Genomic DNA, 144,179 nt, shown 5'->3' on the forward strand with positions numbered 1-144,179 from the left:
CCAAATTGTGCAAAAAGTTTGCTAAGTTGATGCAGGACAAATTCAAGATGAGTATGATGGGTGAACTGACAATTTTTCTCGGTCTGCAAGTGAAACAACTGGAAACTGGTACTTTTATCAGTCAAACCAAATACACGAAGGAATTGCTCAAGAAATTTGGTATGGAAACATGCTCGGCTGCAAGCACACCCATGAGTTCATCAGTCAAACTGGACAATGATCAAGGGGGAATATCAGTTGAGACTGACACTCTACATAGGTTTAATAGGTTCATTACATGTACCTAACTACTAATCGTCCTGATATTGTTTTTTCAGTTGGTATGTATGCCAGATTTCAAGCAAACCCTAAACAATCGCATTTTTCAGCTGCCAAAAGAATTTTAAAATATTTTAAGGGCACACAAAATGTGGGATTATGGTACTCTAAAGACTCTTCTTTCAATTTAGTTGGATATTCAGATGCAGATTATGCAGGATGTAAGCTAGATCGTAAAAGCACCAGTGGATCATGTAAGTTTCTTGGAGACAGACTGATCTCTTGGTTCAGCAAGAAGCAAACATCCATAGCAACCTCACAACTGAAGCAGAATACCTTGCTGCTGGAAGTTGCTGTGCCCAACTGCTATGGATTCAGCAACAATTGAAAGATTATGGAGTTGACGCTAAAGAATCTCCCATATTCTGTGATAATACGAGCACAATTGTGATTACATACAACAATCCAGTTCTTCACTCAAGTACCAAGCACATTGATGTCAGGCATCACTTCATCAGAGATCATGTTTTGAAGAAAGCTATCAGACTGGAATATGTGTAAACTGAACAACAAGCTGCTGATATCTTCACCAAACCATTACTAGAGACTAAGTTTTCTCACTTTCGCAATATACTTGGTTTAATTGATTTGTCTTAATCAGTTTTATTGTTGTTTCCATCAGTTGATTAATTATTCAGTGTGCCATCTTTCATTCAAATATTTATCAACTGATTTCAGTTAAGTGGATCATCAGGATATTCATTAGATGTTGATCAACTGATACAAGTTAGTATTTCATCATTAAGTTCTTTAACAGTTTATCAACTGATATCAGTTAGTTGTTATTAGTCTTTCACGAGTTCAGTTCGTTAACTTTTTATCAACTGACAACAGTTAGTATTTATCAGCTACCGTATTCAGTTAATGAAATTTTTTTATCTAATGAGAAACTGAATGTTGTTGAGAGACATGATAAACTAATTAAAAATTTTATTGATAATAAACTGAGCGTACAAGTTTCACTTCTATTTTAACAGCAGACCTCCATGAGGTCAACAACCAGATATAGCCCCCGTGGAAGTCTTCAAAAATCTCTCTGAAATTGCTATGTGTTTCAGACTCCATTTCTCCTTCTTCAGCATTAGTAGGTAGACACCTTCATCAGTAAAGATGTCCACCTCATCAGCAATGCACAGACGCCGCCGATATTTCTTCAGGAGTGCCATTTTTTCGGAGGTGGTACCTGCTTCTCCATGCAGGCTGAGTTGGAGATCTTGGAGTTTTTGCCGAAAACGGAGAACTCTGTGGAAGACTTCATTTTCCATTGCAATCTTTCTTGATTCGAAAGATGCTTCATTGAATTCTTCAACCAAGTCGAGAACCTTTGAACCACTTGGACCTGCCATTATATCTTGTGATATATATTTGTTTGCTAATATGTTTAAACTAACTTTGTTGTTCTTATTTATAAGCCCAGGTTCAAGGCATCTGAAGAGATGTAATCATTACACTGAGCGCTTCATCTTCTGAAGCACAAGATTTGTTAAGTCATTTTTTTTCATTTAAATCTTCAGTCTTTTTACATGCATTTATTTAGGGGGAATATCGATAAGAAGTTAACTGAGAAGACAAAAAGTTAGTGAATTTTCATCTGAAATGATTCAGTCTCACAAGTGATCGATTAGTTTATGATTTACCTAATCTTCTCATGTAAGTTATCTAATTAATCGTATTTTATTCCAAATCAAGTGATGTGACTGATGATTTTCGAATTATGTGATGTACAGTGTCTTAAATCGTGGATTTATTTGAACCACTTAAAATTGTATACATGTCTAGCACACAAATACACGATTTTATCTCAAAATTTTTGTGGACCGACACGTGTCCAAAAATTTGAACAGTCACAAATATATATCATCTACCCTGCTTAAATTCAGTTCTTCTTTACGAGCATTTTCAGCATTTCAAGAGCAAAAACTATCCAAAGCATATCTTCTTTCTCGCAGATTTCAAGGCAATCAAATGGCAAACCAGATCCCCAGTCACCTCATGAATGCAATGGCTATTGACTTCAGCTCTATCTTCACTGTCAAGGAGGAGGAAATCAAGAATGTTTTTCTGGAGTTGGAAGAAGCCGGTCTGAAGAAGTTTTTGGGATTATCTTCCCAGAAAATCTACGTCAAAGAAATCCAAGAATTCTACGCTACCGCCTATGTCACTAAAGAAGGACATATCGCATCAACTGTAAATGGTCAGTTACTGGTTATTGAGGAGGAGTTTTTCTGCCATCTATTTCATCTACCAGCCGACGGACTTTTCAATCTTTCTGAGGTAAAGGCATATGATATTGAGGAGATGCAAACTACCCTTTCGGCTGCTGGTCAGAAGATCAAAGTTTCTGATCCTAAGAAGGAACTGAAGCCGGAGGTACAACTTCTGGCTGATATTGTAGCCAAGGGCATCTTAGCCAAGGCAGGATCATTTGCTGCCCTCACTCTTGAAAAATTTCAGGCCATGACTGCTATAATGGATGGAAGGAAGATGAACTGGAGAAACATCATCTTCAATATTTTGAGGAATATGTTTCAAACTACCAAACAGTCCAAAGGCTTTGCGGTGCAGCTCAGCCATATACTGAAAGTTAAAGGTTTGGTGACTGATGATTCGGAGAAGTCATCAAAGATAAAAAATTTTTAATGTCAAATCTGTCCAGCCATCCAAACACAAACTGGATATGTCACCTGAGCAGTTCATTAAGGTGAAGAAAGAAATTGGGACCAGAACAGCTCCCAAATCAGTCAAGAAGGCCCGAAAGGAGACTCTAAAGAAAACAATCAAGCGCAAGCTGATTGTTAGCGAAACTGAATCTGAGAAGACTCCTTCACCCAAGGTTGTGAAGAAGCCACGTACTTTGAAGACCAAGCCTACTACTGTTGTTGGGACAATCCCAACTGAACGATTGAAGCAGTTTGGAGCTGAATAGCCTATCAAGGCTGTCCCACTAAAAACAATTCCAACTGAACCCTCAACTGAGGATCAGTTGCCTCTATCCTCCATTCTACCAAAGAAGAAGATCACCGAATCTGGTGATAACAAGAAACTTGCTGGAGTTCAGGCTCCTTTAATCACTATTTCTGGCTATATTTCTTTACCTCATGCAAGACCAAAAGGGATAGTGATTCGAGAGCAACTAGATGCAACCACTTCAGGGTTGAGTCTCACTCATGCCCTAACTGATCCCAAGGGCAAAAGTAAATTGCATGAAGAGCCCATGCCAACCAACACTGTACAAATGCATATTGATCTTATTTGGCAAGAGATAAATGATTTTGCAGAAGACAAGCTCAAGGCTTATGTTCTATGGGTAAAATTCAGAACAGAAGTTTTTGCTAAGCAACTTCAGAAGAAATCCACACTGAAAAGATTTGTTGACTTAGAGAATCTTGTTCTGAAGGTTGTAAAGGCCCCTACAATCGTTCAAGCTTTGGAACGAAAGCACTATTTCTTCAACCAACTGAGAGTGAAGAGACTTCAGCAGATCGTTACTCTGTTGCGAGTAAATTATGTTCCAACCAGTCCGACTGCTTTCAATGACAAAGCCGTATATGATCAATTGGACTCCGATATGATCACATTGCAAATGAAGATCAAGAACTGATCATTCCAGCTGCCTCTCAAAATGTATCAAGACATTCAATTCAAAAACCTTCACAAGAACTAGCTGCTGCCCCTTCTACCTCAGTTGATCCTCCATCCTCGTATTCAGCACCTCTATCTTCTAATATTGATACAACGCCTTACTCTGAAGCTGATTTATCTCTAGCGAATCTAGATGAAGTCGTCAAATCTGTGACTGAAGATATTCAGCTGGACACTTTTAAATCAATTGAAGATGTAACTGAGGAACCAGTTATTCAAGCTGTCAATTTTGAAGAACAGGCTGTAGAACCCATTTTTGAACAACTAATAGAGTTAGTTCAGTAAGAAGTTGTGACTGAACAAGCAATTTTACAGCAATCTGTACAGGCAGTTGTTCAAACGACTGGAGAGGCTCAGCTGAATTTAGTTCCAACTGAAGAGCAAGATCCTCTGCCAACTGAACAACAAATGGAAGATCCAGTTGTTGAACCAACTGGAGAATCCGTTGATGAACCAATCAAAGAACCTTCCAATTCCTTTGCTCCTTTGATTGTCTCATCTCATCCCCATGAACTTATAACTGAAGGTATTTCAGAAATAGCTATGCGTGAAATAGAACAAACTGACCGAGCTGATGGTTGTATTTACTTCACATGAAAGAGAACAGATTCCAGAAACATTCCGGAGCCATGTCTCCTATAATTTCAGACTCTGATGCTCTATTTGAATAACTCCAAATCGTTCAATCAAATTTCGTCAGTATGATGAATGCTTTCTCTGCTATACAGTCTAATCAGCTTGGACATACCCTGAAGATCAATTCAAACTATGAATTTACAACAGACAGGCTGGATCAGATCAACAAAACTATGTCTGATCTCTTCCTCCAGATGGAAAATATCAAGAAAGACAGGTTGTCGACTGAATCTCACTTTCAAACTCAAGCACTAGTCGGCAGGCGATTTGACTTTCTTGAAGAAAAAGTCACTAAAAGGATTGACTTGTTGCAAAACATTTTGTTGAATGCCATATCAGATATTGCAGCAGATGTCCGTATTTTGACAAGAAAAGTGGATGTGCTTGACAAAAAAGGGGAAGTTATGAAAGAGACAGAAGAAGAAAAAGGGAAGAAGCAGAATGTATGAAGATCAACTGATTTCAGTTATTGAAGATTCTTTATTCTTTGTACGAATCTGTACATTAGAAGAGTTATTTTATCTACTATAAAATCAGAGTTCTATCTTTAGTTCAGTTGATCAGTTCATACTTTACAAGTTTTGTCAAACACCAAAAAGAGGAAAATTGTTGGAAACTAAGTTTTGGTAATTTGACAAACTAAGAGGTTAAATTTATTGGAATATCTGTTCAAAGAAGAATGAGTTTAACGGACTAAAATCATACAACTGATAGTTGCCAATAACTGAAGATTAATGCGTACATTATCAACGGCAACTGAAGCCAACTGAATCTTATTTACGTCGAACTGATCAGTTGGAAACTGATCAGTTAAGCAGAATCGAACCGACCGATCAGTTGGGAACTGATAAGTTGAAACAATTAGTTGACTGGTCAGTTAGGTACCGATTAGTTGAAACAATCAGTTATGATCTTTCAGCTGAGTGCTTTTCAGCTGATCTTTCAGCGGTACACGTCATCAGTTGATAACAACAACCGACAAATAGTACAAACAGACTGCAACTCGTAGTGGAACGCCGCATTTCAGAGTCTACGTTCTACAAATGTCAGAAGAATGTTGACGTGGCAATCAACGGCTATAAAGATTCAAATTATATTTAATTTTACCGTTGAAGAAAAGCCTATAAATAGGCGAGAAGAGCAGTTGAAGAGATACACATCAAGCTTCTATTTCCCTTACTGTTATGCTGCTCATAAACATTCAAAAAGCTCACACTTATCAGAAATATCAGTAGCATTCAAGGCTATATTTTGAACTTAATAGCACAAGTCATTCTTTGTATATTCATTTAGTTGTGCTAAGATCAGTTTACGATCTGTAAAAAAATTGTATACTAAGAGTTTCAGTTTTGGCAGTGTTAAGTCAAAACTGAAATGGGTCTCTACAATCTTTGTATTGATCAAAGTCTTTTAGTGAATATCCAATCTTCGTGATAGAATGGGTGACGTAGGAGGGATTCAATCTTCGAACATCCATAAATCCTTGTGTGTCATTTTATTTCAGTTACGTATTCTATCTTTCGTCAGTTTTCTTTCGCAACTATTTTTCTCAGTTAAACTGATTGTTATTGACTTACAAGATTTTCAAGTTTCAGTTTCTTACAAAACTGACACAATATTTATCAAAAAGCTACAAAACCGAAAGTATTTACATTCTTAGAACACGAGCTATTGCAGATCAATGAGAATATTATGTTTGAAGCACCTTGAAAGGTGCCCAAACCAATCCATCACTCTCTCATATTTTTTTTAAGTTGTTTAAAGTTATGACTTCTTCAAACAAATGTCGAACGATGAAGAAGGCAGAAGTGGAGCTTAATAGTTATCAGTTGAAAATTATTTTGTCATCTTTGAAGACACTTTGAAGAGATTTTGTTATTATGTGTTTGAATTTAAATATTATCATTACGTGTTTTGAATATTTATGTAATTATTGTGTTTAAAAAAATACATGATGTACTAATGTTTTAAAAAAAATAGGTCGGATTACACGAGTTGTTCATGTTTAGGAGGTTACTTCAGATTCAGGTTCGGATTCCCTATTTTCGGATTGGACAGATTCGAGATGAGTCAGGTTGCCCCACACCTACAAGAGGCAGGGCAACAAAAATATACTTTTTTTTAATAATTTTCCACTCCCCGTCCTTCTACACAATTGGCGGGGGGAGTGGAAATTAAGAATATTAAAAATCCACTCCCCTGCCTCCTGCACGTGTATGTTAGTTACATAATTAATATATAATATCAATAATTTATATCTACATATATGAAAGCTTGAATAAAATGTGATGGGCCTATTTTTGCCCGGTTGCCGGTCACCAAAAATACACGCATTCCATTCTTGGTTCTCACAAATACACGTGTTCTACGCTAGGTTCTCCACTCAGCAAAGAGGTTGTGATGTCAAGGAAATAGTGCCTGTCTCAGTCTCAGAGGTGTGGTGTTCGGTGCTCTCTTTCCCTTCGTTCTGTTTTCCATCTGTTTGCTGCCCTTTCTTCCCAAACTCCTTTCGTTCCCTGCCTCGTACGTTGTTAACCTTCTTCTCAGTTAGCATCTGCCTTACGCCCACCTCTATTTACCATCTTGTGCGCGGCTCAATCTCCTCTGCTACTCTCCTTTGTCTCGGAAAGCGATATTTGGGTCTGTGTTTGCCTTGGATTTGCTTGAATCTGGTTTCTCACTTGTGCTTTCCCCCCTACCCGACGCGTTGTTTCTTTTGATTTTTTATATCTTAGCGTTGCGTAAATTCGAGCTTCCGTGCTTACATGTCTTCTTCTGTTCTACTCATGGGTTTTTATGGCTAGGGTTTTAAATCAGCGGTCTCCATTTTGCTTATTCAATCCCCTTTGCTACTCTCCTTCGCCTTGGAAAGCGATATTTGGGTGTGTGTTTTCCTTGGATTTGCTTGAATATGCTTTTTTACTTGTGCTTTATTCCTTATCGGACGCGTTCTTTCTCTTGCTTTTTTTTTTATCTTAGTGTCGTGCAAATTCGACGTTCTGTGTTTATATGTCTTCTTATGCTCTACTCCCTTTTTATATTTTTAGGGCTTTGAAGCAGCGATTGCCATTTTGCTTGGGAGCGCAAGAGAGAAATAAGTGAGTTGGTCCTACCGATGTCTTGCTCCTAAAATGAACTACTTTGGTAAATGGTTTGGTTTGATGGTCTGCTTGTGTTACTTCCCCTACCTGCCGTATGCTTTACCTGAAATTATTTGCCCTTAGTGTTGTATATATTCGAGATTTTGTGCTTATATGTTTTCCTCTGTTTTGTTTATGGGTTTTAACGTTTACGTTTTTGACTTGCCGATCTCCTTTCTATTGGGGAGTGGAGAAAAAAATAAGTGAGCTGATTATGCTGTTGTCTTGTTCCTAAAATGAACCGATTTGTTTAATGATTTTGCTTCGAGATTATCTTTCCAATGACAGGAACACAATACAAGGGAATCGGTGGTTCTTTTTTGTTATTGCTTGCTACCAGTGGCCTGCGTTTTTTCCCACTCTTCGTCGCTCAGAGAGTAGTTTTAGGGCTTCTGTTTTGTCTTTTAGCTTTGTCTCCTGTTTTTTGTTCTTGGGTTTCCTTACGTTCTGCGGTTTTTTTGCTTCTGTCCTAATTTTTACCTCTGTTTTAAAGGCGAAAATCACTATTTCGAGCTTGCATGACCTCAGGCCATCATTTAATAGAGAAAATCTTTGGTAACCAACTGCTGCAAAGGGTGGAGAACCCAGATCATTAAATTAAACATGAATGTTGTGGCTTCAGAGCATGAAATGTATGGAAACCGAATGCTGTCAGAGATAGGTCATTTCGGGACAACAGGAAATCAATTTCTTGTGCATGGTTACCTTATTATTTAAAAAAACTAAATATAATAAGATGTGTTGCATTCGCTTCCATACATTTATACTCAATAAAAAATAGAGATTTCAAATATCCCATAATATCTAAAATTTTTAACACATTCATTCCAATCAATTCATCAGAAAATATTCACATCCTGAAATTTACCTCTAGGATTTTTCCTTTGGACGACAACTTATTCTTTTGATTTTGTTGTACATGTTCTTTGTTCAAGCTCAAAAGCTCCATCTAACTTTTCTAGCCCATCACCAATGTCCTCGTGTTCTCCTTGTAATGCCCGAGAATTTTGTTATTATAATCTCAAATGATTTGTTGATAATTGATGTGATTTTAGACGGAACGGATCGGACTGGGAAAGACAGAAATAAGACTTGAATTATATGCGAGGATGAGCTATGCGCGACCCAGCCGGGCGCATATGCGCGAGGTAGGCAGAGAACATCGTGCATATGCGCAACAAGACCCGCACATATGCGCGAGTATGGTAGAGAACTCCCGGGAGAGGGCGCGCATATGCGCTAGCTGCTGAGAAGACACGCGCCGAGGCAGAATGTATCGCGCATATGCGCCGAGTAGGGTCGCGCATATGCGCCGAGTAGGGTCGCGCATATGCGCGAGACGTGCCGAGTAAAGGAAGAGCCACATGTACTTCACCATGCGTATATAAAATGCAAAGTATCATTTCCCTTCACGAAAATCAGAAGAAAGGACCGAAGCGCCTAGGAAGAAAATCCTTACGCCTTTTCATATTTTAGATTTGTGATTGTGCAAAATCCGCCCGTCAGAATTTCAATCCGACTTCAGTACCGTGTTTCTATCGACGAGAGCTTCAACTGGACGTAAGTTTTCTTATGTTTTGTTATGCTTTGAAATTATGATATTGAAGGAATCAAATATGATTCATATATGGTGTTTTTGCGATATCAGACATCGTATAATCGAAACCGAATTGAAGAACATATACTGTATGAAATTGTTATGATTTTCAGAGTTGATTTGATTAAGATTTGATATCAGATTGTATTGTTATCGAGTATGAGATGTTGAGATTAATATCTGATTGATATTGTATCGCTGGGTATATTGAGATTGTGCCGTTATGCCATTGAAATAGAATTTGATTGAGTTCTGATTATATCCAGGATTGATTAAGATTGGATATTGATATTGTGCCTATTGGAAATGTCATTTCAGATTTGATATTGATAGCTTGAATTCGAGACTTCGACTTCATCAGATCGATAAAAGAAAGGTATAAATCAATGTTGAACCGGGAAGATACGACTCGAGTTTGATTTGACTTGAGTTTCCCAAAAATCACATACTTTATTTATTGCATTGATATTTGCAATTTATGAGATTGATATGCTTAGTCTATTGAGTTATAGCAAAGCGTGTATTGAGTCATGGACGGATATGCCAACTCTTTGGCGGATATGCCAAGACACTGGATGTTTGGTTTATATCGATGTTGTGTAGGGGCGGATCAGCTTCTATTGCGGAGATTCGGTATATTGTGCCAATGTCCAGGAACCGGGATCCCTAGATTAGAGATGAGTCGAGTCTGAGATGACGAGTCCACAGTTGATTTACAACTTTATATCGATTCATGTTTTTCAGATTTGATACATGCTATTGATATCTGTTCCATGCTTTTATATTTGTTATATGATTGCATGTATGCATTATTTATACTGGGATGTATTTCTCACCGGAGTTATCCGGCTGTTGTTGTGTTTGTATGTGTGCATGACAACAGGTGGGACGGGATCAGGTTCACGAAGAGGATGAGAGATTCAAGATTAGCGTGGAGATCCGGACTTAGAAGTAGATCTGTTACATCACCTGACATGTAGTGAATGAACAGTAGTTTGTTATGATTTAATTTTGTACAAGACTTGTACTTAGATCTGGATATTGATCTTGTAAATGAAATAAGATTTATTTCATATGTTCCGCATTTATGTATTTTAAAAAAAAATTTAGACCCAAATTAATTAAATGATCCTAATAATGATTAAGAAGATGAATTAGGTTGGGTCCCCACAGCAGGTGGTATCAGAGCAGTAGGTTCCAGAACTGTAGGTTCCTTAGAATGAGATAGAAGCTAGTGAGCGGGGTAGATTGAGTTTTCTTCCTTGCTTTTGAATGCTAGCATGTGTTACTGCTTTATATAATACATGTTTACTTGACTATCTGATTTGATTGGTAACGTGTATTCTTGAGAATGAATCAGAACCGATTCTTGATCAGAGGTAAGATAATCAGAAGGGGACTGAGACAGATTTGTCAAATGTGATTGCTAACCCTTTTGATAATCAGATATGCCTCCTCGAAGAATCCCGGAACAGGGTAGTACTTCAGCTAATCCGATGGATGTAACAGCAATTCCGATGGAAACGCTACTGAAGAGATTTCAGTCATTCAAACCACCAACCCTGAAAGGAACAGAGACTTCTATTGATTGTGAGGGTTGGTTAGATGATATTGAGATGCTGTTTGATTCATTGGATTACATAGATGAGCTCCGAGTCCGATTGATTGGGCACCAGTTGCATGACGTTGCAAAGAACTGGTGGATCACGACAAAGAGAGCATTGGAGCATCGAGGTACGAATATCACTTGGAATGTCTTTAAAACTGAGTTCTACCAAAGATTTTTCCCAGTGTCGTATAGAAGGGACAAGGGTGTAGAGTTCACAAATTTGAGACAGTACGGCAAAATTCTCTACCTTGTTGCGTTTTGCTCCACACATGGCCGAGAATGAAGAAGCTGTTGCTGATCAGTTCATTAATGGGCTGAATCCTGAGATCTTTACATTGGTGAATACCGGGCGACCAAATAACTTTGCTGATGCCCTGAACAGAGCCAAAGGAGCAGAAGCGGGTCTGATGAAGCAGAAAAGAGCTTCCTATGTTCCTCCAGCACCAAGACCACAGCAACCACCTCCCAGATTTGAGAGTGGCAGCAGCAGTGGTGGAAAGAAAGATTAGCTGAAAGCCAGAGGAAAACAGTTTAAGAAGTCTGGCAGCAGTTCTTCTAGCTCCAGTGGTTCCCGACAGAGCCAGAGTTATACCAAGGCTTATTGCAGAACTTGCGGAGGAAGACATATGACCGAGCAATGCCAGGGAGTGATTGGTAGTTGCCGTATCTGCAGACAGCAGGGACACTTTGCCAGAGTATGTCCACAGAGAGGTTCCCAGGGATCCCAGGGAGCAGAATCATCTGGATCAGTGGCTCAGACTGATAGACGATCATCAGCTGTTCATTCCTTCCAGCCACCACCGACTACTACTCTATCACAGTAGAGGACAGGAGAAAGCCAGACAGTTAGCCAGCCTCCTAGACAGCAGGCCAGAGTATTTGCTTTGACAGAGGAACAGGCCCAGGAAGCACCAGATGATGATGTTGCAGGTAACTGTTCTTTATGTGGTTACCTTGCTTATGTATTGATAGATACGGGTGCTTCTCATACATTTATATCTGAACGATTTGCATTGAGTCATGCATTGTCTATTGAGTCTTTATCTGCTGTAGTGTTTGTCTCTTCTCTGTTGGGGACATGTTTGATTTCAGTGAATTCTGTTAAACATTGTGTACTACAGTATGACAGTCATGAGATTGAGTTAGACTGCATTGTACTTGGATTGTCTGATTTTGACTGTATTATCGGTATTGATATGCTGACCAAGTACAGAGCTACCGTTGATTGTTTCCATAAGATTGTGAGATTCAGACCTGAGATGGCTGACGAATGGAAATTTTATGGTAAGGTTTCTAGATCGAGAATTCCTTTGATATCTGCGTTATCTATGACTCGGTTATTACAGAAAGGAGCAGAGGCTTTCCTTGTATATTTAGTTGACTTACTGAAATCGAGCCCATCATTGGCTGACTTGCCAGTGGTATGTGAGTTTCCTAATGTCTTCCCAGATGAGATTCCGGGTTTGCCTCCGATACGAGAGATAGACTTCAGCATTGAGTTGATGCCAGGTAAAGTTCCGATCTCTAGAGCTCCGTACAGAATGGCACCGATTGAGTTGAAAGAATTGAAAGAGCAGTTGGAAGATTTACTGGCCAAGGGTTACATCAGACCGAGTGTTTCGCCTTGGAGTGCTCCAGTATTGTTTGTTAGAAAGAAAGACGGTTCAATGAGACTCTGCATTGACTACCGGCAACTGAACAAGGCTACGGTAAAGAACAAATACCCTTTGCCTCGTATTGATGATTTATTTGATCAGTTGCAGGGCTCTTCTGTATATTCCAAGATCGATTTGAGATCTGGATATCATCAGCTGAGAGTTAGAGATTCTAATATTTCGAAGACAGCTTTCAGAACCAGGTATGGACATTATGAGTTTATTGTCATGCCGTTTGGTTTGACGAATGCTGCAGCTATGTTTATGGGTCTGATGAACCGTGTGTTTCAGAAGTACCTTGATGAGTTTGTGATTATATTCATTGATGATATTCTGATATATTCGAAGAATATGATTGATCATGCTGAGCATTTGAGAATTGTTTTGAGAACTCTGAGGGCTGAGAAATTGTATGCTAAGATGTCGAAATGTGAGTTTTGGTTGAGACATGTTGTATTTCTGGGTCACATTATATCTGGAGATGGTATTTCTGTTGATCCTAGCAAAGTTGAGGTCGTGATCAGCTGGACGAGACCGACATCTGTGCCAGAGATATGCAGTTTTATGGGTCTGACAGGATATTATCGACGATTATTCTGTCGGAAGATTATGAGTCCAGTTTTCTAGAGTTGAAGAAGAGATTGACCAGTGCTCCGGTGTTGACTATTCTGTCAGGTACTGGTGATTTTGTTGTTTATTGCGATGCTTCTCACAGATGATTGGGTTGTGTTTTGATGCAGTATTTGATAGAAGATTGCTGTTTGTTTGGATTAGTATTTGAGACAGATTGTAAACCATTGAGATCATATGCTGTCCAATTCGAACCAGAGCTGATTTTCAGAATTAAAGTGGCTCAGAAAGTTGATCAGAATGTTCAGAACTCGATAGCGATGGTCAGAGCAGGGCATCGATCCGAGTATCAGGTTCGTGACAGTGTGTTATATGTGAATAATCGTCTTGTTGTGCCAAATGTTTCAGATTTGAAACGACGGATATTGTCAGAAGCGCATAGCAGTCGATTCAGTATTCATCCTGGTGGCAGAAAGATGTATAATGATTTGAAAAGACAGTTTTGGTGGAAACAAATGAAAGCTGATATTGCTGAACTTGTATCCAAATGTCTGAATTGCCAGCAGGTGAAAGCCGAAAGAAAGAAACAAGGAGGTTTGTTACAGAGCTTATCTATTCCTGAATGGAAATAAGATCACATTTCTATGGATTTCGTGACGAAGTTACCACATTCCTCCAGAGGTTGTGATGCGATTTGGGTGGTAATTGACAGATTAACCAAATCAGCACGTTTTATTCCGTACAAGATGACGTACAGACATGACCAGAAGGCAGAGATCTATGTCAGAGAAGTGGTCAGATTGCATGGAGTGCCGAAGTCGATTGTATCAGACCGTGATTCTCGGTTTACTTCGCACTTTTGGCACAGTTTGCAGAAAGCTCTAGGTACGACGTTACATCTGAGTACTGCATATCATCCACAGACCGATGGACAGTCAGAGCAGACTATCCAGACACTGGAGCATATGCTGAGAGCTGTAGTGCTTGATTTTGGCACTACTTGGCAAGATTCATTGCCACTTTGTGAGTTTTCGTACAACAACAACTATCAGACGAGTATTGAGATGGCACCATTTGAAGCGTTGTACGGTAAGAAGTGCAGATCCCCTCTGTATTGGGACGATATCTCTGAGGTACCTGAGATTGGGCCTGACATGATTAGAGATATGACTGAGAAAGTGAAGCTGATTCAGAAGAGAATGAAGACAGCTCAAGATAGACAGGCCAAATATGCTAATGTTCGACGTAGACCGTTGATATTTGAGGCAGGAGACATAGTATTTCTGAAGATTTCTCCTTTCAGAGGCGTTGTCAGAATTGGCAAGAAAAGGAAATTGTCTCCACGATATATTGGGCCGTACGAGATTCATGAGAAGATAGGAGATCGTGCCTATCGACTCGCATTACCGCCTTCTCTATCTGGAATACATGATGTCTTTCATGTATCGTTATTGCGGAAGTATATTTCTGATGCTTCACATATTATTCAGCCAGACGAGCCTGAACTAGATGAAACAATGAGTTACTTCGAGAAGCCGATTTCAGATTCTTGATCGTAAAGAAAAGCAACTCAGAACGAAGACTATTCCGCTTGTGAAAGTTCAGTGGAGTCGTCATGGCATCGAAGAAGCTACGTGGGAAACTGAATCCGATATGAGGCATAGATTCCCAGAGTTATTTAACTGATGTGAGTCTTCTTATTTAGCTTCAATTCTCCACTCCTTATTGTATCTGATTTGATTGCCTGTGATTTCGGGGACGAAATCGTGTCTTAGGGGGGGAGAAGTGTAATGCCCGAGAATTACATTATTATAATCTGAAATGATTTGTTGATAATTGATGTGATTTTAGATGAAACGGATCGAACCGGGAAAGACAGAAATAAGACTTGAATTCTGTGCGAGGATGAGCCTCGCGTATATGCGCGACCCAGCCGGGCGCATATATACGCGACCCAGCCGCGCGCATATGCGCGAGTATGGCAGAGAACCTCGCGCATATGCGCCGGGAGAGGGCGCGCATATGCGCGAGCTGCCGAGAAGACACGCGCCGGGGCAGAATGTCTCGTGCATATGCGTCGAGGAGGGTCGTGCATATGCGCGAGACGTACTGAGTAAAGGAAGAGCCACATGTACTTCACCATGCATATATAAAATGCAAAGTATCATTTCCCTTCACGAAAATCAGAAGAAAGGACCGAAGCGCCTAGGAAGAAAATCCTTATGCCTTTTCATATTTTAGATTTGTGATTGTGCAAAATCCGCCCGTCAGAATTTCAATCCGACTTCAGTACCGTGTTTTTATTGACGAGAGCTTCAACTTGACGTAAGTTTTCTTATATTTTGTTATGCTTTGAAATTATGATATTGAAGGAATCAGATATGATTCATATATGGTGTTCTTGCGATATCAGACATTGTATAATCGAAACCGGATTGAAGAACAGATACCGTATGAAATTGTTATGATTTTCAGAGTTGATTTGATATCAGATTGTATTGTTATCGAGTATGAGATATTGAGATCAATATCTGATTGATATTGTATCGCTGGGTATATTGAGATTGTGCCGTTATGCCGTTGAAACGGAATTTGATTGAGTTCTGATTATATCCAGGATTGATTAAGATTGGATATTGATATTGTGCCTATTGGAAATGTCATTTCAGATTTGATATTGATAGCTTGAATTCGAGACTTCGACTTCATCATATCGATAAAATAAAGGTATAAATCAATGTTGAACCGGGAAGATACGACTCGAGTTTGATTTGACTTGAGTTTCCCAAAAACCACATACTTTATTTATTGCATTGATATTTGCATTTTATGAGATTAATATGCTTAGTCTATTGAGTTATAGTAAAGCGTATATTGAGTCATGGGCGGAGATGCCTAGTTATTGGCGGATATGCCAAGTCTTTGGTGGATATGCCAAGACACTGGATGTTTAGTTTATATCGATGTTGTGTAGGGGCGGATCAGCTTCTATTGCGGAGATACGGTATATTGTGCCAATGTCCAGGAACCGGGATCCCTAGATTAGAGATGAGTCGAGTCTGAGATGACGAGTCCAGAGTTGATTTACAGCTTTATATCGATTCATGTTTTTCAGATTTGATACATGCTATTGATATCTGTTCCATGCTTTTATATTTGTTATATGATTGCATGTATGCATTATTTATACTGGGATGTATTTCTCACCGGAGTTATCCGGCTGTTGTTGTGTTTGTATGTGTGCATGACAACAGGTGGGACAGGATCAGGGTCACGAAGAGGATGAGAGATTCAAGATTAGTGTGGAGATCCGGACTTAGAAGTAGATCTGTTACATCACCTGACATGTAGTGAACGAACAATAGTTTGTTATGATTTACTTTTGTACAAGACTTGCACTTAGATCTGGATATTGATCTTGTAAATGAAATAAGATTTAGTTCATATGTTCCTCATTTATATATTTAAAAAAAAATTTAGACCCAGATTAATTAAATGATATTAATAATGATTAAGAAGATGAATTAGGTTCGGGTCCCCACACTCCTCATGCTTGGTTAAAACTTTTTCGGAATGATGTCCTACCAGTTAAAAAATCTATGTTCTGCCAATGGGTTTTTTCTTTTTAACCTTGTGAAGCACCGGTTTCCCTTCCGCTGGGAAGTGGGAGACAGAAATGAGTAAGGCTTTCCTTCTGCTTCCTTGCTCCTAAAATGCACCTACTTTGTATATTATTTTGTTTTCAGATGATTTGTTCGGTGAGAAATACAAGGGAATAGGCCCTTCTTGTTTGTTTCGGCTTGTTATCAGTGTCCTGCGTTTTATTTGTCTTTCTGTTGCTTTGGCAGTGGTTTGTTAGATTTCGTACCTTTTTAAAATTTGATTTCCTGTTCTACATGCTTGTGTTTTCTTATGGTTTGCGATTTTTTTGGTTTTTCTGTTTATTTTTTTACCACTTTGCTCAGCCACGAACTAATTTGGATTTTATATGAGGAATTTAGTGTTTTTATTTTGCTTGTAAAATGTTTTAAAACTAATTTTTTTTATCTGCAAAATTCGCTGCCGTTGTGTTTGAGGAAATAAACCATTTAGGTTATTTTATTGTTCTTTTATTTGCCGTCAAGAAAATGTATAATTTTTCCTTTTTTCGGGAGTAAAAAATAATGTGCTTTCAGTGAAAAATGGCTTACCGGTCAAAAAAAGACTAAATGTCGAACTTCATTGAGCCTTTAGAAGTATAGTTTCTTCAAAAATTCAGCGTTTTCAAATCTTTGTTAATTTACTTAGATGTTGGCAGCTGGTTTATTTTGATGGTAGACATTATTTTCGCGTTCCTACTAATTTCGGTGGTGGTACCTTGGTTCTGCAAAAAACTCCGTTTTGGTGATATGTATTATTTTTGCGTTCCTACTAATTTTGGTGGTGATAAATTGGTTCTACAAAAAATGTCTCAGAAACAGCCTCTCTCTAAGTAATACCACTGTCACAGGCACTATCAGACAACTAAGGATTTTATATTTAATTTGGAATTGACATGACTTGTATGTTTGTTGTTTGAACGAACGGCTAAGTAACCGCGGCATGGCGCAACGTACGCATCATTTATTACCAAAAAAAGAAATGCTGCTATAATAAATTGGCAACCTATATATTCAAGCTCTCTTCACTATATAGCTTATGGTTATAGCTTCTTTTGTATGCTTGCCAACTACTTTCTTGTTATTTTGCTGCGCTCAAACACTTTTTCCTACTGTTAATATGCAGATTTACTTTTGGTTTGTTACATTGTACTAGCTGTGTCATCATTGAGAATCTTCAACAAATAAAACATATGGCTATTTCTTCCACTCACACTACATACATGTTTGATAATTTATTACGAAGTTATTAGTTCATATTCCAGCACTCGTGGCCTTTTGCTATATATGTAGGTTTGATAATTTATTACGAAGTTATTAGTTCATATTTCAGCACTCGTGGCCTTTTGCTATATATGTTGGTTTTCCTGTTTATGTTTATTAGTGTACACATCTTTTGATTATTAGCTTTTGTGGTGCCAAATCATATGCTATATTTTACTTTGAATTTTTATTTTCTCTTGTCATAGCCAGCTAAATCTCACAGTTTCTTATATCGGTATACTAATAGTCTTAAGTTTAGATAATTCTGATTTGCTTGATACTATAAATTAGCCATGTTGCCGCGACAGAAAAAAGAAAACTCAGTAGATATAAACATGATTAAGAACTCTCATAAACGAAATGATCGTAAGCTAGAAAAAAATATGCATCGACGCAAACAAAATAAGTCACATGGTTTGCATGGGCTGGACGTAGAAAATTCTAAGATTGACCTATTATTGTATATAGCAAATACTCCAGATGTGCTACCTAATGTGTCTGATTGTAAATATTGTGGTGCTCGGCGCATATATAGCGAACCACCAACATTTTGTTGTTCATCGGGAGAAATAAATATTTTATGTTCAGAAATGCCTTCTGATTCGATTCAACTGTATATTGGTAATGACGACGATGCAAAAGAATTTAATACGCGCGTTCGTAGTTACAATAACATGTTTGCTTTCACGTCAATGGGAGTACATTGTGACGAAACTTTAGCTAGAAGAAATGCTAGAATTTATACATTTCGTGTACAAGGCCAGCTTTATCATTTTATAGACCAATTAATATGGCCAGATAACAAAAATAAAAAAAACCTACAGCTGTATTTCTTCGATACTGAACACGAAACGTCTAATCGGGTGTCTATTAAATCAAAATTTAAAGAAAGTCTTACAGAAAAATTAATTCAAATTTTAACAAAAAATCCATATGGAAAATTTTCCCGCAGTTTGAATTGTATTGAAAATTTGAACGAATATAAGATTGCTCTGCTGGCTGACCCTGCTACTGATCAACGAGTTTTTAATCGGCCCACTGTGCCTCAGGTTGCTGGAATATGGCTAGAATCTAATGAGGACAATCAATGCATAGGTCAACATATACAAGTGTACCCAAAAAGCAATTGCCCTCAAATAATTAAACATTACTTTGGTTATTATGATCCTTTGCAATACCCTCTCATATTTCCAAACGGAGAATCTGGTTGGCATCGAGACATTAAAAGATTAGACCACACACAAATGAAAATGCAGCCTAGGCCAATTTGTAGTGGTCAAACCACCAATTGCATAGAAAATGCAACCAGCACAGATTTTTTTATAAACACTGAAGTACAAGGTACTTTTCGTGTAATATTTAAGATCCATTACACATTTGTTATGGTATTTTGTCCTTAGCAATCCTTTTTTTTTGTAGCTTCAAAAAAAAAAAAACAGGACCCAACGTTCAAAGGTGTCGTGCCGGAAATATTATTGTTACAAGTTGCAAATAAGAAATAATGATATGTCCTTCATACTGCATATTGGTAGGCTTTTACAACAGTGCATAGTTGACATGTATATTAAAATAGAAACCTCAAGGTTAGAATTTTTTAGAACTTCAGACATGCAAAACCGCTTATGCAATGAGGCCTACAATGGGTTATTGGATAGTATTGCGCAAGGACGTGAAATAGGCTCCGACATTGGAAAACGTGTAATATTACCCACGTCATTCATTGGAGGCCCTAGAGATATGCGTAAAAGATATATGGATGCTATCGCTTTAGTTCAACGTTTTGGTAAACCTGATATTTTTTTAACAATAACTTCAAATCCAAATTGGCATGAAATAAAAGCTCTTTTGCCTTCCATTTAATGAAATTCAGAATAGGCCTGATTTAATATCCAGGATTTTTCATGTAAAACTTCGAGTTTTAACATATGAGCTATTTAAAAAGGATATCTTTGGCCATGTTATTGCGTACACAAGTGTAATAAGATTTTAAAAAAGAGGCTTACCTCATGCCCATTTTCTGCTCATTTTAAATCAGGCTGCAAAAATGTTTCATCCTGAGGCGTTTGATAGAATTGTTTGTGCAGAGTTGTCTGATCCACACTCTAATCCATATTCGTTCTCATTAGTAGTGAAACATAAGATCCATGGTCCCTGTGGTTTGCTTAATCCAGCATGTCCTTGTATGAAAAAAGGGTGTTGCAAATATAGTTACCCTAAAGAATTCTCAGAAAACACTAGATATGGAACGAATTCATACCCGATATATCGTCGCCGAAATGACAAAAATGTTATTACTATAAGGGGTGCGTCACTTGATAGTCGTTGGGTCGTTCCTTACAGTCCATATTTGCTTGCTAAATTTAATTGCCACATTAATGTCGAAATATGTTCGACAATTCAAGCTATAAAATATATTTACAAGTATATATACAAAGGACATGACAAAATTTTATATAGATTACACGAAAATGAACAATAACACCTTGTTGATGAGGCAAAGAATTTTCAATCTACTAGATGGATTTCACCTCCTGAATCTGCCTGGCGAATTTTCAGCTTTGATCTTAACCATGTACACTCATCTGTTATATGTTTACCGATTCATTTAGAAAATGAACAAGTTGTAACATTAGCTGCTAATCAATCAGTGTTCAGCATTGCTAACAATCCAACGAATAAAAAGACTATTTTAACACAATTTTTCCACATGAACAAATATAATAATTACGCTCAAAAGCTAAATTGCTTATATGTCGAATTCCCCGAATATTTTACTTGGCACAGTGATTCCAAAGAGTGGGAACCTCATAAAAAGCAGGAGGTCATAGGCCGAATTTTTAGTTGTCGTCCTTCTAACAATGAAAAGTTTTATTTAAAATTGTTGTTAATGCATGTCAGAAAACCAGTTTCTTTTAAAGATTTAAGAATAGTCAATGAGTTAATCTTCACAACATTCAGATATGCCGCACAAATGTTAGGCCTGATAGAAAATGGCAACACTGCTGATATGTGTATCGAAGAGCTGCTGCTTACCTAATGCCTCATGCTTTGCGACAATTGTTTGCTACTGTTCTTGTTTTTTGCTACCCAAAAAATCCTATTCAATTATGGTTAAAATACCAGCATTTTCTCTCAGAAGATTTTTCTCAAAACAAAGCTCTTACTCCCACTGTAATTAGTCACAAAGTTCTAGACATAGTTGACAATTATCTTTATTCCATGGGGAAAAAATTGGATGACTTTTTCCATTTAGACAAAGATGTGAGCCAAAGTTAGGATGATAGCTTAGCAAAAGAATTACAATCTGAACGCGACATTACTGTTCCTGTGGAGGACCTATTAGCTGTTGAGAAATTAAATTTAGAACAAAAAAATGCTTACAATCAAATCTTACATCATGTGCATAATGATCTACCAACTGCTTTCTTCATTGATGGCCCTGGAGGTACTGGAAAAACTTTTCTGTATAAAGCTCTTCTTGCTACAATTCGCTCCGCTGGTGACATAGCAATAGCTACAACAACTTCAGGGGTCGCAGCATCTTTGCTTCCAGGAGGTCGAACTTCTCATTCAAGATTTAAAATTCCTTTAGAGGACAACAATATCAAATCCTATAGTATTAGTAAACAAAGTGCATTAACACATTTAATAACACTAGCAAAACTCATTATTTGGGATGAGGCTACGATGGCTAGGCATAGTATTATTGAAAAATTCAATGAAATGTTACAAGACATTTGATAGACGTGGTTTTTACATGTTTTAGTGCATATTACCGCCCGAGCGCGAATGCCGCATTCCCCAAGAGAAATTACAGAAGATGTGGCGCTCGAGTGGTATTATTCTACCGCCCGAGCTCCGTTTATTTTTGGAAATAATCCTTGGCCGATTCCTTACCTTATGTTGTGGATGGGGATGATATGGAAAGGGGGGTTGGACGTTTTTAGGGTCATTCAGACTTCATTGAGCAGCCGCCGCGAGCTTGGGAGAGAATTTTGCGCTTGGAGTTGAAGATTCGAAGATTTCCGGGCGTCGTTCCTCGCATTTTCGTCTAGCCTAGTATTTTTAATCTAGTTTTTATCATTTAAACTTAGTTTTGTTTATTTCTAATATGAATTTGAGTAGCTAAACTTTAATATTTGTTGGGATTTAAGGGGATCCTACCCCAAACTTTGATATAATTAATTTACATATCGATTTTTGATGTATTCTTGATTATACTATTGTTTTATCGTGTTGTTAAAGCGTAACTAACTTTAATAACAATTTTATATTGCGACTGAGTTTGAGAGAATAACTTGTGCTAGGAACGAGTAGTATAATCCGTGGATCTACAATTTACATAGATATATAAATTGGATACACGCCGATAGTTATAGTCCTAAGGGTCGAAAACTAGGGGGTTTCATAGATCGACATGCAATTCGCTCTTAATAAATAATTAAAGACATTTAATTACTTTATTGAGTAGAATTAGTTTGGCATAGCTCGAGAGAGTGTGTTCAATTGAATAGAAAATCCTATCGGAAGGATATAATCATTATCGAACGAATTAATTAATTAACGAGGGGTAGGTGAACCGATATTCCCAACAAATTCATCTCTCATTGAATTTTTAATCAACCATTTTACATATTATAATTCATTATTCCATTCTTGAATCATTTTATTTGCATATTTATTTGAGCATAGTAGTAATCATTCAATCAATTTTCGTTGCTAAAGATTTATTAACTGAAAATAATAATTGTCAAACACAGTCTCTAGTGGAACGATACTCGTACTCACGTACATTATACTATTACTTGACATCGTGCACTTGCGATTAATTTTGAGCACAAAACCATATTTTTATTAAGGATTCCACAGGTGCAAGTTTTGCTCGATCAACATTATGGACTCGAAATTATTATTTGGCGGCGAACTTGTTGTATTTGGTGGTGATTTTCGTCAAACATTGCCCGTTATTCTAAAAAGCACAAAGGATGATATTATAGATGCTTCCATTGTTATGTCACCATTATGGAATCAGCTAACTAAAATAAAACTCCAAATAAATATGCGTGCATTAATTGATTCTAACATCTCATCTTGGTTGTGGAAAATTGGTAATGGGACTGAAGTTACTAACAAAGACAATGAAATCCATATCCCATCTCACATAAACATCTCATTCACAGATGACATTACGTCTTTGAATACGTTAATAAACATGGTGTTCCCAAACATTACTGATTCTAATTTAGATATCTCTTTATTTGTAAAACGCGCAACACTTGCAACAAGAAATGACTTTGTTCACGAAATCAATGATGTTCTTATAAATAAATTTCCTGGAGAAAAAACTACCTACTATAGCTGTGACGAGAACACAAGCAGTTGTATAATACCAGATCAGGAAGATTTATTCCACTGTTTAACTCCTCAAGGACTTCCTCCACACAAATTAACTGTTAAAATAAATTCACCAATCATGTTGTTACGAAATATTAATCCAACTGAAGGGCTTTGCAATGGTACATGTTTACTTTGCAAGGGTTTTAGTAAAAATGTTATTTATGCGGAAATTTCAGTAGGCACACATGCAGGAAAACCCGCCTTCATTCCTCGAATAACGTTGGAATCTCCGCATGATGATTTTTCATCTATTCCATTTAAAAGAAAACAATTCCAGTACGTTTATGTTACGCAATGACTATTAACAAAGCACAAGGTCAAAATTTAGATTTTGTTGGTATTTTTTATCTAAAAGAACCGGTTTTTTCACATGGACAACTATATGTTGCATTATCGAGAGCTAAGAATATGGATCAAGTAAAGGTACTTATTAGACCACCAACACCATTAGTTCAGAGCGTTAAATGCACTAAAAATATAGTATACCTTGAAGTTTTGGATGTTGCACATGCTTATTGACGCAGGTTAGTTTTTATCTTTCTTATCTTTTCATTAACAAAAGCATTGCATACAAAAATTTATTAAATATCCATGTGTATGCTTTTAGCCTATTTAAATGAAATTGTCAGCTCTGCAAAAAAAGGTTTGTTATAGTCTGAATAATTCAAAATTAGAGATTTTTTCAGATAAATTATGCGTATTTGTATGTGAATTATTCATGAACATTAACTTCTCTTATTTTTTTACATTCAGGCCACTAGAAGAGAAATGTACAACTTTGGCAAATCTGAAGCCAGATATCCGCAACTGGTTTGTTAGAGTATTTGTTTCTGAAAAAACTCCTATTCGTTTCTTAAAATGGGGAAGGCAACAAAAACTTGTTTCATTGACAAAGAGGTAAAATACATTTTAATCCTTGGACAAAAAATTACATTGAACATGTTTTTTATGTTATCTATTTGTTTCTATAGAATGGAACCATTCAAAGAATTATATATGACCAGGACGTTGAGCAGTTGGACGAATTACTTCAATTATACAAGACATACTACATCGGGAATGCTAAAGTTAAAGAAATAACTAGCAACGCACCAGTTTTTGCATCTGCGAAACATCAAATGTTGCTTGGTAGAAGTACATACATAAAACTTGCAGATGAAGAGGAACAGCTGCCTACTAACCATGCTTACCAATTAACGACATTTGCACAATGTCCTGAGTTGGCAGTTGTGTCAAGTAAACAAATCAGCTAAGTTCTTCTTCCGATTTCCTTCTTCATCATACAAATACATTATATATAAATTTATTCATGTGTTTCACCGTTCCAGACTTATTATGCAGTGTCATTCATGTTTTCCCTCCACTGTTCGTTGAGAAGACAAAAAGAAATTTACAAGAATTTGTAATCGTAAATGAAGAGTAAGCTACTTTGGTCAGAAAAACTGAATATTACTTGTTTCGTCGGAAATTGTTTTAAAAAAAAAGAACATTTACTGCTCTATTTCATTTTTTTACTGATTATCTAAAACAAAAAATATTTGTTTTCTCTACTTGATAGGCATAGACCCTTAATTCTCACCTTATGGGAAGAATTCCTCCAAACTGAAGCACTTTTTTTGACTCAAAATGTTCACACTCTTCCTGTGATTTTAGGGAATGCGACTTTCTGTCAACACATTTTATGGTACAATCAAATCTATTTTCTTTCACTATGTAAAAAGGAAGAGTGCTTTTTCCAAAAATATACATATTGTGTCGTATATTTTGCGCTTTTGTACCTCATAACATTTACTTTAGCTCATTCAAATATAATATCGTTGTAGCATTAACCATTGGAATAGTACCAAACAGCACAATCTTATTTGATCCTCCAATACAACAAGTTGAACTACTAAAACAATGATAATTGCTAACCTCATTAATGACCATGTTATTTTGTACGTTCAGATTTATCTTCATTCAATTGCGATGTACTTGCTATATGAAATGCATTTTACATTTTAGTTTCCTTGCGATATATTGTGGATAAACTCACAAAATGGTTATGTTATCTTTGCACCATAATAAAGCAAGATATCAACAAACATTGCATTATGGGACATCAATTTATAAGAAGAAAATCCTGAACAAAAAGGCCTGCTGAATGAACAGTTGTCTTGTTGTCTTTGCTTATGTTTTCCTCAAATTTCTGTTTTTGTCTTCTCCCTGATATTTCTTTCTTATATTTACGTTCTTCCATAGTTCTCAGAAATAAATAACTAACATAAAGCCATTTTTTATAGGTTGCAGAGCAATAAAGAATATATTGAAAGTGTTGTTTCCCATAAATTGTATGATAAAGCCAACCAAGAAATAGACCAACCATTTGACTCCCAAATCCACAAAATCAGTCAAATCCTAAGCCTGAATGAAGTTGTAAGTCTGTATTTATTTACCTATTGTTTATCTACCTTTGAGGCAAATAAATAGTTCGAACATATCCACACTTTGGTTCGCAGGTAAAATCCTTTTGGATCAAAGCTAGGATAACAATAAAAAACTCAGAGAATTGTGTATACTTTCTGGCTTGTCCAGATTGCTCTAAAGCTTGTCGGGGTGCATACAATTATGAGTTTACATGTTTTTATTGCAACCATAATTTCCCAAGTCCAAAACCCCTGTAAGTAACTAATACACTCTGAAATCCTACACTCATTAAAAACATGCCGTCTTACTTATGATATACGTACATGTTACTATTCCAGGCAGAATTGTTTGATGGTACTGGGAATTTACATGTTTATGTTGAGCACAAGGAAGCAAGCATGTTGCTATGTATGTCAGGAGAAGATGTAATTGAGGCTGAAGAAAAGGTATATTTTTAAGACACTTAATTCTTGCCACTACAAAACTTCTCCTACTTGCTCAACAACATTTATCTTATCGACCACAGGAAATGCCATCACAATTCATTTTCCAACTACGAACGTCGTGGAACAAAGCAAGAGGGAAAAGTTTCGTTCGAAACACAGTCATCGCATGTCTACCAGCTTCAGAATCATCATCAGCATCAGCATCAGCATTGCACAGCTATGAAGATAAAGGTTCTACTTTCAAAGGTGAGGAGTTGTTACGAGAGAACGTAGCTTTATTTGAATCCCAAGAAAGCAGCCCTGCAATGCAAGGAGCACTTCGAAACAGAACTTAAAACACAACATGCCAGTATAACAGGTAAGAGAAGATTAGAATCCAAAGAGAAATTGTTAAGTGAAAGCTTAAAACATGTTAAACAAGACTGAAACACTGGTATAGATGTTAAAGTCTAGCATGTATATTAGTACCTATATTTGTTTTGGTGATCTCCAAAAAATTGCTGTTTTTTTGCCTAACATTTGTAGTGCGTTATTTTTTTAAAATCTCTGAAAAAAAGACAATTTTCCCCTACCCAAATCGTTAAAAAACATATACACAGATACATTTCCAAAATGATACAATCAGCTATAAAATATCTGAACACCTACAAATTATTTAAATTACATTAAATGATACCATGTTGTGCTGCATCGTAGCCAAAACTTTCCAACCTTATATATATAGCATCGTTATTTTACTCTCAACTTACAAATAAATATTATTGTATTATTTTTGTAAACCAAACGAAATAACAACTGCTGCAATATTTAATCAACTAAATAATTCAAAAAACAAAACATCTTTACAATTACAAAAACAACAGACCTTCGACACCGCAACAAGCAAACCTAACTTAGTTCGTTACACTTGTCAATAGTTAAACAGAGTTAATCTACTTTTAATGAGGTGGCAAAAAATAAGCATCCCATGTGTCATGGTTTATATATGACTCACCCTAACTCATACAATTTATATAACTTCATTTGCCTTCTTTTACCTTACGTTTAAATATCCAAATATCCCAATACTTTCTCCTCAAAGTTTAAACTTACTTTTTAAAAATCCAACTCTAATGGAAAACAACCGCTACTGTGAATGTATCGACTGCAGTCAATGTTACTACAATTTTCTATTTGAAAAAAAATTTGAGAAACTAATGAAAAGGCTTTTCTCGAACCCAGTATGGGCCATCATCTTCCGAAGAGCACTTAATATGGAGTCAAAGCTTTCTCTTCTGATAGACTATGCAATCGATATCGAGACAGAACTAAATCTCAACATTATCCGCCAACCTCAGTATGTACATTAAGCAAATAGTTAAACATTTATCTTATATACTAAAAATGGTTTATTTACAAAAAATTTAATATCGGACTACTAAGAACTCTGAATAACATCCAACAAAACGTTCATTTATAGTACTTGTTTTTATCTCACTCTTTACATCAGTTTAAATTATTTTTTTATAATGCATAACTAGCTTTTATTCATGTCATTGATACGTTGTATTTTTCCCCTGATATATCCATTGTCAACCATTTAAGTATGTAAATAACTTACAATATTACTCACAATTACCTAATGTCTGATATATCTAGCTCGTTCTTGGTTTTGATCACATCCTACTATTTATAATCTTTGATTTGTTGATATATTCAACAAAAAAACAATAAATAATATAAGTTTTCAAAATATATTAATGTTTAGACGCGAATACGTTCAAATAGTTATGTTTACAACGATATTAAAAATTTAAACAAGCTAAATGATTTGTTCTCCCAAATTGTTTCATTCTCAGTTCTTTAACATGATATGCTTAGAGTTTCTAAACAATTTCGTTCGCATTTATTTAACTTTTTATAATTGGATCTCAACCAAAATGCTAGAAATTAACTAACTTTATTATTGGGTTTTTTTTCAGGTACACCTCAAATGCTAGAGACCAAGAATGAAACCTAGCTCGTAATACTACGAAAATAACTAAACTTTTTATGCTTTCTAAGTACGTGCTACTCACAAAAAATCCGTAGTATATGTACAAATTATCATATTGTTATAATATCTACACTTTATTCCTATTCTGTCACCATACTTTATCCGATCTACATTTTCTTTTTAATTATAGTATGTCAGCCAATATGCAACAAAAAGAAAACATAATATACTGCACAACAAACCTGGGTAAACACCTCAAATGTTGAGGTTCCAATACCTAGTATTTCATAATATATGAATACATGTGTGTTTATCAATAGATATTTTGAAAACATAAAATTCAATAATAAGTAAATATAAAAAGCAAAAAAATCAATCTTTTGATATATAGATGAGTTCAGATTCGAGTTGATAAAAATTATTCATTTTCAAATATTAATTGAAACTTTAATTTATTCAAAAAAATTAAATCCAAACTCAATCATTGAAGCAAAATGAACTTTTAATCTATTAACTTTATTTAAATGCTATATAACATGATCACAAAATATTTAATATAAAAAAGTTAGATGAATGACCAATGTTTTTTCATTAATTAATAGGGGTGATCAAATTTTTTTGTCAACCGCACAGTTCGAACCGTATTGCACTGCACAGTTTTTCCGAATATTTTATAAAAATCGGGACTAAAAATAGTAATTATAAACCGCACCGCATTCGCGGTTCGGTTATTTTTTTACCAAGAACCGCACTAAACTTGCACCGCCCAAACTGTTTGCCATAATATTTGGCCTAAGATTATAATATTTGTAAAAAAACATATTCAATTAAAGAAATCATCATTCATTATATCTCAACTTTCTTCAAAATATTACTCCTACAAAATAAACTTATCTTCATCTTAATTTATTAGATTATTTATTTCTTTTACAACAATATTTTGTTTTAAGTTTGAAAATAAAAAAAAATATAAATAGTGTAAATGTTATTTTTGTTGTGAGTGTGTTGTGTTGTTAAATTATTAACTTAGTTTTGAATCTTGATTATTGTTTTATCTAGTTTTTTCTATGTGTGATTTGAACTATATTTTATATTTGAAGACACTATATTATTGTTGTTTTAAAATAAATTAGAATATAAGTTTTAATATTTTCCATTAAAAAAACCACAAACCGACAGCAACCGTCTGAAACCGCTTAAAACCGTAAGATTAATTCTACATGTAAAATCGCGATTATTTTTTTAAAATATTAACCGACCGCATATATATGGCAATTCAATTTTAATTTTTTTAAAAAAACAGCAAAACCGCATCGTGATCACCCCTATTAACTAATATGACTTTATAAATCACTACAAAAAAAGGCTAAAGACAACGGTGAAAAACTGTAGAGCCCAAATTTCATACACGTAAAACCCATGCATTTATTTAATTATTATTAAATCATTTAAATTATTTTAATCTGAGTTTAGCAGTGCATGATTTAATTAAATGCATTATTTTAAATTATTTATGACTTAGTGATGCACGTTAAAATGTTTTTCGAGTTTCATGTTTCAGGCGATTATTCGAGGCGGAATTGAGGAAAAGATCGGTGATGATTTTTGGCAATTTTTAAATGTGATAATTTAATTTTAGTCGAGGATGGGCGTTTTAAATAATTTATTTAGCCTTAGCACCTTTATGCCTAAAATTATTTATTTAGTGAATTTTAGAATTTTAAGACTTTTAAAGTTGGCTTTGTGCAAGTTATTTTAAAGTTAGAGATTTTATTTAATTAGTGGAGGATTAGCATTTTATTTACATGTTAATTACGCATTATAGCAATAATTTATTCCCTAATTACTATCTAAACCCACGCCACACACACACTTACACATTTTACACACTTTTTCACACACTGATATCGGCAAAACACACACACTATCACAATTCAGTTTTTATTAATTTGAGAGAAGAAAACTAGGGTTCTTCACTCATAGAGCAGCCGCCCCCTCCCTCTCCATCTTCCAGCAATTTTCATGTGAATTCTTCAAGGATTTTAGTGTCACGGTCGTCCCGGATCAAGCCTCGCACCGTTTCCGCTTCGATATCGCCGGTTCGGTAACGTTTATTATCAAAAGGCACGTATATTCTGTTCTTGCTGCATCGATCTTGTCATAGTATGAATTTTGATGCATTTTGTGTGAAAACATGTGAATGATTCGTAGTAGTTTGAGCAGAAATTGTATTGGACGTATTTTGAAGTAGTTTTGAATCTCAAAAATTCGTTTTTACTGTCTTTTCAAATATTGTGATTTTTCAGTCGGGATTTTGAGAAAACTTTCAACACGAAAAATGTAGAACTTTTCGATGCCTTCGATTTGATATAAAATTCGAGATTTTTGGACGAAAAATGAGTGAGTTATGATGTTTTTTCGTGAGACTGCTCAAACTGTGAATTCCAGAAAATTTTGTTATTGATGCGTTTCTTGAATTTTTATGTTGCAGGCTTCGTTGGGGATCGACGGGCGATCGTTGCTGCGTCTAGGTATGATTTTTATGATGTTGGGTTGGTATTTGGATCACCGTTCATGTCGTTAGGCACCAAGTTGAATCAAAAGTCGTAGGGAGAATAATGGTGATGAATTTCAGGTCGTGTCGTTGTTGTTGTTGATTGTTTCTCCTGGGAACAATTTTAATGGCTTACTTGGGTTGGTACAATGCCGTAGCGTACAAGAATGTGTCTCGGGGTATCGATCCGTGGTCATTTGATTTGGTTGGGGAGAAGGAAACATCACACTAAGTTTTGCACGCAGGTTTCGTCGTTCAGTGTCTAGCCGGACCCGTACACGGACCCTGACACGGGGTCCGTGCCTTTGTTATTCCTTCAGTGTCGTTTTTATGAGTCAGCACGGACCCCTACACGGATGAGGGCACGGGGTCCATGCCTTTGTGTTTCACTCGATGTATGTTTGCAGTGCCTACACGGATGTTCACCCGGACCTCTCCACGGGGTCCGTGCCTTTGTTCCTTCAGGATTGTCATTTTTCCGCACCTACACGGACCCTTACCCAGACCTAGAGACGGGGTCCGTGCCTTCTTCTTCTTCACACACATAACTTAGCGAACCTACACGGACCCGGGGCCGGACCTGGGCACGGGGTCCGTGTACCTTCAGTTTTGGGTTAAATTCTTTTATCACTTAAGGTTCGGTTTGAGGTTTTATGCTATGGTTTAATACGATGTTTTACAAGGTCGAGTCATGGGAAAATCTAGAACGTCCTAAGGGATAGAATGAGCTTGTGAGTAAGCATGATTTCGAAGTCTAAGTTATGCAAGTTAGGTATGAAATTTCATGTTATTATGTGCAGCAACGGCCCCAGTCGGAGTCCAACGAATCCCTCAACGCCAAGTAAGTATGTATGACGTGCAAGAAAATATTTTCAAGTTTTTGAGGTATGCTAAATGTCGTGTGACCAATTTATGAATGGGTTTGGAAGTCGGTGAACGTGCCGAGGACCTCTCCACCCCGTTAAATTATGAACGGGTTAGATCGAGGTTGGAAAGCGTTAAATTATGAACGGGGACCAACCAGCCCGTTAAATTATGAACGGGGATCTCATGTATGTCGCAGTGGATACGTCCCTGTCAGCCCAGTACTGTGGTGTGTCTGATCAGGCGTTTATTATGTATGGGTCACTTGCTTTGAAACATCCTCTACGCAAAATGAAATCATGTATGTCAGGTATGTTCAAGTATGCAAGCATGTTTAAGAAAATTTTCACGTTATGGCACGTCTATGTGTATGCGTATGTTCAAGTTTATTTCAAGTTCAAGTTTCAAGTATGTACGCCTTATTTTAAAGTCGCTTGTGGTTTTATTATGTAGTACTCGTTATTTCCAGTTTATACGTGTTGAGTCTTTAGGCTCACTAGACTTGATCGATGCAGGTGAGTATGTTGATGAGGAGACAGGAGGTGGCGACCAAGGGGCAGGCTTGGACTGAGCGAGAGGCTAGACCCGAGGACCGCCCACGTTTATTTTAAAATGTTTAGCATGTTGAATATTTTATTACTCTGTTTTGATGAAGTGGAGAACGATGTTTTTGTCAACCTTTTCTTATGGGGGATTTGGTTGTGATATTTTTGGTGGCAAACATTGAAAGTATTTTTACATTCAAGAAAATTTTTAATTTTTCCGCAAATTTTTAAGTATGAAAAGTACGATATGTTACAAAAACTGTTGTCGTAGGTCTTGTAAAACCATTGTTAAAGGCACTGTGGTTAAAGGGTGCGCTCAAAGACAATGGTGAAAAACCGTTGTCGTAGACGTCTAAAGACGACGTTGAAAAACCGTTGTCGTAGGTCTTGTAAAATCGTTGTTAAAGGCCCTGTGGTTAAAGAATGCGCTCGAATACAACGGTGAAAAATTGTTGTCGTAGACGTCTAAAGACGACAGGGAAAAACCGTTGTCGTAGCACTGAAAAATCGTTGTTAAAGGTCCTATAGCTAAATGTAGCGACGGTTTTTTTTAATAATAGCGACGAAAATCATATGAACAACCGTCACTAGATATTACTTTTATAATTTAATAAATCTAAAAAAAACTTACAATCTTACTAAGCTAATAATATTTATTATCTTAACTAACACTTAAAAATTTATCAAGAATTGAAGCGAAATTAAAATCGTGGAAGAGAGAAAAATTTATTGTGGGAAGAAATGGACCGAGGACGCGGATATTTATAGACAATTTGCAACGGTTTTTGTTAGCGAGGTTTTGGCTTAAACTGTCGCTTCGCTAATAGCGACGGCTCTTATTAAACTATTGCTATTAGCGACGGTTAAGCTAATTTAAAATTGCGACGGTTTTATTAAAACCGTCGCTAAATATAGTGACGGTTTTTGTTAAAACCGTCGTGAAACCATCGCTCATTTTAGCGACGGTTGAAGAAAAACTGTCGTTAAATATTGCAACAATTTAAGATAACCGGTTTTTTCTTGTAGTGTGAGATATTGGTTTTTTAAACACTGTAGTTAAAGGATTTGGAGTGTTTCTTTGAAAGCTATTTTTTTTAGTAATACGACAACGGTTTTTTTAAACCGTTGTCTTGGGCCCTAAAAATGTACATAGACAACGATTTTATAAACCGTTGTCGTAGCTATTAAAAAAAAACCTTTATCTTTCACTGACGTTAATAGACAACGGTTTTTAAAACTGTTGTCTTAGCTACATAAAAACGCGCTCATAGACAACGGTATTAATACCCGTTGTCGTAGCTACTAAAAAAATCCGCTCATAGACAACAGTATAAAAACAGTTGTCGTAACCCTTAAAAGACAACGGTTTAACAAATACCATTGTCTTAGCTAAATAAAAAACCAACACAAAGACAACGGTTTTCAAAACCGTTGTCTTAGCAACCAAAATTCACGTCCATAGACAACGGTTTTCTAAAACCGTTGACCCATAAAAACATTGTCTTTGACAAGGAAAAAATTTACAAAGACAACGGTTTTCGTTAAAACTGTTGTTAAAAGGAAAAAGACAGTGGTTTCTAATAAAACCGTTGTCTTTTCAGTGTGGTTGAATGTGGAATTTCTTGTAGTGAATTTACATTTTCAATTAAAATTTGGAAATATCATATATATAAATTAATAAAAGTGTGATTTTTTTCTCGAATGAAGTCTAACGTTAAACAAACAAAATATATAAAAAAAATTGTTGATACGTATAATTAGGTCCATGCTTTTAAAAATATCAAAAGAAAAAAATTCTCTAATGATATTTAAATTTGGAGTATATAACTTAATAACTAGAAAGTTGAGGATGATTTGCTTCACTGCGACCAAATCTCTCATTTCTCATCAAATCTATCGATGTCAAAAAAAAAATAAGAATGATTTGTATGAAAAATATTTTTTAGGTTCTTGTAATTTAACAAAAATAATTCATAACATATGTAACGTCTCGAAAATTTGAAGGTCAACTTGAGCCCCATGCAAGTTATCAAATTTCTTATGTATTTTAATTAAATTATTTTAATTGCATCAATTAATTATGGTAGGCATGGTTACATGTTTAAGTTTTATAGTATAATTCATAAAATTAAATTGTGTTTTAAAAGTTATTCAAGAAGCGAACGAGGAACGGAGACCAGGAATCATATAATGGAAAATATTTTTATTAAATAATTATTTTTAATTATTTAATATATGGTATATTTTAAATGGTGTTTTCGAAAATGAAAACTTTTAAGGTGTTTTGACGCGTCGAGTCGTATTTTAAACCGACATTCGATTTTTGATGAAAATAGAGATTTTTTGAGAATTCGGCTAATATTTGCACAAACTTTCCTAAACAAAATATTTAAATATCATCTAATGGGATTAATGGGCCTAATATACTAGGTTAATGGGTCTAAGCTTGCATCATGTGTTTTATATCAAATAATCAAGCTTCCAAGCTCTTTTATTTCCTTCAAACTACACGCCCATCACCTAGGATTACTAGGACTCTTCATAAACACACACCACACAAAAATTCGGAAGAAAAGTCATGCAAGTTTGAAGAAAAATTCAACAAACTTCTTCCCCCGTCTGTCCGCCAACGTTCCTCGCATCGCAAGTTGTTTTTCGTGCGTGAAATACGCAAAGGCATGCCTTAATCTTCCTTAACTCATCTTTCACACCATATTATATGTTTTGATACGCATGAAAAACATGATAAACTTCTTGTATTTTTGTTTTTATGACTAAATATGCATAAAACTAGAGTTTTCATTTTCTAAAACTCTTGCTAAGGAATCACAAAGGGGCTGTCATGGTAGGAGTACTTGAAGATATGTTTTTCCACATGTTTAAGGGTCCTTAGGTGTACGTCTAAAGGCTGGAAAAGTTAGGGTACGAGGATGAACGAAAATAGGGTTTTCATGGGACAAGGGCTTGCGTTTTTTGCCCTAGAAAGAAGCAAGTTGTTAGATGACGTAGGGATGCGATCATGGGTCCTATTAGGGTCTAGACATGGTCCTAGACGGTTCAAGGTAAGGCTGGTGTGAAGCCTATGAATGAGACGCAAGCATGAAGTCACGCACGGCCTTTATGTCACGGCTTGAGGACTGCGGCTTCTAGGCTGGTTAGGTTCCATCCAGTAGGGTCCCTAGGGGATGTTCATGGTCCTAGGATGGTCAGCTAGGGTCTGGAAGGGTTGGCTAAGGGCTAGGGTCGAAGGTTGCATTAGATGGTTAAGCTAGGGCTCGAATAAGATAGGGCAGAAATTCAGCAGCTGGTATAGGCTTGTTCAATGGTCTTAATTGGATTGATTTTGATTCTATATGGTATAGTTAGGTGTTATTAAGCTATGGTTCAAGTTTGGTTAAATTTCGAGTCAATACGAGTCAAAATCAAGATGTACGTCTAAGTTTAAAAACGAATTGGGAAACTAGTCGAGAAGCTTAAGTTTACGTCTAAGAAATATTTATGGGTGTCATGTTAAGTTTGAATGGATTTGGATCGTCGTTTTAAGGTCTAAGGATAAATTGAGAAAGTTAGGATTTCAGGGGCAAAACGATCATTTTACACCTGAAAAATGTTAGACGTCATGACAGTGCCCTGAATGCTGTAATAATTTTAAAATGTTTATTTCAAATATTTATAGAATTTTTTGATGAAACGTTAATGTTAAAAGATATGTTGTGTGCTTGGTTTAAAAGAAAAACGATTTATATCTGCATGAATTTTTACAAGTGATTGAAATATGAAAAGTTGAAGAGGTGAATTGATTGTAACTAATACGATGATGTGATGATATGTAAGGTCAAGGCTCAGTTGACGGGTGAGAGTGTCGTTTATGTCCTCGTCGCCCGGTACCGTGGTAATACGTAGATGGATCCATCGACCTATAGCTAATACAAAAGTCACAATTGAGGATCTGAATTCAATAAAAAAAGGAAACGTATACGTATATCATGAAAGAAAAAATATTTAAGTTTATGCATATTCATGGAAAGTCATTTTATTAAAAGTATTATCACTGTTGCATGTGGATGTATATGTATTACTTGCTATCATGGTTAAGGTTTGCTGAATCATTAGACTCACTAGGTGTGATCGATGCAGGTGAGCATGATGTTTATATTGACGAAAGACTTGATTGTTGAACTAGTTGGACTGAAGGTGCACACAACCCGAGGACCGTTGCTGATTTACCGCAAATAAAACTTAAGTTTATGATTTAAGCTAATTTATGTATTTTATGACGTTTATGACCTTTATGCTTTTGAGTGATTGAGATATTTATGCTTTATTTCGATAAATGTTAAATTTAGGTTTGGTTGACGACTTACGGTTTTATGTTTTGAATGCTTTCTATTTGATTGTCAAATAATAGGATTGGTTGGAAATGATGTAAAAGTATATGTAAAAAGCATATTATATACTTATTACCAGTATTCTAAAAAGCGCGCTTAAGCTTGAAACTCGACCAAAACGCCCCGCTTCTGAGAAAAGCGGGAAAAAGCGGTCACTGTTGTGTGACCGAATTAAGCATAATTAAGGCGTTTAAATAAGCGTGCTTAAGCACAATTAATCGCATCTGTTTATTTTTTAATTTTTTATTTTGAATGTATGTCTTTTTATTTTAAAATAATAAATTATGTTTATAATTTAGATGTTTATTTTTTAATTTTAATTATGATTAAGAGTGTCTGACAATGATTTGACAAATATTTAGTAATTTTTAATGTAGTCTAGTTGCAAAAACAAATAAATATTGTAATTTTGATAATTTAATGTTTTTATAAATATGAGAATTAATGTATCAGATTGAAATTTATCATATTTAATTATGTATTATTTTATCTATTTATTGGTTTGAGATAATTAAAATTACACTAAAGATAAAAAACATTTTTTCACGTTTAAGCCCGTACTAATCTCGCTTAAGCTTGAAAAGCTTGGAGCTCGACATCTACGCTACGGGACGCTTCACGCTTTTTAGAACCTTACTTTTTACATATACTTTTTTTATATTAAATATTTTATGCTCATGTTATATTGAATTTAAATAAATTTAATAGATTAATTTTTTATTTTGATTTAATGATTGAGTTTGAATTTAAATTTTTTTGAACAAATTATAGTTTGAATTCATATTTGAAAATGAATAATTTTCATCGGCTCGAATTTGAACTATCTATATAACAAGAGATATTTGATTTTTTTCTTTTATGTTAATATATTATTGAATTCTTTTATTATAATTATCTATGTGTACATACATTAAATTATAAAATAGGCGCGGGGAAGTGTTTTAATTTCTTAATTTCCATTCCCCTTTTTGTATAGGTGGGGGAGTGGAAAAATATTACAAAAAAATATTTTGGCTGCCCCGTAACATTCAGGGGCGGAGCAGTGTAACACTAATTGTTTTTATAATAATTTGATAAATTATGAGAAATCAATAAATTTTTTTCTAAAATAATATAATCTAATAAAAATACTCAAAACTATTGGGTCCACCACATTATGTGTATGAAAACCATAAGATTTATGATTCACTATAATTATTTTTAGATTATTTTCAAAAAAATTCTATAAATTGGTCTCTCAATTTGTGAAGAAGATACACAATTGAGTGGATAAAATTTTATGAAGTATGTATTTTAATATATTTTGTGAGTTTGATGTTTTATTTTTTACTGTAAATTTTTATTTTTAACAAGTTATCAGCACGAAACTCGAAAGTTCTCCATATTTTTCCAAGCTCCAAAACACAAGAAAAAAATAACAATATTCAAAAGTAAGAATATTTATTTTACTATTTTTCATTATATATATTTGAATAATATCATGTTATTATATAAAAAGAGTATATGACACCTCATTAAAATAACGCGCTATGATTATTTCATTGTTTATATATTTTCATTGTGTTATATAATAATTATATATATGTTTGAATAATGTCACAATATTACATGAAAGGAGTCACTCACATATCGTTATAATAATGTGACGTGATATACATAATTATTTAAACATGATTAACATTATATTTATTATATTATTACAATAAAATTATGCATATACATACATTTATTTTTTAAGATTTTGTATTTTATATAAATGATCATAAACGACTAGTTTTTATCCTATAAATATGACTTAACAAACACACTCAATCACTCTAAAATTACTCTTTCTCCCTAAAAAATTTTCTTCATCAATTTTTCGAAGAAGAAGAAGAAGGTTCTTTCAAGGTTATTTTGTATAATTATTTTGGTTATTATACTCACTAGTCTTGTACTGATCGGAGAATATCCGCCTCGCGTTTTTTTTAATTTTTACAAATGCTTGTACTTATAATTTATTCATTATTTTGTATTGTCATATTAATAGATTTAGAACTTAACTAATAAAATGCATTGTTATTTTTTTAGTATCACCGTGTCAAATTTGGCAAATTTCGAATTCGTTGCGCTCGAATTTACGGGAAAAATTATATGTCATGGACTCTCGATGTAGAAATGCGTCTTGAGTCATTAGGTCTAAATGAGACCATTAAAGAAAAATAGTATCTTATCATCACAAGAAAAAACAAAATCTGTGTTATTTTTTACGTAGACATCTTGATGAAGGATCAAAATGTGAATATCTCATTGAAAAATATCTCATAACTTTATGAAAAAGATTAAAGGAAAAATTTGAACATATAAGAGAAGTTATACTTCCGACCGTACATAATGAGTGAAATACGTTAAGATTCCAAGATTTTATGAAATTCAGTTATTACAACTCGACAGTATATCGAATAATCTCGCAATAAAAATTTTGTGGACATGAAGTTATGGAATCAGAAATACTTAAAAATATTTTTCACTTTTCACGCATCAAATATAACTCTACAATAACAATATATAGTGTGTGGATTTACAAGATATTATAAACTTATTGCATGTCTTCTTGTGGCGGAAAAGAACAACGATCTGCTAATGAGAAGTCATCAGTCCCGACCCACTGGATTAACAGGATTTTCAGAAGTAAATGTTTTAAGTAAAATGAATTCAAACCTGGAAACCAAAATCAAAGTCGAAGACAAAGTTTTGCTCGAGGTCGAAATCGAGGCCGTGGAAGTGGTCGTGTTCGCGGCCGTGGTTTTGAAAACAATCGAGATAGTTAATTCTATAACTCATCTCAAAAAGGCGACACAAATCACCCACTAAAAAGGCATCATGAGAACATGAGTGTTAAGAAAAATCACTCAAAACGATTTGAAAGTTCTTGTTTTAGATGCGGCACTCCAGGACATTGGTCTCGTAATTGTCGAGCCCCTGAACACCTTTGTAAGCTCTATAAAAAATCAATAAATGAAAAAAAAAAGAGACCAACTTCACGGAATACTGTGACGGTGAAACGTCTGCTTATTCGTTTTGCTTAAAAAGTACTAGAAATTTTTTTTCCCTCACTTAGCATCGGCCGAACCATAAAATATTTTTGACATCATTTTAAAAATAAACATCCAACTGCCATTTAAAAATCCAAAGGAAAATATTTTAAAGCATAAAATCGTCAAATATTTTACCAACCTAAAAACATTATTTGAAAAGTATAGCCCATACTATAACCTCTCAAAAATCTCTCATAACAAAAATAAAACACGTAAAAATATCTTTAACATTACTTAAAATCATAAATAATAACTAGTGCGGAAAACTAGCGTCGATCCTCGGGTTATGTGCACATTCAGTCCAGCAAAGTCAACCATCAAGACCTCCATTATCATATTCATAATCAATATCACCTGCATCAATCACACCTAGTGAGTCTAAAGACTCAACACGTCATATTCTTGATAACGAGTAATACGTAATACACTTAACATATAACAGTGAAAAATACTTGTACTTAAAATATCGTTTTCATGAAGATGCATAAACTTTAAACAAAAATATTTTTCATAAACTTTTCATGATGCATAAACTTTAAACAATAACATTTTCGTAAACATTTTCATAATGCATTAACTTTAAATAAAAACATTTTCATAATGATGCATGAACTTTAAACATAAACATTTTTATAAACTTAATCATATCATCCTCAACATATTCATATTCATATTATCATCAACATATACGTATTCCTTTTTCCTTTCGTTGAATTCAGATCGTTAATTGTGACTTTCGTGTTCATCTACGTCTACGTCTACGTGTTGGGCGATGGATCCATCTACATGTAACCACAGTACTGGGCGGCGGGGACACCAGCAACACTCCTTATCCTAGAAAACACGATTGTCGGGCTCCCACTGGGACCATAACCCTCACGAAATTTCTAACATATCATCGTATTAGTCACAATTACTTCACTTTCTTCAACGTTTCATATTCTTATCACTTTATAAAATTTAAACATGCCTATAACGTTTTTCTTTTAAACCAAGCATGCAACATGTCTTTTAAATGTCCATAATTAAACCATAAAATCCATAAACGTTTTTAAAAATAACATTTTAACATATAAAAATTCAATCAACATCCATAACCATTGAAAATAATCATATTAGCACATAAAACAGTATTCAGGGCACTGCCATGACGTTTACTAATTTTTAGGTGTAAAAAGACCGTTTTACCCCTGGACGTAAAATTTCCATTTTTTGACATTTTCTTGAATTCATTGACTCTAACATGTCCCAAATAATTATTTAAGTCTACATGAATTTTCTCATAATTTTATTTAGCCTAAATCGAGAACTTTTAATTTAATCTTTAAATATAACGTATTAAAGCGTTTTAACCCCGAATTAAACCAAAACTTAATATAAAATTTCAAATTCAAAACTTAGACTTATAATAATTAATTAAGTTTAAACCTAATTTTTCATAATTTTATAAAGCTTAAAACTAGGCGTTTCAATTAACTCGTTAATTAGCGTTTCGTGCGGCGATAAAATCCCGAATAAATCTAAAACTCAATATTTTGATCCCAAATTTTTAACATAACATTTTTATGATTTATTCTACCCTTCCAAGTCATGAGTCACACCCGTGGACCCATGGATTCATTTTTAGCTTTATTATTTTCGTTTTTGACACCTTATCGCACACACCGAGCCATCTCCTAATTTACTCGAGCCACGCCCGAGCCACCTTGAGCCAAAACATATCCAACTCATCTAGGGACCCTACTGTGCAAGCCCAGCCCCAAAACATGACCCTAACCCGCTCAAATTCTTGCTGGAAGTCGACCCATGTTTCTGCATGTGTGTGTGTAGTGTCCTTGAACCATTGAACTCCTATCTAGGCTAGGACTCCTCCCAACCCTTAACCATTGAGCCACCCTGACCCTAACTGACCCTGGACCACGCCCAGACCATACCCAGACCAACCCAAGCCCCTGGACGTGAGCAGCAACCCACTGAACATGGACAGCAACCTCTCGCCTACTTGCTGTCATGAGCCTCAATCTCACGTTTTTTATGCTAGGCTTCTACCCATCGAGCCACTCCTTGAACCATCCCCTCAAACACCTTCCTATGACCCTAAGGACCTAACCTAGCCCAGCCCAGACCCCCTGGCCGAGCCCCTCTCTCCCAGCAAGCTGCGCAAACCCTGCGCAGAAGTGAAGCTTGCTCTCGGGTAGGAGTCCTTGTTTACAAGGACTCCTCCCAGCCCCTTAATTTCGAGTCCTAGCGTGGCTAGGACTCTTCCTGGACTCAGACCATGACCCTGCCCTAACCCCACACGAACCATGCAAGGTCTAGCCTCTTATTCCCCAACAACCGAGCCCTCACAGTACACAACACCATGTTCAGTTCCAGATTCACTTTTCTGTTTTGTTTTGTGCAGCGTTTTGTTGCTTTTGTGTGTGATTCTAGATCTTTAAACTTGTGTAAATACATGCTTATTCATATCCTAGTTCATGGCAAGCCCTTTAAACATAATATAAACATGATTTGAATCCAATAACAAAGGTTTAAACACAAGCATGAGCATAGTTATGAAATTGTGAATTGTGTGACTTGTTTTCATGCAAAAATTCAATAAATAAAATACTATGGTGTGATGATGAGTAAAAGGAGAATATGGCGTGTCTTTGCATATCTAACGCACGAAAAACCGTTGACGATTGCGAAGAACGGGGCAAGACCTTTGGCTTGAACTCTCGTTGAACCTCACGAAAATTCCTTCCCAAAGTGTGAGTTGTGTGCCGTGTGATGGTGAGGAGATTTTTCAGAATTGGAGGCGTGTAGAATGTGGGGTTTGGGGAGGGTTTTAACATATTTAAATACTAATTAATCACTAACAAGGCTCTAGGCCTATTAAGCCAACAATTTAGGCCCATTAGTCTTAATTAGGATTTAATTAAAATATTAAAATAGTTTTAGTAAAATTAAGTTTGTGAATTTAATAGCCGGGTTGTCATAACGTTCGTATTTTGTTGAAAATCCAACACCGATAAAAATTACGTCCCGGCATATAAAATCACTTCAAAATCCCTTATTTTCAAAAATAATAAAAAGCATCACCCATATTTTAAATAATTAAAAATAATCATTTAATAAAAATATTTTACATTTTTCAGCCCTCGGTCTCCATTCCTCGATCGTCACTCGAATAACCTTTTAAAAAATACCTTTTAATGCAATCGTGTAGAAAATATATTTTAAACATGCAAATATGCACAACATAATTAATTTATGCAATTAAAACATTTAATTAAAATACGAGGGAATTTAATAATTGCATGCATGTGGTTTGCGTAGGCTTTTAAATTTTCGGGGCGTTACAGACGGTTTGAGTGATTCAACTCATTTTAATACTGCAGATTTTCTGAATGATTTCTCTTAAAATGATCAATATACAGGTTGAATAGAAATATAAAATATTTTATTTTTCATGTACTCATATGATAATGTTTTATTGTATAATTATGTTATGTGTGGTAATAAAAATACTGGTGAGATAGAAATGTAAAATATTTTATTGTACTCATATGATAATGTTTTTTTGTATAATTATGATATGTCTTATATTTTTCAATAAATTACATATATATTTTCAGCAATTTGTTTTTCATTACATAGTTTTTTTGAAGTTCAAATATGAAAATTTTGCTATGAACAAAGATAAACAAGAAACTAATCCCATGGAAGTTTGCATATCTGATAGTGGTACAACGCACACTATTTTTCGTGGTAAAAGATATTTCTTGGAACTAAAACCAACAAAAACAATGGTGAATACAATATCAGGTCCTTTAAACTTGATTAAATGTTGTGGTAAATCACATTTTTTGTTACCTAATAGTACAAATTTTCTGATAAATGATGCTTTGTATTCACCACAATAAAAAAAAAATTTGTTGAGTTTTAATGACATATATTCACATGGGAATGATACTCAGAAAATAAATTAAAGAAATAAGAAATATATGTGTCTTACCACATATAAATCAGGAAGAAATATATAGTTGAAAAAATATCAATGCTCCATAGTAGATTTCATTATACACATATAAGTCCAATTAAATCAAACGTGGTAGTTGATAATTCTTCAATATTTATTTATTGGCATGAGCGATTAGGACATCATGGTTCAATAATGATGCGAATAATTATAGACAATACACATGGTCATTCCCTGAAATACCAGAAGGTCTTTCAAATAATAAGTTTCAATGTAATGCATGTTCTCTTGGAATGCTTATTATAAGACCATAACCAATTAAAATCCAAATTGAATCACCCATGTTTCTTGAACATATTCAGGGTGATATTTGTGGCATCATCTACCATGTGGATCATTTAGATATTTTATGGTATTGATCGATGCCTCCAGCAGATGGTCACATGTATGTTTATTATCAACTCGGAATGTGACATTTGCATGAATTACTTGCTCAAACAATAAAATTGTGGAATCAATTTACTGACTATACAATCAAGAAAATTAGACTTGATAATGCTGATGAATTTACTTTTCAAACTTTCATTGATTATTATATGTCAATGAGAATCACTGTTGAGCATCATGTTGCTCATGTACATACACAAAATGGATTGACTGAATCATTGATTAAACGTCTACAACTGATTGCTAGACCAATGATTATGAAAAAAAACTCTCTATTTATATATGGGGACATGCAATTTTACATACTGCTGCATTAATTCGCATCAGACCAAGTGCATATAATAAATACTCCCCATTGCAACTTGCATTTGGTAGAGAACCAGACAATTCACATTTGAGAATTTTTGGATGTATGGTATATGTGCCTATTGCACTGCCTCAATTAACAAAAATTGAACCTCAAAGAAAAATAAGAATTTATATCGGTTATGATAGCCCATCAATAATTTGATATCTTGAGCCTCAGACAGACGACGTGTTTAAAGCTGTTATGCCCCGAGACCGCGACGTCGGTGACATCCGGCATTGTTAATCAAATAACAATAAGTCTCGTAGAAAATAGCCAAATACCAGTCTATTTCATAAAATTCCATTGTCTTTACATGAAAGAAAAATACAGAGGTTGCGGAAGCGAAAAATACAAACATTAATAAGAAAGACAAAAGAACACTAATGAGCTTGAACATCCAGAACTTGAATACCTTCCTTCTAATTTTTTACCAGCCCCACTCATGCTCCTTATGTTCTACATGTTCTTCATTCTCATCTGGAGAGGGACATAAGGGAGGTGAGCATTTTGGGAAACACCCAGCAAGCGGGGCCGATCGAATACCAAAAAATATTTGATACATAATACTTTTAAAACATTCTTCTTTTTTCGTAGCATAGTATATCAGAGTTGAATGAACAGAAGTCAAACATTGAACAAATCAGAGCTTCAAAGTTGGATAAACAGAAATCAGACTTAGAACAAATCAGAACTTCAAATCAGAACGTTTCAGAATAGAACTTATCAGAACTTATCAGACAAACAGATTATAATGATCATGGGCTATCCTTGATCTTGGGCCTCTTCTGAGGCCTTCTCCTGTAAATGGGCTCCCTCTAGGGCCTTTTCCTGCACCCTCTGGGGCCTTCTTCCATAGACAGGCTCCCTCTAAGGCCTTTTCTCTCACAGGCTTTTCTGATGCACCATTATCAGATTCAAACAAATAACTTATCATTCAGAGACAAATTAGTCGAACAGAATGACACCAACATAAACATATCATAATGATCATGGGATATCCATGATCTTGGGCTCCATATGCGGCCTTCTCTTGTAAATGGGCTCCCTCTAGGGCCTTTTCCCGTATTCGGGCTCCCTCTAAGGCCTTCTCTATAGACAGGCTCCCTCTGGGGTCTTTTCTCTCACAAGCTTTCCCGATGCATCATTATCAGATTCAAATTTATAACTTATCATTCAGAGACAGATAGGTTAGAACAAAGCGACACCAATACAAAATGAAGCGGAGGGCATCGAAATCATCACTTGTACATACTATAGAGTAGACGATCGAATTTTAAAACATACATAATCTTCAAAACATATAAACCCACTTACCTGAAAGATTGTTCCAAAAATCTTGGAATGAACAAGTTGAAGTTTGACACTAAAAAACCAGTCACCTTGCAAAAATGTTTGCGCCTAATTGAACCGTTGGATCGGTCTGAATTTTGGATATGTTGCTCCAAACACGTGTAGGTATATTCGGAACAGTGAAGATAGGATTTGGTTGTGTAAAAACAATGAGAAAAACTTTCTGAAATCGGACAAAAAATTTTGGTACTCGAAAATTACAACTTTTGGATAGAACTTTTGATATTGTTTTTTGTGTGATTTCAATCATTCCTTTGCCACTATTTATAGGCACCAATATGACTTTAAGTATTTCCCCTCCATGCCAAAGGTTGCATGATTTATGGCATGTAATCACCAATTTGTCTTTAGGTCTTCCCCCTCCATGCCAAATATTGCATGGTTTATGAACTTAAGTGTCACCAATGTGACTTTATGTCTTCCCACTCCATGCCAAAGGTTGCATGATTTATGGCATGTAATCACCAATTTGTCTTTAAGTCTTCTCCCTCCATGCCAAATATTGCATGGTTTATGAACTTAAATGTCACCAATGTGACTTTATGTCTTCTCCCTCCATGCCAAAGGTTGCATGTGATTTTATTCTCCTCCATGACATAATTCATCTTCAATGCAAAATAAAAATCAACTTGGTACTTTGTCTCTTTGTAATGCAAAATTTTGGGTCTTCACAATAGCACGTTTTGCTGATTGTCATTTTAATGAGGAAATCTTTCCAATGTTAGGGAGAGAAAAAAATATCTAAAAAGAAATTACATTGTATCCATCATCATTGTTACATCTGGATCCAAGAATTAAACAATGTGAAAAAGATGTACAACAAATTTTGCACTTGCAAAGAATAACAAATCAAATATCAGATGCATTTGCAGATACAAAAAAGGTAACTAAATCATATATACATGCTGTAAATGCCCATACTCGAATTGAAATTCCAAATAAAATAAATTAAGACACTCATGATGTCATAAAACGATTGAATCATGGAAGGCCAATTGGTTCCAAGGATAAAAATCATCGAAAAAGAAATACGATGATCACAAAATAGAAAATGATATTCCGTCAGAAACACATGATTATGAAAATGTTCTGTTAGAACACAAACTGAAGAGAATCGTGAAATCTCTATCAATTATATTAATACTGAAAAATTTGGAACTGAAAAGATATAAAAAAAAATTGATAAGATATTTTCTTACAATGTGGTATTTGATATCATAAATGACAATGAAGATCATAACCCAAAATCTTTTGGTGAATGTAAAAATCAACAGGACTTGATAAAATGGAAAGACCATCCAGGTTGAATTGGATTTACTAAATAAACGTAACGTTTTTGGATCTATAGTCCTTACACCTGAAGGTGTAAAACCTGTTGGGTACAAATGAATTTTTATTAGAAAGCGAAATGAGAAAAATGAAAAGAGATATGTAAAGAATTCAATATGCCATTGCGTTTTCATTAAGAAAACAATATCCGGATGCGTAATTATTGTTGTATATATTGGTGATTTAAACATCATTGGAACGAATAAGGAAATTCAAGAAGTTGTATTGTACTTGAAGGAAAAATTGGAAATGAATGACCTTGGAAAAACAAAGCATTGTCCGAATTTGAAAATTGAACAAAAAGAATGTGAAATATTTGTTCACCAGTCAAATTATACAGAAAAGGTCCTTAAACATTTTAATATGGATAAATCAAATTCTTTAAGTACTCCAATGGTTGTTAGAAAATTAAACATAGAAAAAGATCCATTCCGTCCATGTGAAGATGGTGAAGTTATTCTTGGTCCAAAAGTACCATGTTTAAGTGCTATTGGTGCCCTTATGTAACTTGCAAATTGTACAAGACCTGATATATCTTTTGCTGTAAATTTATTGGCAAGATTTAGCTCATATACAACAAAGAGACACTGGAACAGAATTAAACATATATTCTGTTATCTACGAAGAACGACAGACTTGGGACTTTTGTATTCAAAAAACATCAATCAAAGTATAATTAGTTATGATGATGTTGAGTACTTATCTGATCCACACAAATGTGAGAACCCGAATTTCCAGCATTTCCAGCATTTCAGTAGCAATGCAAATTTTTCAGTAGAAGGTAATATTTCAGAAGCTGGTACTTTTCCAGCAGATTAGAATCCAGCAGCAGACAACAGATAAAAATCCAGCAGCAGAAGATTAGAATCCAGCAGACAGTTACTGATTCAGCTTAGAGTTGTAACTGAAGCATTAACATGGAATAAAGGCTGTTAATGGCAGATTATGGTCATTAATAGGGAGGCTAACAGTCAAAATTTGGCCTATAAATAATACCCTCAAATCTCTGAGATTGTTGTTACACAATTCTTGAGTTATCACTTGAAAATTTAGCTAAGAGAGGGTATTTTCGAGCTTTAAAAACCAGTAGCGAGACAACCAGATTTCCGGTAGACTTCAACCGAAACTCTAGCAAATTACTATAAGTGGGCTTATATATAAATATCTTGAAACCCGTTTGAGGATTTCTGTTTTAAAGCAAAGTATATTCTTGATTTCTGATATCTGATTTTGAAGCACTGAAACTTAGTGAACTAATGGTAGGAATATATATTCTGAACATTACTGATTACTGATTACTGGCCTCATCCCTTAGAGGAGAGAACATATAGGGGACTGATATCAGTTTAGCCATGAAATTCACGAACGTGCTCAGTGCTTACTTGTCAAATTTCTGATGACTGAATACTGAATATTGAATACTGATTTCTGTTATGAAAATAAGAATTTCTGTATATTATTCGTATTACTGTTTCTGTATGAAAATGATTTCGAAAACTGGGAGTTATTCCCGCCCCCGCTTACGGAGTGACAATCATATCACTCACCAACCAAACCCATCTCAGATAAGAACGAGGAAGAGTTGTTAGAGGAAGAGGAGCAACTTCAGTTTTGGGGCTGGTGATGAAGATCGTTGTTCGTAGTTCTGATTTATATTTTATATTCCGCTGCGTCTGTTCAGACATCGTATTTTCTGGTTTTACATTTCCACTGTAAAACATTTGTATCAGAAAACGATTATTATGAATAAAAGACTAGTTTCTGAATTTTGTACTTTTGAGGCTTGTTGTTTTCGAATGTAAATTTGAGAGCAACGCCGGTGTCAACCAACCCCCGTCCCGGGGCGTGACAAGGCACGTTCCCAAATCAAAAATGTATTTACCCGTGGAGACACTACAATTTCTTGGTGTTCACGGAAACAAACACTCGTAAAAACTTCATCAACTCAAGCCGAGATTATTGCACTACATGAAGCAAGCCGTGAATGTGTGTGGCTAAAATAAATGACCGTACATATCCAAATCTCATGCAGATCGGATTATCATTCGACAAGAAGTCTGTGACACTATATGAAGATAATGCTGCATGTGTTACTCAAATGAAAGAAAGTTACATAAAAAGCGACAGAACTAAACATATTCCCCCTAAGTTCTTCACATTCACCCAAAAGCTTGAGAAGAATGAAGATATTGATATTCGTTACATTCAATCAAGTGAAAATTCATCATATCTCTTCACAAAGGCACTTCCTATGACAATATTCAGAAATCATATATATAACATTGGGATGCGCAATCTATGAAATTTGTGAAGAATCGTTCATGTTAACATGAGGGAGAATTTACATGACTACACTCTTTTTTCCTTATTATGGTTTTTATTCCAGTGGGTTTTTCTTAGTAATGTTTTTAACGAGGCAGTATAAAAACACATAATGAAGAAAATCATTGTATCATGATCATCATCCAAGGAGGAATGTTGAAAATATGAGTTGAAAATATTGAAAATTAGTGTGTGATAATGTATATAATGATGTAATTATTTTTTTGATTATTTTCAAAGAAATTCTATAAATAAGTCTCTCAATTTATGATACACAATTGATTGGAGAAAATTTTATAAACTTTATAATTTAATATATTTTGTGCGTTTGAGATTTTATTCTATATCGTAAATTTTTATTTTCAACATTATTAAAATATATTAGGCAAAAGTTGTAGAAGAAAATAAAAGTTGGTGGGATATCATTGGTTTGTGTGGGAACAAACGACAGCCACGCCACTCAGAGTTATGCTCCTCATCTCTTATCACTTCATATCACCACACTTCACCCAAACAGAACAAATATTATACTTCAGGAATGGCGTTGGCACCCAACACCGCTCTCCATGCCTCTAAACCACTCCCGCCGCCAGGTCTCCACCCGCCTGCCGACCGTTTTGCTCTCAAATCTTCCTTCTTCATGCCATCCCTTCACCTCTTGCTGCCGCCTAAACCGCTAGCTATGGCGGCGCCCAAATACTCAATGCGCATCGCTTCCAAACAATCTTACATTTGCCGTGATTGTGGGTATGTGGAATTTTTTTCGAGATATTTGTTCAATTTGTAAATATTAGTGTCAATTTGATGTGAATGAAAAGATGTTCTTTATTTTTATATATTTGTTTGATATAAATTTATATTAAACTTATATTATTTTATTACTTTCTAAGTTTCTAAACAATCAAATAGTTATAAATTGTAAAATTCTTGCAAAAATTGTTTCAACATTTAGAAATTGAACAATTTTTTATTATCAAAAGCAAATAAAGGTATATTATTTCAACATTTAAAATTGAGCAAAAAATGCAGAATGTTTCTTCGCCATTTTGATTTTGAATGAATCCCGTTTGCAGTATTAGTATTCAGTGTCAATAGCTTTAAAACTGATTTCGTTTGCATTGTGATGCAGCTATATTTATAGTGACAAGACTCCTTTCGAGAAATTGCCTGACAAGTACTTTTGTCCTGGTAACCATGTAAATTTATCATATCATACACACCATAAATGCATGATCTTAGGTTTTATATATAATTAGGATGAAGATATCATATATACATACGTATATCATATATATATTTGTTCAAATTATATAGATTTTTGCAGTTTGTGGGGCCCCAAAGAGGAGGTTTAAGTTATACGAGCCATCCGTCACCAAAAACGCGAATGACATCGATGTTCGTAAAGCAAGGAAAGCACAGATAAAGAGAGACGAAGCTGTTGGGTAAATCCTCCATTCTCTATAATTGTTTTTCTTTATATATATATGTATGTCGGTTCTCGAACTTTAGACATCGTCCTTTATCCATTTTTTGGAAAAAACAAAGTTTTTTAAAAATTCTCGGATGGTTAATTAGACTAGTTATTGATCATTCTTGTTCTGTTTGAAATTTACGGTGTTATATAATAGTTTGTGAATTATTATGCAAACCTTTTTCTATTATATTGATAGTGTAATAATGAATTTTTCGATCTCATCCACTTCTTATAAGATCATATTATATTTGACATTTTAAAATAATTCACCCAATAATTTCGTTTAATAATGTATCATGCAGGCAGGCATTGCCCTTTGCAATTGCAATTGGAGCTGCAGTATTAGCAGGTTTATACTTTTATCTGAACTCGGCCTACTAAGAGCTTCAACCAAGCAGTATTGTTAATCATTTTTGTAATTTGTTTAATAATTATTTCATTATCTGAATCGCAAGAAATGGTTTTCTGCTTTATCTACTATTACTATATATAATACAAGAACACCCTAAAATCACGGGCAGAGCCATGTGTTGCTCCGCCTGGGTGGTAGTCCGGGTGACTGGTTTTTCCGATATTTTTAATATATAAAATTTTGTCTTATTTTCCGATAGCTAGGGCTCCATTTGTCAATATTAGCTCAAGTATGATTTAAAAAATTCTGGCTCGGGTAAAAATGAAAACCTGGCTCCGCCACTTCCTAAAATAACTATATGGAGTTATGATATAATTTTTAATTTATCCACCCAGAACACTTTACATCTTATCAAGCTAATTATATGATTTTACTATATTACAAAAAAAAATTATATTTTATTTTATCTCCTACCATTTCAATCTCAAAAATATATAAATTTTATTTTAATTTTTTTAAAATTATTTTCATTATTTATTTTTTTACAGAACGCACATAACGTGTTCCACAGTATGCTAGTAAGTTTATTAATTATTACCATTTCCGGGCCAATGTGCGTAAATGTAAGTTACAAGCTCAAATTAACTCAATTTACTTTTGTCATGGTTCAAATAATCAAATTGTAATAATATTAATTTAAGGACTTTAAAGGGATTACATTTACTTTTTCACGTCACACAATTTGAGGGTCCATGGGTAAAAAAAATGTATTTAGAAGTTTCGACCACTTCGGTTCAATGGATTCTTCGGGAATGCTTGAGTTCAGATATGCTGAGTAATCGGTTTCTCGTGTTTAAATCGCAGCGGAAATTTAAAAATTTTATTTTGACTTTCAAAATAATCTTTGGACATCCGTATGGTTTAAACGAAAAAAAAACATAGGATGTTTAGTAATATATATTTAGTGAATAATATACAATAATGTAGCTCTTCTTGTATGTCCTAACGAACTTTTTTCGAATCTCTTTCTTCGATCTTCGAATCAGGTCCACGATCGGATTACTTATTCCTCTTCTACTTGCACTAGAAAATATAGAACACAAAGAATAAATCGATTTAATACTATTTATTAGGATAAGCCGAATTTTTCTGGCAAGAGAAATAGGATTCCGAGAGCTGACATTTTTGTCTTGTCTGTAAAGAATGTTTTGAATGCCTCCTATGCAATAAAAATAATAAAATCTTTATTATATTTCTAATCCATCATTTATAGATTCTAATTTCATACCATATGAAAACCAATCTCAAATTTTAATACTTATATTTTTGGGAATATCATGCATTAATATTATTTTGCTTTGTGTGCAAGTTTTTAAAATTATGGTATCATGAATGTTTTCATATTGCATTAATCAATACCGTGTTTTATAAAAACTTAATGAACTATATTTTAACTCAATTAAAATATAATTTAATTATTAAAGTCCATTTGAACTTTAACAAATAAACACATGATAGGTTTATACTCTTACAAGTCCATGATCCATACTTCCCTTATATTAATCTCATCATAATCCCGATCGGCAATCCAGTATCATCGATGTGACAATTTCAACTTGTTAATTATTATGATGCACACTTTAATTTCGAGATTATCAATGTCTAAATAAGGCAGGTGCATTTTTTTTGACTGTCTTTAGCAGTCATGCTCTCAAAATTTATATATAAGCTTATCAATTGATCATATCAAACTTATTTCATATAAATTCAACTCATTGAATTCATTATCTCAACGGGAATAAGTAAACCAGTGTTTGTGTGAGCTTCAATGGTTCAGGGATATAGCTAGCTGTGGGTTCAAAACTTTTTGTGATTCAGGACATAGTCCTTTATGCGGACTTACCCTAATTTGCCCCATTTCATGTACCAACCATTGATCATGAGAATGCCAGAAATTATCTTTCTGATTAAACACATCGAATCATGGTAAGAGCGTCTAGTAGCATCACCCCATGATTCCCCCTAGGTATCACTGATAGTGTTTGCAAGAACCAATCGGTTATGATTAACGTACAGTACGGTCCCTTCATTTCATATATCCCGATCGAATCTGCAACCATTGGTTCATCGAGGGTTGCATATTAAATTCGATATCTATGTGATACAATAATGAAATATTCACAGTGTCATCGTATGTACAACTAGAGAACTCTTTCCCTAATGTACATCTCATACTCTGGCCAGAGATTTCATGCACTACAATTTCATTAGATGACATAGGATATCCACATATGTAGGTGAGTGGTGAATCCCTGACTACAATTTACTGGTTCCTACACACGTCGCAATTGCACCCAACCTCGCCATCTTTTGACCCTCACGGAGTCGTAAACGAGTCAAAACCCAACCCTAGTATGTAGAGCCTCAGTGTTGTCCTGGGTCGTAAGGACTAATCATGTACAATCACAACCATAGACTTTTCCTCTCGATGAATGATAACCACTTGGAATGTCCGAGGGAGGGTTGTTCGATACAATCATCGTATGATTACTCATCTGCATGATTGGACATCTCTATGCCCTTACCATGAAACACGGTATACAACATCACAGATGTAGTCTCAATTTCAAGCGACCTTTATCTTTAGGCAGCTGAATTGACTTGTAACGAATTTAGAATATGCAGTGTCTACAAATGAGTTTCAAGATCGAATTATGATTCATTTATATTAAAACATAACCAATGACTATATATGCTGATTAAATAGGTATACAGATAAAGTAAAATGAAACCATAAAAAAGTTAAATTATATTAAAATAAAGATTTTTTATTATACTTGGAGTCAATAAATTCTCTGAGCCAACCGTTGGCTAGCAGGATATCTGCTATAACAATCTCTCACTTGCCCTAGAGCCAACTACCCATAAACTTTAATCACATTGCTTCGCGATGCTGCTCAAACAATGGTCCTGACAAGGACTTTTTAAGTGAAACAACAACGTTATCTGTAGAGGTGACTCTTTGAACTGATATATCTCCTCTTTCCACAATCTCCCGGATGACGTGGAATTTCCTCAGTTTATGTTTGGATCGCTGATGAGACATTGGTTCCTTTGCTTGTACAACGGCACCAGTGTTGTCGCAGTACACCAGGACTGGATCAACTCCATTTGGAATAACGCCCAAATCTTGGACAAAATTCCTCATCCAAACTGTCTCTTTGGCTGCAACATTATATTTAGCTTCAGCGGTGGAATCTGCAACGCTGTCTTGTTTAGAACTCTTCCAAGAGACAGCCACACCATTGACCATGAATACAAAACCAGAGGTCGATTTCGAATCATCTTTGTCAATTTGGAAGCTAGAATCAGTGTAGCCTTCTAATTTCAATTCTCCACTCTCATAGACAATGAACAGGTTCTCAGTCCTCCTTAAGTACTTAAGAATATCTTTCACGGCCTTCCAATGCATTTGACCAGGGTTCGCCGGATATCTACTTGCAACACTTAGAGCGTAAGCAACATCAGGAAGCGTTGATATCATACCATACATTATACTATCAATGGCTGATGCATATGAAATACATGTCATCATTTCTATCTCGTCATCAATTTTGGGGCACATTGCTTTAGATAGAGTAATACCATGACACATTGATAAGTATCATATCTTGGACTCTTCTATATAGAATCTCTTCAGAATGGCATCGATATAAGTCGTTTGGGTGAGCCCCAACATCCTCTTTGATATATCTCTATAGTTTTGTATTCTCAATATATAGGATGCTTCACCCATGTCTTTCATAGAGAATTTACTTTTTAACCATGCTTTAGTTGATTATAGTAATCTTATATCATTCTCAATGAGCGGGATATGAATATAAAGTACTAGGAATGTCTATGCACTCTCACTAACCTTCTTATACACACATGGTTACTCAGGATTCTTGGCAAAACCAAATTCCTTGACAGTGTTGTCAAATCTGAGGTTCCAACTTTTAGACGCCTGCTTGAGACCATATATTGATATCTGAAGTTTGCATACATTATTCTCACTTCCTACTGATGTGTATCCCTCAGGTTGAGACATATAAATATCTTCTTTAATGTCTCCATTGAGGAATGCAGTCTTTACATCCATTTGATATATCTCATAGTCATACGATGCTGCTATGGTTAGTAGTATTCTAATGGATTTAAATATAGCTACTGGTGAAAAAGTTTCCACATAGTCAATTCTTTGTCTTTGAGTGTAGCCTTTTGCAGCCAGTCTTGCTTTGATGGTCAATACCTTCCCATCCGTCCCAAGCTTTCTTTTGTAGATCCATTTGCGTCCTATGGGAACGATTCCCTCAGGTGGATCCACAAATGCCCAGACTTGGTTTGAATACATTCACTTCATTTCAAACTGCATGGCTTCAAGCCATTTGGATGAATCAGTATCAGATATTGCTTCTTTAAAGTTTATTGGATCACATCCAACACAAGGCTCATCATGCCCTTGTTCATGAAAAAGCGTATATCTAGCATGTGGTCTAATAATTCTATCAAATCTTCTAGTTGCGTGTACTTCTGTTGGAACATTTCATATTCGTAATCTTGATTTTAATGTTAACAAAACTTGTTATTTTGTTTCTAATAAATTTACCAAAGTGCGCAGAAAGTTAAAACTGATCAGGCTTCGAACCGATCAGTTACCGAGCCAAAACTGAAGCTATCGAGACGCAAACTGAAATTGCCAACCGATTGCCCAAACTGAACCAATACACTTGAAATATCAAAGACCAGTTTAGTTGATAGGTGGTTCAGCAGAAGACCTTCAGAAGCCCGGCCAGCTGATGAAGAGTTCAACTGATGAAGTGCCCAACTGACCAGTTCAACTGAATCAGTGAAATCAGTTCAGCTGACGAGTCAACTGATTTCACCAAACCAGTTCAAGACCAGTTCAACTTACCAGTTCAGAGCATCAGTTAGGAGCCGATCAGTTTGTAGAACACGACAAGCTTATCTTAGTGGAATCCATTTGTGCACAACGTATAAAAACAATTGTTCGATCAAAGGACAATAATGAACGTTACAGTAGAGATTAAAGTTGAGACTTTCCAGAATGGCTGTCAGAAAAGACAAGTCACCAATTTCAAGGAACGAATTCAAACTGCAACGAACACATTTGATGAGTCTTGATGTACGGTCACATCGCCTCTATAAATACAAGATCAAGACCATTAACAAACGAGTTTGTGAAAAACAGAGAGAGGAAGATAGGGCACGCTCAATTCATATCAGCTTACAAGAAGCAACAAGCCCAGATTTGAGGGAACACTTCAATGTGTTAGCAGCTTATATTAGAAGCACAATTCTCTCAGTATGTGAGAACACTTTCGTGTTGTATTCATAGATCAGTTCTCACACACGCACATACCACTCACATATACATAGAGAGTAGAGCGTATTGAAAAGTTGAGTGAGTCTTGCACAAAGACAATAAACTTGTGTATGTAGTCTTTAACACATAGACGTTAAACAAGTGTTGGCTGGAAGGTGCTGCCTTCAGTCTAGACTAGGAGTTCAGATTAGGCAGTAGCATAAGTCCTAAGCTGAGTGGGTTTGTACATAATATTGTATATCAAAGTCTTCTAGTGGAACGTACCCGAGGTGGTAGAAGGGGTGACGTAGAAGTAGTTGAAGTCTCCGAACATCCATAAACATATCTTGTGTATTTAATTGTTTAACGATTGTTTTTTCAACTGATTTGATCAATTCGAGCTGATATCAGTTCAGTTCTCACCATAACTGAACTGATATAAGCAAGAACTGATCCTCCTTATTTCAGTTAATCAGTTGGCACAAGTTAAAAGCTTTAAACTGATCAGCTTTCTTAACGAAAGATTACTTCGAGTATTTTCCGCTTGGTTTAAAATCAAACTCGATTTAATTCATCGATGTTTATATTCTTAGAACATGAGCTATTGCAGGCCATTGAGAATATTGTATTTGAAGCACCCTCGTAGGTGCCTATAACCGATGCCCTCAACTTCAATTACTGGTTGTTGGGGATTAGATTCAACCTCTACAGTTGAGGGAGTATCTTGAATTTCTTCAAGTTCGATCATCTCACATTTTCTATCTAATAGAAATTCCTTCTCTAGAAAGGTGGCATTTCTTGAAACAAATACATTTGTTTCATTGGGATGATAGAAATAATATCCAATAAAATTCTTTGGATACCCCCACAAAGTAGCACAACATGGATCGACTATCCAATTTGTCTCCCACTGTCTATTTCACATAAGCAGGACATCTCAATATTCTCAAGCAAGAATTATTTTGGGAGTTTTTCCCATCCATATATCATATGATGTTTTATTCACTGCTTTTGTATGGTCATTATTCAACAACATTGCCGCAGTTTCAAACGCATAGCCCCAAAATGATGTAGGCAATTCAGTGAATCCCATCATAGATTGAACCATGTCCATCAAAGTTCGATTACGGCGTTCAGATACACCATTCAATTGCGGTGTTGCTGGTGGAGTCCAATGTGAGATAATCTCGTTCTCTTTTAGATAATCCAAGAATTCAGTACTCAAGTATTCTTCACCTCGATCAGATCGAAGTGTCTTCATAGTTCTTTCTAATTGTTTTTCTACTTCTGATATGAATTCTTTGAACTTTTCAAAAGCTTCGTATTTGTGTCTCATCAAGTAGACATACACATACCTCGAATAGTCATCAGTAAAGGTAATGAAGTAGGTTTGCTCATATTTTGTGCTAACACTTAGCGGACCACAAACGTCTGTGTGGATCAAATCCAGTAGGCCATGTGCACGTTCCACATTCCCCTTGAAGGGAGTCTTGGTCATTTTTCCTTTTAGACAGGATTCACAAGTAGACAAGTCAAACATGTGTACTTGTGAATCCTTCTTTGGGAAATATAACCTAGTCTAGCGTGCCATATTTGTGCTGGGTTCGGATAATCTAATTTTCTTTTGTTTGTTGTTGTTTTCTTTTGTACTTGGATATTGTTTAATGAAATATCTTTTAATTTTAAGTTATAGAGATTGTTCATTAATTCACCGGTTCCTATCAAACATTCATTCTTGTAAATATTATAAACATCTTTAGTAAAAACACAAGAATAATCATCTCTATCAAGCATAGAAATAGATATAAAGTTTTTAATCAATTCAGGAACAGATAAAATGTCTCTCAAAAGTAATTAAAATCATTGTTCAAGATCAAAGTAATGTCTCCAATGGCAATTGCAGCAACCCTTGCTCCATTCCTTTATCTTAGAAATGTCTCGCCATCTCTAAGTCTCCTGCTTCTTGCCATCACCTGCAAATCATTGCATAGATGAGAACATCCGGTATCCAATACCCAAGAAGATGAATTAATTGAAATATTTACTTCTATGTAAAACATACCATGGCCAGAATGTTTATGGGCAAGATACTCCGTGCAGTTATGCCTCCAATGTCCAGGCTTGTTGCAGTGGAAACAGACATTTTCTGACTTGTCGGACTTTGTGGGTCCCGGAGTGGATTTCTTGTATGGCTTCTTGTTGGGCTTGTTCTTCTTTAGAGGGGCAGAACGCTTCTTGCCTCTATTTTGAGCTCTTTTTTTCGTACCGAACGACGAGCCCACTAGAAGAACATGCTTTTCTTTCTTGATTGTGGCCTCATAAGTAGTAAGCATGTTGACCAACTCTTCAAGGGTGGCCTCAATCTCATTCATATTAAAATTTAACACAAATCCATCAAACAAGGGGGGCAGTGACAGCAAGAGAATATCAGTCGAGAGCTCACTAGGAATAATCACGTAGAGTCACACCAACTTCTCAATGAACCGAATCATCCTAACACCATGCTCATGGACCGAAGTCCCATCTTGCAAACGTGTAGTCATGAGTTCATTAACAGTATCATGTCTCTCTGAGCGAGTTTGTACACCATACAATTCTTTCAGATGAAGGTGAATGTCAGCATCATTCACCGCCTCCTGGAACCTCCTTTGAAGTTCATTCGACATATAAGCCAACATGTAGCTCTTAGCTTGAAGATCATGGTCCCACCATTTTCCAAGCTTAGCCAACTCAGTCTCACTGACGTCCGAAGGTGTGTTTCCCTCGGTGGCTTCTTATCAAGCACATACGCAATCTTATCCTAGTTCAAAACAATTTTTAAATTTCGAAACCAGTCATTATAGTTAGGGCCAGTCAACTTGTTTTGATCGAGAATGATTGAAAGCGGGTTACGAGTCGTCATCGTAAATATATTGAAATGGAAAGAGAATAATGGTTACTGATTATTTTAAAATATTTTTAAGATATAAAATATTTATTTTATTTTATAAATTTTCCTTCCACTATTTTGACATTTCCAACACTCTCTGATGAAAAAGGAAAAATTATTTTCTTAGTGGACACGTAGAGCCCAATTAAACAATTATGATCCCGAATAATATCAGCCAATTATAATTTTTAAAGGTAGAATCTAATTGCATCCCTATGCAACCTCTCCTTGTTTCGCCTCACATTTTAAAAGGACATAATAATATGACGCCGTTTATTTTCACGTGTCAAACCGACCCATCAATGTTGAATTGTAGTGGACGGTCGCCATAAGTTCTCTCAATAATACGAGCCGAAGTCATGGGAGTTCCACTCGATTCACATCATATGTCCGATGAAAATCACAGCTTTCCGGCGTCCAGGCCTCCCTAATAATAAAGAGAACCCGGCTCTGATACCACTGTTGAGTAATCGATTTTCTCGTGTCCAAATCGTAGCTGAAGTTTAAACATTTAATTTTGAGTTTTAAGATAATCTTTGGAAAATCGTATGGTTTAAATGAAAAGAACATACATAATATGTTTAGTAATATACCTTTAGTGAATAATATCACTTGGCACCAACTAGTCAGGTATTAGCGGATGTAGCTCTTGTTGTATGTCCCTACGAACTTTCTTCAAATATCCTTCTTCAATCTCCGAATCAGATCCACGACCAGATTGCTTGTTCCTCTTCTAACTTGCACTGTAAAGTATGGAAGATATTTTACGTAGAGATAGAACACGAAATAGAAATCGACTCAATATTATTATTTAGGATAATTTTTCTTGCAAGAGAAATAAGATTTCGAGAGCTGAAATTTGTCTTTTCTGTTAAGAATGTTTCGAATGCCTCATATGCAATAAGAATAATAAAATCCTTATTATATTTCTAATCCATCTTTTACTTAATTAGTTAGATTAATTAAGTTAATTATAGTTTCTAATCGCATGTCATATCAAAACCAATCTCAAATCTTAATACATATATTTTTGAAAATATCATGCATTAATATTATTTTGCTTTGTGTTCAAATTTATAAAATTATAGTATCATGAATATTTTCATATTACATAAATCAATATCATATTTTATAAAAACTTAATATGCTATATTTTAAATCAATTAAAATATAATTTAATTATTAAAGTCCATTTGAACTTTAAAAAATTAACATGATGAGCTTATACTCTTACAAGCCCATGATCCATGCTCCCATTATATTAATCTCATCATAATCTCGATCGACAATCTAATATCATCGATGTAACAATTTCAACTTGTTCGTTATTATGATGCACACTTTAATTTCGAGATCACCAATGTCTAAATAAAGCGAGTGCACTTCCTTGACTGTCTTTAGTAGTCATGCTCTCAAAATTTCTATAAGCTTTTATAAACTTTATTTATAAGTCTATCGATTGATCATATCAAACTTATTTCTTATAAATTCAAGTCATTGAATTCATTATCTCAACGGGAACAAGTAAATCAGTGCTTGTGTGACGCTCAATGGTTCAGGGATACAGCTAGCAATGGGTTCACAACTCTTTGTGATTCAGGATATAGTACTTTATGCGGGCATATCCTAATTTGCATCATTCCATGTACCAACCATTGGTCATGAGAATGTCAGAAATTATCTTTCTGATTAAACAAATCGAATTATGGTTAGAGCTTCTAGTAGCATCGTCCCATGATTCCCTAGGTATCACTGATAGTGCCTGCAAGAACTAGTCGGTTATGATTAACGTACAATATGGTCTCTTCATCTCATATATCCCGATCGAATCTGCAATCATTGGTTCATCAAGGGTTGCATATTAAATTCGATAGCTATGTGATACAATCATGAAATATTATTAGTGTCATCGCATGCACAATTAATGAACTCTTCCCTAATGTACATCTCACACTCTGGCCAGAGATTTCATGTACTACTATTTTATTAGATCACATATGATATCCACACCCGTAGGTGAGTGGTGAATCCCCGACTACAATGCACTGGCTCCTACACCCGTCGCAATTGCATCCAACCTCACCACCTTATGACCCTCATGGAGTCGGTAAAAGAGTCAAAACACAATCCTAGTATGTAGAGCTTTAGTGTTGTCTCGAGTCATAAGGACTAATCATGTACAATCACAAGCACAGACTTTTCCTCTCGATAAATGATAACTACTTGGAAAGTCCGAGGGAGGGTTTTTCAGTATAATCATCGTATGATTATCCATCTGCATGATTGGACATCTCTATAGTCTTACCATGAAATATGATACACAACATCACATATACTAGTCTCAATATCAAGCGACATTTATCATTATTTTTATACGGCTGAATATACTAGAAACGAATTTAGAATATGCAGTGTTTACAAATAAGTTTCAAGATCGAATTACGATTCATTTCTCTTAAATCATAATCAAGGACTTTATCTATGCTGATTGCATGATATATAAATAAAGTAAAATAAAACAAAAAAAAATTAAATTATATTAAAATAAAGATTATTTATTACACTTGAGTCAATAAATTTCATAGCCAACAGTTAGCTTGCAGAACATCTACTCTAACAGAAATCAATAGTCGGGGTAAGAAATGATTTTTTTATCTGCAGGACGAAATCGTCACGTATTTAATGTGCTTACGGTTTTATGACAATTGTTCATAAGATACAACAAATTTAGATTAAATAAATTTGCAGCACAATGAATCTTTTTGTATAATCGAACAAAAATATTAAGAACTTTCAAATCAGAAAGGAATAATGAAAGCAAGAAGAATGCAGAGGATTATCTAAGTACGAAGAAAAGGAAGTGGAATCTTTTAAAATAAGTCATGGAGAAAATATATAGAGTTCCAATAGTTGTCAAGAACGTACACGACCTTCTGCCAAATCTCGTCAAAGGACATGACTCTTTATTCTTAGGGTGTCTTTTGGACCAAAGGACTTGATTTAATAATCAAAATACATCAGAATGATGAACAGATATCAGAAAATTCAGAAACAACACCCTAGAGCATGCCATGTACTGCCTTAGACAACTCCAGGAAGCGTCATATATACATGATAACAAAAAAAAATACAAGTAACTAGTGTACTAAAAATGTGAATGACCGATAATGACAAAAAAATAAAAAACGTGCAAGTTACCTGAACAAAAATGTAATTTCTCTAATATAACAACAGGTCTTAATTATTATTTTTTATTTTAAAATAAAATTAAAATGATAACAATTTGTTATTGCGTAACATTAAGCTGCATACCTGAGAAATAAGTAAGTTGTTTTAAAATTTAAAAAATTATACGAGGATACATAAGGCAATGTACACAAATTTTTTGGCAAGATGTCAAATCTAATTGTGTATATATTGGTACATAAAATTTCTAATCTTATATATTTCGATGAATCAATTATAATCATGTAGTCAAGATCAATTTGGGGTGGTAACCCTTCAATCAGTAGGTTTTTTAAAAGTAAAATACGAGCAGCTGGTCATGAAAAGGCATATCCATATCAAAGGTTTCGGTTACAACCTGATTCCTAAAAAAAATATAGTATCTATAATCCCTCTATGACTATGTCATATAAAGAATATATTTAATTTTAATGTAATATTATAATTAAACTTTAATAATTATTTACTTGTAAAATTAAATCCATTAGAAACATCTTATTTATAATCAATAAAAATTCTATATATGGTTGATGTCGTTTGTTTAAACCTATATTAACAACCATATTTATATTAATTGTAGCTTATGCGTAAAATCAAGGTAATTAAGTAACGACTTGGGAAAATTATCTAAAAATCTTATACGTTGGGTTTATGAATTTTAGAGAGAACAAAATAATATTTTGGTAATTCCTTGTATAAATATTAATGAATTCTCGCCAATATCTGTTATTTTTTTATAATTTTTTAAATTTGTGTTACCTCATACTAAATAAAAGAGTAAGTATTTTCTATGTATGAAAATAACTTGGTTTTTGACTAAACTTATTTAAAACAACGTATAAGACTTATAAGCTTCTAAGTCTTATAAATTGTTTTATGAACTTATCAGTTGTATAATTTTATTTTAAAAATAAACTATTAAATTGTTTGGATAAAATAAGACAATGAAGTTTAAAGTTGTTGATGTGCTTGATACTATAAGATCTGTTAAGGAAATTTCAATTGTGGTAATGTACTGCTTAAGGAAAACCAGAACCTTAATTTTTGTGATGTACTGCTTAAGAAAAACCAGAATCACAGGATCTTATTGATTTTTTTGTTAAGAAAAACCAGAACACTCATTAAAAAAGAACTCTGGTGACCAGTCAAAATCAGACATCAATAAATCTAGAATTCAGTCATTAAAAACCAGTAACAGTAGTCATCATGTTAGTTTCTTATGATAACATAACCGACTAACATCAAATCATATAATATTTAATAAGAGATTGTTTTTATCCATATTTTATATTATCTATCAGAGGATGTCTCAATTTAATGTAGTCGTTTTGTACAATAGTACACTTGATATAAAGTCAATAAATGAACAATACAAGATCATTTATTACTCACTATAACAAAGTCTATTACTGGATTCAGGTTCTTTTAACGAGTAAAAGAGACGTTTTTATTTGAACGTGAAGGCTTTTCCAGGATTCACAAAATATCTCTCCAACTACCGAAATTTGAATTTCTGTGAATCATCTTTCAAAATGACTCAAATCTTTCAAAGCTTAAGAAAAACCAACACACGATTTAAAGCCTTGTCAAATTCAAAAGATCATTTTGTTATCTTTATTCACACTCGTTCATTGTTTGAACTACCGTAAAATGTGAAGTATTTGTAATATGAGGAAAGATTCTTTTCCAGAATTAAATTTCTTAAAGTAATTGCTTTGTAATTATAGGAGTTTCAGTAGACAAAAGTAGCTGAAGTGGGTTTGTACAAGTGTGTACCAGTCAAAGTTTTCTAGTGATATCTTCTGGAAATAGAAGAAGGGTAGACGTAAAAAGATTTTGTCCTTCGAACTTCAAGAAAAAAGTCTTGTGTCTTATTGTCAACTACTGCTTTTAGTTTTATTAAAGTGTGTGGATGATTCCACACTTCTCAAAGTAGTCTGTTGCACTTTCAAAAGGACAATACTACTTCTTAAAACATTTGAAAAACAGAAAATTTGAAGTTTGAAGTGTTTATTCAACCCTTCATTTAAACACTTCACTGATCCTTACAAGTGGTATCAGAGCATGATTTATCTTGTTCTGAAGCATCTGCCTCAAATATATATTGCATCTTTCCATAAGATTCTCATGTTCACAAGCTGCTCCACAAATGCTGGAAAAAATAAAGAAGTGATTGGACCAACGAAGATAAGAAGAAAGCAATTCTTGGTAATGTAACTAATGATATTCTATATATATATAAAAATCTATTTACAAGAACACTTTCAGCAAAATCAATGTGTTCTTTTGCAAAAAAATCTGGGAGAAGTTGATCTAGACATGTGAAAGAAATAACTAGACAAAGGAAAGTAAACTTTCTATAGCAATGCAGAAGTTAGAAAATGTTAAAATGAAGATTGGAGAACATTTAAATGATTTTGGTGAAAGATTTAGTAGTATTATCAACGAGTTAACAGTTCTTGGCAAGGAGTACATCAACAAAGAAATTGCTCTCAAGATTATGAGAGCACTTTCCAGAGAACGTGATGTTAAAACTACGTCAATGAAAGAATCAAAGATTTGAGCAAACTGGAACTGCATCATCTGTTTGCATACTTGAGAGCCTATGATTTTGAACTGGAAGTAAGAAGTGGTGAAGAGCCTTTGTCAAGTCAGCCAACTAAAGCTCTTATTGATGCTGTTGTTCCAAGTGTTTCAACTATTGTTGCTGCTGAAACAATATTTGAAAAGACTGCTGAACAAATCGACAATGATGATATGTCATTATTCGTCAAGAAATTATCAAGATTTATGAATAAAAGCCACATAACCTATCAAGATCCCAATTGAAACTTCGAGAAAGAGTCATCATCTGGTGACATGACATGTTTTAACTGTGAAAAAACTGGTCATTTTATTGCAAATTGTCCTAAGCTCAAGAAAGATGATTACAAGAAGAAAGGACATAAACGCAACGAAAGGAAGTCATGAAAATATCGCAAATCAATGATTGCTGAAAAAGCAAAAGCAAGTGGGCAGATTCTAATTCTGAATCTTCTGATTCAGAAAGACAAACGAGTGACACTTATGTTGAAGAAGTTTAATGTCTCATAGTAGATAATGATATTGATTCAACCTCGACTACTGATGATGTATTGATTTCAAATCTGAAGAGTTTACACGTGATGATTTAGTTCATGCACTGCATGATATGTTTAAAGAGTACTCAAAGCTATCTGAATCATTCAAGAAAGTCAAAGCTGAAAACAACATTTTAACTAATCAAGTCAATAAGTCCACTAGTTTACAAGAGGACAGTTGCAACGATCTTAAAGCCGAAGTGATTAAGTTAAAGACTGAGAATGAACTAGCAAATGATGATTATCAGACACTACTGAGTGAAAATCAGAAGCTGTCGCTACTAGTAAATGCATAGAATAAGTCTTCCGCTTCATTAGAAAAGATGCAACAGCTACAAAAGCAATCCGGAGACAAAACTGGTCTTGAATTCAGTAGTAATGAAAGCACTTCTGAAACCAGTACTTATCCGAAACTGAATATGTGCAAAGGGAAATATATTCACTTTGCTAAATCCAGTTCGGTATATGAACACAATGAACCTAATGTTCATGTTGAGAAACCTATAGATCAGATGAACGAAGGCAGACATTTTGATCTTAATTATGTTGAACACGAGAGTAAAACCCATTAGAACATTGGATTCAGTAGAGGATCAGGTTCAGTAGCACAATCATCAATGAAGGTTAAACACTACCAGTACTATAATTGTAGGTCATTTCAGAAGAGATATAGATTGGCAAACAAGAACAATAGGGGAGAACAAAATCCTATATTGGATTTTTTAAAAGTTTAGGGGGAATGAAGTTGATGCAAACGTGGTTGATCAAGCACCAAAGAAAACATGGGATTCGTTGGAATTGCCCGAAGGACCTATAACGAGGGGACGTAGCAAGAAGTTTAAAGAAGCACTTCAAGGACTCATGATGAACTACCAAGGAGGATCTACAAATTGGATGACTAAATTAGAAGAGGTTGGGAATCATGGGAATAATATTGGAGGTCTTTGGAATGTTATTCAAGTGCAATTGCCGAAGGTCCAGCGCACCCGCGCTAAAGCAGGGACTGCACCCGCGGTCCATGATAATCAAATTTAAGAAAATTTCCCGAAGCTGCACCGCACCCGCAGTCAAATCATTAGCGCACCCGCGGTATGTTGCCGAAGCTACACCGCACCCGCGGTCAAACAAGCACCGCACCCGCGGTCTTTTGGCGCACTTCGTGTCAAAGTTGCTATTTATCTTATTTAAGCCTTTTCACACAACTTTTCTTATTTTTATTGTTTATATAATGTATTGTAAGGGGGATGAACGAAATCATTGAAGATTGATATCAAATTATTGGAGATTTCTCTCAATTTGCAAGGCTTGTGCTTTGTGTTTATCAAACTCAAATTTATCAAAGATTGCATCTTTGTGGCGTTTGTCGATTGTTCTTCGCACGGATTGTCAAAACAAGTTCTTTGAAGGTTCGTTTGAAATTCAATTGTTTTATCGTTGATATTTGTTGCTAAGTTATAATCGCTTAGAGGTGAATATCACAAAATCGTTACTTGTTTCAAAAGATCGGGACAACATAATTGTTCCTTGTTTGTTATTGAATTGAGGGTGCGATTTCTATATTCGTGCTTGCCTTTCATTCGTACGAGGATTCGTATCATTTGGTATCAGAGCTTCTGGTTCTGTTTGATTCAAGTAAGTTATCATTTTCAGATCTGTTTAAAAATTCGTCAGATCTGTATTATACTTTTGTTTCTATTGTCATATCTATCAAAAACAAAAACTAAAATTCGTTCTGTTTCAGTTTTGTGTTATCCTTTGTTCTATTTTAAGATCTGCGTTATTTCTATCATCCTTTGTTATTTCATAATCCAGAATTTTGGAAAAAAAAAAAAAAATTTGCTCTGTGTTATTCTATCGTTCTTGTTTTTGTGCAATCCAAGTGAGACAGTTGCAAGTGTTCACAAGTTGAATCTTGTTAGTTTGATAAAAAGAAAATATAAAGATTGAGCACACCTTTGAGAGAACTATCAAATTCGAGTGAAAAATATTTGAGTGCGAAGTGTTATTTTTTTGGAGTGATCGTGAGAATTTGGGTGAGGAAAATCTTTTATTTCTACTAACATTTTATTGCAGGTACAAAATCTGAAATTAAAATGGAGAGGGAAGTAGGAGAGAGTTCGAACCAGGGGTTGTCTAAGGTTCAAATGGAGGCGTTATTTGGGCATTTTAGTAGAATGATGAGGGTCGAGTTGGATCCTTTATATGAGAGGTTGGATAGGCTTGAAGTTAGCACTAGTGAAAATAAATCTAAGCCTAAAGGTTTGGGTACAGTCGAAGAAGAAGAGGATGATTATGAATTGGGAGTAGAAGAGGAGAGTCAAAACGAGAACTGGGGTAGGAGCAGAAGAGGTAGAGGATTTGGTAGGGGAAGAAGAGAAGCCTTACGTGGTAGGTACGATGATGGGAATAAGGAAGATAATAACATAGGTAGCATTAAGATGAAAATTCCGTCGTTCCATGGTAAGTCGGATCCAGAGGCTTATTTAGAATGGGAAAAGCGAGTTGAATTCGTGTCTGATTGTCACCATTATTCCGAACAAAAGAAGGTTAGGTTGGCCGTGGTTGAATTTGTAGATTATGCACTTATTTGGTGGGATCAATTAGTGACCACTAAGAGAAGATGCAATGAGAGGTCTATAGAAACTTGGGCTGAGATGAAAAGCGTAATGAGGAAGAGGTTTGTACCAAATCACTACTATAGAGAAATGTTTAAGAAGTTACAAACTTTGAGACAAGGTGTGAAGAGTGTTGAGGACTACTATAAAGAATTGGAAGTAGTCATGATTAGAGCAAACATAGATGAGGATAGTGAGGCTACTATGGCTCGTTTTCTGTGTGGTTTGAACAGGGAAATTCAAGACCAAGTGGAACTTAGATAATACTTGGATCTAGATGAAATGGTGTAGATGGCGATAAAAGTGGAGCAACAACTGAAGAGGAGAGGAGTTGGTCGTACCACACAATCTGGTAATACATCAACATCTTGGCATTCCAACGTTGTTAAACGTGAAGAAAGCAAGGTAGTGGTCAAGCCCAAAGTTGATATTAAACAGGAGGCACCTAAGCAGGGAGTGCAAGGTAAACCTGAAACTCCTATTAATCATTCTAGAGATATTAAATGTTTTAGGTGTCAAGTAGTTGGACATATTGCTAGCCAATGTCCCAATAAAAGGGTGATGGTGTTGAATAATTATGGGGAGTATGAATCTCATAGTGAGAGAGATGATGGAGAGGATGAAGATGAGATGCCTGCATTAGAGGATCCTGATGAGGGATATGAAGCAGTTGTGGATGAGGCATTAGTGACTAGGCGTATCATGAGTGCCCAAGTCAAAGAAGAAGAGACGAATCAGCGGGAAAACTTGTTCCATACTAGATGTTTAGTCAGTGGCAAAGTTTGCAACATTATTATAGATGGAGGGAGTTGTACCAATGTTGCTAGTCTTGAGATGGATGGAAAAATTGAGCTTGCCTACTTTGAAACATCCTCAACCATATAGGCTACAGTGGTTGAATGACTGTGCCGAAGTGAAGGTGAACAAACAAGTTTTGGTTGCGTTTTCGATTGGGAAGTATATTGATGAGGTATTGTGTGATGTGGTACCAATGCATGCTTGTCATACTTTGTTAGGAAGACCATGGCAATATGATAGGCAAGTGACACATGATGGGTTTAGAAATAAATATTCTTCTGTACTCAAGAAAGAACCCATTGTTTTACTTCCTTTGTCCCCAAAGCAAGTGTTGGAGGACCAATTGAAAAAAAAAGAGAGATGAGGACGAAAAAAAGAGTGAATTAAAAAGTGAGATGGCCTTTGAAAACAAAAATGACATGGCTAAAAGAAAAAGTGAGATAGCCATACAAAAGAAAAATGAGGGAAAAGAAAATGAGAGGAAAAAGGTTAAAAAGAAAACATATATGGCCCAAAAGAGTGAGTTGAAACAATTGTTGCACACACATGATCCACTTGTGTTGATTCTTTACAAAGAGATTCTCTTTAACACAAGTGATATAGCCGGATCCCTTCCGAGCATTGTTGTTTCACTTTTGCAGGAATTTGAAGATGTATTTCCGGAAGAGCTACTTCAAGGATTACCACCATTGAGGGGGATTGAGCACCAAATTGATTTGGTACCCGGAAGTGTATTGCCAAATCGTCCAGCTTACAGAAGCAATCCGGAAGGAGACTAAGGAGCTACAACTACAGGTAAGTGAGTTGTTAGATAGGGGTTTTGTGCGTGAGTCCATGTCTCCTTGTGCTGTACATGTTTTACTAGTTCCTAAGAAAGATGGCTCATGGCGTATGTGTGTGGATTCTAGGGCAATTAATAACATAACCATCAAGTATAGGCATCCCATACCTAGATTAGATGATATGTTAAATGAGTTGCATGGTGCATGTATTTTTAGTAAAATTGACTTGAAGAGTGGTTATCATCAGATTAGGATGAAGGAAGGTGACGAGTGGAAAACAGCATTTAAAACCAAATATGGGTTATATGAGTGGATGGTAATGCCTTTTGGTTTAACAAACGCTCCTAGTACCTTTATGAGGTTGATGAATCATGTCTTGCGTGCTTACATAGGGAAATTTGTTGTGGTTTATTTTGATGATATTCTTGTGTATAGTAAAGATTTAGAAGAGCATGTTGAGCATTTGAGACTTGTACTGACAACACTTAGGGCTGAACATTTATATGCTAATCTTAAGAAATGTGATTTTTGTACAAGCAAACTTGTCTTTCTTGGTTTTGTGGTAAGTTCACAGGGGATACAAGTGGATGAGGACAAGGTAAGTGCTATTCGAGATTGGCCAACGCCTGCTAATGTTAGTCAAGTTCGAAGCTTTCATGGTCTTGCAAGCTTCTATAGGAGGTTTGTAAAAGATTTTAGCACACTGGCGGCACCGATGACGGCAGTGATTAAGAAGAACGTTCCATTCCACTGGGGCGAGGAGCAAGAAAAGTCTTTTAATATTATTAAACAAAAATTAATTAATGCGCCTTTACTTGTTTCGCCTGATTTTTCTAATACTTTTGAAATTGAATGTGATGTTTCAGGTGTAGGTATTGGTGGGGTTTTGATGCAAGGAGGACGACCAGTGGCGTACTTTAGTGAGAAACTCAATGGAGCAGCACTAAACTATCCAACGTATGACAAGGAGTTGTACGCGCTTGTGAGGACCTTGGAGATGTGGCAACACTACTTGAGGCCTAAGGAGTTTGTGATCCATACCGATCATGAGTCTCTAAAGTACCTTAAGGGACAACAGAAACTGAACAAGCGGCATGCTAAGTGGGTGGTATTCATAGGTATATTTCCCTACATAATCAAATACAAACAAGGTAAGGATAATGTAGTGGCTGACGCACTATCACGGAGGTGCGTATTAATCTCTACCTTGGAGTCGAAAATCTTGGGATTTGAACATATGAAAGAGTTGTATTTGTTGGATGAGGATTTTAAGGAGATATTTGAAACATGTTAGCATGGTCCACATGACAAATTTTATTTGCATAATGGGTTTTTATTTAGAAAAGATAGATTGTGCATTCATAAGTCATCAATTCGTGAGTTACTTGTGAGGGAGGCACATGGTGGTGGTTTGATGGGGCACTTTGGTGTGGCTAAAACTTTGAGTTGTTTGCATGAGCATTTTTATTGGCCACATATGAAACGTGATGTTGAGCGTGTTTGTGAAAAGTGCATTACTTGTAGACAAGCTAAGTCTAGAACACAATCAAATGGATTGTATACACCACTTCCTGTTCCTAGTGAACCTTGGATTGATATTTCTATGAATTTTGTTTTAGGTTTGCCAAGGACTAAGAAGGGGAGGGATTCAATATTTGTTGTTGTTGATAGATTCTCTAAAATGGCACATTTTATTGCTTGTCATAAAACCAATGATGTATCCAACATTGCATATTTGTTCTTTAAGGAATTCGTTAGGTTGCATGGTATGCCTAGGACTATTGTATCTGACCGTGATGTTAAATTTTTGAGTTACTTTTGGAAAACTTTGTGGGCTAAGCTTGGCACTAAACTGTTGTTTTCTACTACATGTCATCCTCAAACGGATGGACAAACTGAAGTTGTTAATAGAACTCTAGGAACACTTTTGCGTGCTATACTCAAAAAGAACTTGAAAAATTGGGAAGAATGTTTGTCATTTGTTGAGTTTGCTTATAACCGTAGCGTGCATTCTACTACGAATTATTCACCATTTGAAATTGTTTATGATTTTAATCCTTTAACTCCTTTGGATTTGATGTCTTTGCCTGTGAGTGAAAGGTTGAACATGGATGGCAAGAAGAAAGCTGAACTCGTTAGAAGTTTGCATGAGAAGGTCAAGAATAACATCGATAAGAAGAATTTATAATATACGAAGCAAGCCAACAAGGGGAGGAAAAAGATGGTTTTTGAAAGGGAAGATTGGGTATGGTTGCACTTAAGAAAGGAAAGATTTCCAGAAAAACGACGTTCGAAGCTCTTACCTAGGGGTGATGGACCATTTCAAGTGCTTGAAAAGATTAACGACAATGCCTACAAATTAGACCTACCAGGTGAGTACAATGTCATTTCTACTTTTATTGTTAGTGATCTTTCGTTGTTTGATGTAGGAGATGATCAAGATCTGAGGACAAATCCTTTTCAAGAAGGGGAGAATGATGCAAACGTGGTTGATCAAGCACCAAAGAAAACATGGGATTCGTTGGAATTGCCCGAAGGACCTATAACAAGGGGACGTAGCAAGAAGTTTAAAGAAGCACTTTAAGGACTCATGATGAACTACCAAGGAGGATCTACAAATTGGATGACTAAATTAGAAGAGGTTGAGAATCATGGGAATAATATTGAAGGTCTTTGGAATGTTATTCAAGTGCAATCGCCGAAGGTCCAGCGCACCCGCGCTAAAGCAGGGACCGCACCCGCGGTCCATGATAATCAAATTTAAGAAAATTTCCCAAAGCTGCACCGCACCCGTTGTCAATCATTAGCGTACCCGCGGTCTGTTGCCGAAGCTACACCGCACCCGCGGTCAAACAAGCACCGCACCCGCGGTCTTTTGGCGCACTTCCGTGTCAAAGTTGCTAGTTATCTTATTTAAGCATTTTCACACAACTTTTCTTATTTTTATTGTTTATATAATGTATTGTAAGGGGGATGAATGAAATCATTGAAGATTGATATCAAATTATTGGAGATTTCTCTCAATTTGCAAGGCTTGTGCTTTGTGTTTATCAAAATCAAATTTATCAAAGATTGCATCTTTGTGGCGTTTGTCGATTGTTCTTCGCACGGATTGTCAAAACAAGTTCTTTGAAGGTTCGTTTGAAATTCAATTGTTTTATCGTTGATATTTGTTGCTAAGTTATAATCGCTTAGAGGTGAATATCACAAAATCGTTACTTGTTTCAAAAGATCGGAACAACATAATCGTTCCTTGTTTGTTATTGAATTGAGGGTGCGATTTCTATATTCGTGCTTGCCTTTCATTCGTACGAGGATTCGTATCAGAAGTACACTTTAGATATTGTTGATTATTACTCTAAATTTACTAGGGTTATATTTCTCAATGGCAAACATCATACCAGTACTCATCTGATCAAGCTTTTGAAACGAGTTCAAAATGAAATTATGTTTCAATCAATAGAATTAAAATCGATCGAGACACTGATTTAACTAACAAATCTCTTGAGATATATTTGAATGAACATGACATACAACATGAATATTTAGCAGCTATGACTCATCAGCAAAATGGAGTAGCTAAGAGAAGAAACAAAACTCTCAAAAAAAAAAAAAAACAGCAAGAACTATGCTTGCAAATGCAGACATCTCTCGACGGATTAAGCCTAATGTGTCTTATTTCCATGAATTTGGATGCAGATGCTATGTGCATAATAATGGCAAAAATAATTTATATACTTTTGATTCAAAATCAAATGCTGAAACTTTTCTTGGATATTTAATAATTAGTCAAGCCATTAGAATATTTAATAATAGAATCCTTAATGTTGAAGAATCAATACATGTGATGAAATTGCTATTGCTCCTGAAAATTTTGATATTTCTACTTTGAGTAACATATTAGGCATGTATTCATCTGGATATGGACAGTGGAAATGAAACAACACCAAGAGGAAATGATTCTCAAAATCAAGAACTAGAATTTCTGGAGAAAGAAACAGTAACTAGAACCCATGAGATTTCAGAACTTATCCTAGAAGATCAAGAACCTACTCATGAAGCTCCAGAACAGCCTGTTGTCCAATCATATCAAGAAGCATAACTTGAGAACCTAGTTATAAATGGATCAAGACCTATCCCTCCTCAATGGTTATTGGAAATCATTCAGCACCCCTCATAACTAGAAGACAAATGATAAATAATTATATGCATGTTGCCTTAATCTCTCATATGAAACCAAAGAAGATTGATGAAGCTCTAAGTGATCCAATTGGATTGAAGCAATGCAAGAAGAGCTCAATCAATTCAAAAGAAATGAAGTATGGATTTTGGTACCTAGATCAAATTATCAATCAGTTATTGGAACTCGATGGGTACTAAAAAACAAGTTAAATGAGGAAGGAACATTAGTAAAAAAAACAAAAAAAACAAAGCAATGCTAATGGCTCAATGATTCAGACAAGTAGAAGGAATAGATTATGGTGAAACTTTGCTCCAGTATATAGACTTGAAGCCATCAGAATTTTCCTATCCTTTACACCATTCAAGAACTTTAAAGTATTTCAAATTGATGTGAATAGTGCTTTTCTGAATGGTCGACTAGAAAAAGAAGTTTATGTTGAATAACCCTCATGTTTTGTAGATCATTCTGTTGGGGATCGAGGAAGAGTTTAGAGGGGGTGTGAATGAACTCTTCTCCAATTTCTTCTTTTATTTCTTGGATAAAGAAGGTGCTAAAATCCTGTTAGGGATAGTAGCTTATCTTGTCGTGAATACTTCCAATAGATTACAATATTAAGTGCGGAAACAATCTGATGGATGAATGAAAATAGTAATATCAGTAGACAGCAGTTGTTTATGAAAGTTCGAAGATAAAGTCTTCTACGCCTCCCCTTCTTCTGTTTCCTAGAAGGTATCAATAAAAGACTTTGGATTTTACAGTACAACTCTTGTACACACCCACTTCAGCAGGGCTTACCATTTGCCTACTGAAACTCTTAGTTACTCAACACAGTGAAAATACGATACAACAAAGTTATGAAAAGACTCTTTTCAGATTACAAACTCTTCTTGATAAAATATGAGTGCAGTGAATAATTGTGAAGAGTGTAAGAAACAGTAGCACAAAATGATCTCAATAGATCAGATATCTGCTATGAAGCGTGTGCTACTTTTCTTTATGTTGAACTCGAAGATATCAAGGATTCGTGGTTTTTCTCGTTTTGTGAAATACAGATTGATTTTGAGGGATATTTCGCACTATCTTCTATATGGGTTTGTTCCATATATATAGGTGATTGAGTTCAACGTCTTTAATCAGAAACTGTCTTCTGACTTCTGATAGAATCAGCTTTATTACCGAAATAGGTTCCTGCAGAAAAGCTATAAAACAATCAGTCCTGTTTTATACTAAAATCGGCAAAGTGAATTAAATGACTTCGTACAGTGATTAATGCTGCAATTAATACTTGTACTAGAAAAAGGTAACGGTAATATTTAAAGCTGATAACGTTAAGATGTCGAGTATAATAAAGTCCTTTCTTCTGCTTCTGATTCTATATCCGTTTAGGTATTTCTTCTGCTTTTCTACGCTACTGATTCTGCTTTTTAGTTATCTACTGTTTTAACGAGTGATCTACTGGTTTTGATTTTCATCGCCACAATACATTTAGATCTAACAATTTTCCCCTTTGTGGTGATGCCAAAACCTAGATAATGTTAGAACGACAATAAAGATAAGATAAATGCAAAACATAAATATAAGAAAGCAGTAAGAGTTTTAACACGAATTTTAATTATTGGTTTCAATATCCCTGTAAATGATTTCTTCATTCTGGTCATCTTGGTCTCTTTGTCTGATTGAGGATTCTGCGTTATCTCTGTTTCTCCTTTGTTCTTCTTCTGTTAGAACTCTTTCTCTTTGTTCTTCTTCCCCCTTTTTGGCATCATTGGCAATGACCCGAGCAATTAAGTCATCCATGCGTCCAGACAAGTTTTGAAGCCCATTTGTAACCATTTCCAGATAAGGAGCCTGAGTAGAAACTCGGTCATGAAGAGTAGTGAGAGATTGAGATTGGGACTCAATCTTGGCATTCCAAAGATTCCATGGTGTTAGAGAACGAACGGATAAGTGCATCATGATCAGTGAGACGTTGCAAAATATCATTCTGACCAAGCACTAAGGTACCGTATCCTTTGGAAATTGTTTGTCTGAAGGCAATGCAATGGTTTCAGCATGCATCCTGCTCATAGATTCTGCCGTGTTGAAGATTTCCCTTGTAATGCGGTCTTGAAAGAACTTAGAACCACTGACTTCTGCAGCATGTTCATGAGATAGCTTCCGAACTATATCGGAGAGATTGTTGAGATTTTTCTGTAAAATATCTATCTCATGTTCGATATCGAATGGTTCTGGTGACGGAGTTCTTTCACACATACGACGCCTCATTTCTTCAATTTGATCATCACGAGCAGTTCGGGCAATTGTGGATAATGCCAATGCAGTAGAGGGTGGAGCTTCTGCTTGAGCAGAAAAAGTAGTAATGAGAGCAGTAGATAATGCAGTAGTGAGGCCTTCCTGACCAGCAGATTGTTCAGCAGCCACTGGTTCAACAGCAGCAGGTTCAAAAACAGTAGAAGGTGTAGGAAGTGTGCATTCTGCTGGTTGAACTACTGCCATGGCGTTCAATTGTTGATCGGGTTGAATCGAATCATTCAAAATCAGGACCATCTCCTCTTGATGTTCAGTAGAGAAAATCGCCAAATTCGGCAAGGAAGGAGACTGGTCAGCATGCGATTCTTCCTGAGTTGGTTCTGCTGGTTGGACTGTTGGGTGGCCGGAATCATCAGCTGGAACGGTATCCAATACCGTAGGGGAGTCCCGAGTGATAGATTGAATGACTTCCTCTACTGAAGCCAATTCACGAACAGATACAAGTGAAGAGGACGGAATAGGCATCTTGGAAAATGCAGGAGTACTGGAAATTATAGCTTCTGGAATAGCTATAGATTATTCCTCAACTGACTGAATTTGAGCAAGATCCGGAATAAGGCCTATTGAATACGGTTCAGTCTCTCCAAACTTTTGTTCTTGAGCACTGAGTTGCTCATCCATTATTCTCAGACGTTCTGTCAGTACAAGGATCACTTCTTGATCGTGAGCAGCAGTTGGGATTAATGCATCAAAATTGGACTGAAGAGTCTTTAAGATTGAGTCCAGTTTGTTTCGTTTAATCTGCTCAACAATGAAGCTCCGACGGCGCATCGCTTCAATCACATTCTCTGTCTTTGCATGATCAAAGACCTTTAACTCATGCCTTACTAGTCTTCCAAACGAACCCTTAGTTTTGAAAAAGGTGAGGGGATGAAATACCCTGACCTTGTGCCATTCATCAAAGAACTCCATTTCCTCATTTGCAAAATTTTCGATTTCTTCGAGATGAAGATCAACACCAGTCGAGACAGATGATTGGTTAGTTGAAAATTTGGTTGTTCCACAAGTTTCTCTTTTCCCTTTTCTGAAACAGATACAGTCGGCACCGGTCGAAACGCAGAAGACCATGTAGTAGATTCTCGAAAGACAATTCCAGACACGGGTCTAAAAGTTGACGCAGTAGATGTTGTTGGAATAACAACAGTAGTGGTTGGTGTAGAGGCAGAGACAGTTGGTCGAGCAGAGGGAACAGCTTTTGGGAACACTTGCCTCAAAGGAACAGTTTCCAGATCAGAGAGGGCTGTTGTCTTCTTGATACGAAGAACTGTTCGGGCTTTTTTTTTTTAGGGGAGTGGGTGGCTGAGAGGGTTTGGTAGGAGCAGCAGACTCCTCGGATACTGTTTTGTCAGAATCAGTAGAGATGACCGCTCTCTTTCTTTTATCTTTCTTCTGAAGTGCCACAGCCTTAGTTTGAGCATCGCCTTCTTCTTTTTTCATAGAAATAAACTCAGCCACAGTTGGCTTAGGTCGAAGAGCAAGCACGTTGGCAGCGTCTGTCATAGTGACATATGATGCGTCTGATTCAGAAGTGAGGGCAAAACCAGCATCTTTTAGCATTGTACTGATCTGAACAGCAAATCCAGAACTTTTCCTTGTAACCATATCTTTCATTATTCGAAATAAGAAATGACTCCAATCCATTTTAATTCCTCACGTGATGGCAACCATCACTTGGACTTTCTCCTTAGTAAGTTTATCAAACGTTCCAGCTTTGACCAATAAGGCCTTTGCCACAATGTCAGCAAGCACTTGATACTCTATTTTGAGAAGCTTCTTGAAGCAAGATGGAGACAATTTTTCTCCAGAAGCTGAGACGGTGCTGAGAGCAGTAGACATCTCTTGCTTAGAAATATCGGAGAGTTCAGAAATACCTGAACATGGGAGGAAGAAGGTTGATCCCAATAGTGCTGCGTCAATGGAGATGGATGCGTCTCCTTGAGAGTGAATGATCTTTCCTTCTTGACTAGTTGCCCTAGCATAGAAATCCAGAAGAGCAGTTTTGTATATCGTAGCAGGTGCTTCCAAGAATTTTCGGAGTCCTGATTTTTCTAGGGCTTGAAACATCTTCAGAAGATTCTCATCCTTGATGGTAAGGACAGAGGAGAAGTTAACCTGGTAAGCATTCAGGGTGTAAGCTCCGGCCATTTGTTTCCTTTAAAGAAAGTAACTTCAAAGAGATTGAGTAAGCACGATTTCAAAAGAAAACAGTAGTTAGAGAATAAGATTCTGGAAACGTAAAAAATGAATAGAAGAAACAAAGGCAGTTAATATTCAAAAGAAAATTTACAGCCGTCATTGTAAACACAAGGACACGTGTCAATATGTTTACGGTTGAGTTATTATTTTCATTTTTATTTTTTTTAAAAAAAAATTCAGAACGTGTCAAATAGACCAATGATTTTAAATTTTGAAATTTAGTGATAAGAGCGGGCTGTTCAAGCGGTTACTTTTGAAATAATCAGAAGAGAAGTTGTCGTTTTATGATAACGTCTACTGGAAGTTTTAAAGTACTGAAATAATTGAGCACTTTAATAAAACCAGTAGACTTGTTGTTTTATCAAAAAGACAGACATTCTATCTGTTTTCGGAAAAAGATATGAAAATCTTAGTCTGACTAAAAGACTGTTCCCCCTCGATAAATGCAACCAATAAATGCAGAGATGTGATATCTGAGGACAAGATGGATGAATCTTGGTATTCGTGTAACCAAATTGCCGCCTCTTCAGCTTCCTGAGACTCTATATAAGTGCCTGCAAGTTTACAAACTAATTCTGTAAGGCCCTGTAATTAATTATCCGGTAATTTTGGCATAATTAGAATAATTATTGAGTTGTAAATTAAAATAATTATTTATGCCAAATAAATTCAAGAAATGTGTTAAAAATATGTATTTTAGAATATCGGAGTTAAAACGATATAAAAATACATATAGATATTTAAATAGCACACGAGAGCAAAATATATGCTAAACCGGGATTTTTGGGCATGTGTTACTATTTTTTTTAGTAACTAAATATACATATACATACACACAATTTATCTTGTGGAGAGAGAAAGGAGGAATCAGAAACCCATTTCCCTCAACCCCATTTTCGCAACACATGTAGCAGCTGCGGGAAAGTTGCGATATCTCCTCCGTCCGGCATCCAAATCACGAACGGTTTGAGGGGTTGTCTTCCTTACATCAATAGCTTCATTTTGAACCATGAATCGCTACTTTTGATGCCCGTTTCAGTACCAATCGAACCCTGTTTCGTGGCTGTTCCTGTTCAAGTTTCTTGTTCGATTTTAGGTGAGCTATTGCTTGGTTTTTCTTGGTTCTTTGGAGTATATTGAGCAAGGATTTGAAGCTTAAATCTTACCTTGCTGTTCCTGCATTTTCCAGCTAGTTTTCAGTTCGGTTTTTGGTCATGAATAGTGTTTTCCGGCGTCTTTTCCGGCGAGTAGCAACATTGGACCGCTAGCGACTAGTTTATACTTCGGATCTTGGTAATTTTTGGATCCAATTCAAGATTTTTCGGTGCATAAGTAGGCTGCCCCGAAGTGTAATTTTACCCGCTTCGATTTAATTTCGCTTTGTCGATTTTAATGCATTATATTGACGTATATATTGGGTTTATATTGTAGGTTCTATCGTTAGAGAGCTTTGAGGTATAAATCGAAGAGTTTGTGAATTATTATCGAGTTAATCGTGTGATTATTTTGGAGAATTACGGTTATTTAGTTGAAATTTCAGAATTGTTGAAATTGATTTGGGAATTAAGTTTTGATAATTAAAAATCAATAAGTTGGATTAATTTAGTTTTATTGGCGAATTGTGAATTATTCGACCTATTTTTATCATTGTTAGGTCGAGGAGATTAAAGTTGAGCTTGTTGTGATTTTAGAGTCGGTTTAGGTATGTTACAGGTCGGTAACATACAACGGTAAAACATAAATTATGTTTAATTGTCATTCTGTGTTACATTGATCGGATGTATGACTTGTTGGCTGTTGTAAATTGTTAAATGCCTTCGTTATGATCTATGTTTATTAGTGTGACATATTATTGGCATTTAGCATCGGGCATACTGTTATGACATTCATGTTGAGCCCTATCATTCTTGTTAGCCCATTGTTGATATCTGTTGTTATCTGGCACTGTTGTTTATCTCGGGATCATTGTGTGGCTGATAGGCCTATACACATGAGACCGTAGATGTGATTGAACAATCCCGTGGTTAGTGCAGCCTTTTGAGGTGAGCACTGGGATTGTGTCATCTAGTTCGTTCTGTTGTGCCATCCTGTTATAGCGTATCAGCTGTATGGAGGCCGAGTCAGGGGTGTTATTCAGCACAGCTTGGCATACCTCGCATACTTGGCAGGACGGTTTAGCTGCATGACGATGTAGCTCCCCTGTGTTGTTGCTCGAGCATTATTCCAGTTGATATCATACCGTTTGTTGGCTCCTGTTATCCCGATTATTCGTTGAGCCTTTCATGCATTGCATATCACATTTCATTATATGATTATGCATGATTTCTGTCATTGTTGTTATTGTTGGACTGTTTCATACCAGAATCCTAACCTCAGTTGTTTACTGGGGGGGCTGCTGTGGTTGCTTTTGGGCACTATGGTAGATCTCCCGAGTCGTTTTGCTGCATCAGGCCGAGGTTCCGCCAGTGGAGCTCGGGATTGAGGTTGGATTGCTTGGTTCTGTTCATTGGAGTCTCCCAGTTAGTCTATATGTATGTCTTGGGTTTGTTTCAGTCTTGTATTGTAGTCTATTTGCCGGGGAGATGCCCCGTGTATCTGTATTGATATTTGGTTGTTATGGTTATGTTCTGAGGCGACTCTGTGATTTTAATGATCTGGCGAGTATTTCGTAAGTTTTAAATTCTGTTTAGTCCTGGCCAGTGTGGCTATAGGTTGTTGACTTTGGTTTTGTTTTAATGACTCTAGTTGGATTATATTTTGATATAAACTGCTGTTTGAGTTTTCGGGATGTCCTATTTACGGGGAGGTCATGCCGAAATTTTTCTAGGCCCTGAGGTCCGTTTTAAAGTATTTTAAACCTTTTTCCGCTGCAGTTTTAAATCAAGCCATTATTGTTTGATCATTAATTATCGTTAGAGTAAATGGGCCTCACAAATTCATCCAAGAGTTTTTTTATCAAATCAATACACATGATAGGTGCAAATGATATCTCGGAGTCTTCTCCAGAGTCAGAATCAGCAAAGGAATTCCAAAGACAATTTTCAGTCTCTTGTAAGCAGATGTTTGAAGACATCTTTTTCGAATACATTAGTACTGACAAGACCCAAGCTTGCCAGAGTCTTACAAGACCCAAGCTTTCTGGAATCTTTTCGGAGAAGACCATTCTTTTCTTGCTGAAGTACTTTGCAACAAGAAAAGTACTTCAAGCTGCTGATATCAACAAATGTAGTAGACAAACTCAATATAAAGCTTCTGGTTAAAGAATATTTTGACATTGTTTATCAACTGCTTTCATTGAATAATAAAATAGTTTGAGTAAGAAAAGCTTAGTCTGGTAAATCAGAAGACGTTTCGGTTGACATGAGACTTTTCCACTTCTTCATCGTTTAATGTACTGAAATGGTTCCTTAATAAAATTTCAGTTGAAGTACTTGGTGTTTCTTTATTTTTCTACAAATAACTCAATGTCAACTAAATAATATATATAACTGATAAATAATAAAAGAGATTCAGAAGAGAGTTTGTCGTCTTATGATAGCTTCTACTGGAAGATAAAGAATGCCTTGTTTTATCAAAAAGACAAATCGCCTTCTGCATCTGACATAAAATCAAGTATAATCAGAATAAAGTTCTCCCTAAATTAATGCAATTATTAAATGATAATTCTTGGTAAATGAACCGTCGATAGCTTGGCACAGAACGCTTGACATTCTTTACTGTAGTCATGATTACCTCGATCTTTTGGTACCTGGTTTGTCATCTATAAATACAGGCATAGAGGTTAGCCATATAGTCACTTTTAAACAAAAAGAATATGGCAGGAAAGAATAGTTCTGATTTGGCCGAAGAGTTCATGAAGGAAGTGATAGCTGCCAGGAAGGAGGCAATAGAGGGCAAGGTGCTGGAGAAGGCACTTGCTACTTGGACTAAGGTCCAGGAGCTTCAGTCCTCCTTTGAAGGTGGGCTGGTGTCTTCTACCAGGGAGCTGATAGCAATGGAGAAGTATTATCGACGTCTCCATAGTGCTGACAGCGCAGACGTCTTCTCTGAAGATGGCATCTACCTCCTCATGCTCTTAAAGGAGCAGAGGACTCTGAAAAAGATTTCTTTTTCAGAGGAGTTTCTGCGTACCTCCACCGGAGAGCTGATCACCTGGTTGGCAATCTGGAGAGAGTATGTTAAAAATGAAATAAAAAATGTACGCCCCCGCTTCTATTTTTAATGAAGTTTTTATATTTTGTTTACTGATTGTCTCTTTCGCTCAGCTTTTATTTTCTGCAAACTAAAACTGAACAATCACAAGAGAAGATTAAGTCACAATATATCAATGGAATGAAAATAACAGACAATTAATTTAAGTCTATCAATCCAAGTGTATTTTGAAAATAAGAAAACTTATTCTCAGCCAAAGGTTTCGTAAAGATATCTGCTGTTTGTTGATCAGTATGGACATATTCCAGACGATTGTCCTTCTTCTGCACGTGATCTCCGATGAAATGATGTCTGATATCTATGTGCTTCGTTCTGGAATGAAGTACTGGATTTTGTGTAATTGCAATAGGCACTGGTATTGTCACAGAAGATAGGTGATTCGGAGGCCTGAATTCCGTAGTCTTTTAATTGTTGTTGCATCCATAGTATTTGAGAACAGCAGCTTCCAGCAGCCAGATATTCTGTTTCTGCAGTAGATGTGGCTATAGAAGTCTGCTTTTTACTAAACCAGGAGATCAGCCTATCACCAAGGAATTGACAGAAACCACTTGTGCTTTTCCTGTCTAATTTGCAACCTGTATAATCAGCATCTGAATATCCAATAAGATTGAACGATGAATCATTAGGATACCATAAACCGACATTTTGAGTTCCTTTCAAGTACTTCAAAATACGTTTAGCAGCAATATAATGAGATTGTTTAGGGTTTGATTGAAATCTTCGCATCTAATACAAACAGCAAACATAATATCTGGTCTACTGGAAGTAAGATATAACAATGAGCCAATAAGACCATGATACTGAGTTACCTCTACTGGAATTCCACTTTCATCTTTATCAAGTTTGATAGATGAGCTCATTGGAATGGAAGCATGCTCTGCTGCTTCCATACCAAACTTTTTCAGAAGCTCCTTAGTATACTTGGCTTGATTTATGAAAATTCCAGTATCAAGTTGTTTGATCTGTAATCCTAGGAAGAATGTTAATTCTCCCATCATGCTCATTTCGAATTGATCCTGCATCAACTTAGCAAACTTTGCACATAGTTTGGGGTTAGTTGACCCAAAAATAATATCGTCAACTTAAATCTGTACTAATAGGATATGTTTATTCTTGATTAGAGTGAACAGAGTTTTGTCTATTGTCCCAATTGTAAAATCATGATTGACAAGAAATTGTGATAGAGTATCATATCATGCTCTAGGTGCCTGTTTTAGACCATACAAAGCTTTGTGTAATTTGAATACATGATGAAGTAAAAAATGATCAATAAAACTTGGAGGTTGTTCAACGTAGACCTCTTCTTGTAGTAGACCATTTAGAAAAGCACTCTTCACGTCCATTTGATAGACTTTGAAATTTTTGAAAGCAGCAAAGGCCAAAAATATTCTAATAGCTTCAAGCCTTGCTACTGGTGCGTAGGTTTCATCATAGTCTATTCCTTCTTCTTGTCTAAAGCCTTGAGCCACCAGTCTTGCTTTATTTCTGATCACTGTGCCTTCTTCATTTAGTTTGTTTCTGAATACCCACCGGGTTCCAATGACAGCTTGGTGAGATGGTCTAGGTACTAGAAACCAAACTTCGTTTCTTTTGAATTGATTCAGCTATTCTTGCATAGCTTCAATCCAACTAGGATCCAGAAGGGCTTCTTCAATTTTCTTTGGTTCATCTCCCTTTCCATATCTCATAAGGAGTCTGGTTATGCCTTTTGTTGATCATTGTTCTGTTTCGCATATAGCATGCAGTGTTGATTGCTTCTGCCCAGAAGCACTGAGAAATGTCTGCATCTGCTAGCATTGTTCTAGCAGCTTCCTTGAGGATTCTGTTTCTCCTCTCAGCTACTCCGTTTTGTTGAGGCGTTCTGGCAGCTGAATATTCATGATGAATCCCCTGTTCATCTAAGTACAACTCAAGAATTCTGTTAGTGAACTCAGTTTCCCGATCACTTCTGATTTTAATTATAGAAGAGGATTTTTCATTTTGAATCTTTTTCAGAAGCTTGATCAGGAGGCTACTGGTTTGATCTTTTCCAGCAAGAAATATTACTCAAGTAAATCTAGAAAAATCATCAATAACAACAAGGGTATATTTCATCCCCCCTAAGCTCATGATAGGGATTGGACCAAATAAGTCCATGTGCAGCAATTCCAAACATCTTGAAGTCGATTTGCTGCATTTGTTTTTGAAGCTGGATCTTATCTGTTTCCCAAGCTGACAAGCAGAACAAACATGATTCTAAACAAAATTAATATCAGGTAAGCCGTCGACTATATTATGCTTTTTGAGATTGTTGATAGATTTGAAATTCAGATGATTCAATCTCTTGTGCCAGAGCCAATGTTTCTCACTAAGAGAGGCAACTAAACATGTAGGAGCATTAACATGATCTAAGTTCCAAGAAACTTTATAGGTGTTGTCCTCTCTCTTTCCAGTTAATACAGTAGACTCAACAGAATCTTTATCTATGCATTGTGTGCTTCTGAAAAATTACAGAATAACCATTATCACACAGTTGACTAATGCTGATTAAATTATAACAGAGATTCTCAACCAGTAGTACGTCATTGATAGTTATGTTACCATGGATAATCTTACCCTTACCCACGGTTTTACCTTTTGAGTTATCCCCAAACGTTATTTTTGGTCCAGTACAACTCATTACTTCTGAAAGTAGATTTTTCTGTCCAGTCATGTGTCTGGAACGTCCACTCTCCAGATACCATGTGGAGCTGCTTACTTTAGCTTTCTTTTCCTGTTCCTGCAAACACAAATTTTAGTATCTGGTACCCAATCTACTTGAGTCCAACCTTATTAGTCCCTTAGGAACCCACATTTGTACAATTTTTGGTGATTTTGTACTTCGGGTATCTAAGGAGGTCTGTGCAGTAGAGGGTCTATTATTTCTATGCATCTTAGAATGTTGTTCTTCCCTTCTGTTCCTATTGTCTAGCCTGTATCTCTTCTGAACAGGTCTAGAATTATCGTACTGGTAGTTTTTAACCTTCATGGGGGGTTGTCTTCCTGAGTTGAATCCTCTACTGGATCCAGAACTTTGGTCAACTATTCCCTTAGATTCAATATAACCAAGACCATAATTCTTTCTTCTGTTCATCTGATTTATATTTCTTTCAACTTGAACAGTCGGTACTTCCGGTTCATATGCCACACTTGGATTTAACAAATCGAATGTATTTTGTTTTGCTGGTATCCAGTTCTGGCTGAGTACTGATTTCAGAAGTGCTTTCATCATTGCTGAATCCGAGACCACTTCTATCTCCAGATTGCTTCTGCAATTCTTGCATCTTTTCCAATGAAATAGAAGACTTATTCCAAGCATTTACCAGAACAGACAGTTTCTGATTTTCAAATTTCATTGTCTGGTAATCTGCTTTTACTTTCTCATTCTCGGTTTTCAACTTACTCATCTCCACTTTCAAATCATTGCAGCTATTCTCTTGCAAGCAAGTGAACTTACTGACTTGATTTCTTAAGTTTAGATTTTCAATCTTAACTTCGTCGAATGATTGAGAAAGTCTTGAGTACTCCTTTACCATGTCATGTAATGCCTTAATTAAATCAGTTCATGTAAATTCGTCAGAGTCGAAGTCGAATACCTCTTCAGATGTTGAGTTTGATTCAACATCTGCCATAAGACATTTAATCTCTTCTGCATCACTTTCACTAGAATGACTTTCTGAGTCAGATGACTCAGAGCTGGAATCCGCCCATTTAGATTTGCTTTCTTCAGCAATCATTGCTTTGCGGTCTTTTCTGAACTTTTTTTCATTCCTTTTGTACTCTTTCTTCTTCTGGTCATCTTTCTTGGGCTTTGGACAGTCAGCAAGAAAGTGACCAATCTTTCCACAGTTGAAGCATGCCATATCACCAGATGGTGAATCTTTCTTGAAGTTGCGATTAGGGTTTTGGTAGGCTCAGTGATTCTTTCTCATGAATCTAGAGAACTTTTTCACAAATAAAGACATAGCTTCATTGCTAATTTTTTCAGCAGTCTTTTCAGAAGTACTTTCAGTAAGGGTAACATGTACTGCTTGTGGAATGACTGCAGCAGCAGCAGTAGGAGTAATAGCAGTAGTTGCAGCAAGGGCCTTGGTTGGCAAATTTGTTGAGGGCTCTTCTCCACCTCTTACTTCTAGTTCGAACTCGTAGGCTTTTAAGTCAGCAAACAAGTCATGTAATTCCAACTTGTTTAGATCTTTAGAGACTCTCATCTCCATTGTTTTCACGTCCCATTCTCTGGGTAATGCTCTCATTACTTTGAGCGCTATTTCTCGATTGCCGTGCTCTTTGCCCAGAGCTGTTAGCTCATTGACTAGGATACTAAAACGTTCATCAAAATCATTTAGAGTTTCACCAGCCTTCATCTTTAAATTTTCAAACTTCTGCATTGCTACAGACAGTTTATTTTCTTTTGTTTGCTCATTTCCTTAACATATCTGAATGAGCTTTTCCCAGATCTCTTTAGTAGTAGAACACATCTTGATTTTGCTGAATGTGTTCTTATCAAGAGTTTTGTAAAGAATGTCCTTAGCGACATTATCAAGATTGTCTTTCTTCTTATCTTCGTCAGTCCATTCGTTTCTTGGTTTTTCAACCATTTGAGGTGCACCTTCAGTAACAACAATAGCTTTATTTGGCTTTAAGATCTTTAATGGTCCGTCTGTGATGACATACCACATGTCATCATCCTGCGCTGCAAGGTGATCTTGCATACGGATCTTCCAATCATCAAAATCTTCTTTCGAGAACATGGGAACCTTGCTGAAGTGTGTCATCTGTATGTATTTTCAGGGACAAGAATAACCTGCTCTGATACCAATTGTTGGGGATCGAGGAAGAGTTTAGGGGGGGGTGAATGAACTCTTCTCCAATTTCTTCTTTTCTTTCTTGGATAAAGAAAGTTCTAAAATCCTGTTAGGGATAGTAGCTTATCTTGTCGTGAATACTTCCAACAGATTACAATATTAAGTGCGGAAACAATCTGATGGAGTGAATGAAAATAGTAATATCAGTAGACAGCAGTTGTTTATGGAAGTTCGAAGATAAAGTCTTCTACGTCTCCCCTTCTTCTGTTTCCAGAAGGTATCACTAAAAGACTTTGGATTTTACAGTACAACTCTTGTACACACCCACTTCAGCAAGGCTTACCCTTTGCCTGCTGAAACTCTTAGTTACTCAACACAGTGAAAATACGATACAACAAAGTTCAGAAAAGACTCTTTTCAGATTACAAACTCTTCTTGATAAAATATGAGTGCAGTGAATAATTGTGAAGAGTGTAAGAAACAGTAGCACAAAATGATCTCAATAGATCAGATATCTGCTATGAAGCGTGTGCTACTTTTCTTTATGTTGAACTCGAAGATATCAAGGATTCGTGGTTTTTCTCGTTTTGTAAAATACAGATTGATTTTGAGAGATATTTCGCACTATCTTCTAAATGGGTTTGTTCTATATATATAGGTGACTGAGTTCAACGTCTTTAATCAGAAACTGTCTTCTGACTTCTGATAGAATCAGCTTTATTACCGAAATAGGTTCCTGCAGAAAAGCTATAAAACAATCAGTCGTGTTTTATACTAAAATCGGCAAAGTGAATTAAATGACTTCGTACAGTGATTAATGCTGCAATTAATACTTGTACTAGAAAAAGGTAACGGTAACATTTAAAGCTGATAACGTTAAGATGTCGAGTCTAATAAAGTCCTTTCTTCTGCTTCTGATTCTATATCCTTTTAGGTACTTCTTCTGCTTCTCTACGCTACTGATTCTGCTTTTTAGTTATCTACTGTTTTAACGAGTGAATCTACTGGTTTTGATTTTCATCGCCACAATAAATTTAGATCTAACATATTCCCTTCCAAATCATGTTTTTAAATTACATAAAGCTACATATGGTCTTAAACAAACACCAATGGCATGATATGACACTCTATCTTTATTTCTTATTAATCATTTCTGTACTATTAGAACAGTTTATAAAACACTAATTACAATTTTCAAAACTAGCATACACTTTAGTGCAAATATATGTTAATTTTATTTTTGGGTCAACTAAACCCAAAATTTGTGAGAAATTTGCTAAGATGATGCATGATCAATTTGAAATGAGCATGATGGGAAACTGAAATTCTTCTTAGGATTACAAGTTAGACAACTCGAATCTGGAATTTTCATAAACTAGATGAATTATGCTAAGGAGCTATTGAAAAAGTTTAGCATGGAAAAATGCATTGCTGCCCCAACTCCAATGAGCTCTTAAACTAAGCTCGATAAAAATGAAATGGGAATTTCAGTAGAAGTAATCATGTATCGAGGTCTAATGGATTTATATTTATCTCAATGCTAGCAGACCAAACATAATGTTTTCAATATGTGTATGTACTATATTTCAATCTAATCCAAAGCTATCTCATTATGTAGCTATTAAGCGTATATTTAAATATTTATTACGTACTTAGAATATTGGCTTATGGTATCCAAAATATTCTACATTTAATCTTGTGGGTTATTCAGATGCAGAGTGTGAAGGTTGCAAGTTGGACAGAAAAAAGACTAGTGGTTTCTATCGATTTTTTGGTGATAGGCTAATCTACTGGTTTATAAAAAAAACATACTTCTATTGTAACTTCTACTACAGAAGCCGAATACTTAGCTGCTAGAAGTTGCTGCTCTAAGATGCTTTGGATTCAGGAACAATTATGAAATTATGAGATCACTGCTTCCTAGCCACCTATCTTCTGTGACAATACTAGCGCAATAGTCATCACTTACAATCTAGGACTACACTCTAGGACCAATCATTTTGACATAAGACATCATTTCATCAAAACCATGTGCAGAAAAAATAAATTCACTTGAAACATGTGTCTTCTAATTAACAAGCAGCAAATATATTTACCAAATCATTATCTGAAGCTAAGTTTTGTTATTTCTGCAATGTTATAAGTCTCAATGATTTATCTAAAGCATCAATCCAAGGGGAAAATTATTTTGTATGGCTAAGAAAATCTTGTTGAATTAAACTAAGAATTTGTTATATTGATAAGATAGTGCTTTTTCTTAAAAAGTATCATTATTAGAATTTTTCCAGTATTCTATTTCTCAGAAGACCTTATCATATAATATACCAAATTTATACAATGTGTTGCTTTTATCATTAACCGACTCTTGAACAAACTACTTTTTTCAAAACATTTTCTCGCACTTTTATGCAATTGGTCAGTCTGTTAGCCTATCTTTCTTAAATTTTTAAAACTAATCGCAAATATAGTACACATGTCCTTGTGTTTGAATGCTTACCAAATCTACTTTGCCTCTGTCTACACTGTTCAAGATGTCAACCTTGTAGCTATGCCTTATGTTCAAGGCATTGGAAATATTTTGTCTTCGTTCATTTCTAGAAATTCCACCATTCATTTATAAGGCTTGTCTTCTGGATTTCTATGCCAAAGCTTGTATTTCTGCTTATGTGAAGATTGTCTATTCTCATTAAAAAAGACAATGATTATTGATGATGCCCTGTTCAGTTCTACTTTCTCTCTTCCTACATATGGAATTGTTGACTTCTCAGTCATCTCCAAGGAAGACATGACTATTGATCTAAAGAACTTTTCGCCTTCATGAGAAGATTTTTCTCCATATTGCTTCAAGAAATTGTTAAGATGGAATTTCAAGTCTTGACAGATATTGTAGCCAAGGCTATATTGAAAAAGGCAAGAACCATTGATAGACTAACAAAAGAGAAGGTCCGGGCAATGCCTTCAATTACTACTGGAACACAAGTTAATTGGGCCTTTGTTATATTTAAATCACTCTTTGAGATTGTCCAAAGAAGAGTTCTATTGGTTTTACTATGCAGATCAGCAAACTTCTCTAGGATATTGGTTTCAGACTCACTTCTGAAAAATATGGTACTTCAACCACCTTGATTGATGCTAACAATGTGGTTGCCCTTCAACCCAAACCATCTGTTTCTGAATTTATCACAACAAATCAGAAAATCGGAGTCCAAAAAGAAGCTTCTCAAAAGCAGAGGACGAACAAGAAGAAGCTTATCACTGTGGTCACTGATTCTAAACAAATGTGATCTGAAGAATCCTTTGCTCCAATTCAACCTCCTCCAAATCCAACCTCATAAAATAATAAAACAAACTTACCATTTGCATCAAGAAAACAACAACCATTTCAGATCTACCCGCAACCCAATCCCCATCTGATAGTGATAACCTACCCCTACACCAAGTTTGCAAACCTACTGCTACTGCCACTACTGTTGTTGCACCACAATCCCCTAAAACTCCTCTACCAAAAACCACTCAAGTTCATGTCCCAACACCAAAGAGATCAACAAATAGAAGCTCAAGCTCTTTCTCATTGCTCTCAAACCAGTAGGTGGAGTGGCCATTTGAGATATGCTTCCAGAATCGACTCGTGCTAGCATTAAGAAACCAGTTTCCACTGATATAGTCAAAAGAAAAATCCATGTTCTTCCTGAAGAACCAAAGGAAACAGGCACCAAATATTCGGTTTAGATGATCATCGACCGTAAAATGAAGGAGATCAAAAGATCCGTTGAAGAAGATATTGCATATTTTGGTGACTGAATCAATATCCAAATAGTTCAGCATCTATCGCATTCAAGACTAAGGGTGCCTATGCCAAGGCCCTGAAATATGAAAAAAATAGTGTCCGCTGCTGCCAAAATAGATTCTGTCATTGGGCAATGAAGATAAGAAATTGCATATTTTTTAAGATCAAAATTCAGAAGCTGAATGAAACACTAGTTGTTCTTAACTCCAATTATGATTTTCAAGGTCCAACTGCCTTTAATGATCAAGCATTGATCACTCAGCACTCTTCCGATTTCAGAAATTTAGAGATGGTTGTCACGGTTATTGAGAAGAATTTGAGTGAAGATGTAGTTGGAAGTCAAGAACTTTTCAAGGTCAAGCCAGTTGAAGAAAGAACCAAAACCCCTCCAAGGGATGAGGCCTCCAGCACTCCTGCACTAGTTTCAGTTGCTACTGCTGATCCTACTCTAGCACAACCAAATTCCTCTTCGTTCTTATCTGATAGAGAATTTTCAGTAGTAGAAGAAATGATTAATTCTATTGTTCAAGAAGCTGATGGAGAAGTCCCTATTGAAGTTCCTTTTTGTGATGTTGATGATTTGATAGATTTTGTTGTGCCTTATGCTATCTCAATCACCCCCGCAAGTGAAGAACGGATTGCTGATACTACTGATGCTCCCATACTTCAAGAATCTAAGCTTCCTAATCTTGAAATGTTCTCTGTTGAACATCAACAAGAAATGAGAGAAATCTTGTATGCTAATTCGGAACCAAGTATACTTGTGACTACAGATATTGTTCAAGTGCCTTCTGAACCAGAACTTTATATTGATCCAAATACAGCCCTGGTCCTACATTTTGAGAATCCAATTGACACTTTCATTGAAAATATGTACATGTTGCTCACTTAACTGAGATTAATTAACTCATGGATAGCATCTTCATCTATTGATAAACAAAATGCCCAAGAAATTGAGATGGAAGATTTTAAGCGCAACTGCAACAAAATCATTGAAGTAGTCAAGGGCATTACTTTTGAGCAAGCTGCTGCTAAATCTGCTTTCGACTTATTCAAAGATCGTTTGGCTAAACAAATTTTGTCTATCAGCAAATATGTGACTAAGATGACCTTTCAGCTTTCTTTTCTCAAATCCAATTTTGTCTAAACTCAATCACATGTCATACTAGCTCATACCAATCTTTCATATTTTGCCACTGCCCAAACACTCTCTTCGTTAACTTGATTCCAAAGTTGGCATTCTAGATGCTAAGCTTAATTATCAATCTCAATCTCTTCAGACTTTTGATAACCAAGTTGGCAACCTTCATGCACACTTATTTGAATTTATTCAATGGGTCAAAGCAGTGCTGCCAAAAATGGGGAAGAAGATACAAGAAAAGGGCAAAAGCATAATCTGCACAAGATCAAGTTAAAAGTGAAGATGAGGAAATCAATGATGAGTAGAATGAAAATAGGTATTTTTTAAAGTTTTTATTTAGTTTGGCCACAGTTATTCTATCCATTGTTATGATCTTGATGTTCTTACTTTGTTTATTTATTCTCTTATCTTATTTTTATCTGTTTTATAATCTTCTGGGTTTTGACATCACCACAAAAAGGAAAAATGTTAAGAAAATTTTAATCATGGTGATGTACTGCTTTAGAAAAAAACATAACCTTAACGTAAACCAGAACCTTAGTTTTAGTGATGTACTACTTAAGGAACACCAGAACCTTGGTTTTAATGATGTAATTCTTAAGGAAATTCAGAATCGTAGGATTTTTCTTATTTTATAGTTAAGAAAAACCAGAACACTCACTAAGAAAAAACTACAGTAGGCAGTCAAAATCAGACATCAAAAAACCTAGAATTAAGTAATTCAAAAACTGTAGCAGTAGTCATAATACTAGTTTCTTATGATAACATGTAAAACTAACATCAAATTATATAATATTTAATAAGAGACTGCTGTTATCTATTTTATTTGTACTATCTATCAGAGGATGTCTCTATTTAATGTGGTATTTATGTACAATAGTGCACTTCATTTATTATCGTTAAATGAACCATACAAGATCATTTATACTCACTATAACAAAGTTTATTCCTGGATTCAGACATTCTTAACGAGTAAAAGTGTCGGTCTTATTCGAACGTTGAAGTTCAACTATATAAAGGATTCTCAAGGATTCACAAAATATCTCTCAAACTCTCGAACTCTGAATTTTTTGTAAATAATCTTTCAAAAAGACTCAAGCCTTTCGAAGCCTAAAAAACAACGTACACTTTAAAGCCTCATCAGATTCAAAAGATCATTTGTATTATCTTTATTCAAATTCCTTCGTTGTTTAATTAGTGTAAAATGTGAAGCATTTGCAATATGAAGAAAGAGTCTTTCCTTAATTAAATTTTTTTTAAAGTTATTGCATTGTAATACTAGGATTTTCGGTAGACAAATGTATTACATGTTGAAGTGGGTTTGTACAAGTGTGTACCAATCAAAGTCTTTTAGTGATACATTCTAAGAACAGAAGAATGTGAGACGTAGAAATGTCTTGTCCTTCGAACTTCCAGAAACAAGTCTTGTGTCTTGCTTCCTTCTACTGTTTTTAGATTCATTAAAGTGTTGTGGACTAATTTCGCACTTCTAAAGTAGTTTGATGCACTTTCAAAGAACGTGAACAATTTCTGACTTCCTAAAATATTTAAGAAGCACACATTGCAGAAGCAGAAAAATTTGAAATTTGAAGTGTTTATTCAACCATTTTTTTAAACACTTCACTGATCTTAACAAGATCTTTTGTTATGATAATTACCAAAAGGGTTTATGTCATAACTCCATGAATTATTATTTATGTATTAATAGTAAAAATAATAAATATTAATTATTATTAATATAAATATAATTATGATTTTTATAACTAACAAAGATTCAAAACTTAAAACACCACACTCATACTAAAATTAACAATTATCCTAAATTTTATTTAGTTTTTCGCATTTGGATCGAAATTATTTGAAATTTAGAGTTTTTTGAAATAATGAAATGATTTTTTTTTAAAAAAATCTCTTTGGTAAAATTTTCAGTGAAATAAAAAAAATTTGGCACAGATGTCAAAAGTTCTAGATTTTCACGGGAAAAAGTGTTAATGACAAAAGTTTGATAATTAAACCCCTTTGCCTAATTTTTTTTTTTAAAAAAAATCATAAAATATTTTTTTCATACCTTGCTTATTTACTAAAAAACATTTATGCTCGAAAACCTTTTGCATCCAAGCACAACACTCAAAAACTAGCACACGAGACGAAGCTAATTCAGTAAATACACTGTATATTTGAGATTATTCATTTTAAACAGATATCCCCTTTTACTCGAAAGTTCAAAAAATCCAACTAAAAATAACAGAAGTTTAAAAAAATAAAAAATAAATCCTGTTTTACTTCAATTAATTAAACTTTTAAGTGTAAAAAATTATTCTGGCCCTCCCCATGGCTAGGTTTGAGTAGTTAATATATTCACAAGGATGGGTCTAAAATAGAATAAGAAACCGATTATAGAATTGAATTGATGCATCCCAAAACATGTTAGTCTAAGCATAAATTCTTGGTAAAAGCAAGTATATCAAAAAACAACTTTCAGAAACTAATCTCACGCCTTTCAGCAAAAAACTTCCCACTCACAAATTGATCTGGAAGCAAGGCAAGCCACACCGCGGTATCGGCTCCTTCCTCTGGTGTAACATGCCCAGCCCAGCCAGTCATTGCAGTCTTCACCCACCCCGGGCAGTAGCAGTTTATATGAATCTTATGCCCTTCGGGCCGTTCCGATAATAACCGTGCCATCAGCCTTGTGTATGTGTTGACTGCTAGTTTCGACAATGAGTAGTCCGTGAAAACTTGAGGCCATCCGTTGTCTCTCCAACTCCCATCCTTCACTTGTTCTAGGAATGTGTTCATCGTCTGGTCGATCAGCTCTTCCGACAGCGATTCATCGTCTTCCAGTTGCTTTCGGAGATCAAGATTTCCAATTCTCTACATGCCCAACCAAACATATATACACAACAATCATGTGTCAAAGGCTCAAAACCATGGGGATGGGAAATGAGAAAAGGGACTCACACCATTACTTACATTTCGCTTCCCGTCCAATCTTCCTAGCCGGGAACTCACACTAACGATACGAGCACCGGAATCTGAAGGCCTCATAAGTGGAATCATGGCCTTGATCATGTTCTTGGTCCCAAAGTAGTTGGTCCCAATGACTTTTCCAGCAAATTCCTCAAGATTGTCCATGTTGGAATTTATTCCTGCATTGTTCACCTAAATCCTCACATAATCAGCAGAGTTTAAAGAGAGTCTGTACTAAAAAAGAGAGAAAACAAAACAAAACATCATTATATATTCTTATAACATGAGAATGCCATTTTTTATATTTCAAACCTCTGATTCTGAGAAAAATTCATGCATGAATATCTTTGTTAAAATGATGCATACCACGAAAATATTATCAGCAAGGGGGCAACATAACAATAGGAAGAGGGCTTTTACCAAAATATCAATGCCACCATACTTTTCTTGAACCCATTTGGTAAAAACCTCTATTGACGAAGGATCAACAATATCTAATTGATGGAACACAACATTGAGGCCTCCTTCTTGTAAGACCTTTGCCGCTTCTTCTCCAACTTCAGCATCTCGAGAGGTCAGAATAACCGTTAACCCGTGCAACGCGAGCTGATGCACAATCTCGAATCCTATTCCCCTGTTCGCACCGGTCACAACTCCAATTGTGTCCGAGGTCCACCATCTAAAAATGTATTCATGATTAAAATCGCGCCATATATATACAATAATCTACGAGCTTTCAAGCGAGATCGAAAAGAATTCGGATCACAAACTCTAACGACTATACTGAGTGGATTTTTTTTATGGATCCATGTATATGATTTACATATATACTGCACACATTATATAAATAGCTGGATAATGGTTAATAAATGCTCGATTTCTGGCATAAGCATTTAGATAATTTTGAAAATCATCAACGAATCCCTGAGTATTTATCCAATGAAATAAAAACTGGAACATAAATCAGACAAGTTTAGCTCCATCCTACGTACCGAAAAACTCGATCAATTTTACCATGCATGCGATTAAATAAATTTTTCCAACGTAGGAAAATACCGAAAAAAAACATAACATAAAACAAAGCTTCGTTGGATATTAACCTTTGGTGATCGGAATATGGGATGGTACGGGCCAGAGAGATCTCTTGCCGCCGCTTCTCTCTTCTTTCTTTTGCCCTCTCTTTTCTATCCATAAAAAAATATTGTAATAATTAATTAAATTCAAACATTTTTCAGTTTTATTTTGTGTTTGTTGAGTAATATAACAGAAAGTTGGGTTTGTTTTTGTTTACCCGGTAAATTTGGCTATGCTTCAACTAATAGCTGACGCGTTGCAAATGCCATTAATTTCCAATTTTTTTCCCCCTTTTTGTCACTTATTTAATTACTAGTTACTATGCACAAATTTTTTTTATCATTATCGATGAACTAAAGTGTAGTTTGACAATTTATGGAGTGACTAAATTGATATTTGAATTGTTGAAATAAAAAAAATAAAACTAAAAGTGTGTGTTGATCAAAAGTGTAATATTAGTATCTTAAAAGGGTAAAATTGGAAGAAAAAATTGGTGTCCTCCTAGGTAGTTACTATCATGTGCTCAACCATAATAAAATAGAATAGATTATTATAACTATTATTATTATTTATGAAAATATTTGTTGTTTTTGTGAATAGTAAAGAATATAAAGATGAGAGAATGAGTAAAAATACTTTATTAATCATTGGAGACCTCTAATTAGAGAGTATATTTTCAGAATTTGAATAGAATATTATAACATGATATCTTTGATTGAGAATTTTATCTCATTAATTATCTATATTACTCCTCTTTATAAGATTATCAACTCAACAAATTATTTCAGAGATATGTGGAGACTTGAGTGCTACCTCATTAAAACGTTGTCACTAAAACTCAGTTGGGAAAGCCTGAACGAATGAGAAGAAGTATAGTAATAGATGGTCTTCTCGATCTCAATCATCTAAGATCTTTTAACTAATGCATCTCTATCTTGTACGTCAATTTTTTGAATGTTGAAGTGGCAGTTCTTTTTTGAATAAGTCAACTACATTGTCACATCAGCGAATTTTTCGGACAACAGTATCACCATTTTCTTGAAGTTCATGTGTATACAAGAATTTTGGTAAAATATGATTTGTTATATCTCATGAAACCTCCTTTTATTTGTGAATTCAAGTATCATTATCTTCGAATATTAACATTGGACTATCTTGGTTGTTGACAACCCACATAATTCTTTGATATGTTGTATCATAAATCTCGTTTTTTATTGAGATGAATTTTGGTCAATGATTATGTATACCATGTATTTAGTGGGATCAAGCATATTTTTCTGGTTTTATACATTTATGATATCCTACTCGTTGGTAATGATATAGATATGTGGCATGAAACCAATATTTTTATAGCTAAGAATTTTGATATAAAGATTTTGTGACGCATCTTTTGTACTGAGTATCCAGATACATCGAGATCGCTCTCGAGGTATGCTTGGAGTATCATAGAAAGACAATATCGAGAAAGTTCTCAAGCAATGTGGGATACAAGACTGTAAACCAACAGATACCTCAGTGGTTAAGGGAGGAAAATGTAGTCTCAATCAGTGCCCCAATAATGATTTGAGGAAAAGGAAATGCAGAAAATTCCATATGCATCCTAGAGGGGAGTCTAATGTACGCTTAGATCTGTACATGTTTTGATACGATTATTCAAACACGAAAAGCAAATACACTAAAAAACAAAGTCACGCTCTCGATTCGATGAAATAAAGAACGTTGGGTTGTCCCGATCTTTTTAAAACAAATAAAGGTTTGTGATACCTCTAAACTACGACAAACTTAACAACCAATATTCACAAATATAAACAACTGGTTTCAAACGAACCTTCATAGAAGTCGTCTTTGACAATACGAGTGAAGAACAATCGACAAACGCCACAAAGATTAAATCTTTGATGAGTTTGATTTTTTTGGGGTACAAAGTAAAGCTTTGAAAATATTGAGAGAAAACTCAAAGAATATATTCAATCTTCAATAATTGTGTTTCTAAAATTACAAGTTTTGTATTTATAAAAAAATACACTAAAATTCGTAATCTATGATTTCCATCTTCAAATCTGCCTTGTGGCGCATTGGGGTGGGGAATTCTAGATGCTGGGGTGCAGGGGTCTTGAAGACGGGCGCGCAAGAGGCGATCTAGGGCAGCTTGTTTCAGCCACTGGGTTATGTTGAGGATGTGGGTCCAGACAAGTCATTTCAGGTGGAAGCAGTCAAAATTGCTCGTTATATTATCAATTGTTCTCTTTCAGTGACGATTGATCTGAAGACTCCGATAGAGATGTGGGTTGGGAAGTCGACTGATTATTCTTATTTGCATACATTTGGAAGTCATGTATGTGTTCTGTACAATGATCAAGAAAGATCGAAGTTGGATTCAAAATTTAGAAAGTGTATCTTCTTAGGTTATGCTGATGGAGTAAAGGAGTTTCACTTATGGGATCCTATTGTCCACAAACTTGTCATCAACGGGGATGTTATCTTTGAGGAATATATAGTAAAGGGAGACAAGGCATACATAATTTAGAAATGACTATATTTCAGGTGGAAAATAAGAATGACGAAGATCAAATTTCTTGTGAAGCAGTATTGGAGCACAAGGAACAAGACATGTTGAATCTGAGGTTTTCAATATGATGCAGTCAACTTGAGACAGGAAGACCACCAGATTGGCTTTCAGATTATGTAACTGAAAGCAATATTGCATATTGTCTTTTGACAGATGATGGTGAACCATCGTGTTTCATGAGGCTACACAAAGCTCCTAGGTATCTCTGTGGATGACAGCAATGATGGAAAAATCGGAGGCATTAGACAAAAACAAAACTTGGGATCTTGTCACACTACCACAAGAGAGGAAAGCCATTGGTAACAGATAGGTCTATGAGATCAAGCATGATAGCAATAACCATGTAGAGCAGGATCGTATTAGATTGGTGGTAACAAAATATGCTCATAAAGAAAGCATCGACTTCAATGAGATATTTTCTCATGTGGTTTGGCTTACAAAAGTCAGAGTAGAGCTGGTATTGTATGAGGTATTTGACCTACATCTAGAACAGCTAGATGTTAAAACGAAATTTTTTCACGGAGATCTTGAATAAGAAATCTATATGCTTCTGCCAAAAAGTTTTGCGGAAAAAGGCAAAGAGATCTAGCTTGGTTTGCAGGTTGAACAAATCTCTGTACGATCTCAAACGGCCGTCAAGATGTTGGTACAAGAGATTTTATTCCTATATCATGAGCCTTGGATGCAACAGACTGGGTGCAGATCCTTGAATATATTTCAAGAGGTCTGGTGATGATTATTGTAACGTCCCAAATTCGACGACTATCCTCATTGTACCAAGACGAGTCTTTTCAGCATGCTTGTATCATCACTCACACGCACCCTAGGAAACTCCCCAGGAGGTCACTTATCCCAAAATTTCCCCAAGTCAAGCACGCTTAACTTTGGAGTTCTTATGTGATGAGCTACCGAAAAGAAGATGCACCTTCGTGATATGAGTAGTATCAATCAAATCTTTTAAGCTCTCATCAATTGCACAGTCCCATACCTGAATAGTTTCAGAATCCCTCTCCTTCCGGTGTAAGATCGATTCATTCATGTTCCCTCCGCCTAGAAGCCTTCCAGGAGCCGCTCATTGTCCGTGCAACCTCATGGCACCGGCGATCACCCCCCGCCCTCTTCGGCCCGGGCCTCACAATTATATCATTTTGCTGTTGTATGTGGACGAAATGTTGATAGCAGGCCCCAGCAAATATCAGGTCCAAAAATTGAAGACACGGTTGGATAGAGAATTTGATATGAAGGACTTGAGAACAGAAAACAATATTATAGGGATACAAGTTCATTGAGACAGAAGCAACAAAAAGATTTGGATTTCCCAAAAAAATTACTTGAAGAAAGTCTTGCAATGCTTCAACATGTAAGATAGTAAGCCAATCTCGACCCATCTTCTTATTAGTTTCAAGTTATCCTCCGAAATTTGTCATAGCAGTGAAGCAGAGAAGATGTAGATGTCTCGAGTACCACATGCATCAGCAGTGAGAAGTTTGATGTTCGCCATGATCTATTCAAGACCGGGCATTGCTCAACTAGTGGGAGCAGTTAGTAGGTATATGGTGAATCATGCACAAGAACATTAGAGTACTATTAAGAGGATCCTTAGATACATTAAGGGTACCTCAAATGCTGCATTATGTTATGGAGGATCAAATTTTACACTCAGGGATTATATCGATTCAGATTATACATGTGATCCTGATAATAGAAAATCTACTACTCTTTATGTGTTTATACTAGTAGAGGGAACAGTAAGCTGAGTTTCAAAACTGCAAACAATTTTGGTGCTATCTACAACGGAGGCAGATTATATGGCAGCTACTCAAGTATGTAAGGAGACAATATGGATTAAAAGGTTATTGGAGAAGATTGGGCAAAACAAGATAAGGTTCCTTTGTTTTGTGACAATCAATAGGCATTGCACATCGCAAGGATTCCGGTCTTTCATTTCAGGACTAAACTCATCGAAGTTCAATTTCACTTTGTTCGAGAAGTAGTAGAAGAATGAAGTATTGATATGCAGAAGATCAATACAAAGGAAAACATAGCTGATATTTTGACTAGTTAGTGAACACCGATAAGTTTGAGTGGTGTAGATCCTCAAGTAGCCTAGCAGAAACGTAAGCAGTGAGAAATGACAAGATTGAAAAGATATGTGAAGATGTGTTTGATTCTCAATCAAATATTCAAGTGGGAGAATGCATGTAAGGCCCGAAGATTTTGATTACCGTAATCTGAAATGATTTGGTAATAATTGATATGATTATAGACAGAAAGGATTAGACTGGAAAAGACGGAAGAAAACATGAATTATGATTTGAGGATGATATGACATTGAAGAAGACATGGAATTGAAAAGGGATGTATGTGCATGAGTGACGGGCAGAGAAGTGCGCGCATATGCGCCGAGTAGTGGCGCGCATATGCGCGAAGGGCCAAGAGGTGAGACAGAACTCTTGGCGCATATGCGCGACGATGAGCGCGCATATGCGCGAGGTGACCAGTAGCACAAGTAAGAATGCCAAAGAAGTTGGCGCATGTGCGCGAAGAAGGAACGCGCATATGCGCGAGGAGATGCATTGGTGATTATCGAGTCCAGAGGGTTGGGCGCACATGCGCGGCGTGGAGGCGTGCATATGCGCGAGCTTCATTATGCCAAGACAGTAGCTCTCGCGCATATGCGCGAGCTTCATTATGCCGAGACAGTAGGTCTCGCGCATATGCGCGAACGTGAGGCGCGCATATGCGCGATATGTCGTGATGTTACGCGCCGAGACCTAAGGTCTCGCGCATATGCGCCGAGTAGTGTCGCGCATATGCGCGAGACGTGCTGCCTTTAGAATGAGCCACCTGTCCTATGCATGCATGATATATATATATAAGTGTCTTCAATTTCTTCAGAAAGGGAAAAGGAAGAATCGAGAAGCCTTAGGAGAATCTTAAGCTTTACCTTTCGTATAATTCGATTTGCGATAAATCGGTCCGTTCAAATTGTAATCCGACTTCGGTATCGTGTTCCTAGCGACGACAGCTACAACAGGACGTAAGTTTTATTGAATTCTTATATCGTTTGAGATTATGATATTGGGGTAATTGTGATTTAACTGATATTATGTGTTCTGGTTATACTGATCAGTATATAATTGAAGTCAGATCGAAGAACGGACTGTGTATGTAATTGGTATGATTTTTCAGAACTGATATGATCGAGATAGTACAGATTTGAGATTATAATCCGTTATTATTGAAGATTATGATTCGTATTGATATCGATTATGAGTTGTGGTATTATATCTGTGATGTTGAGATTAACGGGGTTATTGAGATTGTATGGTTATGCCGTTGATACATCAGCAGATTGACTGTGATCAGATTTAGTATTAATTGAGATTGTATCATGATATCGTTGACATTGATCAGATTATGTTTTGATTTGAGTATTGATCAGAACATGTTCTGAATTGAGTTGTACACTGACACAGTATATTCGATATTGTCATTACAGATTTGATATGGACAAATTTGACTTCGAGACATCGACTTCGTCAGATCGAGAAGAGAAAGGTATAAATTGATGTTGATGCGGGATTGCACAACTCGAGTTGACTTGACTTGAGTTTCCCAAAATCACATATTTTACCTTATCGCATTGATATTTGCAATTGAATGAAATTGATATCTTTGATCTATTGATTTATGTATTGAGTCATAGGTGGATACGCCTAGGCAGAGACGATTGATCTCGTGACAGGAGTGCCTGATAGTGATGGAATCATCACGGGCACATTGCACATTGTCACAAGATACTGATTTGGCGAAAGTGCCAAAGTCTGTGACGGATAGGTCAAGACACCGGACGTTTGGTTATATCGAAGTGGATAGAATTGGAGTTTCTTCTATTACTGATGTTCGATATGGAAAGAGCCAAAGTCCTGTGAATAAGAACGTGCCACCACCCCGATCGGGAGTGTAGGTGGGTGTATGTTCTTATTCAGATCGGGATCCCTAGACTAGGATGAGTCGAGTCAGAGTCTAAGAATCACGGAGTGTGATTCGGAGTTTGTATTGATTCATGTGATTCAGAGTTTGTATTGATTCATGTTTCTGATTTTGATACATGTTATGACTATCTATTTCATGCTTTTATATCTGTTTATATGACATGCATGTATACATGATTTATACTGGGAATATAATTCTCACCGGAGTTATCCGGCTGTTGTCTTGTTTGTATGTGTGCATGACAATAGGTGGGACAGGAACAGGATCAGGAAGAGGATGAGAGATTATAGTAGCGTGGAGATCCGGGCCCAGAAGCAGAATAGGATTCAGCACTTGATGTATAGTTGTTGAACCTAGTTGAGATAGAGGCTTGTAGTACATAACTTGTACTTTGATATTGACATGTATATCAGATAGATTACTGTTACGTTTCAGCATTTATATTTAAAAAGAAAAAAGTTTAGTCCCACTTTTCTTATTTTTTATATTTGACATTAATAATGATTAAGACATGAATTAGCGTCCGGGTCCTCACAGCAGGTGGTATCAGAGCAATAGGTCTAGAACTGTAGGTTCTTGAGACTAAGATAGAAGCTAGTGAGCGGGGTAGAATGAGTTTTCTTTCCTTGCATGTGATTGCTAGCATGTGATTTATTATAATGTTGAATTACATTGTATATGCTAATATTGCAATATGTGTTTACTGTTTTTGAAGATACATGTTACCTGAATATCTGAGTTGATTTGGTAATGTGTATTATTTGAGAATGAATCAGAACCAATTCTTGATCAGAGGTAAGCTGATCAGAAAGGGACTGAGACGGATTTGTCTCATGTGATTGCTAACTCTTGTGATCATCAGATATCCCTCCTCGAAGAATTCCAGAACGAGGAAATACTTTGACCGATCAGATGGATGTGTCAGAAACTCTGATGGAAACACAGTTGATGAGGTTTCAGTCATTTCAACCGCCGATTCTGAGGGGTATTGAGACGACGAATGATTGTGAAAGTTGGTTTGACGATATCGAGATGCTATTTGATTCACTCGATTACCCAGATGAACGGAGAGTTAAACTGATTTGGCACCAGTTACGGGAAGTCGCAAAGAGTTGGTGGATCGCAACCAAAGAAGCCCTAGAACAGCATGGTACAGTGATTACGTGGAAAATCTTTAAAGTTGAATTCTATAAAAGGTTTTTCCCAGGTTCGTACCGAGAGGACAAGAGGGAAGAGTTTGAAAATTTGAAACAGGGTCAGCTAAACATTAAAGAATATGTTGCTAAATTCTCTACTTTGCTACGTTTTGCACCTCACATGGCTGGGAATGATGAAGTTGTAACTGACCGGTTTATTAATGGATTGAATGCTGGAATACTTGCATTGGTAAATGTAGAGCGACCCTATACTTTTTCTGACGCCTTGAATAGAGCCAAGAGAGCCGAGGCAAGTTTGATTCAACAACAAGAAAGGTTGTATGTGATCCAATCTCAGAAACAGCAACAATCTTCAGTCCAATTCCTGCAATCCCCTTTGAAATTGGAGGTTGGTAGTAGTAGTATTGGGAAGAAAGAAAAGTTGAAAGCTCGAAAGAAGCAGTTCAAGAAGTTAGGAAGCTGTTCATCTAGCTCCAGTAGTTCTAGCCCGAGTTATACCGATGTCTATTGTAGAACCTGTGGAGGAAGACATCTCACAGAGCAATGCCAAGGAGTGTATGGTAGTTGCAACATTTGCAAACAGCAAGGACACGTTGCTAGAGTTTGTCCACAGAGAGGTTTCCAAATAGATCATCTTCTGTTGTTCACTCTTTCCAACCACCTTCTACTCAGTCCCAACCAGGGTCAGCAGGAAGCCAGAGTGGTTGTAGTGACCGAGGAGCAGATCCAGGATGCACTTGATGATATAGTGGCAGGTAATTGATATTTTATGATTATTCTGCGTATATATATATATTGAGAAACACTAGTACATCCTGTATATGATTTCTGAATGAATTGCATTGATATATGCTTTATCTATTGAGTCCGTATCTGCTGTAGTATTTGTCTCATTACCTTTTGGGAAGAGTTTTGATATCTGTGAATTCTGTAAAACATTGTATACTGCAGTGAGATGAGAATGAGATTAGGTTAGCTGGTGTGTACTTGTATTGTCTGATTGTGAATACATTCTTGATATTGATGTGTTGGCCAAGTACAGAGCTATCGCAGACTATTTCCAGGAAATGGTAAGATTCGGACCTGAAATGGCCGAAGAATGAACATGGTACGGTAAGGATTCTGGATTTAGAATACCTTTGATAAATGTAATGTTCATGACTCGATGATTATCGAAAAGAACGGAGTGATTCCTTATGTATTTAGTTGATTTACTGAAATGGAGCGTATCATTGACTAATTTGCCAGTGACAGGAGCGTTGCTAAAGTCGTCCCAGATGAGTGTCCGATTTGCCTTTAATCAGGAAGATTGATTTCAGCCTTAACTCGATATCAGGTACTGTTTTATTTTAAAACACCGTACCAAATGATACTGATTGAACTAAAGGATTTGAAAAACCAAGTAGAAGATTACTAACCGAGAGTTACAAATGATTGAGTGTTTCTCTTTGAGATGTATCAGCTATGGTTGTGAGTTGATAAACTCTATGTTCAGAATATTTTGATGATTCTCTGATTAGTTGATCTAGGATATTCTGGTATATTCGAAGATTATGACTGATTTTGTTGAATATCTGAGTATTGTATTGAATATTCTGGGAACTGGAAAGTGATATACAGAAACTGTTGAAATGGGCATCTTGATTGAGACAGATTGTATTCAGGGTTTGTTATATCTGAAGATGATATATCTGTTGATTCTAGTACAGTTGAAGCAGTGATTCGTCGACTGAGATCGACATCAGTGTCAGAAACTTGTAGTTGCATGAGTTAGCAGACTACTGTATCTGATTGTTATTCTGAATTGCTTGAGAATGATTATTTTCTGCAGCAGTATTTGATACAGATTGTATACAGTTGAGACTCGATACCGTACAAGCCGAATTAGAACTGATTTTGAGAGTTGAAACAGTTCAGAAAGCTGATCAGAATGGGCAGAACTTAATTATCGATAGTCAGAGCCAGATATTAATCAGAATATCAGGTAAGTAATACTGCATTGTATGTGAATAACCGATGGGTTGTGCCAGATATTTCGGATTTAAAATGGCTAATGTTGTCAGAAATGCACAAGAGTTGATTCAGTATTCATCTTGATAGCAGAAAGATATATGATAATCTAAAAAGACAGTTTTGATTGAAACAGATGAGATTAGATGTGGTAGAATTTGTACTGAATTGTCTGAATTGCCGATAGATGAAGACTGAAAGAATGAAACCAGGAGATTGGTTATATAGCTTATCGATTCCTGAATGGAAATAGGATTACATTTCCAGGGATATCGTGATGAAGCTACCGCATTCCTCTCGGAATTGAGCATTGATTGAATTAGGAATGACAGACTGACCCAGTCTGCGAGTACTAGTTCGTACATGAAAATGTACAGATATGATTAGATTACTGAGATTTCTGTCGGAAAAGTGAGTAGATTACACAGAGTGTCGAGAGTTGATTATATCAGACCGTGATTTTAGTTGACTTTGCACGTTTGGCAGAGTATACAGCAAGAGTTGGGTACAAGATTATATCTGAGTACTGCATATCATCCACAGACTGACGGACAGTCAGAGTGGATTATCCAGATATTGGAGAATCTGCTTAGAGCTGTAGTGCTGGATTTTAGCACTAACTGGCAGGATTCATTGCCACGATGTGAGTTGTAGTACAGAAACAGCTATCAGACGAGTATGAAAATAATACCGTTTGAAGCGTTGTACGACAAGAGGTGTAGATCCCCTTATTATTTTAATGATATCTCTGATATACTTGAGATTGGACCTGATATGATCAGGGATATGACTGAGGAAGTGAAGCTGATTCAGAAAAGAATAACGACAGCTCTGAATAGATAGACCGAATATGCCAACGTCAGACGACGACCAATGGTATTTGATATAGGAGATTGAATATTAAATTGATTTAGCCTAAACAGATTTGGTGGCAGATAACGATGTTGATTTGTTATGAGCTGTTGATTGGTATATACAGATGTTGTATAGCCAGTAATTGAGATTGATTCTATCAGAGTTGGTTCGAGTGGTATTATGATAATTATACTTCTTGAATTATTATTCCAGATTGAAATCAGAATCAGTAAAAGAGAGATAATTCAGAATGAAGAATATTCTGCTGTTCAATAGAGTTGTTAGAATATCGAAGAAGCTATTTGGAGAAACAGAATCTGATATGAGACAACGAATTCCAGAATTGTTTCATTGGAGTATGTTTTTTCTTTTAGCTTCTGTATATATATCTCCTTCTTGTATCCGATTTGGTATCTGATCAGATTACCTGTGATATACGAGTGATTGCTTGTGATTTCGGGGACGAAATCATATCTTAGAGGGGGAGAAATGTAAGGCCCGAAGATTTTGATTACCGTAATCTGAAATGATTTGGTAATAATTGATATGATTATAGACAGAAAGGATTAGACTGGAAAAGATGGAAGAAAACATGAATTATGATTTGAGGATGATATGACATTGAAGAAGACATGGAATTGAAAAGGGATGTATGTGCATGAGTGACGGGCAGAGAAGTGCGCGCATATGCGCCGAGTAGTGGCGCGCATATGCGCGAAGGGCCAAGAGGTGAGACAGAACTCTTGGCGCATATGCGCGACGATGAGCGCGCATATGCGCGAGGTGACCAGTAGCACAAGTAAGAATGCCAGAGAAGTTGGCGCATGTGCGCGAAGAAAGAACGCGCATATGCGCCAGGAGATGCATTGGTGATTATCGAGTCCAGAGGGTTGTGATAGGATCGATTAACGTATCAAGAGTGTTTAGAAGGGGGGTTGAATAAACACTCACAATCAAAACTGATCTTTTCGAATTTTGAGTTCAGTTTGGTGACAAACTGATTCTCGGAATCTTGTTGTTCAATGACAATCAGTTAAACTAAAGTAGTTGCGGAAAATAACTGACTGAAAGATAGAATACGAAACTGAAATAAAGTAGGCAAGAATTGTTTCTGGATGTTCGGAGAATTTAATTACTCCTACGTCACCCCTTCTATCTCACGGATAGGATATCCACTAAAAGACTTTGATCAAATACAAGAATTGTACTGACCCACTTCAGTTTGGACTTAACACTGCCAAAACTGAAACTCTTAGTTTAACAGGATGTTCTCAGTGCGTAACTGATCTTAGTACTATCAAATTTCAACGATTTTTACAACTTGCTAGTGAGCTCAAATTGTAGCCTTAACTGCTACGAATTTATCAAATAAGAGTGAGCTGAGATTTTGACAGAGTGACAGCAAGCTTTTTTATTAGAATAATCTCATTATCTTTTTAGCTGTTCTTCTGTCACATTTATAAGTTTCCCTTCCAACGGTAACTTGAGATGAATTTGAATCTTTGTATCCGTTGAATTCTTCTTGATTATTCCTTGGGCATTGTTTGCTTCGTTTATCGTGATGCGGACTCTTAATTGCTTTCGCCGAAATGCGTTGTTCCAAGTGCGTCGTTCCACATTCAGTTGCAATCTGCTATGTTCTTTCCCAAGACATGTTCAGTTGAAGAGTGCTTAGCATCAGGCTGAATATATCAACTGATCAGTCAGTTGGTTTCAGTTATTAAGTCCAGTTGTCGAGTTCAGTTTACTCGATCAGTTGGTTCGTATTTTTCAGTTGATTCATATTTCGTCAAACGCCGGAATTTAGTTTCCAACAATTTCCCCCTTTATGGTGTTTTACAAAACAAAGTAGATAATAACTGAACGTCTGAGCTTATTGTAGATAAAATAAGAGATTGAATTTCTTGTACTGAAAGAAGTCTTGATTTAATAACAACTGAATTTAATAATCTGGTTAACTGCTTTTTAACAAGATGATTTCTTCTGCTGTTTCTCAAGATGCTCTTTGATCTTTGATTTCTTCCCCCTTTTTGTCAAACAATTCCATCATTTCAGATAATTTTCGAACGTCAGTGGAAAGAATTTTGACATCTGCGGAGATACTTGAGACAGCAGTTTGTAAACAAGTCTGCAGCAATTCCATTTTATTAGAAACAGAAGTTTCCAATCGCTGAACTCGTTGACTAATTATATCCTGAGTTGTAAATAGACTTTGAGCTAGACCTCTCTTCATCTCATCCACAGTTTTGGTAAGAGACTCCATGTTTGCCTGAATAGCTTTCAGTTTTGCAGAGTCATATTCAATTGAAGAATCCAATTTGACAGTATGAGAGAATTGTGTAGATTGAATTCTCTTGATTTCAGTGATCATTTGCTGCATATTGTGCTGCATATTTTGGATTTCTTCAAGAACAAGATCCATTTCTGTGGATTGAGGAGGAGGTGACTGATGAGAGGATTCTGGTCCTCTTGTGGTTTGATCAAATATAACTAACTCTTGGTTAGTTGTTACTGTTTCAGCAATATTTTGAACTGAAGTCATTGTTGCAGCAATTTCTTCTGGAACTTGAGACGGAGAAAGTGGATTTTGATCAGCAGATGAGCTGCCTGGAGGAATAATAGAGTCTGATGAAGCCAAAATTGGTGCCTCTAGAGGATGATTTTGAGGATCAATTGGCACAACAGTTGGAATAGTTTGTTCAGCAGATGAATCTGGCTGAACTGGTGCTTCTGAAGAGATAGGAGGCTCTGGATTGATTTGATCAACGGGATGATCAACTTTATCAGAAATAGATTCACTCAATTGGGATTCTTGCACCACTGTTTGAATAATTTCATCAATGTTTTTCGAAAGATAATTCTGCTTCAGTGTACATTTGATGTTCACCAGTAGGTGATTGAGACATATCCTGAACTGACTCTTCAGTTGGAATATTAGCCTGTTCTGAGGATGACTCTTTCTGCTTAGAGGGAGGTTCTTCAACTATTTCCTCTTCATCATCGTCTGAATCTCCTTTATGAAGGACTAACTCTTGATCCATTTCCCAAAACTTTATCTGAGATAGCAAGCCAATCAGATCGGTGTCTAGCTGAGTAATCACCGCATGATCAGCATAGGCAGTAGGATTTGTTGGAACGTAGTTAGCCTTCAGTTTGTCAATAATTTGTGCTAACTTCTTGACTCTCATCTGATCAAACAAATATGTTTTTCTCTCCATAGCTTGAGCAATGGTGGCAGCTTTGACTATCTTGAGGACAGAAGCTTCCAGTTTGATGAACTTGTTCAGCTGAGATTTCTTTCTTAGTTCCTTGGCAAAAATATGTGTACGATAGGCTGTCCAAGCATCATAGAGTTGAAGTTTTGATGCTGCAAAATTATTAACCTCATCCCAAACAAGATCAATGTGGGTTTGAATGGGATTGGATGGCCTTGGTTCTTCAATTAATTTGCCTTTGCCTTTATCAGAACTGAGGATGTGTGGAATTTCCAGACCAGTTCGAGTAGTATCCACCCGTTCTATAATACTGATGCCTTTGGGTTGGGCAGGTGCCAGGACAGTAGGACGAATAATATTAATCAGAGGGGCTTTGATCTTAACTGTTTCTCTCTTTGCACCAGCTGATTTTTCTGGTGGGATGATATTCAGAGGGACTGCTTCAATTGGCTGCTGAGCATCTGAAGATATTAGCTTGTCAGTAGGAATAGATTCCTCTGTAGTTTTTGGTTTAATCCTCTGGGTTCTTGGTTTCTTGGTAATCTTTGGGGAAGGAGTTTTCTCTGAATTGGATTCCTCCACAACTAATTTCCTTTTTGCTGACTTCAGTTGAGCCAATGTCTTGGCCTTTTTCACTGATTTAGGAGCCGCCTGTTGAGTCTCAATCTCCTGTTTTATTTTTACAAATTGAGCAGGAGAAATGTCCAATTTTGTCTTGGGTGGCATAGTATTCTTCGCATTGAAGACTTTGAATTTGGATGATTTTTCTGAATTATCTGCCACTAACTTCTTCACTTTCAGCAGATAGCTCATTTGCACTGCAAAGCCTTTGGACTGTTTGGATGATAGAAACATATTCTTTAAAATATTGAATATAAGATGCTTCCAGTTGAATTTACGTTCAGCCATAATGATAGAAATGGCTTGAAATTTTTCCAATGTAAGTGCAGCAAAAGATCTCGCTTTTGCCAAAATTCCTTTGGCGACTATATCAGCAATTAACTGAACCTCGTGCTTCAGCTCCTTCTTTGGATCAGAAACATTGATTTTCCGTCCATCAGCAGAAAATGAGGTTTGCATTTTTTCAACGTCGGATTTTTTAACATCAGAGAAGTGTGCCAGTCCATCAGATGGTAAAGAAAAAATTTCTCCAAAGGAATCTTCAGAGGTGGTCAGCAACTGACCATTGATAGTAGAAGCGATGTTTCCATCAGAATTGATCATACCGTTAGAGTAGAATTCCTGAAGTTCTTTGGGGTAGATCTCTTGTGATGATTGTCCCAAGAATGTCCTTAACCCAGCAGTTTTGAGTTTTTGAAAGGCGTTCTTGACATCAGCGTCGCCGAAAGATAGAATGGATCCGAAGTTGATAGCCATTGCATTCAGCATATAAGCAGGAGTTTGATTCGCCATTTTGATAAAATGATCTGAAATTCGTAAACGATAAACTCTGGAATTAGTGTGTTCTTAGAAACTGATTGTATGCGTAAGAAGAAAACTGATTTGAAGCGGGCTTAGTACAATTGTTCGTGACTGTTCAAATTCGGGACACGTGTCAGTCCATTAAAAATTTTGAGTAAAAACGTGTTTACGTGTGCTATAAGCGTGTATACAATTTAAACGGTTCAAATGCTTCCACGTTTTCAAAATGAGATTCATCATTAGATAATAGACAGTCAAGTCACTTGATTTGGAATATAATATGTTTTAATTAGTTAACTTATATGAAAAGATTAGTGAAATACCCAACTGAACGATCAGTTGTAAGACTGTGTCCTTTCAGTTGGGAGTTTACTAACATTTGTGTTCTCAGTTAACCTCTTAAAACCATTATTCCCCCTTAATTAGTGCATAAAATAGTTAAAGTGAATAAATTTAAAGGTCAGAAAGATTATCGTTTGCTGAAACGTTGACGACCCTTCAGCTTCCTTGATATTCTGCTATAAATAGAAGTAACACGGTTAGTTTCAGTCATATTGGTGAAAATATTCAAGACGAAAGAATGGCAGATGCGAGTAGCTCGAGTGCTTCGCCATTTTCTCTGGAAGCTAGGAAGGCTGTTATAGAAGACGAAGTCTTCTACAAGAGTCTTCCCTACTGGGAAAAGTTACAGGAGATTGCGTTCCTGTATAATTCTGGAGAGGCTACCACTCCCGAACTGATGGCAGAGTTAAGAGAAGTGCGGGAGTACTTGCACATAGCTGTGTGGGTGGACATCTTTACGGATGGTCGTATCTATCAGCTGATGCTTCGAAAGGAACTGGAGATCCTTAATCGCATAGCTTCTTCTCACAGCTTTCTCAAGACATCTTCCTCATCTCTATCCAGTTGGTTGAGAATGTGGATAGATGATATAGAGGAAAAATATGAAAATGTAATCCAAGCAAATATTTATAGTTGAATAAAACATTTATTTTGGTTTAACTTTGTTTTTCTTTTTCATGCAAGTAATAAGTTTCATTAGTTATATGAATTGCGATCGAACTGATGATTGGTTAAGCGTTAAGTAATAAATGTCAAACTGATATCAGTTGATAATGAACGACTGATAGATAAGAAGCCTCGGTAAATGAGAAAAACACTTCGGTTGATTTTAGTCTCTTCAGTTTCCTCAACATTTAAGTTTCATCTGTCTATAAATAAGATGATTAGAATGTGATAATAATAGTTCAATATGTCGGATTCAAGTAACTCTGATGCATGTAGTAGTTCACATATTCAAGTTAATGAGCAAATAAGTCCTTATTTAGAAGAGTTGAAGAAGACAATAGAAGAATAAGTCTTGATGAAAGTGATGTCAACATGGTTCAAGATTCATGACTTGCAGAGGGTAAGTAGTAGTGGTGTTGTTCCTACTCGTGCTCAAGCAGCAACAGCAAGAAAATACATTGATCGTTTTGAAGTTAGGCATGTTACAGATCTGATTGATGACAAATGTCTGTTAGAAGCAATGTTATGGAAGGAATGGCATGTGGTTGAGAAGATTTCTACAACTAGGTCATTTTCTAGAATCCAAATTTATGAGTTGAATGATTGGATTAGAGAGTGTCAGGATTCAGTTGGTTCTATGATATCTTCTGTAAATTGGGATCGATGGTATTCTTAATAAAGTATTATTTTTAATTTGTTGTGTTCTTATTTTTGGCAAGTAATTCTATTAGTAAAGCAACATGAGTAATAATTTTAAGATATATCAATTAAACCAAGAATATTGTGAAAGTGAGAAAACTTAGTCTCGGGTAATGGTTTGGTGAAAATGTCAGCTGCTTGTTGCTCAGTTGATATATACTCCAGTCTAATGTCCTTCTTCAAAGCATGATCTCTGATGAAGTGGTGTCTGACATCTATATGCTTTGTCCTTGAGTGAAGAACTGGATTATAGGTGATGGCAATTGTACTCGTATTGTCACAAAATATGGGCGAATTATTTGTAATAACTCCATAATCTTTCAGTCGTTGCTGGATCCAGATCAGTTGTGCGCAGCAACTACCAGCAGCAAGGTATTCTGCTTCAGTTGTTGAGGTAGCTATAGATGTTTGCTTCTTGCTGAACCAAGAGATCAACCTGTCTCCTAGAAACTGACAAGACCGACTTGTACTTTTGCTATCAAGCTTACATCCTGCATAGTCTGCATCTGAATATCCAACTAAATTGAAAGTAGAGTCTTTAGAATACCATAACCCAACATTTTGTGTGCCCTTAAGATATTTCAAAATTCTTTTAGCAGCTGAGAAATGTGATTGCTTAGGATTTGTTTGAAATCTAGCACACATACACACAGCAAATACAATATCAGGGCGACTGGCGGTTAGGTATAACAATGACCCTATTAAACCTCGATATAATGTCGCCTCAACTGATATTCCCCCTTGATCAGTGTCCAATTTTACTGATGAGCTCATGGGAGTATTTGCAGCTGAACATGATTCCATGCCAAATTTCTTCGGCAGCTCCTTTGTATATTTAGTCTGACTGATTAATATGCCAGTTTCCAGTTGCTTCACTTGTAGTCCAAGAAAGAATGTCAGCTCACCCATCATGCTCATTTCAAACTTATCCTGCATTAGCTTAGCAAATTTCTCGCATAATTTGGGGTTAGTTGACCCAAATATTATATCATCAACATAAATTTGAACTAATAGAATGTGATCATTCTTAGTGAATTTGAATAAGGTCTTATCAACTTATCCAACAGAAAAATCATGATCAGTTAGGAATTTTGAAAAAGTTTCGTACCAAGCTCTGGGAGCTTGTTTAAGACCATATAAGGCTTTGTTCAAATGATATACATGATCAGGAAAGTTGTGATTTACAAAACCTGGGGGTTGTTCAACATATACTTCCTCTTGTAGCTGGCCATTTAGGAATGCACTTTTGACATCCATTTGATAGACTTTGAAGTTCTTGTATGATGCATAAGCAAGAAATATTCTAATTGCTTTCAGTCTTGCAACTGGATCATATGTCTCATCATATTCAATTCCTTCCTCTTGCCTATATCCTTGTGCTACTAGTCTCGCTTTATTGCGCACAACTGAACCATCCTCGTTCAGTTTATTCATGTACACCCATTTTGTACCTATAACAGTTTTTGAAACGTGTCTTGGAACTAAGTTCCAGACATTGTTATGAGTGAACTGATTTAGCTCTTCTTGTATTGCATTTACCCAGTTAGGATCAGCAAGAGCTTCATCAGTTTTCTTTGGTTCTAGTTGTGATACAAAAGCTGAATAGATAAATAAATTTAACATTTGATTGCGAGTTCTTACTGGATCAGATGGATTTCCTATTACCAGTTCAGGTGGATGTGATTTTATCCATCTTTATTCAGTATTTGTTGTATCAACAATTTCTTCAGTTGGTAACTGAACACAGTTTTCAGTCTCAGTTGGTGCTTCGTCAACTGGTATTTGAATGTTATCACTATGCTCTATCAACTGATCATTAGCAACGACTTCCTGTGCATCTGATTTATCCATTACTTCTGGTTCAGGTGTTGAAATATGTTTTGATTATTATGACATTCATTTTTGTCATCATCTTCCAAACTGATATCTGTAAATCGATCAACTAGCTCAACTTGATCAGTTGGCTTATCAGTTAGTTCAGTTTCATCGAAATCAACACGAGCTGATTCTTCAACATTTAGGGTTTTCTTGTTGAAGACTCTATAAGCTATACTAACTGATGAGTATCCAAGAAATATTCCCTCTACAGATTTAGCATCAAACGCTTTTAAATAATTTTTACCATTATCAAGGATAAAACATCTGCAGCCGAATATTTTGAAATAAGTAATTATACTTTTTCTTCCATGCCAGCTCTCATATGGTGTTTTCATATGATTCTTATTAATCATTGATCTGTTCTGAGTATAACACGCAGTGTTTACTGCTTCTGCCCAAAACCTTTGAGAAATACCAGAATCAGCAAGCATTGTTCTAGCAGCTTCTTTAAGGGTCCGATTTCTTCTCTCAGCTACACCGATTTGCTGAGGAGTTCTGGCTGCTGAGAGCTCATGCTTAATTCCAGCATTCTCTAGAAAATTTGAAAGAGTTTGATTGATGAATTCAGTTCCTCGGTCTGATCTGATTCGATCAATTCCAACTGATTTTTCATTTAAAATTCTTTTGAAGAGCTTTATCAGTTGTGAAGCAGTTTGGTCTTTTGATTTGAGAAAGATAACCCAAGTAAATCTTGAAAAATCATCTACGACTACCAAGGTGTATTTCATTCCCCCTAAGCTCATGACTGGTATAGGACCAAAGAGATCCATGTGCAACAGTTCTAAGCATCGGGATGAAGATTTACAACCCTTGTTTTTAAAAGAAGATCGTACTTGTTTACCATACTGACATGCTGAGCAAAGTTTTTCTTTTGAAAATTCTATTTTGGGCAAACCAGTTACAAGATCATGTTTACTCAGATAGGCAATGGATTTAAAGTTTAGATGACTTAGTCTCTTGTGCCACAACCAGTTTTTAGATGATTTGGAAGCAATAAAACAAACTGGTTCATAAGTTTGATCATTCCAACTGACTTTATATGTGTTTCCACAACGTTTGCCAGTTAGTATGATTTCATCAGTTGAAGTTTTGACTGAACATGAGTTTTTGTCAAAATGTACTGAGAATCCACTGTCGCATAACTGACTGATGCTGATCAAGTTATACTTCAGGTTTTCTACTAATAGAACATCTTTAAAAGTAAAGTTATCATGGATAAGCTTACCCTTACCCACAGTTCTACCTTTGGAATTGTCTCCAAAACTGATATTTGGACCACTGTATTTGATCAGTTGAGATAGCACACTTGCATCTCCTGTCATATGTCGCGAACATCCACTGTCCAAACATCATATTGAGTTCTTGTTTGTACCTGTTACCTGCAGTCACACACATACTATAATTTGATACCCACATCTATTTGGGTCCTGAACTGATTAGTCCCTTAGGAACCCATACTTGGATTAGTCTCACAGACTTTCCAGTAGCTGTATTCCAAATGGTTTTTCTCGGCTTTTGTGTGTAGTGTACGGATGATACAATATGTGTTTTAGCTTTATTCAACTGATTGTTCAGTCTATATCTCTTCTGAACTGGCTTGCAATTATAGTAATTGGAATAGCCATTCGAATAGTTGTTGTAAAATCTCTTTGATGACTGACTTTGTGAATCAGTTGAGAATTTTTGACTATAACCAATCCCATGTCTTCTAGCCTTGTTCATATTCTCAGTAGGTTGCTCAATTAGTTTACTGGGCTTAATTTGTTCCTGTACCACTGCTGATTTGACAAAGTGAATGTATTTCCCTTTGTCTATTGTTAGCTTTGGTTGAGTATCTTTTGGATACGTTTCTCCTTGAGTGTTGAACCCTAAACCAGTTTTATCAGAAACTGACTTTTGTGAATTCTGCATCTCACTTAGTGCAGTTGATGGCTTGTTCCAAGACTGAATGAGCTCAGTCTGTTTTGAGTTTTCAAGCATCAACTTCTGGATTAATGACTGATTTTTATTTCTCTCTGCTTTTAACTCAGCAATCTCCCTTTTTAGACTCAACCCATCAACTGATTCATCAGTTTTGGTTTTATTGTTTGTGGGATCACTTTGCTTTGCTTTGATTTTTTCAAATGATGATGCAAGTTTTTGATACTCATTTACCATGTCATGTAGTGTTAGAATGAGTTCTTCTCGTGTAAAATCAGTTGAACTGAAATCAAATACCTGTTGGCTAGATGACTCTTCTTCTGCATCATTAGCCATCAAACACTTGACTTCCTCATCATCACTGGAGCTGTATGAGCTTTCTGGTTCTGACTCCTCACTGTCAGTTTCTGCCCATTTGGATTTGTTTTCTTCAGCTAAGAGTACTTCATGTTTCTTTCTGAAGGAATTCTTATCTTCCTTGGGTCTTCTTTTGTGTTCATATGGTTTCTTTCTTCTATCAGTTGAGCCTTGACTGTCCTTCTTGGGTTTAGGACAATCAGCAATAAAGTGACCTGATTTGCCACAGTTATAGCAGGCATTTGGTTCATCTTTGGAATTGTTCCTTTGGTATGGCTTCTGGAAGTTCCCTTGATTTTTTCTCATGGACCTTCCAAATTTTTTGATGAACAATGACATAGCATCATTACTCAACTGATCAGCAGATTTTTTGACTGAACTGATTGGTTCAGTTCTGACAGCAGCTAGGGCAGTTGTGGCTGCAGGGGTGAATGGTTCTCCTTCTCTAAGTCTGCAGCTCGAACTCATAAGCCTTTAAATCAGCAAATAAATCATGAAGTTCAATCTGGTTTAGATCTTTGGACTCCCTCATTGCCATGGTTTTGACATACCATTCCTTGGGAAGACCTCTCATTATCTTTAGGACAATCTCTTTGTTGGTATACACTTTTCCAAGTGCATTTAACTCATTGATGACACTGCTTACTCTTTCATCATACTCGTGCATCGATTCTCCTGCTTTCATTTTGATGTTATCAAACTTTTGCATAGCAACAGAAAGTTTATTTTTCTTGGTTTGATCATTTCCTTCATACAGCTGGATCAGCTTCTCCCAAATTTCTTTGGCTGTTTTACACATCTTTATTTTGCTGAAGGTTACTTTGTCCAGCGTTTTGTACAGAATGTCTTTAGCCACATTATCAAGATTCGCTTTTCTTTTATCTTCAGTTGTCCATTCATCTCTGGGCTTTTCTATTCTTTGTGGTGCTCCTTCTGTAATGGCAACTGCTGTATTTGTTTTTAGAATCTTCATGGGTCCATCAGTTATGACATACCACATGTCATTATCTTGTGCAGCCAAATGAGCGTGCATTCTGATTTTCCAATCATCAAATTTTTCTCTAGAGAACATAGGAATTTTGTTGAATGAAGTCACAATGACAAGTTTATAGATCAAAAGTATTCAAGAACAAGATTCAACCAACTTTGATACCACTTGATAGGATCGATTAACGTATCAAGAGTGTTTAGAAGGGGGGGTTGAATAAACACTCACAATTAAAACTGATCTTTTCGAATTTTGAGTTTAGTTTGGTGACAAACTGATTCTCGGAATCTTGTTGGTCAATGACAATCAGTTAAACTAAAGTAGTTGCGGAAAATAACTGACTGAAGATAGAATACGAAACTGAAATAAAGTAGGCAAGAATTGTTTCTGGATGTTCGGAGAATTTAATTACTCCTACGTCACCCCTTCTATCTCACAGATAGGATATCCACTAAAAGACTTTGATCAAATACAAGAATTGTACTGACCCACTTCAGTTTAGACTTAACACTGCCAAAACTGAAACTCTTATTTTAACAGGATGTTCTCAGTGCGTAACTGATCTTAGTACTATCAAATTTCAACGATTTTCACAACTTGCTAGTGAGCTTAAATTGTAGCCTTAACTGCTACGAATTTATCAAATAAGAGTGAGATGAGATTTTGACAGAGTGACAGCAAGCTTTTTTATTAGAATAATCTCATTATCTTTTTAGCTGTTCTTCTGTCACATTTATAAGCTTCCTTTCCAACGGTAACTTGAGATGAATTTCAATCTTTGTATCCGTTGAATTCTTCTTGATTATTCCTTGGGCATTGTTTGCTTCGTTTATCGTGATGCGGCCTCTTAATTGCTTTCGCCGAAATTCGTTGTTCCAAGTGCATCGTTCCACATTCAGTTACAATCTGCTATGTTCTTTCCCGAGACATGTTCAGTTGAAGAGTGCTTAGCATCAGGCTGAATATATCAATTGATCAGTTTCCAACTGATCAGTCAGTTGGTTTCAGTTATTAAGTCCAGTTGCTGAGTTCAGTTTACTCGATCAGTTGGTTCGTATTTTTCAGTTGATTCATATTTTGTCAAACGCCGGAATTTAGTTTCCAACAGGTTGGGCGCACATGCGCGGCGTGGAGGCGCGCATATGCGCGAGCTTCATTATGCCGAGACAGTAGTTCTCGCGCATATGCGCGAACGTGAGGCGCGCATATGCGCGATATGTCGTGATGTTACGCGCCGAGACCTAAGGTCTCGCGCATATGCGCCGAGTAGTGTCGCGCATATGCGCGAGACGTGCTGCCTTTAGAATGAGCCACCCGTCCTATGCATGCATGATATATATATATAAGTGTCTTCAATTTCTTCAGAAAGGGAAAAGGAAGAATCGAGAAGCCTTAGGAGAATCTTAAGCTTTACCTTTCGTATAATTCGATTTGCGATAAATCGGTCCGTTCAAATTGTAATCCGACTTCGGTATCGTGTTCCTAGCGACGACAGCTACAACAGGACGTAAGTTTTATTGAATTCTTATATCGTTTGAGATTAAGATATTGGGGGAATTGTGATTTAACTGATATTATGTGTTCTGGGTATACTGATCAGTATATAATTGAAGTCAGATCGAAGAACGGACTGTGTATGTAATTGTTATGATTTTTCAGAACTGATATGATCAAGATAGTACAGATTTGAGATTATAATCTGTTATTATTGAAGATTATGATTCGTATTGATATCGATTATGAGTTGTGGTATTATATCTGTGATGTTGATATTAACGGGGTTATTGAGATTGTATGGTTATGCCGCTGAAACATCAGCAGATTGACTGTGATCAGATTTAGTATTGATTGAGATTGTATCATGATATCGTTGACATTGATCAGATTATGTTTTGATTTGAGTATTGATCAGAACATGTTCTGAATTGAGTTATACAATGACACAGTATATTCGATATTGTCATTTCAGATTTGATATGGACATATTTGACTTCGAGACTTCGACTTCGTCAGACCGAGAAGAGAAAGGTATAAATTGATGTTGATGCGGGATTGCACAACTCGAGTTGACTTGACTTGAGTTTCCCAAAATCACATACTTTACCTTATCGCATTGATATTTGCAATTGAATGAAATTGATATCTTTGATCTATTGATTTATGTATTGAGTCATAGGTGGATACGCCTAGGCAGAGACGATTGATCTCGTGACAGGAGTGCCTGATAGTGATGGAATCGTCACGGGCACATTGCACATTGTCACAAGATACTGATTTGGCGAAAGTGCCAAAGTCTGTGACGGATAGGTCAAGACACCGGACGTTTGGTTATATCGAAGTGGATAGAATTGGAGTTTCTTCTATTACTGATGTTCGATATGGAAAGAGCCAAAGTCCGTGAATAAGAACGTGCCACCACCCCGATCGGGAGTGTAGGTGGGTGTATGTTCTTATTCAGATCGGGATCCCTGGACTAGGAAGAGTCGAGTCAGAGTCTAAGAATCACGGAGTGTGATTCGGAGTTTGTATTGATTCATGTGATTCAGAGTTTGTATTGATTCATGTTTCTGATTTTGATACATGTTATGACTATCTGTTTCATGCTTTTATATCTGTTTATATGACATGCATGTATACATGATTTATACTGGGAATGTAATTCTCACCGGAGTTATCTGGCTGTTGTCTTGTTTGTATGTGTGCATGAAACAAGACAACAGGTGGGACAGGAACAGGATCAGGAAGAGGATGAGAGATTATAGTAGCGTGGAGATCCGGGCCCAGAAGCAGAATAGGATTCAGCACTGGATGTATAGTTGTTGAACCTAGTTGAGATAGAGGCTTGTAGTACATAACTTGTACTTTGATATTGACATGTATATCAGATAGATTACTGTTACGTTTCCGTATTTATATTTAAGAAGAAAAAAATTTAGTCCCACTTTTCTTAATTGTTATATTTGACATTAATAATGATTAAGACATGAATTAGCGTCCGGATCCCCACAATGCAAGTGGAGTTTGGTGGAGCAATAATGGAGGTAGACAAATAATGGTACATTAATTGTGCATGTTGAATTTTCAGATGAAAAGCAGATGATTTGACAAAAGAAATGTTCAGATGAAGGACTCGTTTTTTATATGCGTTTTCACATAGATGATGATCTCTATAAATAGGGCTCACTCCCCTCATTCAGGCAGCATCCCATTCTAGAGTTCTTATCTCGTCTCAATACATTCTTATTTGAGTGTGTTATTCTATAATATTTGTGAGGTGTTTTGTTCTCTCGTATTAAGAAAGTATGTGTTCTTTTTAGAAATACAGTGGGTGTTTTATACCATAAAATATTATAGTGGAATTTTTTTCATTTTACTCGTGGTTTTTACCCTGATAATTTTTAGGGGTTTTACATGTAAATCTCGATGTGTAATTTTATACTTTATTTTCTTATTATTATCCAAAGATGGTGCACCTGAGACAAACATATATGGAGAGGTATTTTGGTAGTCATAGATATTCTTTACTTCACTCGTGCATTTCTCATGCTTGATCAGATATATTCACTACTACGCTTGGCTAATTCTCTTATCTTTATATTCATGATTTTCTGGTGCATATGGATCTTCACGAAAAGCAGTCTTTTGCCTTTTTTTCATGAAAAACTAAAATAATTGTGTGGTGAACTTGTCCAGGGAAGAACAGTCATATGCTCATCAAATCCAACTTATGGGAGTGGAGTTGAACCTGGAAACGAGGCAGGTTACATTGCGCTTGCACACAGGAGTCATGGGGCTCTTTTATATCTTGATTGCCGATTCATCAGCGAAACCAAACGCCATCTTGGATGCTCCAGCTGATGTAAGACTACACCTTTTTCTTGGATTCTATCCTTGATCGACATGATCCGCAATCATTTAATGGTTTACGATTTGTTACTGAAAGTAACTTGTGATAGCGTGCATAAATCAAGTGACATTAATAGGTGTATGACTAGATCATAGTTATTACAGACACGAGTTATACCAAGACACACGTGTTTTGGGGCCTAATCTCTGGCTGCAAGCTAAGGCACGCACCTTATTGAAGTATGGCGGCCTAATAAAATTGTACTAGGAGTTGGACTTATAAAGAAATGTGCCACATAAAGTACGCTAGTAAATATTTTCGACTCAGTTTATTTCACTTAAAATACACTATTTCAATTGTGGTCTGCTCAAAACGTGCTTTGGATCTTAAACAGGCACCAAGACACAGGCTTTACGGTTAATGTTCGAGCCTCGTTGAAGGCCGTGTCTTGTCAAGCCCTCAGGAGCGAAGGTTTTGCCTCGTTGTGGCATCAACCTAGGTGCACATCTTATGGGTTTTTCGTGTGCTATGAGGATGATGTATATGTCATGATTGGAACAATAATTTTGTACAACTTTCAATGGAACTGCTTGTGTGAATTGGGAATCATCTTTCGGTCCTCAACATAGGAGTTACTGAAGATTTACAGTGGCTAGTCAATCTACTTCAATTTGTTGCTAAGAGAAAATTTTGACTCGCTCGTTAGTTTTAAACATTTTCCTTGCTTTTGAGCTCAGTCGAGTTTTAACCGATCTTGTTCTTTCTAAATTAATTTTCCAGGTTATAATATACTTTATAATTTATAATGATCATTATATTGTAGCAGGTAATGCAAATGAGATTTAAAAAAAAAAATTATTGTAAAATACATGAATGAAATCAAGATTTCGTTTGAATGATTTTTGCAACATTGCTGCTTAGATTGAATCAGAAGTTTGATTACGAAGCTAATATTTTGATGGGTTTGGTGAATACTTGTCGATGAGAAGTATTTGTCGATTACAAGTAAAATCTTTTATCTTCAAGCGGCTTTAGATGAAAAACCGAAAGACGTTTCGATTTCTTTGCCCGACCTTCTCATAAATCGCATTTCAGTTTTCGTAGTTTAATTAACTAGCTTCATGAATCATATCAAGCAGCACTTTGATTTTGATTTTACCTTGTTGAATTGGACTTACATCCAAATAAATACACATTGTCTGATTCGTGGGATAAGTTGGTAAAGAATCTATAATATAGAAATGATAAATTTATATGTAAAACAGTTGTAGAACTTTGACATTTAATTTCCTATCATTTGTACCAAACAGTGGATCGCGTTGATTAAAGTTTGTGAACAAGCCATTTAGTTGCTTTCAACAACTTTTTGAGCACTTGCATGTTTGGGAAACAACGTTCAACAACATGAACTTAGTGCTTCAACTGCAATGGTCATGTGCTCGATCTTTGATCATTGAATCAGATCAAATGGAAACACCATTCCATACCAACGAGTAATCTCTCACTTTCTTCAAAAAAAAACCAAACCAAAATTCATCTACTTTTCCCCCAAAACAAAGACCAGTTTTTTAAAGAAACACCAACGACAAAACATGGAAGCAAAGCCAAACATATTCAGACATACAGAATCAACAAACAAGAAACACATGAAACCAAATATGCATATCAATATGTGCATTACATTATTCATGTATCATAAAACCACACAATCACACAGTCACAATGGACCTCCAAAATGACAAAAATCTCACTCGAAAACGAGAGAAATTTAGCATACAATATAGCCTTAATTGGAAGAAAGGCGTCACCTTCCCTTTGCCTCTATGACTTGCCTTGGTTTTGTAGCCTTCTTTCTCCTCAATTACACGAGGAAAATGAAGTCAAGTTTACGCATAATAGATCACTTGTCTGTATGATCTTGAACATGTATTTTTCTTTCTTCTTCTTTTTCTTCATCTTCAATTGTCTGATTTGATTTGACCTTCTTCTGATTATGCTAAGTAAGATAGCTATGTTTTACTCCCAACACAAATTATTATATATAAAACATTCTTGAAAGATAAAAGTGGTTCTTTCTTAATATCTTCTCAAAAGAATTGCCCACTACCTTGGTCACTTATATAATACAGTATAAGTCAATGCTTATCCACTTCTAAGAATATTTTTGTTCTTTCCTTCTTCTATTAGAAGAGTGATAAAGTAGAACATGTGAAGACAATCATCTTTTTATGCTGAAAATTATTATATATAGAAATTTAGGTCGATCTGGTCCCCTCCTGATGGCCTAAAATGCACGACATATTGTATTTTTAAAATATTCATTTGTTTTTTGGTTGATGGATGAAATTCTTGCAATTGGATCTCGAAATTGAGATATGGACTATAAGTCATCGACTAAAATAATCAATCAAATATTAAAAGGGTTACTTGCATTCACCTCCTCTCATATCAAGTGTAAAAATTATAGGGTTAATTTCATATACTACCCCTGTGAAATCACAAAATTTCTAAAAAAACCCTATGACGGTTAACTCTTTGTATTTTCAAATTTTGAGCATATATACTGGGGAGTAAACGAACCGAATCGAGCCGAATATGATGATAATTTGAAGGATAGAATTTGTGTCGAATTAGTTCTATTCGAGTTCGACTTCGATTCGAAGTTCGAAAATTATTAAACTTTTGACTCGAATTCGGTTCGAATTAAAGCTCGAGTTCGAGTTCGGATGGAAAGGTTCGAACATGTTCACGAACTATTTCAATTATTTCTCGTGTTATTTGAATTAGCTATTTTTAATAAAATACTAAAGATCACGAGCAGCTCATGAACTATCGAATAAATTAATTTGGGCTCAATTTCAACTCGAAAAAAATTCGAACATGTTCGAGTTCGGGACCAAATTCGATAAGCTCGAATCAAATCAATATTTTTCGATCGACTCGAAAATCCCGCGAATCAACTTGGTTCGTTTACACTCCTAATGCATAGCCCTGAAAATACATATCTACAAGGAATTATGTGCTCAAAATTTGAAAATATGGATATATATATGCTCAATATTTGGATACAAAGGGAGTTAATAGATATTTTTTGTTCATGATGGGGTTTTTGTAATCTCGGGACTTCACAGAAGTAGTGTAAGTAATTAATCCAAAATTATAACATGTCAAGAAAAATGGATGTCAAATACATAAAATTGTATGAAAAAAATGTGAATACAAATTAACACTATTAAAATGTATTAAAAATACATAAAAATTGAGAAAATCCTTATGCCGCTGTTTCAATTAGGATTCAGTCCCTATATATTATCTTTTGCGAATTAATACCTTAGAAAGACTAAATTTTAGTTTCATTTCCCTTTTCACATTCAGAGACCTGGGTTAGTCGACACTGACTTGTTTAACAACCACACAATTGAAAACAACAAGCCTCGTTGTAATTACCCGAATCCTTATTTTGAATGAAGTGCAAATCAAGATATAATTAAAGAGTTTTTAATTAAGCATTATTAAGGAATTGATAATTCAAGATCAAGCTATTGGGATCTACCGAATTTAAAATGGGCAACCCGATCTACTTCAGATTATATTATCCCGAGAAAATCCAATTAGACAAATGAAATTCTGACACGCGACAGATAAGAGTGATTCAGATTTTCTGAACTAGTCCGGATGCAGCTTATAAATGGAAGCTGATTTCTTTTGATTCCTGCACCGCATTCTTCGTAGAGAGTTATAGCCTTATACCTTAGGTTTTCTGGCAAGTTTCTAGGGTACTTTGGTGTCAGGAAGTTTCGGAGCTAGTGTAGACTCGAGGAGGGGTCGGTGAACTGATATCGAGACATCATCAGCGGGCTGACGACGAATGCGGATATAATCCTAAAGCCTTAAATAGTGATTTAAGGATCATTATGGAGAACTTTGTAGCATGTTTGGTAATTCAAGATCTGGTTTGATAGTGATTTCATTATGTTGGTATTGTCTAGGTTCAGAGCTTTCTGTCAGATTGTTTTACTGAGGTACATGATGTACTGACTGAGATATCCAAACATAGTATACACACTTATATGTTGCATATTTATCTGTTCAATAATACATGTTTTACTGCTTTGGCATAGTATGCATGACATATCATGTTGAGCATAATATCATTTAAGATATACCTCGTTTTTTGGGGTCGCTCAGCCCTATTCTGTATTGTGTACGATGGGTCATCGAGAGCTACAGTGTCCGACGAGACCCGCAGGCTCTGATGTTCTGAGCATTGTAGGTCCACGTCTTGATGATGAGTGTGGGAGCCAAAACATGCCTAGGATAGATCAGAGACTACACACTCAGATGCCTCTAGACTGAGCATGAGATCCTTGACTTGATCCTTGATATCCGAGCATATTGCATTTTGCATGCATCATATCAGTTTGTATACTCGTACATTCTCGTATTGGGCGATTGTCCCTCACGTCCTTGTTTTCATCTTGTGCACCCCATTCCACGGGGTAGGTCTTAGGTTGGACGGTTCGGACGGTAAGGACAGTGGCTAGAGCATTTGGGTTTTCGATGGTGATATAGTGGAAGTTTTATGTGGTTTATCGTTTTCTCGTTCAGAATTAAGTTTTCGATATGGTTGTATTAATTTTTAAAACTGCTGTTATTGTTCTGTTTCGTTTGGGTTGTAAGATGATTAACTATTTGGTTTCCGCTGTTTAATTGTTGTTATTAAGTTTAATGTTGCATGTTTATTAGTCGGTTTAGTAGTGGCTCGTGTCACGCCCCGGAATGGGGGTTGGTTGACACCGGCGTTGTTTACAAATTTACATTTGAAAACAACAAGCCTCAGAAGTACAAAATTCAGAAATCAGTCTTTTATTCATAATATTCATTGTCTGATACAACTCGAAGAACAAATGTTTTACAGCGGAAATGTAAAACCAAACATAAAATTATTTTAACAGGTACAGCGGAAACATAATTTAGAACAGTCTTCTTCACCAGCCCCAAAATTGAGTCTGCTCTTCCTCTTCTAACAATTCTTCCTCGTTCTTATCTGAGATGGGTTTGATGGGTGAGTGATATGGTTGTCACTCAGTAAGCGGGGGCGGGAACAAAAACAGTAATACTAATGATATACAGAAATTCTTATTTTCAGAACAGAAATCAGTATTCAGTAATCAGAAATCAGTATTCGGTAATCAGTAATTAGAATTTTATCAAATAAGCACTGAGCACGTTCGTGACTTTCATGGCTAAACTGATATCAGTCCCCTATATATTCTCTCCTCTAAGGGGTGAGGCTAGTAATCAGTAATCAAAATTCAGTAATGTTCAGAAAATATATTCCTACCATTAGTTCACTAGGTTTCAGTGCTTCAAAAATCAGATATCAGAAATCGAACATACATAAACTTTGCTTTAAAACATAAATCATCAAACTGGATTCAAGATATTTATACATAAGCCCACTTACAGTAGTTTGCTAGAGTTTCGGTTGTTGAAGTCTGGAATATGCTTGCTCTTGCTACTGGATTTTTCAGCTCGAAAATACACTCTCTTAGCTCGAAAATTCAAGTGATAATCTCAATATTTGTGTAACACCAATTCAGAGGTTTGATGGATTTATTTATAGGCAAAATTCTGACTGTTAGCCTCCCAATTAATGGCCATAATCTGCCGTTAACAGCCTTTATTCCATGTTAAATGCTTCAGTTACGAGTCATGAGCTGAATTAGTAACTGTCTGCTGGAATCTCGTTCTTCTACTGCTGGATTTTATCTGTTGTCTGCTGCTGGATTATTATCCACTGGAAAATACCAGCTTCTGAAATATTAGCTTCTGCTGAAATTTTGCATTGCTGCTGAAATGCTACCAGCTTCTGAATTACTACTTTATGCTAGAAATTCGGGTTCTCACATCCCTCCCTCCTTATGAGAAGTTTCGTCCTCGAAACTTGGCTATACATGATCCTCAAAGAGATAACGGTATTGTGCTCGCATCTTTTCTTCCAACTCCCAAGTAGCTTCTCTTTCTGTGTGGTTGGACCATTGTACTTTGACATATGGAATAGTTCGTCGTCTCAGTACTTGGTCTTTGTTATCCACAATTCGAATCGGAATTTCTTCATACTTCAGTTCTTCATTTAGATTTCCCTCAACCAGAAGTGGTCCAGCTTCCAGAATATGACTTAGATCGGAAATATATCTTCTCAGCTGCGAAACGTGGAATACATATGAATTCTTGACATGTCGGGTGGAAGTGCTAGTCTATAAGAAAGTGTTCCCACTTTCTCTAGAATGTCAAAAGGTCCAACATATCTGGGATTCAGTTTCCCAGCCTTTTTGAATCGGATTACACCCTTCATGGGTAACACTTTCACATATGCCTTTTCGCCTCTACAAAGTCCACGGGTCTTCTTTTTAGGTCAGCCCAGCTTTTTTGTCGATCTTGTGCAGCTTTTAGTCGCTCTTTGATCATAGCAATTTTATCCACTGTTTCTTGGATTAATTCGGGTCCAACGATGGCTTTTTCCCCTACCTCATCCCAATACAGTGGTGATCAACACTTTTGTCCATACAGAGCTTCGTATGGTGCCATTTCAATACTGATGTGGTAGCTATTATTGTACACGAACTCAATTAAGGGCAGATGTTCGCTCCAATTACCACTGAAGTCTAGAGCACATGCTCTCAGCATATCTTCTAGAGTTTGTATTGTCCTCTCAGTTTGACCATCAGTCTGAGGGTGATACGCCATACTAAGAGTAACTTTTGTCCCCATAGCTTGTTGAAAGCTCTTCCAAAATTGAGTTGTAAACCTAGGATCTCTGTCGGATAGTATGCTAGCTGGGACTCCATATAGTCGTACGATCTCATTCATGTACAATGTGGCTAGCTTGTCCAGATTATAGTTCATGCGGACAGGTAAGAAATGCGCAGATTTCATGAGTCTATCTATGATTGCCCAGATGCCATCATGACCTTGTCTCGACTTGGGTAAACCAACTACAAAATCCATAAAAATATGTTCCCATTTCCATTCCGGGATTTCTAATGGTTGAAGAAGTCCACCAGGTATCTGGTGTTCTGCTTTGACTTGTTGGCACACGTGACACTTAGAAACAAACATTGCCACGTCCTTCTTCATTCCACTCCACCAGAAATTTTTCTTCAAATCTCTATACATCTTGGTACTGCCAGAATGGACTGAAAATTTCGACTTATGTGCTTCAGACATTACTTCTTGTCGAAGGTTGTCGATGTCTGGTACGCACAATCGTCCCTTCATCCACAAGATTCCCTTTTTACGTCTCAAAATCTGATGTTTTCCCTTCTTTAACTTGCTCTTTTAGTTTTACCAAAATGGAATCTCTATCTTGACTTATTTTGATTGTCTCTCAAAGACATGGTTGTGCTGAAAGTGATGTCAAGATCACTTTACTCGTATTTTTTCGACTTAAAGCATCTGCTACCTTGTTGGCTTTGCCTGGGTGGTAGCTTATCGTCAAGTCGTAATCCTTCATGAGTTCAATCCACCGTCTTTATCTCATATTTAGTTCTTTTTGAGTGAACAAATACTTGAGGCTTTGATGATCGATGAATATCTCACATCTAGCAACATATAAATATTGTCTACAAATCTTCAGTGCAAATACCACTGCTGCAAGCTCGAGGTCATGTGTTGGGTAATTCTGTTCATACGGCTTCAACTGCCTCGACGCATAAGCAATCACCCTTCCTTCTTGCATGAGTACACATCCTAAACCTCCTTGAGACGCATCACTGTAGATGGTGAAGTCTTTGCCTTCCATAGGTAATACCAACACTGGCGTGGTGGTAAGCTTCTTCTTCAAAGTCTCGAAGCTTTTCTCACAATCTTCACTCCATTGAAATTTAGAGTTCTTCTGTGTGAGTTTGGTGAGAGGTATTGCTATTGAAGAGAATCCTTCAACAAATTTTTGGTAATAGCCTGCTAATCCCAAGAAACTTCGAATTTCTATCACAGTCTTTGGTCTAGGCCAATCAGAGATTACTTCAACTTTCTTAGGGTCCACAGATACTCCTGCTGCTGATATTATGTGTCCCAAGAATGCGACGCTCTCTAGCCAAAATTCACACTTCTTGAACTTGGCGTACAGTTCTTTTTCTCTCAGCTTCTGGAGGGTGAGACGAAGATGGTCTTTGTGGTCTTCCTCACTTGACGAATATACTAGAATATCGTCGATGAATACAACGACAAACTTGTCAAGAAACGGCTTGAACACCCTGTTCATCAGATCCATGAATACTGCTGGAGCGTTTGTTAACCCGAACGGCATTACCATGAACTCATAGTTTCCATACCTTGTTTTGAAGGCTGTCTTCGGAATATCGTCTGTCTTGACCTTCAGTTGGTGGTAGCCTGACCTTAAGTCGAGCTTGGAAAAGACTGTAGCTCCTTTGAGTTGGTCAAACAGGTCATCTATCCTTGAAAGCGGATACTTGTTTTTTACTGTGATTTTATTCAGCTCTATGTAATCAATACACATTCTCATGCTTCTGTCCTTCTTCTTTACAAATAGGACAGGAGCTCCCCACGGAGATGCGCTTGGTCGGATTTGTTTCTTATCCAACAATTCTTGAAGTTGCTCTTTGAGTTCTTTCAACTCTGCCAGAGCCATTCGGTATGGTGCTTTTGAGATTGGTGTAGAATTTGGTACTAAATTAATCTCAAATTCCACTTCGCGATCAGGAATTTCGCCAGGGAGTTCTTCAGGAAAGATATCCGGGAACTCTTGTACTAATGGAATCTCTTCTAGTATAAGTGGGGTTTCTTTCTTTACCTCGCTTAGCATAGTTAGGTAAACTTCTTCTCCACTTTTCATAGCTTTCCAAGTCTAGCAAGCAGAAAGAAGAGTATTTCGTTCTTTTGTCTTATCATGAAATAAAATTTTATCATGTTGTGGAGCTTGGATGGTTACCATCTTTTCATGACAGTCTACTAAAGCATGATTCTTGACTAACCAATTCATTCCAAGAATTACATCGAATTCCACCATATTTAGTTGGATTATGTTTGCTTTGAAACTCTGATTATCTATGAGAACATCAATATCCCGACATAGAATGTGAGTTTCTAAAATACGATTTGCAGGAGTTGCTACTCTATATGGTTCTTCTAAGTTATCAGGTTTAGTTCCTAACTTCTTGGTAAATCTCTTAGACATGAATGAATGTATAGCACCACAATCAAATAACACATACGCAGGCATATCATTGATTATAATGGTACCTGCTACAACATCATTTGAGTTGTCAGCCTCTTCTTGAGTAAGAGCATAAACTCGAGCATTTGTCTTGTTTTCCTTAGGCTTGTTTGGAGTTGTTCCTCCTACTGGACCATTCCTTGGATCTGGAAGAGGGCATTGATCAATGCGATGGTCCATCTTTCCACAACGGAAACAAGCTCCAGAATTTCTACGACATTCACCAGTGTGAGCGAATCCACAAGTTTGCCACTTGACTCCCTCTTTGCTTGATTGAGAAGAAGTGGTTCTTTTGAATGGAGCACTGATAAATTGGTTGCTTGAAAACCTAGGCTTCTTGAATTGTTGGCCCGATTGGTACTGGCTTGACTGAGGACGTTTGAGTTTGTTATCACCTTCATGCCTCTTGATGTCATTCTCAGCTCTGATGGCGGCTCCCATCAATTCATCAAAACTATTGGGCTCGATAACGGCAAGGTCAGATTGAATACGGCTGTTTAATCCCTTCTTGAAGCGATGCATTTTCAAGGCCTCGTCTCCCATGATGGTTGGGGAGTAAAATCCCAATGAGTGGAACTTGGAAGAATACTCCACCACTGTCACGTTTGGTTCTTGAACCAAGCTTTCAAATTCTAACAGCTTCTGCACTCGAACTGCTGTCGGGAAGTACTACTTCAAAAATGCCTCTCGGAACCTTTGCCAAGTGATAGGTCCCGCCCTTACCATAGCTGGTGAGACTCCTTTCCACCATTTGCCTGCTTTATCCACAAGAAAAAGTGTAATCACATCTACCTTTATCCCTTGTGGAACCTCAAATAGTCGAAGATGGTTCTCCACCTCCTTCATCCAATTCTGTCCGACCTCAGGATCGGAGCTTCCGTCGAAATTTGGGACTCTAGCTCTTCGGAGAGGCTCATAGTGCTGCTTAGTCACATTCTGAGTAGGAGGTGGTGGCGGTGGCTGATTAGCATTAGGGTTGACAAACCCTTGTAGTGTGGTTGCCACAATCGTGGCTATAGCCATCAAATCCGTCTGACTGAGGCCAACTGCTGGCGGTAGTTGTGGTGGTGGTTGTGCATCTTCATCATTGCGATTATTGTTGCGGTTATTGTAGCGAGGGTTACGGTTGTTTCTCACAGGTCTCCCGTCCATTTCCTAAAAGTATGAAAGTTCTAAGGTTGATGGCAGAAAAAGGAACTAAACAAAGGAATCACAATGATCGAGTAATTGCTCCAAAAATTAAATATGAAACCAATGGATAGAAATAAATTTTTATTGATTTATCAAAAAAGTTCAATTACAAATAACCTTTGAAAATGCTAACAAAATGCAAATAGAACAAGTGCTATTACAAAAAGCTACTACTGAATGTCTAATATATCACTTCTCCTAATCCCAAATCCATAGGATCCTCTTCGACTTCTTCATCTTCTTCGGGATCCTCCTCAGATTCGTCTTGATGGTTGGCTATCACTGTTTCCAGATGTTCAATATGACCATGCAGAACTGCATTCTGGTCGCTAAAAACTTCAACAGTGCCCTGCAGCTCTTGAATCTGAGCATCACTATGTTCATTATACTGATTATGCTGGTGTATGAGTTGGTGATTTTGATCCTTAAGTATTTGGATCTTCTCAACTAATGTATCACGTAACTCGATGAACTCTGCAACAGTCTCTTGTGAGGTTTCAAACTCTTCTTGAGCCTTCCTATTCCTCTCTTCTGCTTCATGCAGATAGTGAGCATAACGTTGAACATCACTTCTTAGGTGTTCTGCTCTACGCTGTAGCTCATCTTTGTCTAATTCCAAGCAGTAGTTATGTTCTTTGAGTTTCTCTAGCTTCCTTTCTAAGCTCTTAATGTAATTACTCTGGTCAGTCATATCCTACATCCAAAACACGGAAGTGAATGTTCAGAAATGATCTCAAAAATACAGGTCAAGTTGTAGATGAATACTGGAATAAACACAATCAGTACAGCCTATAACATTCAATGGAAGAAAATAACTCAAAATTTTTTGATCTCAGAATCTCGTGAAAAATTTACTAAAAATATTTCACATCAAGAACATGAAGTGTACCAAATTTGGTGCAAAAATACTGAGCCGTTGGAAATGAAAATTCCTCAAAGTTTCAAAAATTTGGAAAATTTTACGGAAATGATGATATCCCTATCTAAATGAAGGATTTTGGGGGTCGTCGGCGGTGCTAGAACAAAAGATTGGTTCTAGGTTAAGTTCTTCTCGTTGAGAGCTTTCCAACCGTATCTTTTAATAGTAAAAATTCTTCCTGGATCAAAAGTTATGGCCGTTTGAAGTTTGTGCGAAAAACACCTCAACTTCCATACAATCTGCAAGGCCTACGGCATGCACCTACTGGAATTCACTTCCTACTGAAATTCTGATGCTACTGCAGTCAAGTCTGCTGCTTCCCAGCATTGTTAAAACCAGTCTGCTTCATTCCGATCTACTGATTTTCATCTGCTGGTTCTGGTTCCAGACTACTGGTTTTGATGCTACTGTTTTTCTGTTATCTGCTGGTTCCGGTCTACTGATTTTGCCTACTGAATTTTTTTTTTCTACTTATTTCAGTAGTCTATTACAGTAGCTTATTTTCAGTAGTCTATTACAATAGTTTATTTTCAGTAGTCTTTCAGGACTTATTTTCAGAAGTCTATCAGAACTTATTATTTCTAGTTCCTCCTCCACAGATTATGAAACCTGGTTTGCTCTAATACCACTTCAAGGTCACGCCCCGGGATGGGGGTTGATTGACACCGGCGTTGCTCTCAAATTTACATTCGAAAACAACAAGCCTCAGAAGTACAAAATTCAGAAACCAGTCTTTTATTCATAATATTCATTGTCTGATACAACTCGAAGAACAAATGTTTTACAGCGGAAATGTAAAACCAAACATAACATTATTTTAACAGGTACAGCGGAAACATAATTTAGAACAGTCATCTTCACCAGCCCCAGAATTGAGTCTGCTCTTTCTCTTCTAACAATTCTTCCTTGTTCTTATCTTATATGGGTTTGGCGAGTGAGTGATATGGTTGTCAGTCAGTAAGCGGGGGCGGAAATAACTCCCAGTTTGCAAAACCATTTTTAAACAGAAACAGTAATACTAATGATATACAGAAATTCTTATTTTCAAAACAGAAATCAGTATTCAGAAATCAATAATCAGAAATCAGTATTCGGTAATCAGTAATCAGAAATTTATCAAGTAAGCACTGAGCACGTTCGTGAATTTCATGGTTAAACTGATATCAGTCCCCTATATGTTCTCTCCTCTAGGAGGTGAGGCCAGTAATCGGTAATCAGAATTCAGTAATATTCAGAATATATATTCCTACCATTAGTTCACTAGGTTTCAGTGCTTCAAAAATCAGATATCAGAAATCGAACATACAGAAACTTTGCTTTAAAACATAAATCATCAAACTGGATTCAAGATATTTATACATAAGCCCACTTACAGTAGTTTGCTAGAGTTTTGGTTGTTGAAGTCTGGAATATGCTTGCTCTTTCTACTGTATTTTCAGCTCGAAAATACACTCTCTTAGCTCGAAAATTCAAGTGATAATCTCAATATTTGTGTAACACCAATTTAGAGGTTTGAGGGTGTTATTTATAGGCAAAATTCTGACTGTTAGCCTCCCAATTAATGGCCATAATCTACCATTAACAGCCTTTATTCTATGTTAAATGCTTCAGTTACAAGTCATGAGCTGAATTAGTAACTGTCTGCTGGAATCTCGTTCTTCTGCTGCTAGATTTTATCTATTGTCTGCTGCTGGATTCTAATCTGCTGGAAAATACCAGCTTCTGAAATATTAGCTTCTGCTGAAATTTTGCATTGCTACTGAAATGCTACCAGCTTCTGAAATATTAGTTTATGCTGGAAATTCGGGTTCTCACAGCTCGGGTAAGGGCGCTACATTTGGTGGTATCAGAGCATGCAAAGATTTTTGGGACATTAGTAATTCTGTTTTGATGATTTAGAGGTTGATTTTGGTTTTCTTTCAGATGTTAGGAGATGGAAACAGTCACAGAAGTGTGGGACATGGCCTTTATGGCGACGATGAGGCTGGCCGAGAACATCTTCGTAGAGATCGTGACGGAAGGCATCACCGAGATCATGATGAAAGGAGACGTAGGAACCGTGTCAACATTATGGATTTCATGAAGATTTGACCTCTACCATTGATCGGTTATGAGAATGCTGATGTTTTTGAAGCTTGGGTCGATATCATGGAGCAGTGTTTTCGAGTGCTGCACTATGATGAGGATGAGAAGATGGAGGTAGCCGATTTAATTATCCAAGGAAAAGCCTGAAAATGGTGGAAACATGTTTCTCCAATTCTATTTCTGCAGCATGGGCGGATTCATGGGAACATTTCCGTCAGGCCTTCATCAATCATCACTTTCCACCAGCTCTTCGTCAGGCAAAGAAGATGGAACTATTGACCATTAAGCAAGGAGATTCGAGCATTGAGTATTACCAAAAGCGTTTTACGGATCTGTTGTCGTATGCCCCTCACAATAGTGAGAATTCTGCAGCAAAATATTCTCACTTTTTGAATGGTTTGAACCAGGAGATTTTGATCGGGTTTCTGTCTGTGACGATCCTACTTCGTACGAAGGATTAGTGAATAGTTGTCGTCAAGCTGAGATCAGTATTGTAGGAGGAAGGCTATGCAGGCTAGCAAAAGTTCTAGTTCGTTGGGACCGAGGGGTCAGTCTTTCAAGAAGTCTGTATCTTTTTTTTCTTCCGGTTCTAGAGGGGTGCACAGCTTTGGTAGGAAAAAGCTGCAATGTGGCCACTGCGGAGGCAATCACCATACAAAGAATTGTCGAAGAGTAACAGGTGCTTGTTTCAATTGTGGTGGTTTTGGTCGCATGAAGATGGATTGCCCTAATTTGGAGAATCAGAGTGGAGGCGGAAATTCTATGACAGGGCCTTACAGTGGAAAACAATCTGAGTCCACTGTGCAACATAAAGGTTTTCCTACTCAAAGTTCTCGTCGTGCTGGAATATCACAAGGATCTCAGCAATGCCCACGAGTTTAGGGGCAAGTGTTTGCCCCAAACCAAGAACAAGCTGAGGAGCAAAACGAAAGATTCATTGCAGGTAATTTTCTTTTATGTGGTATTCCTGCATATGTATTAATTGATACTGGGGCATCACATTCATTCATAGCATCAATATTTGTTAAGAAGCATAAACTACCCTACTTGTCATAAGATGTTTTGATGTCGGTGTGAACATCGATGGGACAAGAGGTTTTAACTAAGCAACTTGTATTATACTGTTTGTTAGAGTTTAAGGGAAAATACTTGTCTACCAATTTGATGATATTAGCTATGGAAGATTTCGATTGTATTATGGGAATCGACCTATTGACTAAGTATAGAGCGACTGTAGATTGTTATCAACGTCTCGTACAGTTTCGTCCAGAAGGAGATGAGAATTGGTTCTTCTTTGGTGAGGGAGCTCGACCTTCGATTCCAGTAGTGTTTTTGTAAAGGCACAACGAACTTTAGCAAAAGGATGAGAAGGATACCTCATTTATGTTATTGACGTATCAAAGGATGTAATCAACGTGAAGAACATTCCAATTGTCGATGAATTTCTTGATGTTTTCCCCGATGAAATTCATGGATTTCCTCCGGAGAGGGAAGTGAAAGCGGAGATAGAGTTGGTATCGGGAACCGCACCTATCTCCAGAGCGCCTTATAGATTGGCACCAACGGAGATGAAAGAGTTGAAACAACAGTTACAATATCTTCTTGACAAGGGATACATTAGACTTAGTGTGTCTCTTTGGGGAACACCAGTGTTGTTCGTTAAAAAGAAGGATGAGTCTATGTGATTTTGCATAGATCATCGACAGTTGAACCGAGTAACAGTCAAGAATAAATATTCGTTACCAATGATCAATGGTTTGTTTCATCAACTGCAAGGGACTTCAGTGTACTCGAAGAACGATTTACGGTCTGGATATCATCAACTTCGAGTTCATCAACGTGATATCCCTAAGACTGCATTTCGAACAAGGTATGAGCGTTACGAGTTTCTAGTGATGCCGTTTGGTTTAATGAATGCTCTAGCAGTATTTATGGATTTGATGAACTGAGTATTCCAAGAGTATCTCGACAAGTTTGTTATTGTCTTTATTGATGATGAACTGAGTATTCCAAGAGTATCTCGACAAGTTTGTTATTGTCTTTATTGATGATATACTGGTATACTCTCGTAGCATTAAAGAGCATGCACAACATTTAAGGATTGTGTTGCTAACCTTAAGGAATCACCAACTGTATGCTAAGTTGAACAAGTGCGAGTTTTGGCTTGATAGAGTTGTCTTCTTGGGATATGTTATATCAAAAGATGGGATATCAGTAGATCCTAGCAAGATCGAAGCAGTGTTGAGTTGGGCACGACCGGAATCGGCTCAAGAGATAAGAAGTTTTCTAGATTTGGCAGGTTATTACCGGAGATTCATCCCAAGATTTTCTCAGATTGCCAAACCATTGAAACATCTGACGTGTCAGAATGTGCAGTTCAAATGGACACATGATTGTGAAAATAGTTTAAATGAACTGCGTCAATGTTTGACAACTGCACCAGTTTTAGCTTTGTCATCTAGATCAAGATGATACATTGTGTACACTGATGCATCACTTCAAGGACTTGAGTGTGTTTTAACTCAGAATGGTCATGTGATTGCATATGCATCCAGGCAGTTGAAGAAGCATGAAGATAATTATCCAGTTCATGATCTGGAATTGACAGTGATTGTGTTTGCTTTGAAAATCTGGCGACGTTATCTCTATGGAGAGAGATTTGAGATTTTTACGGATCACAAGAGCTTGAAGTAAATCTTCACTCAAGCAGAGTTGAATATGCGCCAAAGAAGATGGATGGATTTGTTAAAGGATTATGATTGAGATTACCTGCACTTCAGACAAGTTTCATATCAAGTGTAATCCAAGATTGTTGTTATCTAGGATTTCACTTCCGTCATAAGAAAGGAATGGAACGCATTCGAGTAACGAGCATTTTATCTGAACCGACGTTGTATGCCAAAATTAGAGAAGTTTAGTTTTCTGACCCGAAAGTGAAAAAGTTAGCAAGGTTAGCTAACAGAGACAACACATCTGGCTTTGCATTCCAAACAGATGGAACCTTGTGTCTGTCAAGAAGAATCGTAGTTCCAGAATATTTTAAATTAAGAGACGAGATTTTATCTCAAGCCCATAGAAGTAAGTTGAGACCCTGGAAGCATGAAAATGTATAACGATTTAAAGACCAGGTTTTGGTGGGAAGGTATGAAGAAAAGTGTTTACCAGTTTGTAGCCAAGTGTTTGGTTTGTCAGCAAATGAAAGCTGAATATCGACGACTAAGAGGATTACTTCAGAATCTTCCTATCCCTAAGTGGAAGTGGGAGCATGTAACGATGGATTTTGTCACACACTTGCCATTGTCTTCTAAGAATTGTGATGTCATTTGGGTTATTGTGGACCGACTGACTAAGTCAACACATTTCATTCCGTATAGTCAGGAATATAATTTCGATCGCATGGAAAGACTATACATCCAAGAGATTCTTAAATATCATGGTATGCCAACAAGAATAGTCAGTGACAGAGATCCACTCTTTACCTAAAGGTTCTGGGGAAGTTTTCAAAAAGCGTTGGGAACGACATTGAGTTTGAGTAATTCCTATCATCTAGATACCGATGGTCAGTCTGAGAGGACTATTCAGACATTTGAGGACATGTTGCGTCTTTGTGCTTTGGATTTTGGACCAGAATGGCATGATCTGCCGCTTGTGGAGTTTGCATATAACAATAGCTACCACAGCAGCATTGAATTGGCTTCGTTCGAAGCATTATATGGTAGACGTTGTCGTACTCCATTTTTTTGGGTCGAAGTAGAAGAACGACAAGTGCAAGGACCTGAATTAGTGCAAGAAGTGATTGACCAAGTGGAATTGATTAAGAAGTTAATTAAAACTGCTCAAGATCGTCAATCGAGTTACGCGAATACCAAGCATAGACCTCTACAGTTTCAGTCAGGGGAAAAATTTTTCCTTAAATTTTTACCATTCCGCAGGGTGATGAGATTTGGACTCAAGGGAAAATTAGCCCCAAGATTTATCAAACCTTTTGAAATCTTGGAATGTGTTGGAAATTTGGCATTGGCATATCGATTGGCTTTACCGTCGTATGTGTCCAGCATTTATAATGTCTTTCATGTATCGTTGCTACGATGGTATGTAGCAGATGAATCGCATGTTCTTGGTCCGACAGATGTTCAACTTGAAGAAGACTTGACTTATGTCGAGCAGCCGCTTTTAATCCTGGGTAGGAAAGAGAAAAAGCTCAGAAACAAGACCATGCCACTTGTTCTATTGCAATGGCAATGTCGAGGTACTGCACAGGCAACTTGGGAATCAGAGAGTCATATGCGCTCAGATTATCCACATTTGTTTTGAGTTGTACCTTTGTAATCATGGGTTGTATTGTATTCAGTTATATTTTACTTCAGTTCTAATTTCGAGAACAAAATCTTTGTAATGAGAGGATGATGTAATGACCTGAATCCTTATTTTGAATGAAGTACAAATCAAGAGATAATTAAAGAGTTGTTAATTAAGAATTATTAAGGAATTGATAATTTGGAATCAAGCTGGTTGGATCTACCGAATTTAAAATGGACAACCCGGTCTACTTCAGAATACATTATCCCGAGAAAATCCAACTAGACAAATGAGATTTTGACACGTGGCAGATAAGATCGATTCGAATTTTCTGAACTAGTGGGTATGCAGCCTATAAATGGAAGCTGATTTCTTTTGTTTCCTACACTACATTCTTCAGAGAGAGTTCTAGCCTTATATCTTAGGTTTTCTAGCCAGTTTCTAGAGTACTTTGGTGTCGGGAAATTTCGGAGCTAGTGTCGACTCGAGGAAGGGTCGGTTAACTGAGATCGAGACATCATTAACGGGCTGACAATAGACATAGTATAATCCTAAAGCCTTAAATAGTGATTTAAGGATCATTATGGAGAACTTTGTATCATGTTTAGTAATTCAGAAACTGGTTTGATAGTGATTTCATTATGTTAGTATTGTGTAGGTTCAGAGATTTCTGTCATATTGTTTTAGTGAGGTACATGATGTACTGACTGAGATATCCTAGCGTAGTATACACACTTATATGATGCATATTTATCTGTTGCATGATACATGTTTTACTGCTTTGACATATTATGCATGACATATCATGTTGAGCCTGATATCTATTGAGATATACCTTGTTTGTTGGGTCCGCTCAGCCCTATTCTGTATTGTGTACGATGGGTCATCGAGAGCTACAGTTTCCGACGGGATCCGCGGGCTCTGATGACCTGGACATTATAGGTCCACGTCTTGATGATGAGTGTGAGAGCCAAAACATGCTTAGGGCAGATCAGAGACTACACACTCAGGCGCCTCTAGACTGAGCATAAGATTCTTGACTTGATTCTTGATATCCGAGCATATTGCATTTCGCATGCATCATATCAGTTTGTATACTCGTACATTTTCGTAATGGGCGATTGTCGCTCACGTCCTTGTTTCCATCTTGGGCACCCCATTGCACGGGGCAGGTCTTAGGTTGGACGGTTCGGACGGCCAGGACAGTGGCTAGAGCAGTTGGGTTTTCGGTGGTGATACAGTGGAAGTTTTATGTGGATTATCATTTTCTCGTTCAGAATTACGTTTTTGATATGGTTGTATTAATGTTTAAGATTTCTGTTATTGTTCTATTTTCGTTTGGGTTATAAGATGATTATTTGGTTTCCACTGTTTAATTGTTGTATTAAGTTTATTGTTGCATATTTATTAGTATGTTTAGTAGTGGCTCGGATAAAGGCGCTACACTCGTAGTAAAGTATAAACCAACAACCAGTATATTACTCATAATTGATCATAAATTGTCTTTACAATGTAATTACTTAAAACGATAAAAATACGTGGAAGCGATTACAACGGAAAAACAAATAAACTTGAAACAATCATAAACTAAATCAGTTATTAGTTGTTTCGTCCATCACCAGCCCCAAAACTAGATCAGTTATTTGTTGTTTCGTCCATCACCAGCCCCAAAACTAGTCATGTTTGTCTTCCTCTATCTGATCTTCGGACTTATATGTGGAGGGAGAGTAAGGGGCGATTGATATGGTCGTCACTCAGCAAATGGGGGTCGTTTGAGCACATACATAACAAATACACGTTATTTAAAAAAAAATCCATATCATGCATAGCATAATTCATATCATCAGCATAAACATAAGCATATCTTGGCCTAGATACTGAGATTCATCTATTTTCATTGATTTACTGATATCAATCCCTAATTTTTACTCCTCTAAGGGGGCGAAGCCATAAAATGGTTACACTATCACCGTGTAAGGGCCATAAACATATCTCATATTTGGAATCCTGCTCATTTTCAGTTGAATTATCACAGTGTCAAAACATAGAACATACGATAATCGTATCAAGATGGGGTAGAAGAAGAATTGTGCTCGATCATAACTTTCGGAAAAATAAAGCAATGCATATGCTAAATTTATACTTTTAAAATAAGTCCACTTACCTTAGATTTTGAATGAAAACGTGATTTTCAAATCTTTATTGGACCTAAACTGCGTCAGAGTTTGATACTCAGCAGAACTTAGAGAGCAAGAATTTGAAAATTCAGCAATACTTGGAGAGCAATTTTTCGAACTGTTAATTTTGAATGATATAGGTGTGGTATTATGGGTAGTGATGTGAAAATTTTACCGTGATTCGTTGATAACAATCATTCATAATTTCAAAATGCTTCTTCCATAATTTTGATATGCTCCGTCTATAATTTTCGAGATGTTTCTTCCATAATTTCGAGATGCACCTTCCATAAATTTGAAATGCTTCTTTCATAATTTTGAGATGCTTCTTTGTCGAGTATAAATTGTCTTGCATGTAATATTTTCTTCCAATTTGATTGACATCTCAACCTTAATTCTCGAAATTAATACATATCTTGTACTGAATTTCAAATTTCATATATTTATTGGCTTGAAATTTCAAATACCATGTATTATTTAATATTTATCTTGTTGCACATCATTTTTTTAAATAATAATATGTGATATTAATAAAACTAATAAAAATATATTATAATTTTATTAGTAATATGAAGGATCGTTTGCAGAGCACCTTGAGGTGCTTCAAACAAAATATTCTCTAAGAGCTGCAATAGTTCGTGTTCTAAGAATGTATACACCGATTAATTAGATCGAGTTTGGTATAGAACCAAGCGAAAAACACTCGAAATAATCCTTTGTTAGGAAACACTGATATATTTGTATATCTTGTATAATTGAATAACCAAAAGACTATATTAGTTTTTGCATTCATTAGTTCAGTTATGATGAGAACTGAACCAACGAATGCTCTAACTAGTTAAATCAGTTTGAAAACAATAATTAAAACAATAAATATACAAGGTATGTTTATGGATGTTCGGAGACTTCAAATGCTCCTACATCACCCCTTCTACCACCTCGGATAGGATTCAGTAGAAGACTTTGATCAATACAAATACTTGTACAAACCCACCCAGCTAGGACTTACCCACTGCCTAACTGAACTCCTAGACTAGACTGAAGGCAGCACCTTCCAGTCAACACTTCTTTAATGTCTATGTGAGAAAGACTACATACACAAGTTTAACGTCTTTGTGCAAGACTGTATTTGAGTGGTGGTGTGTGTGTGTGAGAGAACTGATCTCTGAAAACTACCTGAAAGTGTTCTCACACACTGAGGAAAATATGCTTCTAATCTAAAGCTGATAACACATTTAAGTGTTCCCTCGACTGGGCTGAATGCTTCTCTCTTAAGCTGATATGACTTTGAAGTGTGCCCTTTTCTTTTCTCTCTCGTGTTGTATATCTTGTATTTCTTCACTGATCTTCACCCTCTATTTATAGGCGCGAAGTTTGATCGTACAGTGAGACTCAATTATTGTATCTGTTGCATTTTGAATCTGTTCCTCGAAATTTATCGTGTTCTTTCTGGAACACTTTTGTCTTTAAGCTCTGATGCAACGTTCATTATTGTCCTTTGACTGGACAG

The 144,179-nt window shown here is 36.1% G+C and overlaps 4 protein-coding genes, 2 long non-coding RNA genes and 1 pseudogene across 12 annotated transcripts; 5 read left to right on the forward strand and 2 right to left on the reverse strand.

Moving 5' to 3' along the window:
* The first annotated feature begins 7,276 nt into the window (after positions 1-7,276).
* LOC142540971 (uncharacterized) lies at positions 7,277-26,126 on the forward strand. Of its 7 annotated transcripts, none has more exons than XM_075647488.1 (7): positions 7,277-7,478; positions 7,644-7,694; positions 17,932-18,030; positions 24,219-24,362; positions 24,437-24,701; positions 25,748-25,880; positions 25,964-26,126. In XM_075647488.1, exons 1-5 carry the CDS (start codon positions 7,393-7,395, stop codon positions 24,543-24,545), a joined length of 489 nt encoding a protein of 162 aa, XP_075503603.1. In that variant the 5' UTR covers positions 7,277-7,392; the 3' UTR covers positions 24,546-24,701; positions 25,748-25,880; positions 25,964-26,126. The 7 variants fall into 7 exon arrangements, with proteins under 7 accessions (XP_075503603.1, XP_075503605.1, XP_075503602.1 ...); XM_075647490.1 differs by having other exon boundaries at positions 25,748-25,888; positions 25,964-26,079; XM_075647487.1 differs by lacking the exons at positions 25,748-25,880; positions 25,964-26,126 and adding exons at positions 25,024-25,149; positions 25,289-25,731 and having other exon boundaries at positions 24,437-24,884.
* An 86-nt stretch (positions 26,127-26,212) lies between these two features.
* Positions 26,213-26,819, forward strand: LOC142540973 (uncharacterized). Its single transcript, XR_012819195.1, has 2 exons — positions 26,213-26,317; positions 26,398-26,819. It is a non-coding gene; the product is annotated as an uncharacterized LOC142540973 (long non-coding RNA).
* A 23,101-nt stretch (positions 26,820-49,920) lies between these two features.
* On the forward strand, positions 49,921-51,428 carry LOC142539072 (uncharacterized). Its single transcript, XM_075644366.1, has 4 exons — positions 49,921-50,228; positions 50,611-50,669; positions 50,806-50,923; positions 51,258-51,428. The coding sequence occupies exons 1-4, from the start codon at positions 50,020-50,022 to the stop codon at positions 51,334-51,336; spliced, it is 465 nt and encodes a 154-aa protein (XP_075500481.1). The 5' UTR covers positions 49,921-50,019; the 3' UTR covers positions 51,337-51,428.
* A 2,522-nt stretch (positions 51,429-53,950) lies between these two features.
* LOC142538563 (secreted RxLR effector protein 161-like) lies at positions 53,951-54,860 on the reverse strand. Its single transcript, XM_075643874.1, has 2 exons — positions 54,459-54,860; positions 53,951-53,995 (listed from the first exon to the last, which is right to left on the reverse strand). The coding sequence occupies exons 1-2, from the start codon at positions 54,858-54,860 to the stop codon at positions 53,951-53,953; spliced, it is 447 nt and encodes a 148-aa protein (XP_075499989.1).
* Positions 54,861-67,981: 13,121 nt separating this feature from the next.
* On the forward strand, positions 67,982-74,242 carry LOC142538564 (uncharacterized; annotated as a pseudogene).
* Positions 74,243-79,411: 5,169 nt separating this feature from the next.
* On the forward strand, positions 79,412-81,479 carry LOC142540975 (uncharacterized). The gene is made up of 3 exons (XR_012819196.1): positions 79,412-79,925; positions 80,019-80,284; positions 81,253-81,479. It is a non-coding gene; the product is annotated as an uncharacterized LOC142540975 (long non-coding RNA).
* Positions 81,480-95,207: 13,728 nt separating this feature from the next.
* Positions 95,208-122,788, reverse strand: LOC142539073 (uncharacterized). Its single transcript, XM_075644367.1, has 5 exons — positions 122,659-122,788; positions 96,863-96,946; positions 96,183-96,441; positions 95,766-95,954; positions 95,208-95,666 (listed from the first exon to the last, which is right to left on the reverse strand). Exons 1-5 carry the CDS (start codon positions 122,700-122,702, stop codon positions 95,271-95,273), a joined length of 972 nt encoding a protein of 323 aa, XP_075500482.1. The 5' UTR covers positions 122,703-122,788; the 3' UTR covers positions 95,208-95,270.
* Positions 122,789-144,179: the final 21,391 nt, after the last annotated feature.

The sequence above is a fragment of the Primulina tabacum genome, chromosome 3 (assembly GCF_025594145.1).
Source record: "Primulina tabacum isolate GXHZ01 chromosome 3, ASM2559414v2, whole genome shotgun sequence".
Classification (NCBI taxonomy): Eukaryota; Viridiplantae; Streptophyta; class Magnoliopsida; order Lamiales; family Gesneriaceae; genus Primulina; species Primulina tabacum.

What these genes read in the sequence shown, in the direction of transcription:
- LOC142540971 (XM_075647488.1), top strand. Translation starts at nt 7,393, where the DNA reads ATGGCTAGGGTTTTAAATCAGCGGTCTCCATTTTGCTTATTCAATCCC. An exon ending in GGAGCGCAAGAGAGAAATAA is followed by an intron (nt 7,695 to 17,931) that starts GTGAGTTGGTCC and finishes GTTAATATGCAG; the next exon opens with ATTTACTTTTGGTTTGTTAC. An exon ending in TCCACTCACACTACATACAT is followed by an intron (nt 18,031 to 24,218) that starts GTTTGATAATTT and finishes TTTTACATTCAG; the next exon opens with GCCACTAGAAGAGAAATGTA.
- LOC142539072 (XM_075644366.1), top strand. Translation starts at nt 50,020, where the DNA reads ATGGCGTTGGCACCCAACACCGCTCTCCATGCCTCTAAACCACTCCCG. An exon ending in TGACAAGTACTTTTGTCCTG is followed by an intron (nt 50,670 to 50,805) that starts GTAACCATGTAA and finishes AGATTTTTGCAG; the next exon opens with TTTGTGGGGCCCCAAAGAGG. An exon ending in AAGAGAGACGAAGCTGTTGG is followed by an intron (nt 50,924 to 51,257) that starts GTAAATCCTCCA and finishes TGTATCATGCAG; the next exon opens with GCAGGCATTGCCCTTTGCAA.
- LOC142538563 (XM_075643874.1), bottom strand. Translation starts at nt 54,860, where the DNA reads ATGTATGGTATGATATCAACGCTTCCTGATGTTGCTTACGCTCTAAGT. An exon ending in ATGGAGTTGATCCAGTCCTG is followed by an intron (nt 53,996 to 54,458) that starts GTGTACTGCGAC and finishes ACTCATTTGTAG; the next exon opens with ACACTGCATATTCTAAATTC.
- LOC142539073 (XM_075644367.1), bottom strand. Translation starts at nt 122,702, where the DNA reads ATGACTCCTGTGTGCAAGCGCAATGTAACCTGCCTCGTTTCCAG. An exon ending in CCATATTCCGATCACCAAAG is followed by an intron (nt 96,442 to 96,862) that starts GTTAATATCCAA and finishes ATACATTTTTAG; the next exon opens with ATGGTGGACCTCGGACACAA. An exon ending in ATGGTGGCATTGATATTTTG is followed by an intron (nt 95,955 to 96,182) that starts GTAAAAGCCCTC and finishes GTGAGGATTTAG; the next exon opens with GTGAACAATGCAGGAATAAA.